The sequence below is a fragment of the Python bivittatus genome, unplaced genomic scaffold, assembly GCF_059951505.1.
Source record: "Python bivittatus isolate LINGU-HERP-01145 unplaced genomic scaffold, Pbiv_v1 ctg000350_np1212, whole genome shotgun sequence".
Classification (NCBI taxonomy): domain Eukaryota; kingdom Metazoa; phylum Chordata; class Lepidosauria; order Squamata; family Pythonidae; genus Python; species Python bivittatus.
Window position 1 is genome coordinate 31,193,303 of NW_028277074.1, and position 144,179 is coordinate 31,337,481.

Here is a 144,179-nt window from a genome sequence, read left to right on the forward strand (position 1 = left end):
GAGAAAGCAGAACTCTGAGAGGCCCGTGGTACCAGATCTGGAGCAGTGATTGACTAGTGCCACTGTGGTTCTGCCTACTGAGAAGGAACTTTGAGAAATGGAAATGGTCTGCTCTGTTCCACCTGCTCAATACAGATGCTGCTTACTATGGCTCTAATATCATGCCCAGCAGTTAAAGCCACAACAGGTTGCTAATGTCAGTTGAAAATTCCTAGAATTTATGAGGTGTCAGTACAACAAGCAGATTCTGTATTTTTCCATATCACAGATGCAATACTATTTTTAGCAAATACCAGGGATACACCAAGTAAACATACCAAAGGGGGGGGGGAGATTTAAGTATATGGATCCTTCTGGTCTAGATCACTGCAGCACTGTTAATTGTTTGATTCCTTCTTGTCCTCTGGCAACATATCTCATACCTTTCAAGAGGGCAAGGATAACTGTCTACTGTATTTAATATATTAGAGCAGCTGCTTTAAACATTACCTCAAGAAAGACTGCAGCATTAAGAGTTCAAAACCACTCTTCTGGAGTGTTCAACTGATTTTCTTGGTTCATAGTCTATAGTGGAGACTTTAGAGACAGAAATTCTAGTTGAAGATTGTGACTTATGTTACACGTTCTGTATAGCGACTGTGCCTCTTTTCATGTATTAATCGTGTACAACCTGGAATGAAGGCTTGTCGTTTAAGACGTTCTACAACACTCACACTTGTGTGACAAAATTTAGGCATCTGAGGCTTGTTTCATGGATTTTGGTAGGAAGTGCTTAATATACTCCTTTTCCAACCTGCTATTAGATCTCCTAACATTTTAGAGAATGCTGTCAAATCTAGCATCAGGAAAGCAAGGTTTCCTTAAATAATAATAAAAAAAACCTACTGAGAAAGTGGTGTTATAACAGATAACTTGAATAGTGTATGTATATGTATTATTAATTTTGTTTATCTTTTTAAAAAAATGCTAGAAAATCATGTTATATTAAAATATATAGGGGATTAATACCACTTGAAAATATTGATTAATTCAGAAAAGAAGGCAACTGCAAAATGACCCTAGATTGACAGCGATAGCTCTATTTAGCTTGCGTAAATTTGAATTTCTTGGCCATTGTTGGTTTGTTTTTGTTTAACAGCTTGCATATATGTTTCCATTCAGAAAAAGAAAAAGGGAAAAAAAAAGAAGCAATAGAAACAAAAGTTAGATGTAATGGCTAAGATCCATAATAGCTGACTCATGGAACTGAGTTATTGCTGTACTGAAAGTTTTATATAGCCTCTATGTCCAAAATGTACACTTACTGCTTCTTCAGCCTTGACAGTTGACCTTTCAATGTGTGGGCACACTGCCCCAGGGGCAGCAGCATTGGCAGGGCAGACACGGCAGTATGCTATTTAGTAACCCACCTCTATTATCTTTATCTCAGGTAGCAACCCAAGTTGACATTCTCATTGTATTGGGTGAATGTAAATGTCACTGTACTTTTTATGTGAAGGCCAATCTACAAACAGTTACTTTTTCCCCTTCACACACTGCTTTGGATGCTCCTGGTTTTAATTTGAAAACAGACATCCAAATCCCATTGTTATAATCAATATGATTTTCTTCTCTTGGCAATATTTAGGGTGGTGGTTGTTATTGTTTTTTTTTTTAAAAAAGCAAAACAAACCAACTAGTCAGACTGTTGTAATTTGGTCAACCACACGGGTACTATCCATATCCACCATTTCAACGCACTCTATTTCCTCCCGATTCTCAGGAGTTTTCTTCTCTTTCCTTTTTTTCTTTGACGGTGGCAGAAAAGTCAGTATCACAGGTAAAATGGCAAAGCAATGAAAGAAGGTGACTAATGCTATCAAAAACAAGCACCTGAACAGTGTACGGGTCAGATTTGAAGGCACAGCTGCGAGAGGAATTAGACCAACAATGTAGCAGAGGTAGCTCTGTAAAATAGCTACCCCGTGCACTTCCAGGGCATTCTTTACCCATTTAGTTCTTGTGAAATCTTTGCCCAGGACAAATGTTGACAAGAGAGGTGCACAGTTGTCAACTGTATAATTAATCCCATAAATTAAGCACAACACAGAAATACAGTCCAGCTCAACTTTCCACAAGGTCATAAAACCTATAACTCCAAATTCGACTGAGGCAACAGTGAGTGTGAGCCATACATTGATGAGAGAATCTGCCACCAGGAATGCAGAGAAGAAGAGCAGGAATAAAGCACTAATGCAGGAGTTCTGCAAGGGGGCCCCCACATAGGAGGCATAACGATCCATGTAGACAAAAGATGGATTGAAAACAATGAATTTCACCTTAGATTTGAGAGAGAGCTTCCGTAAGGTTTCCAGGAGATGATAGAGCTCTTCTCGTTTGGTATCCATGGTCTTAGCCACCAAGAACATTCGAGAGGCCACCACTTCAACTTCATTGTTGTACTTTTTGGAAAAAATGATATCCTCTGAAAAGTGGGCAAATTGGGGAGCTTTCAGAAAGGAGTTCCTCAGCATATCTGTAAAATTCTTTTTAGATAATCCAGTTGATATGTTGAGCTTTCTCAGATAATTCAAATAGCTCTCAAACCAAGATATCCTTACAAACCCCTTGGTATACTCTAGCATGTCATCTTGGACGGTCATGTTCCAATATTCTATTGATTCATAAATATAAAACCCAATGACTGGGCTGTAATTGCTGAAGTACTTCTGCTGAGCAGCAGTGTACTCCATGGTTCGTGTCGCAGTTGCTACAATGTTACTGAGGTCTGACTCTTCGTTGACCTGCAAGTAGCCCATTAAGGCAAAGGAAATATAAATAAGGTAAAAGAGAACTACAAAAGGCTTGACGTAAGTGTTTGTTATCCAGTCACAGTAATAACGCTTGAGGAAACACACCAAAAGGTGGCTTTCATAACTGTTTGTCTCCTCTGACTCTGCTGTGTCCTCGCTAAATTTGGCTGTCAGAAGAAACCTATACCAAGCAGGTTTCTCTTGCAATACCTCTGGTTTTGGTACCTTTCGGCAGAAGATACTATGCTGGTAGTTGTTTTCTATGTAGCCAGTAAACACGAGGCTGGAACCATAAAAGGAAAGTATATAGAGGTAGTTGAAGAAAATTGCAATACAGGAATTGCAGCAGAAGATCCTGGCTGCTTCAATGTTGGTGAAGGGGCTGGCACCGATCCCAAAAGTCACCAGATACATGGCAGTGGTGAGAGAAAAGGAGAGCATGGAGTCTGCGAACACGGCTGCAGTTCTCTCTTTTACATGTTGGTCTTCTCTAGTTTTCCTCCAGGAGGACAACATTTCAAAAGTTCCATATAATCCATGCCCTGGAATGAAGAAAAGAGCAACTGTAATGCTGTTGTACAGTTAGAAAGTCAGGTGAGACTGGTAAATGAGAATAGAGCTAATAGTGCATCGCATGACCTGGGTAATTTAGGAAGACATTGCCCTGGTGTAGGCAAATGTTTGTATACACTGACATGAAAGTTATTTTAAAAGTTGGAACTACAATAACTGGTGCTGGTAGTAATCTGTGCCAAGAAATTGGTAGCCAAGAAGAATTATGCTAACAAGTTCAGTTATCCAATTAAAGTGAAATTATACATTTTTCATGCCACAGGTCTACTTTGTGAAGATTTAAGAGTAACCAAAGTTAAGGAAACTTCAGTAATATTTTATTGATATTGCAGTTAAACAGAAAACTTAAACATGAGGACTAGGTTATGCAGGATGCAATCAAGATTAATGAGAAGAGCCATGGCACAAATAATTTATTTTCTCATTTGTTTCTTGATAAACATGCTCAGAGAAAGCCACGTGGATGCTTCAAATGTACAGATGGATCTTTTCACACAATGCAAATGCTTGTTTTTAAAGCAAGGGCACATTATTGCATCAGTGTTTGAAAATGTAAAATTAATGGACACAGCTTCATTTGATTTACATAACTATGAAATCACCATATTTATTTTCAAAGAAAGATTAAGATGCTAGATTCTGCCTCAGTCACAATGCTGTGTGAAACACAAGGGCTAGAATTGTTTCCAAAGAGTCAAAAAGGCAGTTTAGATAAATTATGCCTCACATTCACACATGTGTATGTACCACACACATATATCCTTTTTATGAAGCTCTACTTATACAATATATGTACTCTTTCTAAATCAGTTTTCAGCGACCCAGTGTCCTCCAAAATGACAGCTTTTTTATCTGAGTAATTACAGCTAATTACTCAGCACCTTGAAAAGCAAAGATACTGAAAAAGGTCAGGATTAACCTCCACTTGTTCTTAGACATCAAGTGAGTTTTGTCTCAAACACCTGTGGCCAAGCAGAAAGAATGCAGGGAAGTTTAAGCTATATGGGCCATAAGACTTGCTTAGGACAAAGCATATCTGTATATATTAGCTGTTTCCATCCTTAGCTTGATTAGGAAAGTTCTGCATTTCCTTTTGGTCAATTATGCCTATCAGTTTCATTATGTATATCAGCTTCCCCAATCTGGAGGCCACTCAGTTGGATAGACTTTAATCATCTGGCTATTGCTGAGAAATCGGGATGTTAATGTCAAGAAATCTCAAGGACACTAAGTCCAGGGAAGGTTGATCTATATGACAAGCATGCTAGCTTGGATTTCTAATGTGTTTAAAGGCATTCTTTAAAAGGATTGTTCTTTTTTAACTTGGACTTCTTTTAAAAAAAAAGTGAATTTATTAAAAAAAATTTAAAAACTGGGATAGGTAAGTTTGAATAAAATGCTAGGTTAAACATGATTACATTACTGTTGAATCTGATGTATTGGTTAAGATCACTACTGGCCCATGAAGCCCTTAAGATCTTGGGATAAAAGTACTTGTAGTTTACCTTCACTGCTATAGACCTGTGCAACTGCTAAGATCATTAGGGGGATTTTTGTTGATTAACCTACAGATTGTCATTGGGCAAGTCTCTGGTTTGGGGGCACATGCCCTTTGGGATGTTCTCCTCTCTAATATTCAGCATCTCTTTACCCAGGTTTTTCCTGTTTGAGTCTTGGACTGTGTTTTACTTAGTTTGAGGGAATATTTGTGGCGGTGGGGATTATGTTAAATGTTTTTCATTATGCAATTGCACTGCTTTCTATTTTGATTTTTGCATTTAACTTTGCTATATATATATATTACTCTGAGATTTTTTTTCTTGATATGGCCAATATAGAAATGGAGTAAATGAATCAAAATAAATAATACAATTGGATCATGCTTTTATACATTCAGTGTGAAATAAATCCTACCTAGAATGGATGGAGAACATTCTACTTCGAGGATGAAATCAATATGCTTTGTTTTCATGCAGTGCAATCCTATATGTATTTACTCAAATTACTGTTACATTATACCACCAAAACCAATCTTTTAAAGCTGAACTTATCAGATCAATTTGAAAATCACAATATCTCTTTTGGGCTGTTGCCCATTTAAGCACACATTTCTGCATTTGCTTTGCTTAACCTTCAGAATATTATCTCCGCAACCGTGACAGCTAGAATTTTCTTCTAAAAAAATGATCAAGAGAGGTTATTAGAGGGATCCTGATCAATACTTCCTGCAAGCTGTTTCTCTTGTCTTATCATGCTTATACTGACCATTTTTGCCAAGTTTTTAGTACTGAACTGATTAATCACAGCCCTTTAATTAATGGCACTTTGGTACAGTTAGCCTGTTGGAGATGCTTTTGGTACTTAAAGCCATCCCTGCGGTAAACAAGTATCAGTGCAGAGGTCCTGCTTTGATGACATTTATTGCAGTTAAAAGGACAACATTATTCATGCAGTCTTGGAATGGATAACTGAAAACAAGATTGAGCACTGTTGCCTTCAACGTTATGGTTTAAGTGCTACTGTACCGAATGTACATTCAACATGAATGCCTGAAGAAAGTAGGCTTTCTCAGGTAGGTCTATATACATGGAGACCCTAGTTAATCTGGAACCACAACAAAAGGTTACAATCATCTTTTGGGGTTCAGGCTGAATGGACAGACTTCCTGGGATGCCATCTCACACACACATTGATGAACTAGTTGGCCTCTGACTTAGTTGTTCAGTTTATTTCTAGAGGGCTTGACTGAGCTAATGAGAATGCATGTACTGACTCTGCCAATATTGTAAGCCTTTAGGTAGAAACATTTCTGAACAGAATAGCAATTCTATATTAAAAGGTAGGATACTTTAATTTTATCTGCCTTGATGTGCTACTTTAAAAATAAATAAAAAGCTATTTATGTTAAGTCCACCACAAATGTCAAATTAATTCCTAGATATTATATCTATAAAGTTTTACAACAGTTTAGTTCACCTTTTCCCTTCTAAACTATCTTTCTCTAGTTGTTTGCTTTTTTTTATTGTGTTAGGCTGGGCTGTTTTAGATTTCTAGAAGCTGTAATCAAACACCTCTGGAGAGAAGCTGGTTGGGAAACCTGGTCTAAACCATACCATTTCACATTTAAATTTCCTTTCATAACCTATCATCAAACTGTGGTATGATCTTTAGAGGGGCAAGCAAATTTGGTTGCTTATACTTAAATTCTTAGTCCTTAACGTCTTTCCAGTTATTGCAAAAGCTTCCACAAGTTAAACAAACAACATTCCAAAAGCTCAAACCTTGGCAGGAAGTTATTTACAAATCCTATTTATCCATAAGGAAAATATGATTAATATTTTTAAAAAATGTCAAAGGACCTTGTAGCTTCTCACTGGAGATCCATTATATCAAGTGTCTCTTCAGCAGCAATAAACTATAATAGGTAGTATCAGGTTAATCCATGTGTAACTGGACTGGAACAAGCAGAATTCCCTTGCCCTGACTATGAAAGCCCTTTGGCTGTATGAGGTAGGTTTTGATGTTGGGCAGGGGTGGGGAGTGGTGATAGAAAGAATCTCCAAATAATTGACTGGAGCCACCTTGCTTAAGTATAAATTCCTGACATTAAACATTGATAATCCTTTACAGAGTTTAATCATTAATACATGGCTGTGCAATACCATTAGCTTATTAGACCTTAAGCAGCTGAATTACCTGTGGCTTTGACTAGAAATGGATACTCTTCTTGTTCCTAAGATCATATAATAATAAAAAAAAATGCTTCCAAAGCTTGCAAGGGAATGGCAATGATGTGGTGATAGCACAGAAGCAGAGAAAACTGATTTTTGGTTTTGATTTTTTGATGTTTGATTTTTTTTAAAGGAAAATAGGTGCATTGGAGGCTGCAAAAAAAAAAAAAAAAATCAGGGACCAACTAGATTATGGATGGCCTACTCTGCTGCTGCTGGAAGATAAACATGCATGTTCGTTAATTATCTGAACTGCAGATGCCTTGCATAAAATCTGCCCTTTGTGCATCTTCAATTCTTTCAATTTCAGTTCGACATTGACCTAAAATAATTCATTTTGTTTATTTAGGACCTTTATTTCTCTATCACTCAATATACATACACATACATGTACATGCATGGGAGATACCCAATTTACAAACAGAAGAAGGAAATGGATGTCAAAAAGGAGATGGCAAACCATCATTGATGAGATTATCTTGTAGTTACAGCAATTTCACCTATTCAAAGGTCATCTAGGAGAGCAAAGAGACAGGCAGAAGGTAAAGGTCCTTTCAACACCCTTCCTTATAATCACCTGATTACAAGAGCAAGACCTTTATTTTTGAGCATTTTGGATGCAACAGGACATCATTTGTAATCCTATCATACAAAACCAGAATACATAATATTTGGCATCCATTTGTGGTGAGATGTTTGCCATTCATCTTTGTTCTCCAAATTGTTTTATGGTTGCTTCCGCTGGGTAGGTCATGACTGTCAATTTGATAACTAGCACAGTGCTCCCATTAAAGCTAATTGGGAGCACTGAAACTCCCCAGGCATAAAAACTAGCAAAAAAGTACAACCACTGACTGACATCCCATTGTTAATTATGTTTTAAATAGTTATATACTATTCTCAATAGGGAAAATAATTAAGCTCACTTTCACTGCTTCAGTAAAGGCAGGATGACCTTTTAAAAAAGAAAAGGAGGCAAAAAATAAAAGAAAAACATTGCTTGCCAATGTAGAAACCTAGAGGCTTCATCCTTTTATAGTTCGCCTAAATGCTATAGACAAAGTTGCCTCAGACTTTTGTATCATCCATGTAGATACAGCTTTTATTCAGCAAATTGTTCTAAAATCAAATCCTAGCAATTTTGTGCAATGACAGCCTGGAAATAGGAGCTAATCTTAAAGGATAAAGGATTTCAGATCCTTTTATTAATTTGGCAGATCTTAGTAGCTGCAGTACAGTAACATTTAGTGCTCACCAAAATTGAAGGTATTTTACTAGTATAAACTAGTGGAATTTCATTTTACTCTGAACCCTTCTTTTACTGTCTCTCTCTCTCTCTCTTTGACAATCATGGCATATCATCTCTCTTGGGATAATAATACATCCATATGACGAAGTGGGCCACAATCCAGAAAAACATACAGTATGTCACAGCTTTTCATTACCTCACCTGCAAGAAATCATGTTAGAATCAGGCTTAGAGGAGATTTTTCACTTTGAACAAGAAAAGAACCATCAACTTGTTTTTTTTAGCATCACAAAAGAAGCCTGAGCTATCTCTGCTTCTGTAGTAACTATTGGGAGGGAATGGATTTAGGATCAGAGCAATGCAATTAATGTTACCTTTGATCCCTGGCCTAAAGCAGACTTCTATGATTCCTTCCTTAGCTAAAGACTTTTTGTGGGATACAACTGGGCTTAGAGACAGTGTTACATACATACATACATACATACATACATACATACATACATACATATTCATATATTCATATTCCATGAGACAGAGAGAGGATGAGGCATTAAGCACCAGGTCCATAGAAGCAGGGCTCTACCACACTACACAGGACCCAGGTGCAGACTGTGCAGAGGCACCTCAGAGACAGTCCAACACATAGTGGCAGGGTGTAAGATGCAGGCAGGAACAGCATACACTGGATGGCACAATCAAATAGCTGGCATTGTCTATAGTGTATGGGCTAGACCAGGGGTCCTCAAACTTTTTAAACAGGGGGCCAGTTCACGGTCCCTCAGAATGTTGGGGGGATGGACTATAGTTTGAAAAAAACATGAACGAATTCCTATGCACACAGAGGATCCATCCTGCGGAGTATGAGGAGAGGAGGAGAGCCACCGGACCTGGCATACCTGTCATGTAGAATAGTCCGGCTCTGCGATCTTCCTCCTCGTGCATTGCCTGCAGCTCCTCACACAGCCCCGACACTTCCGCTTCTGACAGACAGCAGCGGTGGCCAATCAGGCGGGTGGGCCGGATAAATGACCCTGGCGGGCCGTATCTGGCCCGCGGGCTGTACTTTGAGAACCCCTGGGCTAGACCCTCCCAAGTCCAGATGAGGGATTCCACAGAATGTCATGGAGAATTACAGGGCTAAGATCCTGTGGGACTTCCAGATCCAGACGGACAGGGAGGTACTGGCCAATCAGCCAGACATTGTGGCAGTAGACAAGAACCACAAGACATTGGTGGTGATAGATGTAACAGTGCCAAGTGACAGCAACATACAAATAGGAAGAAGGAGCATGAGAAGCTGGAGAAGTACCAGGGCCTGAAGGAAGAACTAGAGAGGATGTGGAAAGTAAAGGCCAAAGTGGTCCCAGGGGTGGTAGGAGCACTCGGGGCTGTGACTCCTAAGCTGGAGAGTGGCTCCAAAAGATCCCAGGAACAACATCAGAGCTCTCTGTCCGGAAGAATGCAGTGTTAGGAACAGGTAAGATACTGCGCAGAGCCCTCAAATTCCCAGGCCTCTGGTAGAGAACCCGAGATTGAGGAAGACACATACCACCCATAGGGGTTAGAGGGATTATTAAAAAAAAAAAAAGTTATGTTACTCATGGCTAGCTGGTATACCTCATATAGCATTTTATTTTTCATATATCACTGCAGACTTCTGATTCAGTATGTTGTAACTATTTCCTTCATAAAACCCTTCTGCAATGCCTCAGTTACTAAGAATATATTACTTGGCTAAAGAGATAAAATAAAACGACCTGTTTGAAAAAGCACCAGAGAAGCAGAAATATGATATTAATGGACGGATATTCTGAAATGAGTGTGTGCTAACAAAAAACAACTCTAGCAAAGAAGGAGAATTAGCAGCTCTTAGATAAAAATCTTGGAAATTTGACACATTTGCTTTCCTTGTACGTATTGTCTTCAATATTTCTTTCTCATACATAAATAATTTGGGTCTAACTAAATAACTGTTGAACAGTAACCAATACAACAGAGAACAGCACAGCATTATTGCTACCTTTAGGAATTTCTTAAGGAATGTCTTTCATACTGTTTTTTTTTGGGGGGGGGAGGAATGTATCTAAAGAATTTGAAACCTTTCTGAATAAGAACATGATTTAGCCCTAAGGCTGTAGAAAAGCATAACAGAAAGGTTTCAGAGACCAGTCCAATCTTGCATTATTAATAAACTTGCAGCCTACTATAGGATTCCCAGCTCTATATAGTTGGCTCAATCAAACACAGCTATTTTCCTGTACTTATTCATGAATGTGGAAGCTGTGTGGAACAGCAATCAATCTATACCGGTCATTCTTAAATTTTGCCTCCTGAAAGCTCTTATATGCAAAGAATATCTGTGTATAACAGATGGAACCGGGCTCAAAAAAGCTAAAAGATGATTCACAAAACCAGATAATTATTTCAGAAATAATCCTACTAAGGTACCAAAATCTCAGCGTAGGTATCTTTTCAGTGGTGGGAAGTACACATTTCTAGAGTGACAGTTCTTCCTAGACAAATATAAATTCTGCAGATCATTTATGAGATGAGAAATTTATCTCATTTCTCCATAAACCTAGTAGTTTAATATGTAGATGACTCTAATAAGATTCAATAACTGAGGATGAAATTCCTCCTGCTGAACTGTGCCTGCATTTATAGATATATTAATATTCAGTTGCAACATGTCTGTATCAATCAGAAAGCATGATTTGGATTGGAATATGATAGAACTGATTCTCGAACAGGATTGTGAAATGCTTTGATTTGACTGAGAAGAGATGCTTTGTGATACATAGGAGCATGAAAACTGCATGACCATGGATACAGATGCAGCTATTTTAATGAGTCACAAACTATTGCAGTGTTTGCAGCCTCACACATTGTTTTAGAACACACACAACTACTACCACTTTCATTCTCCTCAAATGTACTTGTTCTAAGAGGCTAGTAACTTCAGCAAGGTAATTTCTGCTTTTACCCCCGCCTCCTGAGATTTTCAGGAAGCTCACCTCATATTCACATTTATATATTTTCTTTATAAATATATTATTTCTGCAAGCCTAGGGAGCCCACATATACACAGGAACTGCCGCCCTATTTATTATGACTATTTTTGTATTGATGATGTATCTCTAGACAATGTCTGTGGAAGGGAATGGTAGACCATGCCTCTTGACTATCTTATTTACTCTTGCTCAATTTTGTATGACAGACCTTGCAAAATTATTTATTCTGTTAAGAACTATGTTCTGTTATCTGTCCTAGATTGACTGATAATGGGGTGATTTCTGGTCTTATGATGAGGGAAAAATATTTTTCTGTTCACATTGTATAATGGTGCCCATCACCTGAAAATGTTGCTGACTTCTGCTTTATTGTCTTTCCTCATCAAAGCTTTTTTAAAATGTAAACTACAAAATCTAAAACTCATCATTTGTCCTGAAAGGGAATATTATTGTATTGATTCTGGATACCTGCAAATATGGCCCTTGTTCATCTAGAAATACAATTAAATAGCATTGGCCCTAATGAAGTGTTTGGGAGACCATAGCATTTTTCTGTTCATTATGAGAATTATCAATTTTGTATTTAGTATTCATTCATCTGCCAAATACTGAATTTTGCCTTTTTTATCATGTGATAGCTAATGTCACTGACAAGTGTTTGGCAAGAAGTTTTACTAAAAGCTTCTTGAAAGTTCAAGGACACAATGTCTATCAGTCACCACTAGCTGTCTATTGATATTCTCAATAATTTAAAATTTGGTGAGATAGGATTTATTCTTCCTCAGCAAGTTTATCCATATGTTAAATTGTTCTTCAGCCTCTTGCTGGTTATTCTATTTTATATGCAGTCTATATCTATGGGTTTATTTTTCTTTTGTTAATGAATTATAGATCACCATTTCTTGTTACCTCTACTTGATGCGATTCTTCCAATCCTACCTTGGAAAACTTCTTGCGTGAATTGCCCAACGTCCTTTCACAGTGGAGACAGTTCAATCCATTCATTTACATTCTCTGTGCTCTTTTTCTCTGTCATCCTCTAGTTACTCTCATATGGTGGCTTGTTTGATCTTAATGTTCTGAGATTAACTGCTAGAGGACAATTATAAATATTGCAATCAGTAGATATCTGTTTTATTATTTAATATTTTAATTTTGGAAATATGTTCTTATTCTTCATTTGGATTACTACTGTCAGTCTACATTTGTTTTATGAAAAATATTTTGAGTTTCCTTTTTCAACATTGCTGCTACTTCTTAAAGGAAACCTTATTTCTTATATAAAGCCATAGTATCTTTTATAGGTTTCTTGACATTGTTCATTGACCATACTGGAACATCTGTGATTTATATGCATTGATCTGGGTTTTTGTTATAGGGGTTTTAAGTAACCTAAATAAATGTAAGAGATGAATTTTCCTGGTTCATTCCTTTAAATTCCTTTTAACCAATCACCTTTTTCTTTCAAATAATCCTTTTTGTAAATAAATATGATTATATTGAACTTTTCTAGCCATTTCCATTTATATTTTCTATTAAATATTTTGTGGTAACCATTCACAGCTTGGTAACACACCACTTTTCTCCAAGATAGTCTCCTCCAGATGTGTTTGACTATAACTTTCATAACCCTTAGCTCAGTACTATGGGAATTTTGGCCCAAAGTATCCATTCTGCTGCTGAAATATATTTCTGACCAAAAATAGGAAGAGGATATTTTTCCCAACCTTTGACTTAATTAAGGTACAATGGCAAAGGTATCCATGAAGTTATGAGTTATTTGCAGTGTTAATTAATATAGCGAAAGAGGACTAAGATAGGGTCATAGAGCAGAGTCTATGATTTCTTTCACAAAATATCTAAGGTACAGAGATTCTAGCTCCATAATCAAAGTACACTAGTTACATGGAATGTGAAAAAAGAATTATGGAGTTGCTAAGCAACTTGATTGGTGCTTGAGAAAGAGACAAATTTCAGAATCTTGCCAGAAGGCTTCATTTATCCATGCTTATAGGTGCATTTTCTTGTATTTGATCAAAGGAGAAGTGCTGTTTGCACGAGCATCTTAGCAGAGGCATGATGATAGGGTGACATATGTACTTTAGTAGAGGAATTATAAAGACTTCTTCTCCAGAAAGCAGAGTAATTCCCTTGGCTATTCTCATTTCTGAAAATGTCACATAATGGTTTTTTCCCCCAGCATCTAAGAACATAAAAATTCTGCTGGAGTGGGCCAAAAGCTCACCTGGTTCAATATTCAATATTCTATTCCCATTTTTGATGACTTCTCTATGGAGTCTATGGAATGAAAATGAAATGAATAATGTGCACTAATATATAGCACCTATAACTAAATATTTATTGATAGGCTTAAACTGGAGCTATCTCTGTCTATATCCACATCTATCTCTATCTCTATTGATTACAAAGGTTTTTCAGAAATAGGAAAGTCTTGAACTCAGAGATATCTAAGGCAATAGAGTGGTTAGAGCCAATTGTGCTTGGACTGTAATTATAAAGTGTGTCAAATGTAGTGCTTCAGATAAATTTCTGACTGGTCTTGCTAATAACTTTCTCTTGAGAAGATAAAGGAAAGTGCATAAGACTAACATTTGACTTGAAATTAACCAATAGGAAATTACTTAGTTAAGGAAGCAAAAGTAGGAGAACAGGGGAAAATGACCCTCCCCTGCTGAAATTTTTGATTTTAACAAAACTAAAGCTGAGTGTCCCCTTCATGGATCACTGCCTTGTCATGGCGAAGGGGCTTGCGTAACTCAGTGAAGCCATGAGCTATACCGTGCAGGGCCACCCAAGACGGACAGGTCATGACAGAGAATTCTGACAAAATGTGGTCCACTGGAGAAGGAAATGGCAACCCACTCCAGTATCCTTGCCAAGAAAACCCCATGGACAATGTTAAAAGGCTAAAAGATATGACGCCGGAAGATGAGCCCCTCAGGTCGGAAGGTGTCCAATATGCTACTGGGGAAGAGCGGAGGGCAATTCCAAGTAGCTCCAGAAAGAGTGAAGCGGCTGGGCCAAAGCCGAAAGGACATTCAGCTGTGGATGTATCTGGAAGTGAAAAGAAGGTCCGATGCTATAAAGAACAATATTGTATAGGTACCTGGAATGTAAGATCTATGAACCAAGGCAAGCTGGATGAGGTCAAACATGAGATGACAAGATTGAACATCGACATCTTGGGAATCAGCGAACTGAAATGGACGGGAATGGGTGAATTTAATTCGGGTGACCATTATATCTACTACTGTGGGCAAGAAACCCTTAGAAAAAATGGAGTTGCACTCATAGTCAATAAGAGAGTGGGAAAGGCAGTAATGGAGTACAACCTCAAAAATGACAGAATGATCTCAGTGCGTATCCAAGGCAAACCATTCAATATCACAGTCACCCAAGTCTATGCCCCAACCACTGATGCTGAAGAAGCTGAAGTTGACCACTTCTATGAAGACCTACAACACCTTCTAGAACTAGCACCAAAAAAAGATGTCCTTTTCATCATAGGGGATTGGAATGCTAAAGTAGGAAGTCAAGGAGTAATCGGAATAACAGGCAAGTTTGGCCTTGGAGTGCAAAATGAAGCAGGGCAAAGGCTAATAGAGTTCTGTCAAGAGAACAAGCTAGTCATAGCAAACACTCTTTTCCAACAACACAAGAGACGACTCTACACATGGATATCACCAGATGGTCAATACCGAAACCAGATTGATTATATACTTTGCAGCCAAAGATGGAGAAGCTCTGTACAGACAGCAAAAACAAGACCAGGAGCTGACTGTGGCTCAGATCATGAGCTTCTTACTGCAAAATTTAGGCTTAAATTGAAGAATGTAGGGAAAACCACTAGACCACTCAGGTATGACTTAGATCATATTCCTTGTGAGTACACAGTGAAGGTGATGAATAGATTTAGAGGATTAGATTTGGTAGACAGAGTGCCTGAAGAACTATGGACGGAGGTCCGTAACATTGTACAGGAGGCAGCAACTAAAACCATCCCAAAGAAAAAGAAATGCAAGAAAGCAAAATGGCTGTCTGATGAGGCTTTACAAATAGCTGTGGAAAGGAGGAATGCGAAAAGCAAGGGTGAAAGGGAAAGATATAAGCAACTGAATGCAGATTTCCAGAGAATAGCAAGGAGAGATAAGAAGGCCTTCTTAAATGAACAATGCAAAGAAATTGAGGAAAACAATAGAATGGGGAAGACTAGAGATCTCTACAAGAAAATTGGAGATATGAAAGGAACGTTTAGTGCAAAGATGGGCATGATAAAGGACAAAAAAGGCAGGGACCTAACAGAAGCAGAAGAGATTAAGAAGAGGTGGCAAGAATACACAGAAGAACTATACAAGAAAGATCTTAATGTCCCTGATGTCCACGCTGGTGTGATCACTGACCTTGAGCCAGACATCCTAGAGAGTGAAGTCAAGTGGGCCTTAGGAAGCATTGCTAACAACAAAGCTAGTGGAGATGACAGTATTCCAGCTGAGTTATTTAAAATACTAAAAGATGATGCTGTTAAAGTGCTGCGCTCAATATGCCAGCAAGTTTGGAAAACGCAACAGTGGCCACGGGATTGGAAAAGGTCAGTTTATGTTCCAATTCCAAAGAAGGGCAATGGCAAAGAATGCTCAAACTATCGCACAATTGCACTCATTTCACATGCTAGCAAGGTTATGCTCAAAATCCTACAAGCTAGGCTTCAGCAATACATGAACCGAGAACTACCGGATGTACAAGCTGGGTTTTGAAGAGGCCAGAGATCAAATCGCCAACATTCGCTGGATCATGGAGAAAGCACGAGAGTTCCAGAAAAATATCTACTTCTGCTTCATTGACTATGCAAAAGCCTTTGATTGTGTGGATCACAACAAACTGTGGCAAATTCTTAAAGAGATGGGAGTACCAGACCACCTTACCTGTTTCCTGAGAAATCTGTATGCGGGCCAAGAAGCAACAGTTAGAACTGGTCATGGAACAACCGATTGGTTCAAAATAGGGAAAGGTGTACGACAAGGCTGTATATTGTCACCCTGCTTATTTAACCTATATGCAGAGTACATCATGAGAAATGCCAGGCTGGAAGAATCACAAGCCGGAATTAAGATTGCAGGGAGAATCATCAACAACCTCAGATATGCAGACGATACCACCCTAATGGCAGAAAGTGAAGAAGAACTAAAGAGCCTCTTGATGAGGGTGAAAGAGGAGAGTGCGAAAGCTGGCTTGAAACTCAACATTAAAAAAACTAAGATCATGGCATCTGGACCCATCAATTCCTGGCATCTATTAGGAATGGATTAGGGGTAGAAATGGAAGCAGTAACAGACTTCATTTATTTGGGCTCCAAGATCACCGCAGACGGAGACTGCAGCCATGAAATTAAAAGACGCTTGCTCCTTGAGAGGAAAGCTATGGCAAGCCTAGATAGCATATTAAAAAGCAGAGACATCACCTTGCCGACAAAGATCCGCATAGTCAAAGCTATGGTTTTTCCAGTAGTAATGTATGGCTGTGAGAGCTCGACCATAAAAAAGGCTGAGTGCTGAAGAATTGATGCCTTTGAACTGTGGTGCTGGAGAAGACTCTTGAGAGTCCCCTGGACTGCTAGGAGGTCAAACCAGTCATTCTTAAAGGAAATCAACCCTGATTGCTCATTGGAAGGATCGATAATGAAGCTCAAGCTCAGATACTTTGGTCACCTAATGCGAAGAGAGATCTCTTTGGAGAAGACCCTGATGCCGGGAAAGATTGAAGGCAAAAGGAGAAGAGGACGGCAGAGGATGAGATGGTTAGATAGCATCACTGAAACAATGAGCATGAAACTGAGCAAACTCAGGGAGGCAGTGAAGGACAGGAAGGCCTCGCGCAATATGGTTCATGGGGTCACGAAGAGTCGGACATGACTTAACGACTAAACAACAATAACAAAGCTGAGTGTAATTAAATGTCTCTTCTGGATTTCAAAAAAGTGCATACAATAAGTAGGAATTCTGGCAGGAGAAGAGAGTGGTTAAGGAACTCAAGATAGATGGGAGTTTTAAGTAAAGGATATTGTAAAATCATTATTACAGACAATTTCAAAACAAATGACTATGAATTCAATTTTGGACACAGGTGTAATGCCAAAAACTTGGAAAGAAGCCCATATTACCTTGATTCCAAAAGATCAACAGGATTTGACCTTGACAAAGAACTATAGACCAATATCTTTATTGAACAATGATTATAAGATATTCACAACAATTCTAGCGGAAAGAATGAAGAATATTCTTGTAAAATTTATCCATCAGGATCAAGCAGGATTTCTACCAAAAAGACAAATTAGAGATAACTTCTGAAATGTTTTGGATATATTAGAATACCTGGAACAACATTATGAAAAACAAGCAGCTTTGATATTTTTGGATGCTGAAAAAGCCTTTGATAATTTAAATTGGCCTTTTATGTTTAAAGTTTTGGATATTATGAAATTTGGGGAAAACTTTGTTAAATGGATTAAATCAATATGTATACCACAATCCGCAAAAATAATTGTTAATGGAGACTTTACTAAACCATGTGAAATTCAAAAAGGTACGAGACAAGGATGCCCCTTGTCTCCATTATTATTCATATTGGTTTTAGAAGTATTACTTAGAGATATTAGACAAGATGATAACATTTTGGGAATAAGAGTTAAAAAAGAAGAATATGAGTTAAGAGGCTTTGCTGATGACCTAGTCATTACTTTAGAAAACCTATTGGAGGGGATTGAATTGTTAATGCAAAAATTGAGAGACTTTGGGTCGCTAGCAGGGTTCAAAGTAAACATACAAAAAACAACGGTTTTAACTAAAAATATGGATTTTTATCAACAGAAGAAACTGAATGAATTAACTGGATTTACAATACAGAAAAAAATAAAATATCTGGGAGTGTATTTGACATCAAAGAATGCTGGTCTATTTCAGAATAATTATGTTCCACTCTGGACAGATATTAAAAAAGACGTAGACCGATGGGAAAAGTTACAATTGTCACTACTAGGAAGAATATCAGTGATTAAAATGAATATCTTGCCATGAATTCTATATCTTTTCCAGACAATTCCAATATTGACTTCAGAACCACCCTTTAAACAATGGCAACGTGACATTTCTAAGTTTATATGGCAAGGGAAAAAACCAAGAATAAAATATAAAGTTTTATAAGATGTGAAAGAAAGAGGTGGTTTGGGTCTTCCCTATTTGAAATTGTACTATGTAGCTTGCTGTTTAGTATGGCTTAAAGAATGGATCACCTTGAGAAATGAAAAATTATTAAACTTGGAAGGTCATAATTTGAGATTTGGATGGCATGGATATTTGTGGTATGATAAAGTTAAAGTTAATGTGGACTTTAAAAACCACTATATCAGAAGATCTCTATTAAAAGTTTGGACTAAATGCAGACCACTTTTATGCCCTAAGATGCCGATGTGGACCTCTATACAAAAAGCCTTCTATAGAACTGAAACAAGGGATAAAAATAAATGGATGAGATATAAAGACTTATTTGAAAAAGAACAAGGAGAATATAAAATTAAATCAAAAGAGCAATTGGTTTTAGAAGGATATACCTTTCAATGGCTTTCTTATATGCAATATTAAAAAAAAAATTGATAAAAAAGAATTTGGATTTGAACAGAATAAATCAAAATTTGAAATTCAATTATGTGAAACAGATGAACATTTAATAGCAAAAATGTATAAATTATTGTTGAGAGAAGAAATGGTTGAAGAACAAGTTAAAGAATGCATGGTTAAATGGGCAAAAAATATTGGACATGATATACATATGCAGCAATGGGAAAATATGTGGTCTAAAGGATTAAAATTTACTTTATGTTATAATTTGAAAGAAAATTTTTATAAAATGATGTATTGATGGTATATGACACCCCAAAGACTACCAAAGATGTATGGGACAATTTCCAACGTTTGTTGGAAATGTAACCAACAAGAGGGGTCATTTTACCATGTGGTGGACATGTAAAATTGCAAAGAAATTTTGGACTCAAATTCAAACCTTGATGCAGAGCATACTACAAATACAGATTCCATTTAAACCAGAACTATTCCTGTTGGGGATAATGGACTTTCAAACAGGAAAACATCTTATTAGAATTACTCAATACATGATTATCACAGCAAGACTTTTGTATGCACAATTTTGGAAAACCCAGACACTACCAACAATACAAGAATGGTTGTTAAAACTGATGGAAATGGCAGAAAATGATAAACTGACTTGCTTATTAAAAGAAAACTCAAATAACTATTACCTTAAAGAATGGAAACCACTGATGGACTATTTGCAAAATGCAGGTGGGGTGAAGCTTACATGGGGATTTGAAGATTAGATTATAAATGTAATGGGATATGTTTTGACAAAGAATTATTCCTACTTAATGTATTAAAAACTAGCACCTATGATAGCCTTATTATTCCTAAGACCAGAGATAGGTTGGAAGTTATCTATTTTTCATATCTTTTTCCTTTTTCTTTTACTTTATCTCACTTTTTCTTTTCCTTTTCTTTATATTTTGTATTTCCAATTTTCTTTTTCATTCCTAACTTTTAAATTTGTAACTTTGAAATTTCAATAAAATATTATTAAAAACAAAAACAAAAACAAATGGAAGACAGCTGAAGGAGTTAATGTGGCAATTCAAAAACCTTTGAGAATGGACACATGAAGAAGATGGAAAAAGGGGATACATGAAGTAGCCCAGAAAGCGAAGGTGCAGAATGAGCTATGATTGAAAAAGGATGCTATGAATAAAAAAAAAAAAAAAGAGATTCTCATTTTCAAAATAAAATTTAAAAAATAACTTAATATACCAGCTCCTCCATGGACATGACGAAATGTGAATAGCTAACAAAGAAAAGACAGAGGTATTTTATTTTGGTTTAGTCTGTTCCATCAAGAAAGTGTAAAGAGAATGATAAAAGGGTAGGATGAAGCTTGAGACTGATCACACATGATCAGGGAATAACTATTCATTTTAAATCCATTTAAATTTCTAGGGCCAGATGAATTCCATCATAGAATACTGAAATAACTGAGGATCTAAACCTTTATTTCTGATAAATATTGGAGAGCTTTCAAAGTACCAGATGAATAGTAGACAGCAAATGTTTTCCATATCTCCAATAAAAGAATCCTGGGAACTATAGTCATTTTGATTACAGGATAGGGAATACTTTAGAGCAGATCATAAATGACTTAATTGTAAGCACTTTGAAAACTCTGGTAGTTACCAGAAGACAGCACCGATTTGTCAAGAACAAGTCTTGTCAGTTTAACCATGCTTCTTTGTTTTATTTGTTCCTTAATAGATTGTAGGAATACTATAAAAGTAATATATCTATAAAAGTAATATATCTTGATTTTACTACAACATTTGATAACATTCTCCTTGATTATCTGATTAGCAAATGTGGGCTGGCTGGAATGAAAATCAAGTGGATATACAGCTGGCTTGAAAACTGTTCTCAGAATGCTCTTCAAACACTTCTTATCAAATTAGAGTGAACTATCAAGTGGGTTGTGACAGGATACTATTCCTGTAAACATTGCATTGCATGCATTTTTTCAGGCTTCCATACAACATTGAAAAAAAAGCTATCACTACTTTTAAAAGTTGTGTTAAAATTATGTTGATATAATGATTTGATTCATTGCAGCATCAACATTTTTAAGCTCATGCTTCAAAATATTTTGAAGTATGTACAGTCCTAGTAAATAGGAGATACAAATGTAACAATAAATTATACTGCAGTGACGGAAGAGACTCAAAAGTAAATCATCATGGCTTGCTAGAAGTGTATTCAGAGGCACAGTACTGGGCCACATCACAGCACTGTAAATTTAATAGTGAGGTTAAAGTGGAGATGCTTAGCAAATTTTAAAGGCAATGTATATACGTAAACAGAGATAAGCCAGGTGAAACACTGTTCTCTTAGCCACATGAGAAAGTAAAAGTTCAAAGATATTTTGTAGCTGCCCTACATTTAACAAACCGGCATTCAACATATTTTTACCACTATTACTGGCTACTGACCATGCTCTTGAGTGCTGTACACAAAAGTCACTCTGGCCCCAAATCTGTGCTAGTGTAAGCACTGTAAGTTCCAGTTGCCTATAAGGTAGCAAACATAGTCATAGAGCTTCATTTAAGCTGTGTGTGTAGCTAACTTGCCAATGTAATACAAGGACATAAGTTTTAATGATCCAAGGTGAACAGAGTGTTTCTCAGCAGTTGCCCATCTTATGATCTTTGTCTTTTGTTGTATGCTGTATTTTTGCATGTTTTTAGATAGCTACTGTGTTTCCTGAGCTTGGGGAAGGAGAAAGATTAGAAATGTAAATACATTTTAGTCAGCAAACATACTCATCCTGTATGTTCCCGATAGTCTTACTTGTATTGAATTAATTTACAGCAGAAATAAGATTTTAATTGACTAAAGGCTTATCCAGACTATTCTCCAAAAGCAGCCTGTCCCGAGGATTTTTAATTTATTTTGTCCTGAAGTTTCTCTGCAAGCCTTTTCTCAATTATAGCCATGGACATCTGTGGGAAGGACAAATAGCAAACTGCGTGTGAAAATGTCATCTCGCAAATGTGACTAACTTAGTTGTTTCCGGAAACAAGGAAAGAATAGTGGCATTAGCTTGATGATGTCACCACATATGACACATCAGTTTGGAGTCATTGCAGTTTGTTGTGGACACTTGCTGATATATCCAATCCCTGGAGGATAACTTCCTGATGTATCTGAGAATTATTATCTAGTTCTGAAAGGGGTTTCCAATTATACTGTCCTTTTCATCAAACTGTAAAATGTGATTCTGATATTACTGTTTCTTCAGAAAATCTGCAGGCAGAACTAGATAAGGGAATATACCTAAGTAATAGACCAATAGCAGTGGCTCCATAATTAAGGCTCCTAGCACTTTTAGATTCCACTGCAGTAAATCTGAAAAAAATACTATTTTCCATACTATCACGTAAATTATTTCTATTCATACAGAAATACTTGGTCTAAGCCAAAAAGGCTTAGAAGCAGCCCATTCAGAGTAAGTTAGGTATGAGATGTGGGTTACAATCCCCAGAACTCTCATTCTCACTCTCACTCAAGTGTGGCTGAATTATGACAGTATGGACATTTTACTTTGATCCTTCTTAATGATTATTCCCAGTTCCTTTTGGAGGTTCAGCTTTTTAAAAGAAGTATCTTGGGATCTTCAATTATTCCTAAAATTTCAAAGTTTTAGTTTTAATCAGTAAAACATGGACCAATGGCAAAATATGCAGATCAGATCTGTTCAGAAGACTGAAGCATATAATGCCTCGCAAGTAAGTTGACCATTGTTGGATAGAGCAAACCGGAGCAGTAAAGGCAGTGGGTGATGGATGGAAGACAGTGCCTTGCACTTTATTACATGATGTAGCATCATGTAATAAAGAAAATAACCTAACAATATTTTAAATCTCACTAAGAATCCTTTTATGCCCCACACTATGGACCTTTCTAGCTGAAAGATAAGCAGGCTTAATCTCCCCAAGAGTGGCCTGTATTATTAACAAGCAAACAGGAGAAAAGTACTGATTATGTACAAAGAAATGTCTGGAAAGGATCAGAAAGAAGGAACAGAGTTCAGGATGGGGTAAAAAAAAGAGGGATGTTATAACTTGTCAACAAAGGGATTACTGCTCAGAAAATGGGGCAGGGGCAGGGGAGAGGCGAGGAAGATATCAACCTTACCAAAGATTGGGGGGCATGATAAGGAAGAGTAAGAACCAGAGAATTATTATTGTCCTGGGAAAATATGACAAGGCATAGAAAATGCGAGCAGGAAGTACAGAAGGAAAGTAAGCCTCAAACATTCTTGTATTGTATTATACATGACCTCTATAAGAACTAGACTTGCTTCATGTGAAAATAAGGCAAGTAAGTGGGATTTCAAACTTTTTTGTACCCAGGGATTTTTTTTCTTAAAGGAGTCTAACATACTGTAGGTGTTAGAATGAATGAATGCTGATGAAGTAAGTTTGTTTGCTTGCAGGCACTGAAGCACAATTTTCTTGTAAGTTTTCTAATGAGGATAAGAAACAAAGATGACAGACATGGGAGTCACAACAAGCAGTCTCTTTCCTCTTACTACATCAAGTACTCAACTACAATACTCAGTGTCCACCCCATTCATTCTCTTGAGTTTCATTTTTTTTCCTTACAGCTGATTTTGTGTCAGTGCAAATAAAACATTGAAACATTATATCCAAATGCAAAGTATAATATTTTAAAGTTAAGGATAATACAGGCAATTCCTCTCAGCAGATGGCAGCATTTTGCTGACCTTGTCTGGTCTTGGAAGCTAAGCATGGTCAGGCCTGGTTAATACTTAGACTGGACATCTCCAGGGAATACCAGGATTATCCTAGAAGGTGACAATGGCAACTTGCTTATACTGTATATTGTTGCAAGAAAAACAGCACAATGTCACCAGGAGTTGAACTGATCCAAAAGAGATTTTACTTTAAGAGATTCCTCCAACCCTATGCGACCTACCAGAGTTCAAGAAAGAATAGGCCTAACAGTCATGTTAGATTCCAGTGTTCAATTCAGATGTAACGTAATTTATAGGATACTGCCCGAAAGCCCAATGATTGTTAGTTTTTTTCACAACAGTTTCCCTCCTTTGCTGAATTGTTCATGGACTGATTCCTGTTTTGGGGGGTTGTCATTGTTGCAGGCAAAAGAAGCTATTTTAATGGAAAATGTTGAGAAAAATAACAGGCTTACTCTATAGGAGGTGAAAAGGTACCTTCTTTGCCAAGGGGAAAACCTTCTCTAAGGAAAACTTTACATACGTTCAGGACAATTGGGGATTAATAGGCCATGGGAAAAGGACTGGAAAGCTGTAAGAGTGGAGAGACACATGAGTGACGGGGAGAAACACGGGGATTTATGACAGCTAAGGCTGTCTGAATAAAGGTGTCATGAGGGACAGGATGTTTCATATTGGATTAAAAGGGAAAGCCAGTATTTTGTCCCTAATTAATATGTAATTCCTTGTTACTAGTACCAACCATTATACTATGTTAGAAAGACAAAGTTGTCTCTCAAGCTGAACTAATTTTCATAAAAGGTTCTTTGTATTGGCTATGCACTAGTTCTTCACTCTACAGTCTAGTTTCCGTCAGTTTTTGTTAAGCTATGCAAACTATTGGGAAGATTTGAATGAACTGGACAATTTTATTCTGACTGTTATTGAGCACTGAACAGCTTGCTTGAAACTCATTCCTAGAGGGAACACAATGTGCTGATTCTATTGATGAACAATGGAAAGCTTAGAACTAAAGCCTTGAAAAAGTGAACACCATTCCATTAAAAAGTAAAGATTGCAGTACATGCATTGCTAGTCATTTGAAAAGAAGTTCTTAGGGGACAGATATTTTGATCCCTTAATCCCAGGGTGTGCAAAGGCGAGTGGTGCCCAGACCCACTGTTTCAAAGGGTGGGAGAGTTTAAGGAGTGAAATCCTTAAGCACGTGGAAGGTTTATCACATCCATTTGGTGCCTTAATCTTTCCCGGATTCCCACCAGAAATCAACTGCTCCCCACCTTCCCCAAAGGAACCCATACAAAAGCTGACACTTTGGGCTTCCCTCATTCTGGTACAGAGTCTGAAAAAGGGATACTGGTGGTCCACGTGTTGTTCATAGGCAGCACTTTGGGCACCCTTGCCAGGAACTGTTGCCAACTGTGTTCCAGCAGTTTACAATACAGTTAAAATATATACATTTAATAAAGTCCAGAAATTAATAAAATATAAGTTGTAGACTTGTAGATTTGATTCCTGCAGGGAATATTTTCTTTATTCAGGTTGGGGAAAATAATATGGTTTATGTAGCTGACTTAGTTTTGATCAAAGCATTGTCACTTTATATCCTGACAAATTTATAGAACTCATATAAATAACTAGTCTTCTAACAACAAATCCTTGTAGTAAGTTTCCTTTAGACTATATGGTATTTATCTTACAGTTTGGATATAATATGGAATTGGGATAAAACAGTGCTTGCCTCCAGGGTTGATTTCCTTATTTTCAGCTAAGCACATCTAGGGTCCACAGATCCCTGCTGTGAAGGATGAATCTATAACTGCTTTTCAGTTAAAAGCAAGAAGTAAGTAGGGATAGCATATATTAATTTGAATGTATTTTTAAAAAGTAATAAAACCCACCTGAGAGATGTATAACACAGTACAAGATGTGTTGAAGAAATATGAGCTCCGTTATGCTAAAACATAAAGATGCACTGTAAATTAAATCTCAGCTCTGAAGCCTCTATGAAATCGGTGCACTGAATCTTCTGCAAATGAGTAATGCTCTTGACAAAAGATGCATCAAATTCCTGCAGTTTTTCGTTTCTAATGTTATGAGTAGTGGCAAAATGATGAGTAGTGGCAAAGTTAAACAATGAGGTATACAAAATACAGCCTAAGTAACTAAAATGTGATTTAATCTTAGCACATTCCTTGTTTTAATCCAAAAAATCCTATAGCAAAAGAAATGTTTGATAAAAAATCTTGTATGACTTTGTCTAATGTCTAATCCTCAGTATATATGTGAATTTGTCAGTATGTATAGCATACGTAACATGAAAAATTTAATTTCTCCAGATGGCATCTCCAGTTACTCATTTACAAAAACTCAGTCCATAGAACGTTTCTAATAATGGAAATATTTCAGTCATTATGAAACGCACTCTTCTTGTGTGTCAAGTATCCATTCAGAGGCATCTAGCAGGCATTATCAGCGGAAACATTCTGCTTAGGCAATTCATCAACCTTTTTTATCAGATATGCTTGCATTTGCCACAAGTAGACAGACCTCTGAACCATGTCCAACTGAATCCTAATTTATTTAGTAGCTTTAATCCTTCCAAAATTATGGTATTCTGTAGTAAATCAGGGAGAATAGCATTTTCCCCCTTCTCTAAGATCACAGAAACCAGTTCTAGAATCTGCTTTGAGAGTTAAATTAGGTTACAAAGCTGAAGATAGGGGGATCAATTGCTTTCACATCTTCTTTCTTGAAAGTAAATATCTCTAAATCAACAGAATATATTTCTGTACATTATTCATAACTTAAATTCATGATCTCCAGGAGAAAGCCAAACTACGATTATTTATTCTCCCTAAAACAGTCTGCTTAAAATAAAAGCCAATAGCAATCTATTGTACTTACTAAAGTATGGTGATTACTGTACTATTTTATAGGAACATGCATTCTAGTAACGAAATCTGTGCAAAATTTTGTATCTGAGCTAACCAAAGTTTCTACAGTGAAAAATATGTTTTCTGTCATATTGTTCTGCATACCTTTCTCAGCGATTGCTTACATTGTTCATAGCTGTGGAGAAAAATTATGCTATGGACCAGCTTAGATTCTATTTCTTATAACATATTAAATAGATTCCCTTGAGTCAAGAAAGCCTCTTGGTGACTATAGAGAATCACAAAATTGGAAGGGGCAATTAAGTCAACCCTCTTAAGTGGAAAGAACATTTTATAAATGATAGAAGTCAGGAGTGTACACTGGATTCGGATCAACCATGTATCCTGAGACAAAATGTGGTAATTTGGAATGAACTTCAATTTTCCTGACAAAGAAGGAGGCTCTGAACTTGACATTGTAATTCTGGGCTTCCACAAAACTGCAGCTTCTATCTGTGGCCATAGTGACACTTAAACAGTACAAACTGCCATGACAGGAACAGCGCTAAAACAGAACAAAAGGCAAAACCCAATTTCCTGTTATTTATATAATTTAGGGCTGGGCAAATTTTTCACAAGCGGTGCTTTGGAACACGCAGGACCTTGTATAAAGCACCTTTTAAAAAAATGTTAAAGCAGTTGTGTCTTTTTAAAGGCTTCATTCCATGTGAGTCAGAATCAACAACAGGACTAGAATCCAAAACTACACTGGCAGTGACAGGAGAGCTCTAATGCTGCGAGATGAAGAGGAAGACAACCTCATAACTATACAAATATGTGGTGTTTATTATTGAGGAAATGATGGGAAAGGAGAATCTTTTCGAAAGTTGCAACTGTTCCCACAAGGGAGTTAGCCATAGCACTTCCACAGTGCCAGAAGAGGAGAAAGCACCAAAGTTACAATGCTACTATAAATGTACTTATTACTTCAATGTCAGTTAAAGAAGGCCATCCTGAATCCAGGCTCATTCTTGGATCAGCTGCCAAGAAATTAGCCAACAGAGTTAGGAGTTTAAATCATTTCAAAGCAGTGATATATCAGGGGAGAAGGCAGATTAGTACAGTACTAGCAATTTGCTGGGTTTGAAAACCAGGTTCTGTTACTAACAATAGAGACAACAAGCCCAGAAGAGGCAAGATTATGGGAGAGGAGAGACAGCAGCCCCTTCTCTTAGCTTTTTCCTCTACTCTTCTTGAATAAGTGGAGACACTCGTGGCGACATTGGACAGGGAAAATATGAGTTCACCAGGTGGCAATTCCTGTTCACATCACCACCAGGATAGATAAAATGTTGGTACTCGATAAGCAGCTGGGATGGAGTCATTCCAGTTCCAGTGCTTGATTCGGTAGGTGGTTTTAGAGTATATGTGGCTGCCACTAGCCAGGTGATTGATGTCAAGCCAGTAAGGGGAAATGGCAGTTTAGCTGCAGAATGCAGAGTACAAGTTTGATATTTGGAACACCATATATTCCACACTCTAGTGTCTCTTTACAATCTTACAGATTGCCCATCTGCTTCCTCTAACACCAATGACTTTCTATCTCTGTGCAGTGCCAGCCTCCAACCTCTACCACAAATAACCTGCCAAATTGTCATAATGAACCTATGTACAAATCCACAACTAATCTAGCTATAAGTCCTGAAGTAGAATTAGCATAAGTTCATTGCTTATATTTCTTCACTTATCACAGGCATTATGTATCATAGGCACTATCATCACTGCAATGTTTATTACATTATGTTCCAAACGGGTCTGAAGTAAACCCACAACTAATCCACAACTAATCCAGAATATTATCTAGTTGTTAGAACAATAACAACAACAGAAACCTGACAAGCTCTCAGTTCCCAATGATCAGATCTACTAGAAGAGAATATACATGGCTCAGGGTTGAACTGTGGAGTTCTTGGTGCTCTCTGAGCTTGGTTGTTTACTTGCAGACATTTCAGTACCCTAGTTGGGTAATGAAATATATCAAGCAAATAACCAAGCTCAGAGAGCACCAAGAACTCCACAGATCGTATCTACTGATATTCGCCTCTATCACAATATAGCCCCCATCCACCAACTTTGATTTCCCCAGCCAGAGTTTTCAGTGGGTGCAGACATATTTGGCACTGAGAAGACAACCTTTGTGACATTCTATTCTACAGTTCCCAGTCCTGAGAGTTTGTGTGATTTTATTCTGAGGTGTACATAACAGCTGACCTAGTTGAATGGTTGATTTATTTTATGGAAAAGGCCAGTGAATTAGTCCTTTATACTTTTAACACAAGCTTCAACAATAAACTCTACAGCATTTAGGAGGTCCTTTTGAATATTCTTTCACAAAATCTACCACAGATGTTTGGCATCGTAGGAGAAACCCTCACTGCAAGTTACTTTACATTCTTCCATAAAACATAATTGGAGGCACTTAGAAACAAAACATTTAAAGGAATGAACTACAAGTCCCCACATCTGTCATGAAATTGAGATGCTTCATCCCATGCTTGTAAAAACTAAAACAAACTACAGCATTTGCGTTCTTCCCATACTATCCTTTGAACAAATGGAGCTCTGCTTTTCCAAACTTAATTCCAGATCTGGCCTTTAAAGTGAGCTGGAGAACTTTTAGGGTGGCATGGATCAGACAGACCTCCTGCTTGAACTGAGTTAGACTGGGTGGTCTCTATATACTCCCCCTCCCCTCCATTTAAACTCCATGTGTTTGGTATGGACTAATGTTTAATACGTCATAGGAAAGTAATCAGAGATACTGATAGTCAACCAATTCTGAAGATTTATTGACTACAAAATAAACATAATTAAGGCCTCCCAAATCTGAATGATTGTTAACGATTAAACAAAATGAGAGGTCCAGCAAAATATTAGAGCACTTCACAATGTCCTCTTTTGCCTTCTTTTGTTTTCCATAGTAATGTAGATCAAATAAATATTTCAGACAAACCCACAGTAATAACAGAATGAGAGATAGTTACCTAACATGATGAAGGGAATTCCCAGGAAGGTAGAATTATATTTCCCACCAGTCAGATTAATGATTCCAGCTGCAGTGAGAGTGGCCAGAGTCACAGTTAACAAGCCAAGGAGGCCAAGCCAAGGCTTGCTGCGAACACAGTCTTGCATGGAACAACAGAGCATTGCCAAGGTCACCACAAGGACTAGGCTTGTGGTTAGGTAATGTTCTGATACCCTACTTGTCTTCTGGAAGTCTTTTTGAAGGGACGATGAAGTGAAAGGATACATTGTGACATTCCGGTTGGATTTCTGGAAAAGTTCTACTGTGTCACAGAAGTTGGATTCCCATTTTTCTGCTACAGCATCATTTAAGGAGTTGATTGCCTGCAAGTAATAGGTAAGCTGAATGGCTTCGGCAGACTTTACCCGATCTTTGCTGTGCACAGTGACTCCACCAAGCTGGTGCCCATTGTATACTTCCCTGCCATCCTTTAAGTGTGTGATTGGATATGTGATAGCAAAATTAGTTTGATTAGACAAGCGAGCAGCCTTCAATTCCTTCAGGACATGTATAATGTCATCCACTATGCAGGACTTGTCATTATTTAGGATGCAGATATGAGCAAACGTGTAATTGAAACCAGATCTTTGTACTTGGATCCTGGTCACAGCAGAATGCAACTACAAGGGAGAGAAAAATCACACATATTATTTATCATCCGATAATCTTGTATTTTAACAACAGAACGGCAGCAGCAACTAGATCAACATCATGTTTCTTCTTATCTAACCAAGCAAGCTGGTTTTAATAACTGAAGCACTAATTGTAAGTGCCCTCTGAAAATGAAAAACATGCATTAAAGTATTGTTATCATTCCCCAACACCATTTTCTATAACTTAATTAACTTCTGGCAAAAGAAACACTGTGTGTCTCAGTTGGTTGCTCTCTGTCTTTTCACACACTCAAATAGACTCTCCCCACCTTTAGGAAAGCAAGCAAGTTTCAGTTCAGAAGTTATTTATTACGAGCAAAAAAGAACTTTGTTGCAATCAGATCAAAATTGCTTTCTTATCTAAAAGAAAATGAAACAAACAATAATGTTCCCATACCATTTAGCCACAGTCATGTTTGAGTTGAAATTGATTCCTGGTTAATGCATGGTCACATCCATGTATTTTTCTTGGCAACAACACCTCCCTCCTTCCAAGATGTTTTCTGACTCTCCAGTCTAGCTTACAGCCCTGGTACTCTTTGATGGTCTCCCATCCAAGGACTGACTAGGTCCAGTGGTCGCATTACAGTGTGATTCCTGAATGGTAGATTGACCAATATACAACTCAAAGAGGTAGAAGTCCTGTGAAGGTAGATCACTGCTTTGAAGATATGTACACCTATAAAAGATTTTACAGAGCTATTGGGCTTTCCAAGGTTGAAGCTTCGGAGAGCCTTGAGCAGTATGACTGGCTAGGATTAATCTTTATTATAGTTCAGGAATGGTAGCTCTTGCAAACACCTACTGAGCATGGAGTGGATAAAGAAGTTTTACTCTTTCTTATTTCCCAAATCTCTTCCTGTTTAATGGAGTTCTTGCTTTTGTTTCTCAAGTTGAATGAGTAGTCACTGCATGTTTATATGGTCCACATTCCTACTCTGAATCTCTTCCCACTAAAGAATTCAGACAGATATATACAGCAGCCCAGAGCTTTTGTACTTTCCGGAGGTCTCCCATTCCAGTATTAACCAGGTATGGTGATTCCAAATGCCAACACAAAGAACTGGAAACATTTTGAAAGTGGATCACTGCTTCTGTATACATTTAACACATTTTATTGTCTTTTCTATTATTTCTTTTATTTCTGGATTATGCTGATAATAAACAGAAGATATTGTTCAAATAGGAATCATTGCTGTTGCAGTATCTATTTTGTTCTACTTTAGCCATGATAGCTAACGTACAAAAAACAGAAATGGTAAGTATTATCTTCAAACTTCTGTTTGTGTTGAAGCTCACTCAGCTAGCCTAATAACCTTTGCAAATAACTGAACAGTTATATCTCAACTAATGTTACTGCATTTTATGTACTTAATTATTCTTTCTTAAAGATGACTACATAAAAACCTATATGAATAGAATACACTTCTTTCCTACTTAACAAGAATTACTATACTGCATATAAATATTTTCCTTTGAACACTAGCACTGTTTTTAGATTCAGATTCTATATACAGTTATCCAAGTAAGTCCAATTAAAATCAAGGAACATTGTGTTAGATCTTTGATTAGAGATTTTTTTAGTTTGGACATAAATCACAGATAAAGCATAATATATTATATTAATTCATTTGTTGTTGAAAGTTTATTTGTTGTGTATTTGGAAAGTTATGGAGCTGCTCACATGTGGTATCTTCCTTCTTCCTTACACCAATAAAGCTGCCCAAAGTCTATGCTGAGTGGAGCAGCTTTTGTAAATCTAAATTATAAATAAATAAATAAATAAATAAATAAATAAATAAAATTAACTACAGACTCTCAGTAGTTCACAGTAACAATCAACCATAAAATCTCCACCATGTAAGATCAAAACTTTAAAACATCCATAATAAGAATATATAATCAAAAACAACTAGAGGAAGCTTAACCTATTAATAATGATGATGATGATAATAATAATAACAACAACCCCCCAGTGAGGCACTACCTTGACATGGTTGTGGGGCTTGCATGCTCCGAGGAGGATGAGAGCATGCCAGAGGTTCAATCATATTGGACAGGTCTCATTAGAGGAGCCAGACAAAGAGTGTCTCTCCCATAAACAATATGGTGAGATGTAATTTACAGAAACCTATACTGGATCAGTCACTGCCTGAGTCAACAAGGACCTTGCTCTGTGTTCTAGTTCCTGGATATCTGGTGAAAAGTGGGCTACAGGACTCAGGGCTGTTGGCTGAGCAACCAGGGCCAGCAGCTGCAGAACTACTGGAAGAAAAGTTGTTTACCCGTCACAAATATACAAAGACTGAAAACAAAGAAATAATGATCTGCTGTTACAAATCAAGTCCAACGGAAGAGGATATCTGAAAAGAATGTACAACATTCTTTTCATTCAACAAGAACGAACAACATCTAGAATCAGAAATAACAGAACAGAGGCTAGCAGATCAATGTTGGTTTATAACATGAAATAAAGTATTCACAAAAATAGAATTGGAAGAACTGCAAAGGTCTACCCAGGGCAAAGGAATTGAAGCCATGCCAGAAGTAGCTCAGACAGCAGAGCCTTCTCCTCAGAAAGAACAATACTCTCTAACTAAAAAACAAGAGGAATTGAAACAAAGTATAACTGAGCATCTAGAACAGCACAAAAACAACACAATAAGGTTGCCTGCACTGAAGCTTGTTACAAAGAAACAGCAAGCACAAGTATTACATGATGCCAATACTGTAATATCAAATATAAGCGCCAGCTCACTGCAAGAAACAAACCAACTGATGTACAGCACAGCTGCAGTTATAACTGAATACCCTTGGATGCAAAATCAAGAAAAAAAGCCAAACAGTGCACCACCAAAACAGAAGATCAGGTTGGAATATAAGATCAGCATGCTAAGATCAGATGCAAGCAAGCTAGAACAGATGAAAGAAAAGAAGCTGAAGAACAAAAAGACCAAAGAATACCTGTTCAAGAAATATCACCTAGAAACAAGGAAGATCAAGGAAGCATTGGAAATAATAAAACAGCAAATAACAGCCATAGCCAAATTGCACAATCTAGGCAGAATCTACAATTTCAGTCAAATCAGAAACATTTCTACCAATCCATCAATGGAAAGACTGCAATGAACCAGTCAACACCTGACAAAGAAGAAACAGTGCAACTCTGGGTGCAGCTATGGGACAACCCAAAGAAATACAACAATAATGCAACTTGGATAAAGGAGGTAGATAAGAATACAAAAGAAGCTGAAATGAAAGAGCTTGTAATAACAGCAGAAATGGTGGAGAAAAGGGCAAGAAAGATCAAGAATTGGCAAGCACCAGGTGAAGATGAACTGCATGGTTTGGGGTTGAAACATCTGACTGGTCTGCACCCATTCACTGCCAAGCAGTTTAACAAGATACTGCAAGGAGGTGAAACTGAAGATTGGTTAACATCTGGCAAAACCTACCTGATAATGAAAGATCCAGCAAAAGGAGCAGCACCAGGAAACTGCAGGCCAATTACCTGTTTACCAACAACTTTCAGATTGCTAGCTGGTGTGGCAGCTGATGCAGTCTAACACCATCTGGTTGAAAACAAGCTCTTTCAATCTGAGCAGAAAAGAAAGTGCCGAAACAGCAGAGGGACAAAAGATCATCTCCTAATTGACAAGATGATTTTGGAAAACTGTAAGAAAAGGAAGCCCAACTTGAATGTAGCATGGATTGATTACAAGAAGGCATTCAACTCCCTGCCACATGACTGGATAATCAACTGCCTAGAAATAACAGGAGTCAGTAGAAACATCAGAAGCTTTGTGCAAAGATCAATGGCACAATGGAAGACACAGTTGCTGTTCAATAGTGATAGACTGGGAGATGTTAACATCAAGAGAGGAATCTTTCAAGAAGACTCACTATCACCACTACTGTTTGTCATTGCATTGATTCCTCTGTCAACAATACTGAGCAAGTCAGGCCATGGCTATCAAACATCAAAAACATCTGCCAGGTTATCCCACCTCCTTTACATGGACGAGTTAAAGCTATATGGGAAAACATAATCTGAAATGGAATCACTGCTCAACACTGTCCAAATATACAGCCAAGATATTGCAATGGAGCTTGGATTGGACAAATGTGCCACCCTTACCATCAACAAGGGAAAAATATGAAACTGAAGGAATCAAGATACCCAATGGAAGTAACATAAAGAATCTGGATGAAGAAGATCACTACAAATATCTGGCCATCCTCCTTCAGGCTGACAACATCAAGCACATTGAACTCAAGAAGAAGGGTAGTGAATACTTCAGGAGAGTGAAGAAGATCTTAAAGTCCAAACTCAGTGACGGAAATACCATCAAGGCAATTAACACCTAGGCAATTCCAGCCATTAGATACACAGCTGGAATAGTGGACTGGACTCAAGGTGAACTATAGGCCCTGATAGGAAGATCAGAAAAATAATGACAATGAATCATGCCACACAGTGATGTTGACTGACTCTACTTACCAAGGAGCATAGGTGGGCGTGGAATGTTACAAGTACACTAGACAGTTGAAGAAGAAAAAAGGGCATTGGAAGAATATCTGAAGGACAGTGAAGAAGATATACTGAAGCTAGTACACCATGAAGGCTTACTGAATACTGAAGAGACCAAACTGGCCTACAAGAAAGACCAAAGGAAGAATAGAAAAGAGACCTGGCAAGGCAAAGTATTACATGGCCAGTACATAAAAAATCTAGCAGGCAAAGCAGATAACAAGACCTGGCAATGGCTAAGAGCAGGAAAGTTGAAGAAAGAGACAGAGAGGCTAATTCTGGCTGCACAAGACCAAGCCTTAAGAACAAATCCATCTAAAGCCAGAATTGAGAAGATAGCAACAGACAGCAAATCCTTGCTTAACGGCCATTCATTTAACGATGGTTTTAAGTTACGACAGTATTGGAAAAAGTGCTTTACAACCTGTACTTGCACTTATGACCATTGCCCCCTCCCAACGGGCCAATTTACTATAGGTAGGTGATGGTGCTCCTGCAGGTATTTAGGTGCTAAGCCACATAAGGACTTTATAGGAGAAAACCAGCACTTTGAATTGCACTGGAAACCTTCTGGCAACCAATGTAGGATCTGCAGCATAGTATAATAGGATCTTGGCAAGTAACAACTGTCAATAATTTGGCCATGCAACCAAGTTTTTGGTTTGTGAAACTAAAGTGTAGTCTCTGGATGGTCTTCAAAGGAATGTAGAATGCATTACACTAGTCTAATTGCAAAGTGATGATGGCATGAGTCCTGGTTGAAAGATCCTTGTGATCCAGGTAGGGCCACAACTGGTACCCCATGGTTTCTACCTGCATATTCAGCAAGAGCCATGACTCCAGGAGGGCTCCCAAGTTGTGGACTTACTCCCTTGGGGCACCATCACTTCATTAAGAGACAACATAGAAAATGACTGATAATTTTGAACAAACAGTAATTCCATCTTGCCTGGGCTCAGCTTCATCCTGTTTTGTCCTATCAAGACCCCTACAGTCTCCAGACACTGGCATTCAACAATACAACCAATGCCATTTTCATCTCATGCCCAGTCTGAATCATGACTGGAAGGTGTCTAGATAATCCACTTTCTCTAGGGGACTAAGTAGAAGAATTCCCACCATACTTTCAACAACCCTCCCTAATAAGGAAATTTGGATATGGCTGATCCTGGGAGGACCTCAATATTTCAAGGCCACTAGTATCATCCCTTCCCACAAAGAGGTATCTCCTGGAACCTGCCAGCCACACCTCCACTTGATCTCCATAGGAGCCAGGAGGGGTATAAGTCCCTATCTGTTAATTTGATTTTTAAAAAAATTAAAAAGCAAGCAGTAGATTTAAACAGAACATATTCTTGAGCACTGGCTCTTAACACTTAATAAATAGTATTGTGCATCTTTTAAAATATAAAAGATGGCCACAGATCATATCAAATGTATGGTCATTCTACACACCTGAGATAAATATATTGCCTCAAGTTGTTCTCTACTGTCTCTGCTGGACTATTATCCTGAATGTGTTGTAAGGGATAACTTTGCATTATTTACTATCTGAAGGAAGGTCAAGACATAAATGGACAGATTGTGTTTTAGAGTTATAGTGCAAAGTGGGTAGATCCACTTTGAGAACCTATTTTTGTGGTTGCACTTTGGCTGTTGGGCCATTTGGTTCACTATACTAATCTACTTTTGAAGAATGTTCTCTTGCAAATCTACTAAATACTGACCTTGCTTGGAACTTCAAATTCTAGTGAAGCTGAAAGTCTAGAAGAAGATTACGAATGAACCACATCATGGATTTAAAAGCTTTTAAAGCATACAGCTAATCAACACTAGCAGGCAATATAATAGGAAAATTAATATTTAGAAAGTGAGTGAACATTTAGGAAGAAGATGGCAACAAAGAGTAAAGAAACCAACAAATCAAATTTGTTCCAGCATCAAATGCAATCAAGTCGTATGGACTTTTGCAGGTCAGATATGGTAGCCATAACATAGAGAACAATTTGGTAATTAAATGGTTATTTAACTGCAAGTTTCTGAGTATATTGTGATTTCATTTATACTGTTTATAAATGCAAACAATATATTTAAAAATACAGCTATGGTTTCACTTGTTCATCCAAGCTGGATCATCCCATGTGTATGTATAAAAAAACCCACCCCACTTTCCTTTGTTGTTTTGATGATGATGTATCCCTAGCTTCCACAGAATTGGCAAACTGTTTTTTGGCTAGCCATATTTTCTCTTGAAACTTTGAGAAGGCCTGCTTAGAAAAAAAAAGTCAGTCTACCATTTTTTTTAAAAAAAAAATTTGTATGTATAGTGTCGTTGTTTAGTTGTTAAGTCGTGTCCGACTCTTCGTGACCCCATGAACCATATTGCACCAGGCCATATTGCGCCAGGCCTTCCTGCCCTATGTATAGTGTAGAGCTACTTATATAGATTTTATTGCAGCATTTTTAATTTAGAACTTTCTTGAATAAAAATAAAAAAGGCAGAATAAAGAAAAGCAAACAGGTACAAAACAAATACTTGCATGATACTTGAGAAAAATAGATGAAAATACAGAATCATTAGCTGGTAGAAAATCTGATCTTAGTATGGTACTTTGGAAGTGGGCTTTGATGTCATATTATAGAATACCTCTTTTTACTGCCAGATTACACATCCCCACTGTTTCATCCCTGAAAATCATACCTTGCTGAAGTTGTTTTTGCTACAAGTGACAGTCAGTGATCGTGTTACAGATATTTGTGTATAATACGCAGAACAGACTGTCCTAATCCTCTGCTGAGACTTTCGAGGTACATTGAAACCACAACTCTTAGAATTCTCAGCCATAAGAAAAAACAGAGTTCAACTGGAACAAGTAATTTTTCTAAAATTACCTTGCTGGCCCCTGCTACGGGGTTAAATATATAACCTACTCAGTCCTTCAGGATCTTTATTTTTCCCTTGACTAAATCATATGATATGGAAGCAAGGACACTTTAGCAGTTTTCCCTTCTGCTGTACAATATCTCCTTCCCTATCACTAGCCTTACTGAGGGCTTTTGCTCTCTACCAGTGGCTTGGTTGACTTTCCCTTCTGGGATCAAATAGTCTTCTCCCAGATGAACCATGTCACAACTGAAGAGGAAAGAAAGGAAGCCAAATGTCTGAGCAGAGAAACTCGATAGTGCTCTAATTTATCTTTTCCTTTCCAAAGTTCTCCTTTTTATTCTGAGCAGCTCGATTTGAACTGGACACGGATCTTCAGTTCTCAGGCTGTCCCACTGAAAAATGGGTATGTCACAGCCCTACGCATACCAGTAAATTGCTGTCTTTCTCTCCGTATTATTTGCTGTTGTGCAATAGACACTTTCAGGAGAACTCTGTAGGATCCTGACCCCTGCTCACTATCACTACTAAAGCCCACGAAAAGATTTGAAATCCCCAGGGCTATTTTTGCATCCCCCCCCCCCAATTTCTTTGCATTGTGAACACCTGCAAAACTGATTTAATTTCCACTTAATTACGTAATTCATTTTTCAAGGAATTGATTTTAATACTTTCATCCTTTTTCTGATATAAAACATGAAAATGTTATAAATGTGAATTAGTATAGTAAATGTTAATGAATTTGGACACAGTACATTAAAATAATTTCCTAGGAAACTTTTTAATTTAATGACAGTAAAAGATGCTTCACTAGGACAATTTTAGGGTACACTTAATCAAGTGAGCATTGTTAAACGTGAATGTAAGGTTTGAAAAAGGATGCGGAAAAGTAGGTTAACTTGAAAAAGCAGGTTAATTTGATTGAGAGGTTTTATTAAACTGAGTAACTGTGAAGAAAAAGTTACTTTTTAAAATCTGGAAAGAATAGATTAAGTTCTTCTTAGAAACTTCTGCAAGTTTCTCATGCAGATTAAATTTAGTCTGCATGAAAAACTTGTAGCTGTGATAGAGACAGAAAAAAAAGCAGCTGGGACTGCTTAGTCATTGTTCATAATTTAAGAGCTTGCACAGTATAAATAACTTCAGGTGCAAGAACACTGCATTTTCACTAAATGCACTGCAGCAGTGAAAACTGTATAACATTACTAGTTACCATGTTACTAGTTCCTAGTCAGGAACTTTTTCACCTTGTCCCCAAATCAAGCCAAGATAGTTTTTCCTACTTAAAAGTATGACCAACTTTTTGTTAATTATTTAAGAGACAAAACAACTGAAGATCTGTTTACATTGAAAATACTGCCTCAGGATGAGGTAATTGCTAAAACTGCTAGGGTAAACCTCTTCTATTTTTAACAAACTTCTTTTGTCTTGTTGAAGAGTAAATATTGCTTTGTTTAGTAGTGGGCAACTGAAAACATAAAGATTAAATCCAGTTATCTGTACTGGGTCTACCACTCACACAACCCCATTATTGACTCAAATGAAAATTTGGGTAAGGTAGAAAAAAAATGAGTAAATAAGATACAGAGATGCAATGCTTGCATTTCTATTTCAGTTACCTAAGGAAAGAAGTGGGTTGGCTAAGGGCTTTTGTTTTAAACTCAGACTGCTATAAAAGTGCAAAATAGCATCAAGTTAATAAGGCAAGGGATGGAGGAAAAGAACTAATTATTCTTGAACATCTCTGCATTTTAACTTACTGGCCACTGTATTGATAATCATTATTTTAACATTTTGTTGTTTTGGTAGTTAGCTATCTTGTCAGTGCTATTACTAATATTTGAAAAATAATCTAGTTTATGGTATGCTGTGGTTTTTAAAATATAGATAAAAATATATAGCCAGATAAATTATCATTTGAAGAGACAGCTCCAGAGTTCCCTGCTATATTATTTTCTCTCAACTTTAAATATGATTTCATCTAGAGAGATGCCTCAATTCATAGTCAGAAAAGCTTAATCAAATTAACATTTAAAGCATTAATAAAAATAGGTCCCATTCCAGTTTCATAATTTAAGATTAAATTTGGGGGAATAGACAGAAGCAGAAATAGTGGTTTTAACTAGTCATTTAAAAGAAAATATTTCTTACAGTTCAATAAATCCTACATGGAAGCCCGCATCTAGTTTTCGAACAAAGTATGGCTATTAATGTATGACTATAGTTCTATATTCATTCTTTTATTTTTTAAATAAAAACTCTCATAGTTAGATCTGACTCTGATGGTGTATTATGGGATGCTATCTACACTTGCAGCTGTACCTCTAATAAAATTGGTGTGTTTCTTGTGGCAGAAATTTCTCAGAGCTTCTCCGTCCACTGAGTGCACCTAACTGGACTTCTTTCACTGTATTTTTAAGATACAGTGGCTTAATGATGCCAAAAGCAATTGCTCCTTTCTCCAAAAACAAAACAAAAAAAACAACAAAAAAGGAAAAATAAGATCCCATTAGTAAGCAGATACTGAACAGTTATAACAGGATGCAAAAATATAATGCTTCTCATGTTGCAGAGGATTTCAATCTCAAGTTGAAACACACGCAAGATTTTGTTTCAGTTTACAGGTAACGAGATAGTCACTGCATTTGCGTTTCTGATTCAGTTTGTAAATACTAATGAAAGAAACCACCCAGATCCTAGTTTTGTAGGGAGGAACCTAATTCTAGATACAGACCACCAATACTATCCTGAGCCAGATAATCTGCACTGTCAGGGGAAAAACCACGTTAAACACGGGAGGCAGACACACCATAAAACAAGTCTCTTCAAAGTTCTAAAAGCTTTATTAAATATTAGTTCAACAAGCAAGTAACGTTCAACCAATAGCATACAAGGTACCTACTTAGATTCACATTGCAATGTCGTGACCATTTTAATCGAGCCGTCAGGTAAACAGCTTGACCAAAATGGTACCGACCCCCTCAGATGCAATCCTTTTTATCCTTTAAAACCACAAACCACAGACATGACTCCTAGGTTTAGCAACTGATTCGTAACGTCCTTGGTGCTAATTTTACCATACCTTCCTGTTCTATTCCAATCAGCAAGTTGCTTAGTCTTGCATTTGACTTTTCCTGTCATTGCCCTACAGGTCACAAGAAGCTAACTTGGCCTTATCAAATGCAATCAAAACTAACATTAAAACATATAGAAGGCTACTAAAATTTTCCTCTCACAGCACCAAACATTTGAGCCTATATTAAAAGAAAGTTCTGGTTTTTTAAAAAAATCATCTTTCATTTACAACATTGGGGACTCTGATGGGCAGTAATGATTGCAAGTGCACTCTAGGATAATTGACTGGCAGAGATTAACATATTTGACAGCAAAAAACACATCATTTTTACAAACCTCCACTACGCTGCCGTGCAGACACGATTATTTTAACAGTCATCTAACAGAATATTTCAGCACGGAGATCCCAATGGCTATAGAGTTTGAGGTACTGCTCCAATTCTCAAGCCCGGCAATGCCAAGTGCGGTCCAGCTGTAGTGTGGGGCTTCTTCCCCTAACATCATACTCTTCAGACTTTCAGGTTAGGCCTCTGTCAAGACTGCTGATCCAAAGGCTGAGCCCAGTCTGATAAGATTTATAAGGCCTCCTTTTTATTGGGTTCTGGCAGATTGATCTGCCTGCAGTTAAAACACCCTAAGAAGCTCCATCTTGTCCATCTTTTTATTTTCTCATAGTATCCCTGAAAGATGATAGGCTGGGAGCATTACAAAATGTTACAAAGATGGAGACATCTGTCTTCTGCAGGGTTGTCCAAACTTGGCCACTTTAAGATGAGTGGACTTCAACTCCCAGAATTCCCCAGCCAGCATGGCTGGCTGGGGAATTCTGGGAGTTGAAGTCCACTCATCTTAAAGTGGCCAAGTTTGGACAACACTGGTCTACTGGGTGCTACTCAATGTGGTAGGCCAGCAAAAAAAAAAGCAAGAGCGGATGCTGCCAAAGCATGCCAAGTACAAATGTTTGTCCTGAAAATAAGTAACAAAATTTGTTTGTTACCTTAAAAAATGCTACCAGCTTGCTCAAGCATGTCTCTATTACTATAAAAATCAGGCAGGTAGGTAGGCATGTTCTCTCCCTCACACACACACTATATCTATATAAGCTTGTATGGGACAGAGTATTTACTATAAGGAATAATTAATGAGTTTATAAGCCCAATTACTGAAGTACTATATACTTTTATTTCTTCCTTTTTCTTCTATTATATGTGCTCCGTGGCAGGTTAATTAAGTCTGTTGCATGAATATGGTCTGCCAAGGTGTTGCACAAGCTTGCTCATCATAGGTATTTCTTCTTTATTCTCTTTATCCCTGATCTAAAAAAGAGTGGAGGTGGGCTGGCTGAAATGCCAGCTTGTCTTTGTGATACCAAGTATTGATGGTGGGAGTGGGGGTGGGGAGGACTTGCAAAGGGAAAAGATTCCTCCCATGAAATCATGGTGTTGTGTTAGTAGTATCTTGATAGAAATCTATCAAAGCTTTATTTTCTTTCCTCATAAGGGAGTTGTTATGTCAGTGTTTCGGTTTTCTCATTTTCCCATTGTCACAGGTACTTTTTTCCCCTTTCTCTCCTTCAGTTCACGTTTCTCCAGTCTTTTAAAACATCTGTTTTTCAAAGACATCCTGAAGAACAGTAGTTCTAGCCTAGGTGGGTCCTCTCATATCAGTGGTCCTGGCAGGCTTATCTGACTGAGGTCTGCACTGTTCAAAGGAGTGATAGCAGCTTGTGTCATGAACACTACAGATAATTCAAAGGATGGACAGATTAAAGTACCTAATCTGTTTGTAGTTCCAGGCCAGAATTTCTAAAAGTATAGGTTTTAACAATAAGTGTTGAGGTCCTGCTGTGGAATATACCATTATAAGAACATTAATAAGCTTGCAAACTTGATTCCATTCACAAGTTTTATTTTTTCCTCAAACTTTCTGATCTAAATGAATTTATTTCTTAAGAATCCATTCTTATCTAAACATTGGTTTTCACTTAACTGTTAAAAAGAAGATAATCTCTACACGGTGTAATCACTTTCATTTGGACTACTGTAATGTGCTGTTTATGGGGCTGCAACTGAAAAGCACTTGGAAACTACAGCTGGTCTAGGATGGTCCAGTGGCTTAAGTAGTTATGGGTGTAGTTAAGACAACCATGATCTTTACTTCAAGAGCTGCATTGGCTGCCAATTGGCTTTTGGGTGCAATTCAAGGTGCTGGTTGTCACCTTTAAAGCCCATCATGGTTCAGTATCTATGGACCACCTTCTCCAAGTAACATCTTCTTGCCCAATATAAATAATAATAAATAATAATAAGATTAATAGGCACACTGTCTATGTGTCCCTTGATTAGAGACTACCATCTTCAGGGGCTGTGGCACCATACCTTTTCAGTTGCTTTCCTTTCGTCTGGAATAGTATCCCCCTGACATGTGATCACACCTCTCCTCAGTCTTAAGAAAATTGGTGAAAGTCTGTTTGTTTCAGTAGGCTGGGGAGGGGAGCTGTGTAGTGATGACTATTTTTCTGGATGATGGGTTGGTTTTTACTGTTTTGAATATGACTCCTGGTTTTATGTGATTATAGCATATGGTGTTGCTTTTAATCTGATTTGTTTCTGTTTTAATCCCAATTACATACTGGGGAGTTGTATACTGCTCAGACTCAGTTGATTATATGCCCCACAAACAAACAAACAAACAAATAAATAAATAAGCCAACAATTTTTTAATGAGTTTTGTTATGTGTTTTTATACTGAATGGGTAAAGCAGAGGGCATTTCCCCCTTTAAACGGTCAACCTGGATATATCAAGCAACGTCTTTCCAGAACTGACCAGTTCATCAAGAGATGGTCTATTGCAAATTGTGAGGTAAATAGGGCATGGACCAGTGACAGGCATACTCAGTGTTGCTCCCTATTTTGTGTAATATCTTCCCCTCTAGAGGAGTGGATGGAGCTGTCCCCGCTGACATCTATATACTACTAAAACTCTCTCTGTCTGTAACCTTCAACTGGGCAAAATGGTACATCATACAGCAACAATTTTTGAACCAAGGTACCTCAAATGAACTAACTTACAGAATGTGTCCAAAATCCAGGACCCATTAATCCCATGGGACTGAAATTTGGGAAATTTGTGGCTGCTTCAGCACTGCTGTGCCACTGTGGTCAGCCCAGGTTATATGATCATCATGGGGATATCCCCAACCTCTTTCCTGACTCCCTCTGGCCCCTGTACTCAATTGGCTGGTGGCAAGGCCCGACAGGTTGGTGGCAATCGTTTCCTTTGGAAATGAGGCAGAAATCTGAAATCTCTTAATGGCTATGGGCACAGAGGGAAGGATGAGAGAGTGACCTGGATGCCTGCTGGTGAGGTAGGGCTGGCTGGGGGTTGATGGGTGAGCCCTCTTCCTCAAGGGAGGGGGCACTTAGGGAAATGCCAGAATGGGGAGTGGGGATGCAGTGGCTCCCTTTCTTCCACCTCTCCCCAGCAAAGTGGCAGGCAGTTCCTTTGGTCAGCAGAGAAGGAGGAGGATGAGGAGGCTTCACTGGGACTCTCCTGAGAGTCATGAGGGAATGGCAAATGGTACAAGCCTATGTTATATGTGTAAAGAAAGGAGGGAGGGAGGGGAAGGGGAGGGAAATTTCGGACACTCCCTGCCAGCTTCCCATAAGCAAAGTCAGTGGCAAACCAGCAACAAGTCGCTCACACTCCCACTGCTTTTTTGCTCTTGGTCATTCTGTTTCTCTGTTTAGGTAAGAAAATATCTCTGAAATGATGACCCAATGGGTCATGGGTTGTCTAGTGGCATAAAAAAGTCAAAGCAGTTTTGTTCCAGCATGCGTAGACATCTTAGATTAGGTTAGTTTAGTTCAAGGGCACCTAAGATGTTTATGATGGGTTTTGATGATATAATTTTTAATTACTTATATTTATTTTAAAGTTTGCTTTGTCTTTGCTGTACCTCCCAAATCCATCAGGTTTGGGGTGGGTTGTAAATAATAAGAGAGCCAGTTTGGTGTAATGGTTAAAGGCACCAGGCTAGAAACTGGGGGACTGTCAAAAACTGACATGAAGCTAACTGAGTGACTTTGGGCCAGTCACTCTCTCTGAGTCCTAGGAAGGAGGCAATGGCAAACCGCTTCTAAAAATGTTGCCCAGAAAACTGCCTGGACTTGTCCAGGAAGTTGCCAGGAATCAAGACTAACTTGAAAGCAGACACACAATAAATAAACTGAAGTTTTCTTTTTCAAGGAAAAACAGACTGAGAAGTCAGCAAATCATATTATGAAACAAAATATTGTTCTATTAACATACTACTTATTAAAATAAAGACTTTCTCAAGTCAAATTTGACTTCATGTAGCCTTCTTGGTAGTAATACAGAAATTATTCCTCTCTTTTAGAAGAAAAGGAGGCTATAGTGGATTTGGGATACCACTATAGCCTAAAACTACTTACTGATATTTTCCATTCAAGTACTAACTAGGTCTGACTCTACTTAGTTCTTTTGGGGGGTGGGCAAGAGGGAGTGATTGCCCAACGTAACATAGGCCTTGCTATCTGCTGTGGACCATCCCTTATTAGGTTGTACTGAAATAACTGGTTAAAATTCAGTTAATGACCAAGTGTACCTATGTACTGCTCTACATAGAATAAAATAATGTTTTTGAACCATTATTAATTTGTTTTTAGCTGTAAAAATAATCATTTCAGAAGATTATTCCTTCCTTATTAAATCCTGTTTATGTATTAAACAGAGGATAACCAAATGCATTTAGGAAACTCACAAACATGCAAGCTTCTTCCATTGCTCCTCCTAGCAGCTGTTATTTAAGTTATGCTGTGATTCCAATAAACAGCTATCAACTCCACTTGCATTTGATAGCCCAATCCTCCATTAATATATTCAGTCTCCTTTTAAAGTGTCCGAATTGGTGGCTGTTATCCCATCCCTGTTATGCCAATAAAGTGCTGAGTTTATGCATTATGGAAAGAAGTCCATGGATAACCTTGAATTCTAAAACTGTGAGAGAACAAACTTAACCTCTGCATAATTCCCATACTATACATGATTTGATATACCTCTAGCATGTCTACCCCTACCTGACTTTGTTGCAAGATAAAAAATCTCAATCATGATCGTTTTTCATCATAAGGGAGTTTCTCTAGTGTCCTTTCTGCTCCTTTTCCTACAATATCAGGTGTGATGATCAGTTCTATATACAGTATTCTAAATATGGCATCTCTGTAGATATAAGGGCATGCTTTATTAACTATTTTATTTTCAGTGCCTTTTTAAAACATAATTTATGCCCACTGTATAGGGATTTTCTATAATGACTCCAATATCCCTTCCTTGATCAGTCACTGCCAGTTCAGATCCTATAAATATATATATAGTTTGAATGTTTTGAACCAATGTGTATCTTGCTAATATTTAGACAGCCGTACAATTAGAAAGAGAATAAAATTAGAGTTTTCTGTATTCTCTGCAGCAATTGAGAACTTTATAATAATATTTTATCCCTTTTGGTGTTAGTAGGAAAATGATGCTAAGGAGTTCCTTAAATATAAAAGCAATTTAAACACAACAGTGAATACAAAATAACTGAGCTTAAAAGGAAATGACTAAGAAATAGTAAATTAATACAAATGTAACTGGTAGGTATGGTATAATAATTGAGATATACCTGGTTTTAAAGTATGCTGTTTATTCTGCAAGGACTTTTAGAAGTCACTTGCTATTTCCCTTTCCTAGTCTATGGGTTTCTGACTTTGTCAATCCATTCTCTTATCACATGGCTGCTGAGAAATCAATAGGCCTAGGCTTGAAATGATGATCCTTTGAGATAGAATGACAGGCACAATTCTAGAATGATGGCCCTTAGGGAGCACCTGGACAGGTTAAGCCTTGAATGATAGCCCCTTGATACCGAATAACAGGCTTGGGAATGGAACGATGGCCCCTGGGAATTGAATGGCAGGTGTAGGACTAGAATGATAGGCCCAGGATAGCAAAGGACTCTGACTCCAGTGCAAGTTGTATTATTTCCATTCTCTATTGTGTAAATTTGCCCAGTGTAAACTATTTTTATGTAATAACTATACCTATTGGGAATGGGAATGGACGGGAATGGATACATCAGGGTGGAACTGTCCCTGATAAACACTGTAAACACTGTAGACTGTAAAGTAGATTGATTTATAGTTATCTATACATTCCTAATTTATAATAGTAGAAAAGAGTTAAATCCTTCTTTGGAAGGATGGAAGGAAAGAAGGAGACATGACATAGACCTTCAGAAACAGAGCCAATGAAAAAGAACAGGTCATGGTAAAGCCAAGCCATCAGTTACAATCAGGTGGGAAAACAAAATATTAGCAGGGAGGAGATAGATAAAAAACAAAGCACAGAGAGGGAGAAAACTGTTTGTCGATTGTCTGTGAGGAGTTCTATGATAAAATGAAAAACAATCATGAACCTGAACATGCTGTGGTCGACAGACAGTGGCCATCAAAAAATGAATACGTTATCCCAGTTTCCTTTTGCTCCCAAATTCTACTCATTTCTCACAAAACATTTTTTAACCTGACTGCCCTCAAATGCAAAACCATGCTTGTCTTGTATATGAAATGCTTCTACATGAAAAGACATTGTACCTGTTTATTTGGTATACTAAGGCCCTAAATAAAATGATAATCAATTTGTAATAAAATATCATGCAGATGTTCACAACAAAAAATGAGAGAAGGATCTCACGAAAAAAAATGTAGGATAAATTGTAGTACAGAATATGCCTGAGGAGATTCATAGAAGCTTACCTCCTAGGTTTCTATCCATGCTTTATGAGTTTTCCTGAGACCTTCAGAAGCCATGGTAGAACAGAACAAGCAATAGCATGGAGAAGGTAGAAAAGACTGGTGTCAGTGACCCTGTCATCCATTATGGATGACAGTCTCACTGGTGGTGAATTGCTTGGGCTGGCATGGTCACCACTCTGCTTGGCAGTGAGGAAGGGTCTGAGAGTATGCCTACAAATAATCAACTCAACAAGCCAATTTAAAATGTCTAGAAAAATTGGTGGAAAAGAAGGATATAGTATCATCACCAATCATACCTTCACAGGGAGGTTGTTCCATGGTATGCTACAACAGAGAATAGTGTTTCCCTTATTATCAGATTACATTGCTAACAGAAGAGTTCCCTTTGGTATTCTTAATGCAAGGCCTGATAAGTTGAAGAACAGAAACTCTAGTAGATATGTGTGGGTCCCAGGCACTAAAGAAAATATGCATGTTTGTCTGTGCATAATAGGGCTGTGTTATGCTTCAAATTCAAAAAGGTATGCTGCCTGCAACTCCTTAAAACACAGTCATTTCTCAAATGTCTGCCCTCTGCATCTATACAGCACAATCCTGGGAAAAGACAGGAGTTATAGGTACACACCATGGGCTATTTTTTGTCTTCAAATGTCAAATGCTACAGAAACTTAGTTCATGTATGGTAATGTTTGGGTTCTGTGAATGATTTCTAAAAGGAACCAAAAGATTATTAAACAGGACAGAAGCTTAGAGTTGATATTTATACTAGGCATGAGATAACATCCTACCTTCATTGCATAATGCAAAGGAGACTTAAAAATTTACTAGACAGAGTAAGTACCATTTGGATTGGTCAAGGCATCAGTACATTTGGACTGGGAATTAGAAGCCCATAAAGAACATGACTGGCCAGGAATTTGAAATGAGAAATGTTCAGTTTGACAGTTGGCAGTATTAATTAGTTAATGTTGGCAACACCGGGAATGGATCTGTGCCTGAAAGGGCGCTGAACTGAGAACCTGGTTGGAAAAAAAGTGATGAGCCAGAATAGCTGGTAGGAAATAGCAGAGAGTGATGGAGATTGAAGCAGCTGCAGCCCTGCCCAGCCCTGCCCTGTCCTGCCCCAGAAGGCTTCAGCAGGAGGTCTTGCCTTGCTCTATGGGTCGAGGCCAGGGAACAAAAGAGGCTGACTGCAGAGGGAGAGAGCTATTGGCATCAGCTCTTTGGGTTTGTCAAGGGAACAGTATGCATGATCTGAATGTAGTTATTCCTGTTTAAAATAGGAAAGATAATGCCTTTGGGATAAATAATTCCCCTATTAAATATGCTAATTCTGTTCATCTAGAAAGTTTGTTTCTAATGGTAATGTCAAGCCTGTATCTTTGTCCCCAAAGCAGATTACTATGGTTTTCCTGGATTAAGAGGATTTATTTTGGAATCCAAGGCTGATAGACTTTAAAAAACAAACAAACAAACAATCTTAAGGTCTGTCTGGGAACTTAATTAAAAACTGTGCCAGGGAATTCCAGAGTACTAAACTTTATATTTTAATAGAAGGAAAAATAGGAATACTGTACAGGTGGCAGAACTCATGTGAAGTAGCTAGAGGTTAGCTCATGATGTCACCTACTTTACAAGAACCTAATTGTTAAGCACCAGGTTGTCATTAGAAAGCAAATGTATTGTTCATCTTACTATTACCATGTGACTCAGTAAAGGACTATAAAAAAGCAAGAGTGAAAAAGCAAAGAAAAAGTTTCTTCCTATTCTTTCTCTCTGAAAGCACCAAGACAGTGACTGAGTAGCTCCAAACGTTGGGTGACTCTAGGAAGAAGGAAAAAGGTCCACTGAGGTGTTTCCAATAAACTGGAAACTAAGAGGACATAGGGAGCGCAAATCTTGCAGTTCTAAATTAATTCTGCAGTTAAATCTATATCCTAATTCCAAAATTTAAAGTATAGAACTAAGAACTCTGGGATTAAGACCTAGTTGCTATTAATACTATATAACGATGTATATAGAACTATTCTATGGTAATATGAGTAACAGTGAAGAATGAGAAATATTTTCTGTATTTCAAAAACAGCTTGTCAGTCCTCATCCTTTTAGTTTACCTGTACTTGAGCTTTAAATATTTTTGCTTTTGCTTTGAGGTCCTTTGTGCAAAACATTTTGCAGGGAAATATGGTACATTGTTACTCTAAATTATGCTATGTCATTAGACATGTGGCAATAAATAGATCACCATATAAAATTAGTGGTGATGGATTTATTTTGCTCCGGCAGAGTGAGTAATCTGACAAGAATAGAAAAACATTGCCGATATGACAGCCTGACACTTGTGACACTACCGTGGAACTATAAATTCTGCCCTCTAGTTGTTTACAGATTGACTTTGAGGCCAAGGACAAAAAGCAACCTGTGGTTAGAAGAATTAAAGAGGATGCTGTATGTGGGTAGGGTTAAAAACTCTCATGACGGAACCCATTTTTCTTTGCAAAGCCTGAGCCCCCTGGAGCCATGTCATTATATGAGAATTGTTACCAGAAGATTTTAGGTTCTCTCATTAAACAGAAAAATTATCTCCTCAGAGCTTTGAGGGGGAAAATGTTGCAAATGTCAATGGCACACATCCCAGAAGGCAAAATTTAAGAGGCTGTTTCAAAACAAATCTATTTTTGGGGTTCTGCCCTAGTGGTTTGTGAACACCTGAGTGTAAAAAGTGACTGATAAAAAGACAAGAATATATTATAGACAGATTACTTAGATTTTATATGGAGTTTGATGCAGTACAACAAATCCACTGATTATTGTAATAGTGACTTTGCACAAATCCGATTCTGTATGGATACCTAGAATCTGCAATAAAAAATATCCACCCCGCTGCCATAACCAAGGAATTCTCTGCAAGATTACAGCCAATCTTGAAATGAAACATTGTATTTTATTCAGCTGTGTATTTATGTTTGTGGGGTAGGGACTGTTTTAGTAGAAAAAAAGATAAAAAGGACTCCTTGTTTCTCAATGCTACTTCTCTGAAGCTTCTCCCTGCTATGATATGCAGAGCAAAAGGGTTAATGTCTGCTAGTCCATAATCTGAACATTTTCAGCTCTACTGGCATGAATGTATGTTTGGAAAGTGGAAAAACTGAATTAAAGGTGTTTTTCCTTCTCTTTCATCTGTTGAGACTACCTCTACATCCATACAGCTGGACTCTTACAGGTTTATGTTTTTTTTAAAAAAATTCTCTCCTTCTAAACTACAAAGACAGTAGTTTACACACAGCTGGATTTTCTGAATATGTAGATATTACTGCCTTATTTTTGGGTGGCCATGTTTGCTTCTGTTAGGTGCATCACGCCTAGTTATTTTAAATGTTTACAAACATGGATGAGCACAGAATATATGGTAAATGTTAGTAAATTCAGAACTATTGGTAAACAGTGACTATGGTATTACCAAAATGTGACTGTTAGCCTAAACTTGTGACAATTCACAAAATTCATTTAGGTTTGTCAATATTCTTTCATGAATGTTGACCCTTGCCAAATGTGACACAATCTGTAGCATATTGTAAGTCTTCTATACATTAAATGTAGATATGCAGGGCTTGAAGGGTTTTGTAGTTCTTTTATAGCCCAGTAGTCCTAGCCATATATAATCCTATAATTTGCTATATTAGTTAGTACTCTCCAATCTGGTGCCTTCAAATTATGTTTCGTTACAAAATCCAATATCCATTACCCTCATCCAGTGTGACCATTAGTCACATTGTCTGGGAACACAGGCAGCACAATTATATTGTGTCATATTATTGGTCACTAACCATGGCATAGTTGACCCTGAATGGAAGAGTCTAGAGTTTCAATCATTTTTCCAAGTCCAGAGATGCTGGAGTTTGAACTTGGGACTTTCTGCATTCACCAGTTTTCAGTGGGGAAAACAAATAAAATAAGTGGATAAGGCTTAATATATTCATTGCTATTAATCCCCCTGCTTCAAAAGACAAGGAGAAAAGGCAAAAAATCCATCTTATGTTGGCAAAATGACATTGTCACATTTCCTGACATCCTAATGGCCATAAAATATATACAGAAAAAGTGCATTCCTGGCCACAAAACCTTTGCTTTAAACCTTAAAGCAGGGATGAGGAACTTGTTGTCACTGAGATGTTGATAAACTACAACTCCCAAAGTCATTCACTACCGCAGCTGCTAATAGTACTTCAGCAACGTCTGCTAGTCACCAATTTCCATCCCTGTCTGAATTACCAGGTTTTCTGAGGCTTGCCACCTCCTGTGGACATTTATCCAAATCTTAAGATCTACAGAAATTATTCTATGGAAGTTTCCATTAATTCAATTACGGTGAATGGCTACTAGACAGACACATTTTTATTTTGTGGAATCCAGTTGTGGAATGCCCTCAATGCAGCTTAGGTTTTTCATATCTGTTGAAGCTTTTAACATTTTCTTTACAGGATTTAACATTTTAAGATGAAGTTAGTACTTTTAATATATTGTACTTTTAACTGTATCTATTGTATGGTTTTATTCTGTTCTATATTTTATACTGACTATTTTAAAAAGTTCCTGATATTATTTTTGTTCATCAGTGGTATAAATGATGTCCGTGATCCTGCTTCATGAACAGCAGGACAGAAATTTTAATATTATTGCTAATAATAATGAGAAGGAGGAAGATATATAATTCCCAAGAAAAACTTCTAGCAATTTTTCTCTCAGCAAAGGTTCACTGGCTGTATAATATCTTAAGAAATCTGTTCTTATATTGTGAAGTCTCCATGGGTGAAGTGCAATTTATTTATGCCAATTAAGTGTGAAAAAAGATTTTCATCACATATTTATATGCTAGAAAAGGTTGTTACCCAGAGCCGCTTGGGCACATGAATTATTATTTTTTTTTGCTAAAAGTGTTCAATATTCAGGTAGTTAATCACTCTGTATATCTATGCTTTTGAAACTGACACGTTTATATGTTACCAAAAACACAGGAAGTACAGTACATATTGCCAAGCTGTTTTCCTAAAACTTTCTGGTCTATAGCAAGTAGACTGGGATCCAGTTACTATCTAGTAAATATGTGGTAAATATGAATATGAAAAAATGATTCCAAAAATGCTTGGATTATTGTAGGTAAGATTGATTCTAGGTATGAAAAGGTGACTCTGAGGAAGAGAAGGTGACCCATAATTGTAGACAGATTGAATCAACCATCTTAGATGAATGTCTTGAAATGGCAAAAACCAGTTAATTGATTTACTTTTACTGCCAGAGGTGGTTGTAGAATTATCTGTTCATGTGCCAAAATATCTTCACTGACTTGATCCCTATCCGTCTTGATTGAGTGGAGTGCAGCTCTCATCTCCTAGGCAGCAAAATATCTTGGGTCACTCATGAATGCCAGAACCTGCATCCTGCACCAGTTCTCAGATTAGTATTCTGAGGATTATACCTTGAGAATTTAGATTGAATACTACCATCCACCTCTGGTCAAAAGGAGAGACTCCTTTTTTTTTTTCCCCACAAGCTAGAGTGGATCAGGTGAAACACTTTTCAGACTCCCAAAGATTTTGGGATAGCAGAATAATGCTTGCTTCCGGGAAGGAGAAAACATCCAATAAGCTTTTTTCACTTTGTTCACCTCAGCTGTCTCCGTCTTATTTTCCACCTTACCTTGGCCTGAGCTGCAAATGGGGATCCACAACTCAGAATACAGTGGTACCTCGGGATATGAACTTAATCCGTTCCGTGACTCTGGCTGCAACTCGAGTTGGTCTCAAGTCGAGGTAAAGTTTCCCATAGGGTTAAATGTAAATCCGGTTAATCCGTTCCGCCCTCCGAATTTGGTCGCAACCCGAGGCAAATTTCCCCATAGGGTTCAATGTAAATCCAGTTAATCCATTCCGCCCTCCACCCAAATTTGGTCGCAACCCGAGGCAATTTTCTCTTCAGAGCCTTACTCCCGCCAAGCCTGCTCTGCATTTTCTTTGGAGCCATGCTAACACGCACACCAAAAACCTTCGCAAAACACACCACAAGCCTCACTGAACGTCTCCTTGCTACCGCGACCTCACCCACAGGAAGCCGCGACCGCGTGGCAGCAGGAAAAATGGCCGTGGATCCGGTTTGTAAGTCGAGGCGAGTTCGTATCCCGAGGTAAATTTTTCCTGCCGAAGCTGGTCGTAACCTGAAATGTTCGTTAGTAGAGGTGTTCATATCCCGAGGTACCACTGTAATTTTCCCTTTCCCCAACTTATGCTTATTATCATTTGAACTTATAAATTCAATTTTGTCATCTGTGACCAAACATTTATTCCAGCAGCCAGAAATTTGGACCATACTTTTATGGTGAAAAGACCATGAGAATATAACATTCCCTCTGCCCATTTTCCTTTGCTGCAGTCTCCCAAATACCTGTTGAATAAAAGCAGAGACCCTATACTCTTCCTTGTAATAAAAAGATGCTTTGTATGAAGCATGTTCATTATATATTATCTGAGATACCCTAAGAGATTGATCTCAGTGCCCTAACTTCTGTACTCTGAAATTCTAACGTTTTTGGTTTCATAATAAAGTTGGAGATGAGGAAGACAACCCCAACTGCACAACTGCTGTTTTGAGACAAGAAGAGTATGTCCTCACTCAGGAAAAAAAATCTATTATTTTTTTTTAACACAGTCCTCACCCTCAACAACTTTCTCTGGACTAAACTTCGGTTTATTCACTCTGGTATACCAATGTTTTTTCTTCCAAAAAAGGGTTGTTGTATACATGTTTACTCACTTAAATCAAATTGTTTATAACAACATATTGCAGGGGTATACCCTCTTGCCATTCAATAACAAACCACAGCACTTCAGTTTGGGCTTAATGATAATCCATAATTAAACTCCCTTAATCATAAGTTGCGGTGACATTTTACTCAACATACTTAAGTTATACCCATTTCACCATACTTACAGGTTGCTGAATAAGCAACAATTAAAATTAGTTTGGTTTTGTGTGATGTCTGAATACTGTATTGTCTAATGGACTGTCTAAAAATTCTAAAGTTGTGATACTCTTCTTAAAAGCAGCTAAAACGAGTCATAGTGGTAATACACAAGTGTGTAAATAAGCAAAGGAAAACAAAATAAAATACTGCTTTAAAAAGTGAATTTACTGTCACAGTTGGTAAAGAAGCCACCCTATATTTGATGCTGAACTGCTCAGTTTTGCCTCGGTAACTGGGTTCGTGTTCTAATCTTGGTTTTAACCTTTGATGGAAGATCCAAAATCTGCACAATCAATTGAACAGATTCAATAAACCTCCGACAGACAATATGTTTCTTTTCATCCTTCGATAAAGATTTCTGATCCAATGGAGGGATCCTAACAGCAGGTGACTTTGGCATGGCAGGCCAGAATGCCAAAATGCTGGCAGGCCAATTATGGAAATTGATGTTCAACATATCTGAAGACCATCTGGTTGTGCAAACCTGATCCAGGCTTCTTTAAAAAAAAGGCAAGGGGAGAAAATAATTATTTGCTTTTAGCTCCAAAGGAAAACCAGATAAAAACTAGCTAAGTCAGTTGTTCCCCCCACCAAGTCTGTTATATTTTGGTCTATGATCAGCACATATAGCTGATCAAAAATGCAAATTATCTTTCAGAGAAACCAAAAAAATTCCAAGCAGGGTACTAGGAAGCAAATCTGGGGTAAACATTTATAAACCTAATAGATGATAGATAGACAGAGTGAACCCAACATATGAGACAGGAAGTCTGCTAATTGGGCATGGACATCATAACAGGTAATTCCTTTTAAAGTACTGTTACTAAATTGTATCTCTATCTATTTGGGGCAATTATGCTCCCTTTTGTGCTTTGCTGTACAAGCTGGATTATAGGAGAGAAGATGTTAACTTTCTAGCTAGTTAATACCATAAACGCACTTCACTAGCATCCAGTCAAATAAGAAACAAACAAAATTGCCACCTTACCCTTACTGACCATACAATAGTTGTGTCTAATAACAACAACAACAAAGAGCAGCTCCCTGTGTTTCCTGGTCCCTTAATAGTGAAGTTAGAGCTCACTCTAACTTCACTGTTGGTTTGGTTCCATTGGGAAGATACCGCTCAGAAATTTTGTTGAGATTCCAATTTTTATATCGATATATTATTGTGCTAAGCACACACTAATAAGGAGTAGATTCGATTTAACACAATGAGGCTTCTGAGTAAGCATGCACAGTTAGAAATATTGTTGTTCATTAAAAAAACCCAACTGTTTGAACTGTTAGAACAATCCTTTGTCAGGAGAAATGGTAACTTGATAGATTTGGCCAAAGGTTGGTGTCTTTTTTCAGCATTGTGTTTGACAAAAAATGAAATCAGCTGCAAAGGAGTTGCCCCAAAATGTCTGCAAATGAAGATATAAAATGTATCTCAATGTTATATTGCTGTATGGAAATTTAAAAACAAATTAAGCTAACCCAGGCCCCAAAACCAAAATAAATGCCAAAGAATTTCTTCACTTTTGCATCTTCAAACAATTAGCAATATAAATACTTAGAAATATTTAAAAATGAAATCATAAATTAACAGTCAGAATTCCAGAATTGCTCATGGTAGCACTACATTTCCCCACTTGATTTCAGTATTTGATTTGACACTGGAGGATAAGCAGTAGATGTAACATTAGTGTCTGAGATCCACCTTGATCTGGGAGAGCTTTCAATGGCTGATATAGTTTAGCTGCCTGTTTCCATGCATTTTCGCTTCTCTGCCAAGTATGATTCATTACTTCAAAAATAGTTCTGTCTTATGTCCCAAGACCAACACCCATCAACAGGAAACAGATCTGAACCAAAACCATCAGACCAATAGCACAATTTGTCAATCAGATTAAAAACACAATGGCTTTACAGTGGGGAGATGAACTTTTCCTTCTGAAATTTAAAACAGTAGGGGAAAAAAAGCAAGATGTTAGTAACTCCAGATTTTGGTATATCAAATCATCTCTACCTCTTACAGTTGAGATATTCCAGATAAATTCAATTAATTGGTTACACCAGTGGCGCCAATGACAGTTTTTTTGAGATGAGAAGAGATAAAAAAGGGAAAAATGGTTATTGATTGTTGGAGTATATACTAAATATACTAAATATGGAGTGAGCGGCTATATTAAATCTAAATAATAATAATAATAACAACAACAAATATATAGTCAATAAGTTTCTATTTGCATCATCTCCTTTAAAGGATCCCTTTCCTTGTTTCATTGGTGTGCTAATATAATAATAATGTGAAACATTACAAATGTAGCACAACCCTATGCGTGTAATTTGGAAGTAAATCCTACTATGTTCCATGTGGTTACTCTTCAGTTAATGGCTTTAGTTATTATAGCTTTAGTTCATATGTTTCTTCATCCGCGATGTTCTTTTGCTGCACAGTTCAGTATCATATCGCTACAACCTATCAAGAATTGTAATTTTTCTGTCTCTGCTTGCTTAAGCCCCAACCTACGGCATGTTTCAAAGACTTAGCCATACATTTGGCAGAACATGGCACTAGTCCCCCAAAGAAGCAATTAAACCAAGCTTTTGGACAATTAGGGCTACAGAACAAGGAAGAACATTTAATGTGCCTGATGGCCTCAATGATTTCTATAAAGGCTGATGGTATTGAAATGATAATGGTGTATAGTTGACTAATCTCATTAAATTAACAATAACCATTTTAGATTGTGTTCAATATGATACAATTTTCAACTAATCAATTTTCTTTTCAGTAATGAATATTTTTTACTACAATTTTGTCTGAGAAAAGATTCATACACAGTTGTTTATCGCTATAATTGTACTAAGGTTCCTAGAGATAGCACACCAGAAAAAATCAATTTTTACCTTCATCTGCTTGCAAGGGAATGTCTTTCAGGGTGAATATAAGCATTGATATTTCTGAGGGCTTTCTTATTTGACAATTTTTTTCCATGGGAAGGCATTGGTTATATCTGCTATACCAGTGTACGTGTGTGTGTGTGTGTATGCATGTATGTTGGTGTGTATGTATACGAGAGAAATATCAGTAAAGGCTGATATCATGGATTCACTGCAAGTTTTGTTCTGTTTTCTTTCAGATCACCATGAAATGGTTGGCATGTTTTTTTGGTGGAACTGGCAGGACTTTCTATGAATATGTATTTTCTCATTGGAAGACATACTAAAGGTCCAAACATTTATGATTACTTTGCAGTATGTTATTAAAGCTTATCAAAATGTTGTTTAATGCTGAAAAGTAAATGCAGATGATCACAGCCATCCCTCTCTCTCTCTAAATAGATAGATAGATGAAGAGAGATGACTCTATCTATCTATCTATCTATCTATCTATCTATCTATCTATCTATCTATCTATCTATCTATTTCCTTCCCTTTCATAAACTTAATCTTCATCCCATCCATGCATTTTTTTCATGTTTTTATCTCAAACCTGTCCTGAAAAGTATGACAGGGTTGTAAAATAGACAACAAACTAAATATTGACAAAAATATTGCAATAGGCAGGACCTTTTATACAGTTCAGGAACAATCTAGTAAAATTTGCTGCATTATGTTACACAGTAAATATCTACACAAAGAAACAATATAAACAATTTCTTCTGATTAGAAACCTTGTATTTGTGTATGTGAAACTAGCATGTAGCAGTTTTCAAAATGACATGGTTAGAATGCCATGAAATAAATATTTTGGAAATAAAACAGTGCCTGTATTTAACGGCAATTAACTTGCATAGCCATTGTAATGGAAGGATTTGTCTTGAGTAAGTTAAGAGTAACCTACAAGTGTTACCTATCAATGTTGAAGTTTAGGTTGAACTGCAAATTAGCAAAAGAGGTTGTCACTGACTCAACTTGTACAGGAGGGACAAGAGGCAGAGAGAGAGAGACAGAGAGAGAGAGAGAGGGAGGGGAAAAAAATAAAGTACCATTCCTTCATTCACATTTTTTCCCCACCCCCCTCATCAACTCTCAAGAGGAGAGGGAATTTGTATTCTCCTCTGCAACCCATAGTCAACCCAACTGTTGCAGAACTGTGAATTGCAGGTCAGAGCAGAGAACAGCTACCAAAACAGACATACAGTACATTACTGATACTCAACTGATGGAGTTACCTCTACACATTTTTAAGGATCCATATAGAAAGGCGAAGGAAGGATTCCAGAAACGGGGTGGAGAAGAAAGGGGTGACTCATCAGGAACGGCTGGTCCTTACCTTTAAGATCAGATCGGTGTGATGTTGGTCCAGCATGTTCGCCTTGACAAAGGATGTGATGATGACTCTGCCGTATCTCCCTGGGGTCTGCAGGTCGGAATAGAGCCGGTGCTTGGATCGGTTCACCGGGAAGAGGCTATTGACCAGGTTCCTCTCAATCTTGGCCAGGCTGTGTTTGGGGGCCAGCAGGTGTTCAACGCTCTCCTCGATCTGGTACTTGCTGAAACTGGCCCCCAGCAAGATGGAGATGAGCACGGGCGCAGAGGCGAAGAAGACCGGGTGGCTGGCAATGAAGTGGCCGAGTCTGGCGAAAGACGTTCTCAGCCCCCTGTGCAAGACCTGCCGCAACATTCTAGTGCAGAAGCAGCTCAGGAGGGCGAGGTGCGCACGACGGAATCTGAAGCTCTCCCAGAGCCGAGGCAAAACCATCGGGGAGCCCAGGCAGGCGGGAGCTTCCCCTGCGGGCTGAAATTGACCGAGCAGGCAACTCGCCCTCCCCCTTTCGGCGCGGTGGGTGCTAAAGCTCTTTGCCTCCCTCCAGGCTGCCTAAGGGAGTTTCCCGGCGCCTCATTGTCTGACTTTAAACAACAACAGAGATTCCGAAGGGAGAGGGCGGGAAGAAAAAAAAAAAAAGAAAAGAAAGAAAGAAAGAATTGCGGGGGGGGGGAGTAAGGGGAGAGAGGAAGCCAAGATCTTATTGATGGCAACACCTATTTCTTTTCTCCGCTTCTTTTTATGGTGGCAGCTCTTTCTGCCAGATCAAGTGGGTGGGTGAAGACTGTTTATCCAGGAAAGATATGGGGGAATACAGAAGTGAGAGGGAGGAGGGGGGGGGGTCGGCAGACACACTTGCTGACTAACTCAGTTAAGCAGCCCGCACAGAGCAGAGCGGAGAGGGGCAGAGATGGGGAGGGAATAAAATGCAAATCTTGTTTTAAAAATGCCACACATCCAGTCAGCTTTGGGAGCACTGATCTTTCGGAGGCTGGCGATTTCTGTGGCCACCGCTGGCTTGTAGCTCCCGAGGAGACCCGAGGGCTACGGCTGACTACACACCTGCAGAACTGAATGAACGGGCTTCCTCCCCCACCCCTGCCTTTAAACGAGGCCAGGAAAGAGACTCGCCCCTTCCTCAGTCCAAAACCCCGAAGTGGGAGAGAATCGCCGTTTCAAAGCCCTCGCCGCCGCCGCCGCCGCCACTAGGGCTGCTGCCGGGGTTCAGGGTCAGCTTCATTCCCGGCTTTTTCATGACCGTTGTGGAGCTGTACGAGAGCCGGGGGAATGCCCAGGTGGTTCAGACTTGGCGACTAGGCGTAGGAGCGCCTTCTCGCCCCATCTCCCAAGGCTCTTTTCCGGCACGGGAATCTGGAGGGTCGCACTGGATTAATATTAAATAAGGGAACACGACCCCTCCCCGCCCCCCCCCCCAGAATGGGCAACTTAGCTGGAAGTCCCGGTTGCCAACTGCCAATTACCGGTGACCAATCGCCTCCCTAAATCGGAGCTTCCTTGTTCGCTCGGGGCTGTATGGTTTCAAGGGACCTATCCCACAACTGGGATTGCTGTAATTATTACTTTAAAAAACGACCGGATCCTCCTTCAGGTGAGATCCATGTCAGCGCCGGCGGCATGTCCCATCCAAGCGAAAGAGCTGCCCATCAGTGTCGGAAGATCACCCAGGAAAAGGGGGGAGCCGGACACCCAACCGATTCCTGACGCATGGCAAAGTTTTCTAGTCTCACCTTTGAAGCAGTCCCCGAAGAAGCACGTTTGGAAGAGGTGGACTTATCCGCACGCAGGCGAACGTGGCTCCCATTGTTTCCCGACCGGAGAAGCGCAGAGATACAATTTTGTGTATTTCATTGGTTTCAAGCGATGGCTCTTCTTTGTCAACGCATAGCGAGGATTCGGCGGTTTAAATACCAGGGACCAGAAACGTCTCGGCAATGCCGCCAATTCTCCTTCCTCACTTCCCTCCCACTTGCTTCTCTCGCTTGCTCTGTCTGTCTGGCTGCTGCTGCTTTTTTTTCCTCCTCTTTTCGCACTGATTCTGTCTGCCTCGATCTCTCGGTGCGACGCGGCTTCAGTGGTCTTGCTGGTGCGAAACTGTCCAATCTCTAGCCTAAGTGGGCATGTGCGAATGCTTTGCACATGCCCATTAACAAGGTGACGCCGCACAGAAGCCGGTGCCCTTAACCCTTTTCCCGGAGCTTGCCTAAAATCCCCCCTTTTCCCTCCAAGGGAAAAGGTGCTATCAAGCGGACGGAGAATGGAAGCCAGTCTTTGTGCCGATGAGCGCTTGCGCACGCAGGGGTCTAAAACCAATGCAGTAGAAGCGGGGGCTTGAGCATTACGAAAGAAGGAATAATAATAATAATAATAATAATAATAATAATAATAATAATAATAATATCTCTAAGAGAACAGGTGAGTGGAGATTAACATATAAAGAGAACAGGGGAGAGCAAGCCGAGGAAGTATTGCCCTCTGGGAAGGGCGGTAAGGAAGGCTTACACTGAAAAGCCTGGCAAACAGGGTGGGTTTTTATGGCTTCCTTCTAGGCTGAATTCGGAAGGCAATGCAGTCTCCGGATATGTTGGACAGCATCTCCAATCAGTCCAACAATTCTGGCCAAGGATTTCTGGGCAGAATAGCTTAGATCTGGACTGAGGAGCCTAGATCAGTCCCTCTCACAACCGAATTACCTGTGGGGTGTTAATGGCCAACAGTTGACTATGCTAGAAGTTGTAACTATTTCTAGAGGACACCAAGTTGAGGAAGACTGGTGTAGTGTGGTGTTTTATAGACAATTCCAGGTTGAGGGAATCCCTACAATATGCCTTAGGAAGAAGCAGCTTTCTAGACCCTGCCCCCTAGTCAGTCCAAGCAAGAGAAGGGGTGAGCAAACCAGCAGGCGAGGTAGAGGAGAAATGCTATCTCCCCGAAAACAGAGGGTTCATCAGCAGCTTGCTTGGAATGGAGAACGTGCCAGCTGCCACTTTGGTCTCCCTAGTGGCCCTATAGGGTATTTACCCAAATCCTATCAAGGTAGCAAGAAGGAGAACAAGTGGGTGCACAAAATCATTTTATGCAAGGAGCAGTTCCTCTGGACAGTAGCTGGGATTGGGTCCAGCAAATCCAATTCTCTCATCTGTCCTTCCAGAAAGAGAGAAATTGGAAATGAATAAGCATTATTCACCATGCTGGGGAGGAGAAACCATGGTTTGCATTTCTTTGCTGTAGGTAATCTTGTTTTACCTGAATCAGCAGATAGAGCTCCCCAGAGAGTGAGATATTGGTCAGAGAAAAGTAGCATCAACCACTTCTAACCACAAATACTTGCTCAGCTCTGTCATAGCACAGAGATCAAGAGAAGGAAAAAAGATGTGAAAGTGTAAAAGTGGGCAGTGCTCTTCTTGCACCTTTGCTATTTTCTTGGGTGACATAGCAGAGATACCTAATTGACTGAGGACATGTGCCAGGTGAATGTAAAACTCACTACTACATGCCTCAGTAATTGGCTTTTTTTAATGCAACGTCCTGATGACATTGCCTTTGTCTCATTCCCAACTCATAGCTGAGGCAGCTTAAGGTCATCGTTTGCTGTTCTTGTTTTTGGGGACATGATCTAGCGCACTTCATTCCCTATGTGTTTGCTGATGCTACCAGGAATCAGATCTGTCCAGCTCCTATCCTATCTGTCCACTTTAGGCTACTCTTCAGTCTCTGGGAAGTACACAACAATGTCTGCAGGAGATGAACAAAACATTATAATGTGAGCCTTACTCCTTTTGAATGTGTGTCTCAACTTACAATGTGAAGTTCCATCTGCTTGTTGATTTTGTTGATTTTGACCCTTCCTGTGGATGCTATTGGAAGTGTCTGACATGGCCATTTTTGCTTGGGCTGCAGAATTATTTGCCTATATAATGACCATAGTCCTTGTAAAGTTTTAAGTTGGCTGCTTATAAACAGGTTTATAAGACAATGGGTCTGCCACACTGTCCAGAGGTGTAGCAGAAATGAGGAAGTGAGCAAGAAGATGCGTTTGATGTTTCTCACTCTGCCTGTATTCCCATATATTGGATGATAGCTAAAGCAAATTAGAACCATGATGTCCAAAAAGAATGTGCGGCTCAGGAAGTGGCTGTTTCCTTTTGCTTGCTCACTTTCCTCCTTCCTGAGGGTATCACTGAATGGCTACATCAGAGTACCTGCCTCCAGCTCTTTAGCCAGCACAAAAGAATGCCAACATAAAAATTGCTACCTGCTTTGCCAAGCTATACTGTGCCATGGTAATGAGGCCAGCAACTGGTGCTATCCTTAGGATTGTTATTTGGGACAGGTTAATGAAAGGGGTTGCTGATCCCCACTGAGGATCATCTGTTGGAGGGAAAACAGCCACCAGTAGCTCTCTCTTAGATGGAGCAGAGTGGGGCTTGGTAAGTATAGGCAGGTGCTTGTAATGGTGTGTATTCAATGGCTGTGATTTTCAAGTCAAGCTGTTTCTCACAGGTCTAGTGTTCTTCTGAAAGAGCACTAAACTGTGTCCAAAAATAGCGCGGGTTACAAACTGCAAGCATTAAGGAAGAACATGGGATTAATCAGGAACCATAACAGTGAGCTCCATCCTCAGTGCGTGCTGCAAGGGAGTGGGCAGTTCACAGTGAGCCAGGTTCTGTCTTTGTGGCTGATAGCATGCAGAAGTAGCCCCTGGTCAAAGGCATCAGGCATGTGTGTGTGTGTGTGTGTGAAAGAGAGACAAAATAATCAATTCTATGGATCATCTGCAGCTCTTCCTTCACCATTCACTTGTTTGAAGTGCTGTCCTGGACTCTTTGCAGGCTGAGTGGGAGGTGTTACATATAAGTGATAGAAATTGGTTGGTACCAGTAGTCCCTCCTTATATAGTGGGATCTGACAATTTCATGAGCTCTGATAGCATCTCTACTCTTAGTACTTGCACTCAGCATCTAGTTCTACCTTATAAAATAGTTTTTGGATATCTGGATTCAGTTGTTGACCTTTGGATTGTAGTAAAGAGAGCGAGAGACAACATCATGCAAACTGAAGTCTGTCCATTACTGATATGAAATGTAGAAAATGATATCAAAGAACACAATATAATTTTTATATAGCCATTCTCTTTACATTTTTCATTGATATATTGAGATTTGTTATTATTTGATTTCGAAGATGTCAAAATCATATAAGGATGCTGTGATATGATAACTATAAAGTATACCTCCCACTGGGGCTACCCATATCTGGGCTGAAAAATGTGACAAGACCACTAGAAGGCACCCAGTACTACCTCTTTGCTGCCATCTTGTGGTGATTTGGACTTTTGTGGCACAGATATGATAGCTGTAGCCTTCACCTTATTCTTGTGATAACTGGAATGTCTCCTTGATTTTCTTACAAGGAATAATCACCAGTCACCCTCTTTAACTTAGATATGGAAGGAAAGGGGATTCTGAGGTGTATAGTTTTTCCAAATTCCCTGCAGCCAATTTGGACAGAGTCATACCTATGTCACCTTCACCTAAACAGGTAGAACAGGCACAACAGATATGCCATCGGGACTGATCAGCATAAAGCTCCAAACTTTCTGACAAGGTGAGTAAGCTAGAGAAATAAGTAGCAAAAGAAAAAGTGAAATAATTCAGTAGCTCTATAGTAGGCTAATACTTCTAGGAAAGATGTGACAATTGAATTTGTGGATATCGTTTTCCTAGTTGGAGGGAAAAACCCTGTTTCATTTTCTTAGATTACAACTTCAGATTGAAGAGATCCACAATTCATATATGACTTTCGTAGTTTTCCAGGTAAGTACAGTTAAAAAGAATGCATTTTCAATTCAGGGAATTTAATTAAAAAGATGATACATTGAAAACATATTTCTTACCCTCCTTGTTTGAGAGAACTTGTGGATTTTGACAGAATAATTTAGGTAAGTCTGAAACATTGTGAGAATGTTTGAAAAGTTAAAGATACCCTCCACTCAGGCTGCTTCATATTAGGCATTTTCAGTAATTTGTTCTTGTAATTGTTCCTGCTGCTAAAATATAAGAAATAAATTAATACACAGCTTATCTTGATGATCTACTAAAAGATACCGACGACTGCAATAATATGTTAGCAATTTTTTATTAACATTTTACTAAATCCCAGAATTACCTTGTTGAGGTTACGATGACCACAGGTGACTGAATGTTCTAGTCTTGGAACCCTCCCTACAGTATTTATTGGTTAAGCATTATATTGTTGATATCTAGTAGGATGTAAATCCAAATGAGCTTAAATATTGTATTGTGAATAATAATTAATTTTATTAATTTCATAGCAAAATGATTCTTAAATTCAGAAGCTAAATAGTGGTTTTATTTAAGATAATATGCAGACCTGTAGAAAAGTATTTCAAAATTATTCATTTCAGATTTAAATTGAATCTGTATATCTTTTTGGATTGCTTAGGTAACAGCTGCAGAATGCCATTCTAGGTATCATACTCTAGCAGAATGCATTCTATTATCAAATATACTGATACACTAAGTAAGCTGTACAGCAACTGTTCAATTACTTGAAAACTTACACTACGAATTAGAAAAAGAAAAGAATAGAATATGCAGTGCATTTTATAGAGAAATATACATATCATTTTGGAATGGGTATTTCACTTTCAATACTATCTTAACACAAAAGCACTGCAGTAGCTTTAAAGCAAATTCTATTTATTATTTATTTACGTTGAGAATACTATTTTATGTATACTTCAGATATGAATGTCCAAAGCTCCTAGCTTTATTTAAAAGGGAATAATAAGTGGTGAAATATTGAGAGTCCTATTAAAATATAAAATTAATTCTAGCAGATAAAAGCATCAATTTAATAATCACCAGAAAGTCAAATGACTTAAAACATTCAAAACAAGCTAAAGGAGGTATAACTAAAAGTTCACTGCAACAAAAAAGTTTTCAAGAACTAGCAAACCAACAGCAAAGAGGGAGACAAGCTTACTTCATGGTTCAACAAGTTCTATTTTCTAGAAGCCATCATAGAAAGTAATTGCTCACATTGTTAAACAATAACATGTAAAAACCATCTTAAAATAATTTATAAGAAGATTCAACTGGTAGGATGTGGGCTTTAGGCCATTTAGGGTATAAAGATAATGATCTACATCTTGAAGTAAATTGAAACAGACAATGCATTTCAAAACAAGGAAGTGATGTCATCCTTAAATTTAGCAATTATCAATATTTTAGTAACATAATTCTGCACTGATCAAAATTTCCAAATGTCTGCTTTCCTTGAATCTATTATATAGCCAATTCTCTGTATTGTATATTGGCAGGATTTATTTTATGTATTTTGGCTTGTTTGAATGTCACAGAACAGCAAGACAATGAACTGCTATTTATTCTGAGATTTAAACAATTGAAACTTTGATTTGTTGATAGTTTATGATTACTGATTTGTTCTAACCACATATTATCTATATATGGATCTAATTTATTCCACACTTCTTTTTCAATTCACTGAAAACTTACCATTCTGCACTGGTACAATACAAGACTAGTTAGAAAGAACAGCATTATTAGGTTAAACTATTTCCTTGCTGTCCCACCCCCCAACTGTGTTCAGTATCTTTTTCAGCACAAGGCAGACAAGGATACTGAACCTACATTTTTGTACCCACAAAGTGCAAGTCTAATTCTGCTCAGAAAAATACACACAGACAAAACACACCTCTTAAATAAGCACACCAAATTCCCCTCAAACAAATATTCAGAAGAAAACAAAGCCAACACACATTATATGGTAAGCAGGTAGAAAATTCCACAAACAGGAAAAAATGTTCTTTATAACTGTTGCCAGATACAGGTACATCCAGAAGTGTAACCATCTCCTTACCTCTGGTCATAGGCCAGTGCTATCATTTTTCTTCCAAATGTTTTGCCCTTTTTTTTAAACTGAATATCCAAACTATTAGGATATTCAGCTGTACGTAAGCCTTGTTGCTTCTCCTAGCCCATTCTCTTTTTCTTGCCACCACCCATTATCCGTAAACACCATGCTCCATTGTAACACCCCAGAAAAGATACTATTTTACAGAGCAGTGAGATAGAATGGAGGATCTCAGAACAGGAGAGAAATATTTCAAAATGCCCAAATGCTCCTTGTAAATTTTAATCACCCAACACAGTGACTTTTGCTTTCAAGACAAATGTTCAAGACTTTTCCTCTACATAAACAACTCAAAAAATAACATAGCAGATAACAGGAACAGAGAATGGAAACAGGCTTGCACAAAGTGAACTGATGCGAAGTTGAGCTAGGGCAAAGGTGAAATTAGGATTGGCAGGCTTGCTCTTCCCTGTTCAAGCAGCACCCTGATTGAGCATCTCTCCCATCAGTAGGTGACATTAACCAGAGGGAAAAGAAGGGGAGAGGAAGCAAGAAACAGGAGATCATGGCACATTCACCAGTGAAGACACATAATTGGCACAAAGTTATTGCAGATGCTCCAGATGGTGGCGTAAATCATCCAGACAACCAAATTGTGATGTCAGTGGTTTTTTGCTGATACAATGGAAAGGGTAGCTCTTGAAATCATTAGTGGGGAAATGGCTACTTTCTCATTTGTGGAATTTAACTGGTAGCATACTTTCCAGAAGGCATATATTCCATTCATCAGAGAAATGAAACCTTTGGATCTATCCAATTAAGCAAAATATTTTTGTTCATGCTTTTTAATTAATGTTTTTTAAATGAGAGAACTTGCATGCTTCTTAAATGCTAAAATATATACACATATACACACATACCAATATACAATTTTAGAGACATTTACTTGTCATATTAGTTTTGGAGCATTTAATTTCATATGACTTTTTCCCCCCCAATAAACTTAAATATGACAAACAGGAGAGGGACGAAGGGATTAAAAATAAGATGCTTGGCAGATTGCTGCAGAAAATGGAAAACATGGGCACAACTTTATTGTTTACAGCAGACATAGTTGTGGGACACTATAGGGCACATATCTAAATAATGTAAATTGTCAGCTTTTCTGTTGGTTACATCATGGTTGTCAGCATACTTCTGTGTGAGTTAGTCATGTACTTGCCACAGGGGATGGAGACTGGTCATCAAGACCCCAACTGGGCTGGCTGTGAGAACATCTCAAATGTAGACCCAATAATTAGGCTAGGGGTACATTCCCACAAAACATGGTGGCTTCAAATACCTACTCTTCCCCTATTCTTTTCAAGTACTATGTGACCTCAGGAAAGATTTTCCATCTGATATGCCAGAACCATATATTTACCTATGCCCATCACCGTTGCACTGGGCAAAAGCAGACCACAAATAAATTGGGGTTGGGATTGGTCTTCATAAAGCAGCTGTTGAGTTGGAAAAAAATCTTTGTGGTTTAAAATATTGATTGTGCTTCTTGGTTCACTTTTTCATTGCAAGCTCTGACCACCTGCTTTAGTTCATAGTCTATAGTCCATAATTTTCTTTTCTTTTAGAGTTTGCAGACTAAATTAACAGCTCCCTCAGAACTTGGTGAGTAGACTGGCTTCTTTCAGCATGCTTCTCACCTTCTTTGTCAGGTAATTATCCTTTCTGTCTGCCAGTCCATTTTGCCCTGGGTCCTGTAATCTGGTGCTTAATTATACCTTGTTCCTTCAGTTAGTCCATGCCGCTTTGTTCACGTATTCTCCTCCATTTGTTACTTCAGAGGGTCATTGGTTTGCACTATTCCGCAGCTCACTGCTGCCATGTACTCTCAGTTTCTCCTACCTCTCATTTTGTGTTTCGTGAGGAACTTCTTGGTACAGCTGGTGATCTTGGGTGTCATCTCTTTCTGGTGCACTAGCGGTGGCTTTTACTGCATCATTTCTTCCAAAACACTGCAATAGTCAGCCTTCCAGATTTAGCAGTCTTCTCTGGGAAACCTGTTTTTTGTCTCTTTCCCTCGGGTGCCTCAGTTATGAGAGCTATCATCTCTGCTTTTGTCTGCTTTCTGTGTTCTCATTCCTCCTTTGACATTTGTCAATCAGTTTGCCTCTTACGTAGACTAGTGTAAGTTCACATTCTGGTCTCATCTCTAGGTTATTTATTTATTTTTTAGATTGTTATCTCACCTTTTTTTCATATACAGCTCAATTTGGCAAACATCCTTCCTCCTCCTAGTTCCCCAGAACAACAACCCTGTGAGGTGAGTTGGGCTGAGAGTAACTGGCCCAAAGTTACCCAGCTGGCTTTCATACCTAAGGTGGGACTGGAACTCACAGTCTCCTGCTTTCTAGACCAATACTGTAACCACTATCCCAAACTGTCTCTCATTTATCATTTATTAGGAGGCTATATATTTCTGCAAGGAATATAAAACAAAGCAATTACGCAATTATCTTTCATTTCCTTTCCCATTCTTCTGAGCTGCTGTGTGGGTTCCAGCATCAAATGCAACTGTTCCTGCATACCTTGGGACTTTTGTAACCTCATCCATACAGTTTCTGGAGCAGATAAAATTCCATGGTTAAAGTAGCCTGCTCATGCAATCTCTATAAACATCTCCACTTTTCTCTAGCTGTATTTTCCTTTCTTATATTAATTAGCTGTTCATCCACAACAGACAAGCCATTTACAGTTCTTGCCCGTCTATCTCTCTTGTCCAAACTTCAGCATTTTCTGCGGGGGTCTGTCTGTGTAATTATTTTCCACAGATCATCTTTAGAGAGCAGCATTTCCATTCTAAATTTCCATAGCTAGTAATTTTTACTGTTTAGTTTTGCCAATTGTGGGTTGTAACTTCTGTGAGCCACAGTATCTTTGAGTCAATTATTGTTATGTTCAATATTTCACTGGGTCAGTCTTTCAATAGTTAAGTTGGTTTAAATTTACAGACTTACAAACTTGTTTGGGCCACATAACTTGTTAAGCAGAGCGTTTATTTCTGAGTCTAGTGCTGGGTGTGTATCAATGAGAATTAGCAGTATTCTGAGATGATTCAGATATAAAAGAAAAATACCTCTACCAGGTTCAGTATCACTTCTGAGGTACATAGAAGGAGATTACTTCAACTAGTATCTCTGATGGAGTTGGATAATAGACAGCACTTACTGAGAGCGATGAGGGAAAGTTTCCATCATGTATCAATCTGGGAGTGGGACATAACTAACCTTCCTTTTGATCTCTCCTTGTGAATATACATGAATGAGGACTTATCGACTTTAATAACAAAGCAGTCTTGATCTGGCTCCTCTTGACATTCCAATATGTTGTTGACTATGTTCTAGAGGGGAGGGAAAAGATTTTCAGTCATATATACATATAGTATACAGTATATTGGTGTGTATGGAGTGTGCAGGGAGGGGTAGGACCTCTGGTGGAGAGGCCTGCCATGCCCTTTCTAGGGCTGCTCGTTCACCTTTGGACCCCACCTGACACTCAGCTCTCACCTGTGGTTCCAAATAGCTGTAACACATGCAGCGGCCACACCATCTTAAATCATCTTGGCAGATGGGCCAAACCAGGTGAGGGTAGCTGATGGGTATTCGACTCTTGGTGAGATTTGTCTATCCCAGCATGTGACGTCTGACCCTGGCAGATTGAGTGGAGGAGACTGATCAATGTTCCAAGAGTCAAGAAGACAGACCCAGCAGGTGTTGTGGAGTGCTAATAGCACAACAAGACACTTAGACATCCTGGTCCTCTACTGCAGCAGGAGAGGTCTCCCTGTGCAACAGCCATTCCACTTAAAACTCCATTACACACAGGTTTCTGTTGTGCAGTTCATCTTCATTTACAACTCAACTGCAAATCATCTCAGTCCAAACCTAATTTGTTGAGCCCTGTGGTGATGGGAGAGTAGCGAAGCAACAAGTGGAGATGACCAATGGCAGTTGTAGTCACAAACCCGCATGTGGGTGGCCCTTGGACCAGTGGTCGTTCATCTCAGTACCCAGGGCAGCAGAAATATCCAGCAGCATTCAGGGCGATGACTGGGCAGCCCTTCTAGGATAGCACTGCCCACCCTCACATGAGGGAGGAGGTTAGAAAGTATACCCCAAACGTTGCCTGCCCTACAATATCTGGTTAGCTAACTGTGACTAGCAGATCATCTACTTAGTGGTTGAGCATCAAGAAAAATGAATACCGCCCCCCCCCCCATTTTTGGAGCCTGGAATGTCTGCACCTTGCTGGATAGAGACAAGGTGTCAAGCCCTGAAAGACTCATAGCAGCCGAACTTCACCGTTATAGCATTGACATTGCTGCACTCATTGAGACCAGGTTGGCAGATGAGGGTTCGTTACAAGAAGCAGTGAATGGATATATGTTCTTTTGGAAGGGGAAACCACAGACTGACAACAGGATTCACAGAGTAGGTTTTGCAATCAAAACTGCTCAGCTGAATGCATTATGAAGTTCCGCTTTCCTCTCAGCAAGTCCCGGTATATCACCATTGTCAGCGCCTACACACCAACTCTTATGAGTCAAGGACTCATGACCCAGGCCAAGTCCAATGTTTCAAAGATGTATTTAATGAAAAACTCTCTGGCAATTTACTGCTTGCAGGAACCTGTTCTGAAAAGCGAACACAGTTTAAAATGTCATCACAAAGATTGCAATAACTGTACTCAGGCTGAAAACCCGGGCGCATCAAGACTGGTTTGATGAAAACCACAAGAACATTTCAGCAGGCCTCCAGGCCAAGAATAAGGCCTAGGCAGACTGGCAGAACAATCCATCATCTATCTCAAAGAAACATGAGTTTAAGGACCCGCAGTCCAAAGTACAGATGGAACTGCAAGAAATGCAGGATGAGTGGTGGCAGAGAAAGGCTGAGCAAGTGGAAGGCTATGCAGATGTGCATCGAGCAGAACAAGCCTCTTTGTTCTGTCTTTATTGACCTGACAAAGGCATTTGACACTGTAAATAGGGAGGCTTTCTGGATCATCCTGAGACATTATGGATGCCTGAGGAAATTCATGAAGTTGATTCAGCTACTCCATGATGGAATGACAGGACAGGTTCTGTACAATAGTGATACCTCAGGTGCATTTGCCATTTTCAATGGGGTAAAACAGGGTGGTGTGCTAGCCCCAGTCCTGTTCAATCTGTTCTTCATTGGCAGGTTGTCATATTCTGTCCAGGGTCTGAAGGAGGGAGTGTACATTAGGTACCGATTGGACAGCTCTCTCTTTGACTTTCACTGTTTGAACACACGGATGAAGTGCCTCCATACAGTGATCCAAGAAACCCTCTTTGCTGATGACTGTGCTCCTGGCACACAAAAGCAGTGATCTACAGTTGATGCTAAACAAATTCTCAGATGCTGCTATGCTCTTCAGCCTGACTATCAGCCTGAACAAGACTGAAGTACTTTACCAGCTTGTGCCCAAATACCAACCCTGTAGAACCAAAAATCACTGTTGATGATACCCAGCTGACAAAAGCTTCAAATACTTGGGAAGCATCATCTTGAATGATGGGTCTTTAGATGAAGAAATTGACTCCAGGATCAGCAAGGCCAGCCAGCACTGGAGCAGCTGTGTACTAGATCAACAACACAGTTAACACAACATCTGCATCTCCACAAAGCTGAAAGTCTACAGAGCTGTGGTTATCCCTTCTCTCCTATATGGATGTGAGTCCTGGACTCTGTACTGAAGGCACATCAAACAACTGGAGAAATTTCACATGTGTGGTCTGCTCCATTCTCAGCATTCATTGGGAAGACCGTGTCTCCAACGTGGAGGTCTTGGATTGCGCAGAGTCTACCAGCATTAAGTCCCTGATTATCCGAGCCCAGATGTGGTGGGTGGGACACGCCATCAGAATGAATGACCACCGTATGCTTCATCAGTTGCTCTATAGTGTACTGGAGTCTTGGAAGAGACCTCAAGGTTAACCACACAAGCGCTACAAAGATGCTGTGAAAGAAACCCTATACCACTCTGACATCCAGGCAAGGGAACTAGAAGCTGCGGCTGCTGACAGAATCTGCTGGAGAGCCCTGTGCTATGAAACTCCATTGGCTTTCAAGATAGGTGCTGCCAAAAACTGATAGAAAACCATGAGCATTGTTACAGAATAAAACCCACAGTTACTACAATGACCCCCATTGTGCTAGACTCTGCGCTTCCAGACTGGGACTGCAGGGACACCTCTGTGTCCACAGATGAACTGCACAACAGTGTTGTGCAGCGAACCTGAAGGACTACCATATACTATAGTTCACTAACGAGTGCTATAAATGACTAGGCTTTTGCAGAATGGTTATACACTCCACTAGGCAGATATCCTGAAATATGCATCCCATATTTCATCTCTATTGCTGAACGGGGAACTGGCATGAGATGTGGCTTCTGCAATGAGTTCTAAAAAAATATGAAGAAAGTTTCTCTGCAGGTGAAGCCCTACATGACAAAATGTGTCCTTGAACAACTAAGATGTCAGTGGCATAGCGCTGAATCACCCTCCGACCAAAAGAGTACTGTGGCGTATGCCAGAACTTTATAAGTGCCTGGATTTGTTGAAGTGATTGCTTGAATGTATTATTAATTTTGATTATGTTGTACTTCATTTTATCATCCCCTTCTCTGAGAAACAGGTAGCATTCTACTGAATTGGTAAGTGTCATATCTTTTAGATATTCTCTTTACTGAGTATAGTATTAATGAAGTGCTAGAACCTGTGAAACCTATGTAACTGTAGTTCTTCAATCCATGGCCAGGTATATAACAAATAGCAGCTTATCACAAACTGTGTGCAGGACAATTGAAAGCCTATCTCCTTGGAGGTATAATCTCCTGAGTTCAATGTGGTTTTCTCCCAAATAAGGATGTAAAGTTTGTTACCTTTAGTAATTGAGGTTTTTATATGTCTACAGATAAAAATTTAGTAAAGAAAGCTATTAGGAAGTATGATGAGAGAAGGGGAAAATCACAGGACAGAAAAAGACACAAAATAAAATAGAATGCCTGCAGAAAATGAAAGAGAAGACATTTGGGAAAAAATGGAGAGAGACAATTTCATATCTTCCCCACACTTGTTCTTGTAGACAGGTTGGCTCCATCTGTCATTTCTTCCCAGGGGTCCTTCCAACACTAGGAACCACTGTTATAAACAAATAAAATCATGATGATTATTATCAAGTAGGCTAATATGGATTTGTTTCAGAAAATTGAAATGCAACTTATTGAATGTCAAGTGCGATGCTCATTGCAATCTTTGACAAATATCTGCCTATTTGGACATCACAACTTTTACCCTTTGCACTGAAAAAAATTGTAAATCTTTTCGGTAAACGATTTCTTACATCCATTCAACAGCGGACTAAATAGCTAGGTTCTGATGTTCAGCTCTAGATATCTATAATGTATCAGTGTACATAATTACCATATTAATTTCCAGTATCTGCTGTATCGATATGCTGATGTATCTTTATAAGTTTCATATCATGAAGAGACTCATATTTGGGAAGAGAAAGCCACAGAAGTCAAGCATATAGGGTTTTTTTTCTTTCTTTCTGGGACGATCATTGACTTAGGATGCTTTTTTGGCTAAATGTGTGATGGAATGGAATTATGAAGGCCAAGCTCAGGGAGATAAACATTTTCTTAGCTCACCAGAACCGTGTGGGAGGAACAAGAGGATGAGACTGGCACCTCCCTGAGGAATTCACGCTGTTGTGGCTGGAGGACTTTGGGAACTGGGGGTTGAGTCTGGGAAGATTCTTGCTAGAGGTTGTAGCTAATAAACATAGCTGGACTGAATTGGCATTGTCTCTTGGAGTTCCTTGGGCTAGGCCTGACAAAATGTCCTTTAAATAAAAACACTACTTAAAAGAAGTGCTGATTATGTTGTTAATTATCATGATCTGTGTGGTTATGATGTTCTAAGGTAGTTGCCTTTGTTGTCATGAATGGAAAGAGTTATTGGCTTGAGTTATAATTCAATTCTAAAACAGAAAGGTATTGAGATTACACAGGTTAGCCTTATAACGGTTATCTCTCTAGCTCAGTATTGTCTATTCTGGCAGAGGACAGCTCTAAGGTGTCAGAGGCCATTCTTATCACTTGTTACGTAAACCATGGAGATGATAAGGACTGAATCTAGATTTCACTATGTGAAGCAGAGTTCATCTCTGCACATTCTTATATACAAATAGGCTGCTGCCTCATTCTGCCTTTAGTTCTGGGCAGAATTCTGCAATGTGAATCCATGAATTATGCTCTGAAAAGAGGATGGCATTTACAGCACATTGTAGCACATTGTCTATGTGGAAGCAAATATGCAGGGCTGTTCTTTGAATCCAGATAACATTCCATCATTACTATATGCACATTTCTATAGGCAAAAGGAAGTTCAATTTATTTACTTTTCTGTACATCTGTGTGCAGATGTTTTTGAACAGAGGGAGATCTCATAGAAGCGTGTGCAGCTGGAATTTGTATTCTAACATATGTCTTCTCTATTGCATATGGAAGGGCTTATTTGTGGGAAAGCAAAATGTAGCTCATCCCAAGCCTTGGTGAGCCAACATTGTAAAATAGCATTTGGGCAAGTGAAAAAAAATTAGAAAAATATATTGTAATCTTCACACTCTGGGTTACCTTTTGATTAAAAAAGTAATGGAACAGGTGATAAGTATCACAGTTTTATTTGGTATAGACTGGGCCTTTCCAAATCCACTATTTAATTAAGAAAACTGGATACACAAAACACACATATATTTCAGCTATCATCAAATTTGTCTCTGTTAAGCTATTTAGTATGAACTAGCTGTCTATTCTGGAGATGTCAGTTTGGGGGATAGAGTAATATAGAGATCCAGCAAACAAATTCTGTGAAATTCTACTGAAATAATAGAAAAGGCAAATAATAGTATTTTCAAAAATGGTACTCAGGTAAGGATGTTATTTAATAACAAGATGATTAATCCACCTTTTAATGGCAGTAAACTTAGATTTCACTTTCAAAGAGAAAGAAAAATATTTATATTATTTATTCATTTTATTGCTTAAGAGCACAGAATGTTTTACAAAACACTTAATGACATCTCTGAATCCTAGAAACATTACTAACTTAATTAAAAACATGAAGAGATGGCAGTGCAGTGAGATGAGGGCACTGGAAATTGGAGGCTGACAATATGAAGCATGTGGAAAATGATGGAAAAAAAGCAGTAAATAAAGCAGGAGAAGACCCTTGAAAGGGAATATTTTTTAAAAAGGGAACTATCAACCACTTTAAACAGAAGACCTTAACAGAAGTTACAGTACATCAATTGCTAAAATAATATTTTGCTGAATTGTGTCACACAGAATTTGGGAGCTAAATTTGTGAGTTGGGAGCACCAATATAGAGGTATATGGTATCTAATGTAAGATGTATATTAGTGATTTTTTTTTCTGGATTTTGGGGTACAACTCAATATCCAAACCAGTCAGTGGACCACAGGTAGCTTTCTGGTGACATCACTGCAAAATAAAAGACATTTTTCAAAGAGGGGAGTGGTGGTGGTTCCTTTCAGGGGCATTCTAGTATCACCCTTAAGTTTGCACTTCTATACCCAAACTCTTGCAGCTGAAAATATGTTATTTTGTGCCAAGAAAATTTTAAAATGCTTCACAATTGTGAATGGGTGCTAGTAGATTATATGTGGGCTGTGGGTTGCCTTCTCTCTTCTGAAGATAGATCGTTACGTGATCATTACATCCAGAATCTAAGTGACCTTACAGCACTACTGATTCTGGTAATGGGTTAGATTTTCCTAGAGTATAATGTGACTTAACTGTATATGAGGCCTTTTATGTCACAGGTTTCCTTATAGAAATAACTAATATTCCTCTTTCCTGCACATCAGATAATGCAGTTACTCTTTTAGCATGTAGAATTGCACCTAAATTTATTCCCACAAGGAAAGCAGCAAGTCTTTGTGCTTGAATACACTAAGTGCTAATACACTAAGTAAATATCAGTGTTTTAGAACATACATATTTTGGAACCGAAGTTTAAACTACAACATTTTGTGTGGTGCTTCAGTACTTTTCCTATCTTCAACTTTACTTTTTAATAGGTCATTTAAAAAGTAACCAGAACACACACTGAAATACATTTCCCTTCCTGAAACAATATATGTTGCCTTCCTTTTTCTGCTGCTGTCTAGAAAAACTTACCTGCTCACATGATATATGATTATCTTCCATTTTTTAACTTGGCATACAAACAAAATCATGCACTCCAGTTAAGCAACTCTTTTCTAGGGATTATGCCACTTGTAATAATGCTGGATTCCAACAGTATTTCAATCAAAACAACTTCAGTAGACTTTGGATAGTCTGTGGATAAACTGCATGTTGGGAACTAGGCTGTTTGAAGGAAGAGTATGTTGTTAATTTGAAGTCCTTTGTTTTGAACACACTGCTCTGGTTCTTTCTCCCCAGAGTTTAATGTAGCATTCAAAAAGATATTGTTTACATTCACAGCCCGCAGTTATGACCCAAGTGGAGCCAGTGTCCATAAGTAAGAATATATAAGTACCATTGCTCAACCACATGATAATATTGTTAGATACCTTTGATGTTTGTTTCATTTGTTTGAATCAGATGGGAAAAGTTAGATAATAAATCTTTAAATAAAAAGTATAAAAAGTGAGGATTTAACTTTGCCACTGTCCAATGTACTTCAATGGTCTGTGCGTGAATTTAGACCTTTCATGAATACAAGTTATGCTAGAAAATGCTATAACTGTACTGACAGAGCACATCTGAGAAGGAATGCAATGACTGTTCTTTTTATCTTTCTGCTAAGCTGAACTGTGTGCAGGCTTTCACTGTAGATGAGGTTCCACACCAATGCTTTTAAAAGGTGAGATGCTGATAGCAGAGTTACAGCTATAAAGTTAACACCCATGGATGATGAATGTGGTGAATTCACACCTTTTAGTCTTATTCAGCATGCAATTAACACACAAAAATGGAATGAGGGCTCTCATACCTCTTGTGAAGTAGATCATGCCTCAATAAGTAGGTTATCCCTCACTTGTTCCTGCACTCAAATTGCGGTCTGTAGGGTGAGCGACTATTACCAATAGCGCAGATGGCAGTAGGTTGTTTTAAAAGAAGAATCTATGTAAGATGCAGTAAGTATTCTTAATGAAGAAAACAACAACGATATGATTCTATAACTTTATCTCTATTTGCGTTTTGAAAGGGGTAGTCCAAACCGATAATAAGGGGTTATCGGACCACCAGGAAATGTGTCCAATCTACTGCTGGTTGAAGACATTATAGTTTTTAGTTTCCACTTTGAAACAAAACAGTTATGAAAAGTGTAGCGTTCAAGGGCATGAGAATGTAACCAAATATCCTTCTAGGAATGCTAAAAAGAAATATTCCACTGCTGTAGATATTCCCAAGCTCCATAGTGATCTCATAAACATACGTCCTCACAAAACAGAGTATTATTTTGGACAGATATATGCATTTCACAAGATTGGGTATTATGTCTAAATCTTGGTGATTTCTCATAGAAGAATATGTGCTAGATTAAATGTGCATGAGATTTTTAATGTATCCATTGGATTTTGATTGCATTTCTACACCCCTTTTTGTATGTGTTTCCAGCTCTGCTTGCTGACACTCATTTTTATGAAAGAAAATCAAATTGTGAACGAAGACATGCTTTCTGACTGACAGCCATGTGACTGGAAATGGGAAAACGCAGCATTCACAAACCCTTGAATGTATTACTCTTGATTACTTTATTGCTTCCAGGATCAAGAATGTGTTCCTGATATTCAAAACAGGTTGCAAGCTGATGTGTGTATATATATGATCCTTCATGTTCAAAATAAGCTTGTAAGATCATGTTAGAAACTGTTGGATTTAAAAATAGAGTCAAAATATATTTCTATTTATTTTTTATCTTTAACTACAATGGCATCACATTTTACTTTCCTTGATAAATTGTATTGGCTACAGAATTTTAGAAAAAAAATTTTTTTTTAATGCTGAATGGATAGATCTTTAGTTTATGTGTTTATAAAAATTCTGTAAAAATAAAGACTAGTTATGACATTTTTTTCCTTCTTCTTTCCCACTTGGCTATTGGATTTTATTTCATGCCTTTTGGTTGTTTAGATCTCACCATTTCATATGATAAACTTTCTCATAAAATATGGATGAAATACAAACACACATAATTTGCAAGTTTCCAGATACATGGAATGGCATCACAAGTCTAAATATAAAATATGTTATAACAAAATATAACATGAATGCACTGAGAATGTGAAGAATATGTTTTATGGGATTTGTAGCTTCTGGGTTATTCAAGAGCCAGGTTAATATATTGCAAAGCGCCTTTCTCATTTGCTTTAATGTCCACTAAGTAACTTTGAGAATCAGTTTTATTGGATCAGTTGCCGTACTGCTCACAAACTAACAGCATGCAATATCAATAAAATACTATGCTCAAGACTATTAATAAAACACACGCACACACACACAAACAATACTAGGATCTAGTCTTGGTATATTTGGAGAAGAATATTTTGCCAGATTAGTTAACCTTTTAGGGCAGTGTTTCTCAACCTTGGCAACTTTAAGATGTGTGGACTCAACTCTCAGAATTCCCCAGCCAGCATGCTGGCTGGGAAATTCTGGAAGTTGAAGTCCACACATTTTAAAATTGCCAAGGTTGAAAAACACTGTTTTAGGGGAATGATTAACTGTTTCTCTCTCTCTCTTTCTTTCTGTCTCTCCCTTACTATTCTCTGTCTTCCTCCATTCCTTCTTCCCTTTTCTTCCTGGAGGAATTTACCCCAGTGCAATTATCCAAAGGAAAAAAGTACTTCTAGTGGAGAAAAATATTCCCCTAGGACCAATGAAAGAGACTTTCCCAGGCTTCTGACTGCTAGAAGTGTGGAGAATTCCCAGACAGAACTGCCAACTTTGGAAATCGTAGTCCCAGCACATCTGGATGGTGCCAAATTGGGGAAGGCTCAGGGGAAATTGAGAAATAGACTTGAGATTCAAGTCAATGGACCAGTCCGTTATGGAGATCTACCCTCTCCATAAAATACTTGTACAATACCATTGTGAACATAGCATATATGTTTGGTACATAGAATAATCTATGTACCATATATCAGCATTATACATAGGTCATCTCGATAGCAATGATCTAAAGTTGTTGCGCACTATTTTTATTATTCATTCCTATTTAATATTTTTTTAAAATCAGCTTTTGATTATTTGTTTTTTTCTCTCTCCCCTCCCTTTTCTGGCAATTAACTAATTCAATGAAGTTGGAGACATCTTAGAAATTCTAACCTTATTTCCATAAAAGTTGGGCCACTTACTGAACTTGAAATCCTCCTCTTCCTTCAGTTTTGCTATTTGTTTTATAAAACACAAATCCTTAATTGTCCTTTAGTGATTTTACTACTTCCATTTAAACTAGTAAAAAAAAAAAGAATATTAATTACAAATAAATCGATGAGAACCAGGATTTGATTCTTATTTGATGGTTTCAATAATCATTCAAAAGCAGAGGTTTGAAGATCCTTGGCGATTACTCAGAGAAAATGTCTGTGGTTTACATGCCCTAGGTGGCTATAAATGTGGATTGACTGGATTATTTTTAGACAAATATAAGGGGATTTTCAGAGTTGAGAAAGAAAAGTTTTCAAAATATGAAAAATGAGGAACAGATGGATATTTGAGTCTTATCTCTTAAGTGAGGCATCAGTCTGTCCATTAGAAATAGTTCAAACAACTCATAGAGACTCCCCTTAAGGAACTCACTAATGAAAGATGATTGGAGTATATTTATTCAGTTTCTAAGATTCTACAACATAACCTCTTTTTCCTGGCATTAAACCCAATTAATGAGACTTAGTGTGAATCTTGCTTTCTTGGTCATGTGTTGCTGTTAGGGGTTTAACAACTTAAGTAATTTGGGCTTTTATATCACCATGCTTATAAAATAAGCTTATAATTATTTTTCTTTCCTTCAAGCACCTACCTTAAGAATACTGCCTTGTAAAAGTTACACTCCTAATCTTAGTGTTCTTTCTCCATGCATTCTTAAAGTAATCTGCTATCCATAAAGTGTGTTTTCCATAAAGTTTCTGCTATCTCAAAAAAAGTAATTTGGCTCTGAACAGAAAGACATGTAAAGATTAAGAAAACCGAGTAACATTTTTGTTTTTATTCTAAAAGAGTTCTTCCTAGGCTACAAAGCAGGGAAATATATTAGGCTACTTGTGATCCAGGAGGGAGAGCTGACTCTACTGAGATCCCGAATGACAGGACTACCGAAGATGGTTTCTTCAAGTGAAAATACTGAATACTCTTGGGGTTGCAAATGTTGGGAGAACAAAGACAATAGAAACTGGGAAGAAGCAAGAAGAATGGCATTCTGCAAACAGGATTATACTTCTAAATATGATTCCTTCCGTATTCTTGCTGAGAATATACACACAGCAAAAGATGTTAGGAGTAAGTTACTGTTGCCTGCATGATTCTGATCTTTGTAAGTGTAGATACCTCACAGCATCTGAATATTTTTTTCTATAGCCTTCATTGCTACTCTACCACATACTACTCTGCGGCATATTTCTTGACTGCTGTTTCCTTTACTGCTGAGTGTGTGTGTGTGTGTGTGTGTGTGTGTGCGTGCACCTCATGTGCCTTTGAGTCAGTCTTGACTCTTTGTGACTACCTGGACTAGTCCCTGCAGTTTTCTTGGCAAGACTTTCAGAAGTTTTTTGCCATTGTCTTCTTCCTAGGGCTGAAAGAGAATGATTGGCTCAAAGTCACCCAGCAGGCTTCGTGCCTAAGACAGGACTAGAATTTTCTGTCTCCCGGTTTCTAGCCTGGTGCCTTAACCACTACACCAGTTAATCCTAAAAGGCAAAAGCTATCCATCACTTCAATATCATCATTGTCAATCCTAAGGCTGGCTGCCATATCTCTTGTCATTCATTTGGTCTTCTTTATATTTAACCTTAACCCCATTTTTTCACTGCACTCCTTGAAATTCATTATTAGAGTTGCAGAGCATTTACATTTTCAGCTATCAGTAGTAGTCATTAGCATAATGCAGGTTATTGATGTCTTAAACTTCCTCCAATTTTAAAGCCACACTAATCTTTTAAACCCCTCAATATATAAATAGCATATAGGATTGCACCATAGAACTGAGAAATTAAATGCCATAAATAGTATTTGTGTAGAATCTATATGAAACTCTGGCATAGAAGATTTGGGCACAGAAATATAGAAAGTATTTCAAAATTAATAAAAGGCAGTATAACCAGGGCACTGAAAGTAAAGCCTTGAAAATCTGAAGACAAATGTACAGATTGTGTTAAGGTCAATGTAACTCAAGCCATTACTGCTCATCTAAGGGAAAACAATCAAAACTGTCTAAATCTGATTAATTCAGATTGATATGGACCTTTAACCCTTAATTCCAGAAAAGAATTCTTATCTCTTGACATTTATTGATATTTTTCAAAATACGTTTTCACCTACCTACTTAAAGGTGACCTTTTAGCAGAGCTAAAAGAATATATTCTAAGAATGAGCCATACATTTGGAAGGAGACCTGAAACTTTGCAAGAATAGATGGAAAAAGAAATGGAAGCGTATTTGAAAGAACATGGAATAAACATACAAAAACAATTCCATATACTGCAAAACAAAATGGTGTGGCAGAAAATTACCATAAATAACCAGCAGCCTGCTTCTCAATGCTCAGATGGCACAGCAATATTGGAAGAAGCAGTGCTGGCTGCACCATACCTGGTAAAAGACAAAGATGCAACATTTGAAATATGGAATGGACCAAACCAAATGGAAAACAAGTTATAGTCTTAGAGTCCAAGGAGTATGCCTATATACCTAAAAAGAAAAGGAGAAAATTAAATTCCAGAAGTGAGAAAGGCATTTTTAGAGGATATTGTCAAGCGCTCTGAGGCTAGCAAACTCAGAAAACAAGAACACTTGGAATTGTGGAAAGATCTTTATTGCTGGTAGGGTAACATAGCAGATTTTGAAAACCTACCAAAGAAATTCACTTGCCCAACTTATACCTAGTGTAATTAAGATGAAGTTATTCTTTCTCACACTTCCCTTTTCCTCTGGACTTAAGAATCTGTTCTGTAATGTCTCTGTTACCCCCTCTTGTCTTGCATCTACTGTGTCCTATAGTCTGTTGGGCATTCCATCATGGATATGAATTAGGATGCAAAAGATACATTATTTTTGATCTTATCACAAAGTCTGTAAATATGTAAAGCATGGCATATTTTGATGAAAAACAAAGACCAAATACTCATGAAATGCCAAGGTTTCATTTAGAGGTAACAGCAGAAAAAATAGCATCCAAACCAGTAGGGAACTGTGATGCCTGATAGTCAGGAAGAAGACACAGAAGTGAGTACAGGAACTAGAACTAGAGGTCAGTGGAGAGCTTCAGTTAGAGATAAGACAATCAAGCACACCTAACAAAGGAAACCACAGAGTAGTATTTCTTAAACTTTTTGTTCCCAGGACCCCTTCCCACTTTTAAAAATTATGGAGGTCGCCCAAAAAGCTTTTATTTGCATTGTAGTTATCAATATTTGCCATATTAAAAATTAAAATTCTTGCATTTGTAGAATATATATTTATTGAATCACATAAAAATAACAATATTAAACCCATTAGATATTAACATAAATAATATTTTTTCATGTAAAAACCCTATATCTTTTAACAAATAAAAAACCGGAGAAATGGCATTGTTTTAAAGTTTTGCAAATATCTTTAATATATGGCAAATAACAGATCCCTGAGAGGGTCTTGGGGACCTCCAAGTGTCCTCGGACCACACTTTAAGAAGTGCTGCCATAGAGGATGAGAAAATAAGTCTGCAAGGCAACTCATAGAAGGAATGTCAGACACTGATAACTGCCTAGAAGCACTAGAGAAGTGATTGAATCTTCTCGCAAGAATGAAACAGGGATTATTAAGTGATATGCAAAAGGGGTCATTCAGTGCTACCAAACTATTTTATTTTTGAAGATTGTTTTGGGGATACTCCCAAAAATTTGGCAGAGTTTCACGACACATTTGGACCAATAGTGAAGCCTACTTCAATTAGGCCACTCATTGGCACTGCTGTTTCAAGAAGAATGCTGGTTTATCACATCATTATAAAAAAAGCTTCCTTGTAAGAGAGACATTGGGAGAAACATATACATGCAACAGTGATTGGAATTCAAAGAACCTCCAAAAGAAAAGACTAGGTGCTCAAACAAGTCCCAGGGGCTTAGAACGAAAAGGTGAATAAAATGTTGAATGAGAGATTCACACAAGGCAAACCAATCACCATTTATTTGCTAGATATAAGATAAATAACAGGCAAATGTTTTAAGTTTTGTTGATGATATGATTATATGTTATGAAGAATAAAAAGAAACCAAGAAATCACAAATCTTCTCAACAAAGAAAAAGAGGTAAAACATCTGGAGGAGATCTCCCATTATCTTTGAATCCTGATTGAAAGAGAAGAAAATTGAAGTTTCTTTCTCAGCTTGGAGCAGAAAATAATGGGCCTCATAGAGAGCTTGGAATCACAGATGCCAGTGAAGTAGAGACACCAAGGAGGCAAATTTATTTAAAGACAAGTAACCAGTGAGCCTGTACCAGATAAAAGCCAATACAGGACAGCAAAAATCTCCTATGCAGTATATATCCAGAGTCACTAGGCCTGACATTGTTAGGGATATTAAGCAGGATGGTGAATGCACCACAAGGAGCTGGGTTGCGATCAAGAGGCAAGGCAGATACTTAAAGGGAACTACAGATCTAAAATTAGTGTTACCTAAGACAGTAATCCTCAATTTGTGAGCTATATGCATACAAACTGGTCTGGAAATACAGAAAATCCATCAGTGGAATCTTATTTTTTCTATGGGGCAGCAGTTGTCAGTTGGATTAGCAAAAAGGATTTAGCTGGCAGCAGCCCTTCCTGAATAAATGCCTCCCAAAGGAAACATAGTCCAGTGGTAAAGCACACAAATTGTATTCCCGAGATCTTGGTTCAGTTCACAAAAACTTCCAGTCCACGAATGGCTGTAAAATATTACTGTCTGAAATACTGGATTGTCGGTGGCAATCAGTGACAAAGAATCTGAATGCTATAACCCAGTGGCAGATTCTTCTGCTCTTTGATTTGGGAGATAATTTATTGGCTTATTTCCTATCTCTAGGGTGAATTTGCTTGATTTCAGGAAACTTATTATAATAAGCTTTAAGAATTCTTGTTTTTATAATTATTCCTAAGCCTATTAACCACCAGGCTTGCACTAAAGAAGGGCAAACTTTGGCTTTATGCAAAACAAAATGTAAATTAATTAAGAATGCCTTATGGCAAGTCATGTCAAACAAGGGGTCACAAGCAACTTAGAGGGACAATCACAATTTGAAAAAAAAAAAAACTTATCAGACTTCAGCAGACAAAGTGGGAACATGGTCAAGATTGCACTGGGCTTTGTTCCTCAATTTGCCTGTGCAAGTCCGCAGTGTACAGCTGCTGTACTGCAAAATTTGACAATCTCTGTGTTTCGTAGATTAAACTTTAATTATTAAAAATAAGTTGTATATGTAATTTTTGCCCAACCCTATCCCCATGAAATTATTCATGTTGTTCATGAGAGGCAGTCACAGAAGTTGACTGATCATTAGAGAGGTTGTGGTGTGCAAAGTTGGAGAACCACTGTTTTAGGATCTCTCTTCCTACATAGGCTTCATTTTATGTGTCTTCAGCATTTTGGGTTGGTGCAAATAACTTCCAGGCTGCTTGCATCAATCTGCTGACACACAGTGAATTACTCTCAAAGAGCATTTCCTGATTTTAACTGAAACAATAATTATACCAAAATAATAGAAATAATAACTATAGTTTGCCTTATTTCAGTATTCATTTTAAATGCCTTAATACATGGGAAGATAACAGCTATTCTAAAAAGACAAGAATAGTTTGAGCATTCGTATTATATTTTAGAGTTTTTTTTCTATAATGTCATAAAAGAGTACTGAATTAAACGTTTGTTTGAAAGTCAGCCCATTCTGGAAGATATTTATTAAACAGACATGAGTAAGAGGGCTGAAGGAAAATGCTTTATAGAAGGACATGCGTTTGTATCAAAACAACTATTATGTATTTAGACTAATTTATCTAAAATAAAGGCACCATGATTACAATAAAAGTTAAATTCTGCATTGGTTGTAGCTGATACATAATTAAAAAATTTGCATAGTAGCTACTGAGATGGCAGAACTTCAAGAATAGCAGAGCAGCACTACTCTCTCCAATTTTTATCTCTTCTTCAGTATTCAGCCCAACTCCAAGGGACTATACAAGTAACAATATGCACCCAAGGGACTTTTGTGTTTTGGCTTCCTCAAATATCAGCCCTCATTCCCATTGCTCATGATAAAATATTTTTATTGTGCTCAGCTGCTTTAATTATGTCTGCAGAAGATACTAATTTTAAACCACTACTGGAATACATCAGCAGTGTGCATAGAAGACCATTCAGTGTGGCTTTGGACAAATAACTATCTTTAGTTTGTTTTCCTCACAGAGTTGTAGTGAGTGTATAAGGACTTCATTATTCTGGGGAAAGCAGGCTTCCAGATTTTTCAGCTGGACAGTTCTGCTGAAGCTTTGGCAATAATATAACTCATTTGAGATTACCACAAGGAGCCAGTTGTTAAGAGAACATCTGATCTGAGTTCATAGGCATAGCAATTAATTGTATAAATTTTGACTCCACAAATGAAACACAGACGCAAGCCTCATGAGGATCTGAATTCCACCACCTTAGTTAGCTAATAGACCTGTTTCAATCCTCCTGTATGGAGATCATGGAATTTTACATTCCTATTATGCAGAAGAATGTGCCTCAGGACATTTCTCCCTACTGTATAGAAAAAGGTCTTATCGTTGCTATCCCAGAATAAATGGTCTTGTCCTCTAGAGATGCTGTGACACATCCTCATTCCTTGAAAATCAACGACATGAGTATAGAGCAGTTGTCATTTAAATACCTTGGGGTTTCCTTTTCAGCATCACTGTCTTGGGAAAAACAGACAAAAGTGGCTTCCATGAAAACCCAAAGTGCCATTTTGTGCTCTGTGAAATGTAATGACAACAATCACATCCTTGCAGCAATCAATATCTACAAAATTATAAGTCATCTAACCTTTGGAATTGCTCTGAGGCCTGTCTTGAAATCATACAGTCTAAATTTCTGAAGACTCTATTTGCTGTACCTTGATGTGAGTCCAAAACCGCTAAGCTAGAAGCTGGTCTTATCTCTTTCATGTCTTTGCTGCTTAAACTACTATCTCTAATTAATTTATTTTGGGAACCCCTGGCTTCTTTCCCTCTATCCGACAACTTTACATCTAAGTGATCTAGAGAAATACTGTAACTGAAGACCTAAACTCCTGTGATCTCTCTTCATAATAGCTGGGTACATTGGGTTTTGATAAAGCCCAATCTGAAGTAAAGCAGTGAATCTTTAATACAGATTTCCAGAAAGACCTTTGCTCTTACACAAATGTATACAACGCTCTCTTAGTTACAGATCTTTCTGGCACATATATTGATTGATTCATTCATTCATTCAATTTTAAGTCCACCTGACACATTGATGACTCTGGGCAGCTTACAGGTAAAAAGAAAACCAATACATACACATGTAAATAAAAAGAAACCTTGGCCAATCAAGATTTAATAATATAAACTTTGACTTGATGTAGTCCAATTAATATGGAGTGGGAAGGCTGATGAAGTGAGCTGCACTTACTGCCATAAATAATGGTTCTTTCTGTTCTTCATTGTTACATAATAAAACATTCTTTTAATAATAATCTATTTTTGGAACAAGTGTGATTTATGAATTTTTACCTGTAAACCATCCACTTTTACCTGTAAGTTATCAATGACAGTTGCTGATATAGTGAAAACAATTCTAGAATTTCTGCTTAAACATAATTAGGTTGTAATTCTATATGTATGTACATGTGTATGTGTGTGTGTGTGTGTGCATTTGTATGCATGTGTGTGCTTATGTATATATGTAAATTGTATGTAGTGGGACCCATGTCTGGCCAGTATACTCTGTTTGTTCTCCAGTTTCTTTCTGTTATATGGAATCTGAGATACGTGGTGGCTTTTGTAGTTTTGTTGCTGAGTTATGAACGAAAAGCTCTTCGGTGTCTTCTAATGTGTCTATATCTTTTAAGAGTATGGTACCCAAACTGGAGATATCTGCCAGGTTCAACATTCAGTCAGAAGTGGCATAGTTTCCTATGCTTGAACATTTCCATCCTGAGAAAATCTGTAATCTCTCAAGTCTATTTTACAGTATTCAGAATAAAAATGTTCCCTTACCTCAGATTTCTGCTACATCTTGTAAATTGCTGTAGAAAGTTATCTTTATTTTCTTTAGACCTCTTGCTTTCTTCCTTCTGTAAAATTTGAATAATGCTGTTTGTTTCCACAGTTCCTAGGAGAAATAGAATTTGAATTAACAGACTGAAGTATTTTACATTTTTCTATGCATCTCTTATGCCAAAGAGATTAATCTAAATTATGTTTGCTTTATATTGATTTCATTTATAAATATGTCTCTGTGCTTGTGTGTATGTATGCATTTGTATATAACTTGTGACATTATGCATGTGTGTGTGGGTATAAATTCATCCCTTGTTAACAGCTGTTTCATGGGTATGCCCAATGAAATGAAAAAAAAAAGAGCAGTTTTCAAAGAAGCTGCATGAAAAAGAGAAGTTTATTTTTTTTATTCCAGCACTCAATCTGCTTTTGCAAATTTCTACAGACTGATCATCTGTAAAACCTTATAAATTTGTGATGAGTAGCTTGACTTAATACTTGGCTGGGTAATAGTTTTTCTATTTAGGGCTGTGTTTCCTGATGGGCTCCACATGCTGGCACATAGAAAGAGTCAGAACCAACAGCGGTGAAAGCTACAGCCAAAATAACATCTCAGGTACAGTGAATAAAATTTGTAAAGTGGGCCAAGGTCTACAAGAAATTAGGCTGAGGTTTATGTGGTCCTCATATTACATGTCTCCTAGCCCTGTTTTAAAGGATAAAATGGCTATTATATACATGATTTTTATTGAAACACAGTCTGTAAGTACTTAGCCATCAAAGAATTGATACCTTATATCTAAATATACATTGGCTGAATGTATCTGAGATTGTGATCTACTTTTCTGATGATAACAATAATGGTTTTCAAAAAACAATGAATTGCTTTATCAATGAATCTCCACTATGGCTTATAAAATGGTGTTTTAGAAGGGAAAGGAATGGCAAAACTCCTTTTCCCCTCAAACATCACCCACTAGTCTAGCTCCAATGTCCAACATTAGAAAGTTTATAGTACAGTATATGACAAGGAACAAAGAAGATGAAGATATTTGATCTAAAGGTTCATTCTGGATGAACTGCATTTAGCTAAAGATATTTGAGACAACAAATTTCAAGGTAGAGCAAAGTATTAAAGGTCTTAACCACAATGGAAGGAAATATTTATTACAATTTTGATTCAATTGGTGTATTAAAGTATGTTCATCTGAAAGAATTTTAGACCAGCAACACACATGGAAAATAGAATTAAAAAAAAAAAAGCTTTGTATATATGAGTGGTAGGCTATATGTATTTTCTAAGAAGCCACTTATATTTTGCAAACTTGACAGATGTAATGGGAAGAAGGAATAACCTTGAGGAACAGGAGGAAGAGCCATAACGAAGACAACAGTCAGGTAAAAGGAATTTGAGTCTAGGATATAAATATAATTTGAAAAAACATCTCAGCTATGACCTTCCCTAGTTCTCATGAAGATAAAGGAGGAAGTGCATTCAGACTTGCAAATTCTGTTACTATAACCTTATAATAAAAGTAGTATTAGCTTGAGTGTCCTTGGTTTCCAAGTTTGGTTTACCTTGGAGGGTTGACAATAGTTCAGTTGCTCAGGTAATGGTGTGATTTTTTAAAAAATACAATTTTCACAGCAATTCTTTAAAAAATTATACATAAAGCAATTGTCTATATGAAAAATTTATTGGAAAACAAAGAAGAAAATTCTGTACTCCTGGCTTTTTCATTAGCAAAGAATGTTTGCTTCTCTGGCTGTTATTTTAATCAGGAAGAAAAAGCAGTGCATTACATGGATTTATAAAATGGATTAGGGTGATTCTGTTAGATACAGCAGAATCCATTTAGACAATCTGCTTAGTCCATCAAGGAATGATTGAAGACAAATAACAAGAAAGTTGCCATAATTTTTATAGTTAATCTCTAATGTTAAGTGTTAGGTTATGCTCTTCTTGAAATATTTTTTTAAAAAAATTAATTTGAAGTTATAACTGCAACTCTTACATTCCTTTTTAGGTGGCAGATAAAAGACCTGGAGTGGGGCAGAGAGTAGTGTTGGAGAACAGATCTGTGCATGCCATATGGTTTAGCCTTTACCACTAATTGAAAATGCTGTATCCTTAGCAGCATTGAAGAAAGATCCTTCTAGCTTGGCCAAGTTCTATAAACACAGGGAAGAATGACTTTGTATGTCCCACTTTAATGATTCTCAAATTTGCATGTACATCTTGTGAAACCCATGCTTTCAACCCTGTTAATCCACCTATTAACAGTGTTATAATTTCAGAATGAAAACTGTGAAAGTGGTAGGATCTATTTCTTCTACTGCTTTTTAGTTTATTATGAGAGTTAACAGCTAGCAGTCTACCTGCAGGAAACCATTTATTTTATGTATACCTAGAGTTTCTCCAACTGAAAATATCACTCTGAGCTAAGAGCAACAACCAAATATAGAATGATCTTTGTGGACCTATTTTTATATAAACTGATGCCGATTTTAAAGAAATACAATTACTTCTTAGTGACATTTTTTAAAACGTGCTTCTTTGTTATTTTTAATGTGTTTGCTTCACAGGACATTTTTCATTTTATACTTGTATACAAAGATTTGTGTTGCTTTCTTTTTCAGTTTTCAGAATATTTGGAAAAAATTACAACACAGTTTTGTAAATTCAAACAAAAAAAGTCAGTATAGAGAAAAAGTTGTGGCACAATACAATAATAATTTTAAAAAATTCCTTTTGGACAAAATGGTTAAATGAATGTTACTAAACTGAGAAGAGGCAAAGATGAAACAATTTTCTCCCATATATTTGGATGACAAGCAGAAACTGTTTAGAAGGCTTTTCTAAATAGATGTTGTATTTCGTGTTTAACAATATGCAGAAATGATTACCAGATAGTGAATTTTATGAGGGCTTTTTTGGGGAGGGGGTGGGAGAGTGTACAATACATTTACTATGTTTCATTTTTTATTATACGATTTAAAAGCTTTTCTAAAGGTGAAAAGAAACTGTTTCAAGGCAGCTTCCAATGTTATCAATAAAAATCACAAACAATGAGCCACAAAACTGAATTATTTTTAATAAGTACCAATAATAAAATTAAAATATTAACTGAATCAAAATATCAAAGACAATTAACTTTATTTATTTATTTATTTATTTATTTAACAAATTGATATAGCTGCCCATTTTAACCGAAGAACTCAGGCGAGTTAGCAAAAGACATGAATAAAAAACCACAAGTCATAAAAGAACACAACATTAAAAAAATAATAACGAAGGCTGCTCACAAAACGCTCTCAAAATACAGAAAAGGTCACACATCTTGGGCACCAATAACATCCTGGCCCAAGTGCCTGAGAAAAAGACAGGTCTTCAAGGCCTTCCAAGTTTATAGCTAAAATAATTTCCCCTTGTATCTCCATAAAAACCATGTAAGAGGAAACCCATACCGAAAACATATTTAGGACTGTTCTGAAGGGTTTGTAGAGATGAGCCCTCTTCATTATGCCTGTCGTCCTACTTGTCCTCAGGAACAGGCATAAAAAGAGAGTTTGGCAAACAACCTTAAGGTTCAGGTGTATGATATAGACCAGTGTTTTTCAAACTTGGCAACTTTAGGATGTGTGGACTTCAACTCCTAGAATTCTCCAGCCAGCATGCTGACTTCGGAACTCTGGGAGTTGAAGTCCATGCATCTTAAAATGGCCAAGTTTGAAAAACACTGTTATATACAAAGAGGTTCCTTTATGCCCTGTGCCTGCTCTTGTTATTGAATACATTTTAGCACACATTGCATCTTAAGGCATATTTCTCTTAAAATTCCTAAGTGGCCATCTGCAGCTTTGTGAAAGTGCATTATATTTGCTCTTTTAAGATACATAGTTACTTAAGATTGAGTCACCTGCCCCTTCTAGCATAGCTAATAGGGCAAATGGTGAGCTCCAAATTCACAGTGACATAGTTACTTCACCAAACAGCCAAAATCATGACTTAGTAAGACACTGCAGTGTTTTCAAAAGCTGAATGTAGCATGCAGAACAATGATCCGGGTGCTCGGGGGAAGTAATGAAACAGCTACTGGTCACAAATATAGTTTTGCTGGACTGATTTTTAAAAAACAGACCACATAAACAAATTAAAATTGTATTTTGCTCTCAACAGTGCTGAGATACTAAACATATTGATCTAGCATAAAAATGTGGTGACAGTCCACGTAATTTAAAATACTGTACCTACAGTAGGAAAAAGCTAGGTAACCAAATATATATGCAGTGCAAAACTGAAGATCTAAATTCTTGGTAAAAATAATAAAAGAGCTTAAAGGAACTCAGGAGATTATTGTACAGCAGTGGTGGAAGAGGACACCAAAGGTAAGTTCTGAAACATCTTGACAACAGCTTAGATACCTGCAACTTTATCTCACATATGCAGAAACTGTATTATGGAGGGAGCATAGGTGTATGAAGGAAGCAGACCAAGGTCAGTTTTCTGACATTTGCATCGGGAAGAAATTATTTTTTGGTTGGTGATGTCTCTCTGTAACTATTAATTGGTTCATACAACTCTGCAGTGGAGTTTTGAACTTATTTCCTTCAAAAATATTTACTAGACTGATAGAATTCTGCATGGTAAAGACATATTTTCTTTAGCATATGAACCAACTAATCACAAACTCAGAAGAGAATGCATTGTACCAATATAAACCTGAATAAGATTACATTTTATAATTCATTGCAATAGAAAGGAAATATGAACCTAGGCTGGGAAGCTGAATTGCAATTATGGAAACTGTTGTTTCATAAAATATTAATGTTTAAAGTTACATTGGATACTTGGTCTTCCTTGGTCAAGACATTGCTTCCCTCATCAATATGAGCTAGAGTTTCAGAATTTTTTTGAGAAATTTTCTGTTGGAGTACTCCACTCTCCTGAAAGTCGACCTCCTAATGGTTCAGTTTTCTTGCCTGCGAGCAACGTGTAAGATTTTGAGACACCATTTTTATTCAGCTCAATATGGGTTCTCCTTATGAATGAGAAACAGAATTCTTGCTCCATGCATTGTAGATCAAGCAAGAAAAGCAAAACCTGTTTTTCCTGCCTTCCCTTGTAATCTGTAAAACTAACTCCAAATGAGTTGTATGCATCTTCAGATGCGCCATAGAACAGATGAAAGTCTGTCGGCTTAAGATGAGGCAAAACATTTACACGCCATGATCCAGTATTAAAATCTCATCCAGATGTTCTTGGTAGCAGTAGTAAAAGAAACTGTCTCATGTCAAAATGTCTCTACTTCTTTCTAAAGTTTGAGCATGCTTGTCCATATTCATTGATGCAATACTTTGTGTTTCCTTAGTAGCAGCAGCCAATAAAATAATGGAACTTTCACAATATGATGATTGGTGTATCTGCAGATCTTCCTTTACACGTAAGGGAGAAAAGCTGTTATCAGATTCTGCACCTCCAGAGCTCTTTCTAGCTATGCAAACATCTGTCCATTCCTTAGAAATTAATATAGTTTAGTAATGTAATTGTCTCCTTCTCAGTAGCCAGTAGACCCTTGTGCTAGTAGCATTAAGCTCTTTCAAATTCAAGGTATCAGCTAGACTGTATTTCCCCTTCAAAATGATTACTACCAGTACAGAAAGAAAGGGTTTATATGAATGAAAAGGAAGGGATATTGTGCTTAAATTGTATTCTGCTGATGGGAAATATGCAGGCTATAATAACATGCAAGAGATTTTAACCTTATATAAGATTACAATATGCAAATGGAGGAACAGAGTAATAAGGAGCAATTTTCTCAGACTTTAAAAGAAGAAAGGAGGAAAACCACAGGACATTAGGTAACCCAAAGGCACTTGGGTGGATTTAAAGGACAAATTGGATGCCCTTCTCATCCCTTAAATTTCCCAACCTCCCTCTCCCATGATCTGTGGTCCAGTCCACTTTTGGGATGCAGCCCTTGACATACCAGATAAATTGCCCTTTAAAAGAGCATTAAAACGTGGCTCTTTCCTCATACGTTGGATAGGTGATTAGAGGATCCTTATGTCTGTTTTTATTTCTGTGGGTGGGTAGAAGAGAAAGTTGGCTGTTGGATTTTCTGGATTATGCTGTTTTTGGAAGGTTATTTCAATGTTTACTGTTTTTATGTGTTAAATTGTCCAAAGCTTTTAGAGTTGGGTGGCCTAGGCATTTGAAGTATAAATAAATAAATAAACCTGGTGTGGTACTCAAGCCAGTTACTGTAAGTTGCACACCCCCAGTTTGGCTTTTGCTTCTGTTAGCCGGTGATCTGTCAGAAGCTTTCAAGCAAGACAGTGTCTAAGCCAACCATTTTGTGTCATCTTCAGTCTTGACAAACATGACATGAATAATTCAGTATTCTCTCAAAGGTCCTGACTTGCTAAGATGATTTGTCTTTCAGCTCCTCACATATCCATATAGACGCTGAGAAACAGAAGTGCCAACTACACAAACACATGCAGGAATGACTTGTTAGGCAGTGCCACTGCTGTGAGGAGCTGACATATGACATCATGACCTTTGACCTCTAGACCTGTCATCATGCAGCAGAAGACAGATAAGGAAGAAACCCAGGGTATCTTCAGGTAAGGACAGTGTGTTCTATCTTTAGGGCCTGCGAGCATAACCTTGCTGTTGTCCTCTGACTCAGAGGATGAACCGTCCAGCAGAACGTCGATCTTCTCAGCATTGCAAAACTCTGAAACTTCAAATCAAGTGACAGTTCTTTAACAGTCAAAGCAGTTTGAAAGGGATGACCATGTTAACAGATTGGCTGCCTGCATCTGTTTCCAGTTGGCTTTACAGTACTGCTGAGACAGCATATTTCTAATGTCTTAATTTTAGGGAGAGGATGGTGTCTGTGTTTGAGACTCATCTGAAGACATTCAAGGGTCTGCTTCCTCACATAACTTTATCAAGGGCACTCCTTTGAGTTTGTCTGGTGTACTTAACTTGCCTAGTTTGTCTCCACAGATTTAATCAATCTCCTTTAATTTGACTTTTCCCACTTAGATCTAACAGCAACAGTTTTCTATGGGAGGCAGCGTAGAATGGTGAATTTGCTGAAAATATTTAACTTGTCCTCAGAATATATAGAGCTAGATTTCACCAGCTCTATGAGGGAAGAATTATGAAATTCATACTTATCTGGTGATTTTTCACATAATGCTAAAATGGAGGTTGGGAGGACATTTGCAGGAGTGCATAAAGGGCCAGATATCAGTTAGCGTCTAGTATTTCTTTTGGTGCAAAATGCCATTTTCTCTGCATCATCCAGATTTGGAGATGAGAAGTAAGCTTATGCTTACTTTTATTAGGGAGAAATCTTCCTTTAAAGGATTTCTTACCAGTTCAAATACTGACTTACGAATGGAAGAATTACCCCCTCCTGGTTGCAGCAGAGGAGAAAAGAATGAAATCTCCCCTTAGACTGAAAATGATTTTCATATCCCTCACAGCTGATCCAAACTGAATGTTAAAAACATTAAATGCAAAACATACTTAGTCCTAGATCTGACTTATAAATACCCCTTACCTCTTCATTTTTGTTATTTCACCAACTTATTCCAAAATCATTTTGCTGAGACAAACACAACCAACACATTGTCTAGTATACCATCAGTTGCTTCTCTATTTCTTTGCTTGTCTTATCAGTGTGTTATTTTGGCTGGCTGCCTATGTGGTGTTGTGAGCATTTCTGCAAAATAGGAAATTGCTTTGTACAAGCCTGTGGGATTTATTCTATTGCAAATGACTTTATAATCCTAACAGATGCACTTAACAACAGTAAAAGGGGCGGGGAGGAGGAATCCACATTTGTTTACAGAACAAAAACAGTTTTTGGCCTTGGTTTGTCTAACATTACTTAAATAGTCAAATGTGAGATTTGGATAGAATATGCAGTAATGTTTTCTCTTTCCTCCAGTGAAAGATAATTTTATCAACTTTTCTAACAATAGTTTTCCATGTAGCACAATAAAAATATTCTAACAAATTTAGGTAGGTATTAAATGAAACAGTGTAATAATATTATTATTTTCTCATTTTGGCTCCAAAGATCTACAGAAAATCCCTTTGCCAGGGAAGAAGCCTACAGTGGAATTCTGAAATCCCACATGTATTTTCTTATCAAAAAGGAAAATAGGGCTTTCCCTTTTGTCATAAAACAAAACCCCTGAAGCTGCTTTAAAAAGAATCGGAGAAAGAAATAAAGACAAGATAGTTTGCTGCATTGTGTTATGGACTACAGTATAGCTATATATATTACTAATCATATGAGCTCTACTAGCCAGAAGCACCAGTTGATAATAAATGTGCATACAGATTATTCTGCCCCATATATCTGAGAAGGAGAAGGAGGAGGAAAAAATTAAGAGCTTGCTGAATCTTATCTTGAAGAGCTAAGTCCTAGCACCAAACTCAGAGTAAAAGCAACTCTTACCACCTCCAGCCCTGCGACATTGATGAAATTGCATTCCTCAGCCTTATGAACTCATCTGCATAGCAGCACCAATATGCTTCCCTCCTGTCTTTGACAGTATAGAAAGCACTGTATTCACAGCCTACCTAACTGTGCCGTGGCAACAAGGCCACTCAGTGCTGCTGCCCACACACAGCTAAACACAGAATAGTTTCAGGGTAACAACAGGTGGGCTCCTGGCTGGCCTTTCTCTGTCCTCCTTGCCTTCCTACCAATTGCTTCCTTGGAATGTGAGTCAGGGCTGATAATTGCAGAATGCTTTTTAAAAAGTTATATTCAGAGTTCAATAGTCCTGCTGTAAGAACTTTTTTAAAAGAACACTGTGCCTTTAACCCTCCCCCTTCCATTTCCCCCCCACTGCAGATGGCTGTCAGGGCATGAGGGCAGATCCTCCCTTCGCTCAGTATAGAGCATTTCCCTCCCCATTCCAGTCTTAACTACCCTGGTCAGTTTTATTTTCTTTCCTCCCCTTGCTTTCCTCCTTTGCACACAAGGAAGGAAGCCAGTGGGAAATGAGGAATGGAGATAGGGTATCAGGAGATGCTAAATTAACTGGCTGATCTGCACTTATTGCTTCATACTCATCCCCACAAAGATTGATTGAGTAGGCACACCTGAGAAATCAAATCCCCTTTTTCATCACTGCTAGTTGCTAATCAGGCTAACCTTGTTTGTGGACTGGGAGGCACTAGTGTGTCATAAATTAAACAGAAGAGTGGCCAGCAGTGTCACAGAGTTCTACAGCACTCATAGCATTTGTCCAGAGCTCTGGGATAGGGAAATGTCTCAACTGGTATGGGAAAGGCAGAGGGCTTTCATGGTTGCTGTGAGTCATGGGTTCAGACTCATAGAAGTACTTTGGAGCCTGACTGCTGATCAGTTGGCCAGGATTACAAAGAAATAAGCTCAGGATTGGTAGAATAAGTCCCATTGAATTGAATGGAATGAATGGAGTATTCAGTTGAGTAGCAGGTGAACATAAGAGCTTCAGATGCCCCAAGTCATCATTGGCCTCTTGTGCTGGCAGAGGTCCTGACAAATAGAAGGGGTAGAAATGGAAGCAGTAACAGACTTCATTTATTTGGGCTCCAAGATCACCGCAGACGGAGACTGCAGCCATGAAATTAAAAGATGCTTGCTCCTTGGGAGGAAAGCTATGTCAAGCCTAGATAGCATATTAAAAAGCAGAGACATCACCTTGCCGACAAAGATCCGCATAGTCAAAGCTATGGTTTTTCCAGTAGTAATGTATGGCTGTGAGAGCTGGACCATAAAGAAGGCTGAGCGCCAAAGAATTGATGCCTTTGAACTGTGGTGCTGGAGAAGACTCTTGAGAGTCCCCTGGACTGCTAGGAGGTCAAACCAGTCAATCTTAAAGGAAATCAACCCTGATTGCTCATTGGAAGGATCGATAATGAAGCTCAAGCTCAGATACTTTGGTCACCTAATGCGAAGAGAGATCTCTTTGGAGAAGACCCTGATGCTGGGAAAGATTGAAGGCAAAAGGAGAAGAGGACGGCAGAGGATGAGATGGTTAGATAGCATCACTGAAGCAATGAGCATGAAACTGAGCAAACTCAGGGAGGCAGTGAAGGACAGGAAGGCCTGGCGCAATATGGTTCATGGGGTCACGAAGAGTCGGACACGACTTAACGACTAAACAACAACAACAAAGCTGGCAGAGGATCTCAAGCATATACAAATGAAACATATCCTTCATCTGAGGAATATTCTCAAATGAAGGACCTCCTTTGCCAATATGAACATTAATACTCCTCCATTCAGTATTATATAAGGTTGATGTTCCTATCCCTGAATCCTTTCCCAGAAGAGAAAAATACTGCTGTGCAAGAGACAGCGTCTCTGGTAGCTATAGCACAAATGGCCATTAAGCCGCAGAGCATAGAATCTGGAAGGGGTATTGATCCCACAGCAGATCCCAGAAGATGACTGACCACTAGAGGATCTTCCTTCATGTGCTATGGATTATCTGGATGGGAATCTTTTTCAGTTGTACCACTAGATGAATGCCCGAAAACTTTAGACAATTTCAACCTGTCTTAGCAGCAGGCTGTCTATAAGATGGATGTGAGGATATTTCCTCAGCAAAAAATAAATGGGGCATCCTTATGCTGCAATAAGTGGGCCTTATGAATGAGCTATAGAAAGTTGACAGTCAAAGGGATAAGATGTGGAAGGAAGGACATCATGGGAATAATAGTCTACTCTTTCTGAGTAATCCTGTATCCTGCTGCTGTTAAAACTGGCTGGATTTGGATGGGTTTCGGAAGTTTCCAGTATAAAACTTCTGCTCTGAAATCAGTCAAGTGCTGGAACAATTCTGCAACAACTTTGCCTTGTGTCCTCTTTGAATTTGGTCCTTGTAATTCCTGGACAATTTGTTATTGTTTAGATCATAGTATACTTTATTATTCAGTCATTGGATCTTGTGCTGGTACTTTGCCTGTGCATCTTTACCTTTTTGACCATGTCTTTTCCTGATAATCCTCCTATGATAAATGTAATAACTCAAAATCAGGCCTTTTAACATGGAAATTTTAACATGGAAACTTGCTGATGGAAACCTAAAACAGGACACCAGTGTTGAACTTGATGCGTATAGAGACTCCTTTAGACATTGATAGTTGAAACTTAGTGCAGATGTAGATTTATATCCTTATGTACAATATTACAAAGCAATTGGGATATATATTTCCCAATTTTCAGATTTGCTGTTATCAGCCTAAAACTGCCTTCCTCTAAACTTCTGTATTTCTCTGGGAGGAACTTCGACTTTCATAATCTTCACTTAATAGCTGTGCTAGCAGAGATTATGAGAGCTGAGTTTCAACGTATCTGGAGGACACTGACTGTTGGCAGGCCACATCAAGCTGTTAGAGATCCACAAAGCATATAGGCAATATGATTATTTCTAATACTTAACCAAATTGCAGACTGAACGACAGCAGGATAAGTACGAGTGTGCAGTGTTTCTAACAAGAACAGTGGTGCAAACCCCCGCAAGGCATCTGGAAATGTGGACAACAAAAGAAGCAAATTTATACTCAATCTGTCCATTGGCCTATTGTCAATAGTGATTGGTAGACATCCTCCAGAGTTCGAAATAGAGTTTTGCATTCGTGTCTGATGGTGCTAAGGATCAAACCTAGGTGTATAGCATGTGCTGTACCACTGTGGTTATGCAGGACTTGTAAAAGCACAGCTCATGTTTCCTGGGCCTTGTGCAAGTCAATTGTGCTCTGTAAGTGTACCTGACATCTGGGAATAGGTGTTGCATCCTTACAAATAATCTTTCATTTTCCTTCTGATTTATTTGTCTGAAAGCTGTTTTTATGATACTGGTTGGAAGGTATGTTCTAGACTCTGAAAACAAAAAGACTGCTAGCCCCTAATCATCCATTCTTCTTCATTCCAGTTGCTAGCCTATCACTGAATACAGTACTCAGCCCCTAACCTCCATCTTGGAATTGACCTAGAATTGCAGATCTCATGGTTGAAACATCTGCCCAAATGGTTGGACTCTTTTGTCTTGCCCTTCCCCTGATTCTTTCAAGAATTTCCCCAATGAAAGGATCAGGAGAATGAAAGTTTGCATAGTATTTTCTTGCTACAGACACTGGATTTTTTTTCTTTTGGCATTATTGGGTCTATATCTCTACTTACTCTTTTTGAAAGGATTTCCCCCCCCCCCCAATAATATTGTTCTTATCCTTTTTAAAACTGTATTCCTTGTATTATGTAGAATAATTCTGGATTTAATTAATAGTTTCTACCAATTATTCACTGACATTTCTTGGCTCTGCTTAAAGATTCAGAAATTATTGTATAAACTGCCTTAAAATTCAAACCATTCACTTTATCTGATGTTTCTGACGTCACTTATATTGGAATCATGTAAAAATCAATATTCACTCAAAAATATTACATTAATGTCTTGGTAAACAGACATGAGAATAAAAATAAAATATTGTACACATTATTGTGTTAAAATAAATCAAATAAACTTTAATTCTGCAAAATATTTCTTCTGTATATTAGGATGCAGTCTGCTCAGTTATCTGTGAAGTATAATAATACTTGAATCATCAGTCTGTTCCAAGATATCCATATTCTTCAATTTCATAGCTTCTTTAGTAATCCAAGTCCTTCCTCTTGGGCCCTGCTCTCAACATCTTCTGATACAATTCTGAGCTGGATCTTCCACAACCAACTTAACAGAAAGAACTCTGTATGGTAGATGCTTCTTCAGGCGGGTGGGCAATGAAACATTCTTAGATAAGCAAGATTATTTTCAGATATGCTACTAATCTGAGTGAAAGAATGTCATTCACGTGACTCCTCATACTGATGGGGTAAAATCTAATTTTACCAAGGCATTGTGATGAGAAACAACAGCTTCATTTAACTTTATAGTTAAGATGTAGCTCAACATCTTAAAAGTCAGAAAATCATTTTCTTTACTGTTTTGCCATAAACTTTAGACTGAGGACAAGAGACTGAGAGGTCTCTGGGTACTGATTGCTGTCAGATTTATAGATGCATTTCTGTGAAATGTCTAAGCATGTAGTTTCTGTTCTCTGCAGGATGCTGCTTCTAACACTAAAAACTCATAATGTTAAAATGATGGCAGGGATCTTGTTCCAAATGACAGAAGCCCAGGAGTTCTATAAAAGTATGGAACTTAGCTCTTCATCAATCTCCACCCTGCTGCCCTCCCCATATGCCATGTGAAAACAGATGCTTTTATAAGATACCATATCATTAACTATTCTGTGCCTGAAAAGAAAATAAGACCTGGTTTATTTTATTGGCCGGCTGGTCACAAAGTGTGGAATAGATTAGCCAAACCCTTTAAAGGAAAGTATATGAAGTACATTTCATTTCTATGAAAATGTCTACATTCTACATTAGCCTTGATATATCTGGTGGATGCAAAGTTGGGGAAACATGATCATTGCTTTAGGTATACCAATACATTGTTGGTATCACCAGGAGACAGAGATATGGGGTCTCAACTTTGTAATGCTCAAACCACCTCTTCAAATAGATTGTATGAATTATTAAAAGCAAGGGCCTGCTGGATGTCTGCTTTGAACAGATCAAATAAAAAGAAGTATCACCTATAGATATTGTGACTAAAATCCTTTCATATGACTCGTGAAAATTAATATTTGAGCTTGAAGAACGGAATTCATCACCTTTTGTTTCATAGATTTTTTTAAAGGAAAAAAAAAGCACAGATAATGTATGCTTTTATTAAGGTATATGTCCACGCAATCCATTTAATAAAAACTACACCTTTAAAATAAGGCATGAAGGAACGTTTCCTACAAATATGATCTCATATTAAAGGAATGATATGGACCTTCTTAGGAAGAAAGGAATCAACAGTTACATCCTTTTTGCTAAAGCAATAATGTCTTTTCTACTGCAAATCAGAGCCATTTCCCCCCTGTGAGACAGAGTGAAATCATGGCAATGTATATGGAAGATTGAATGGAAATGTTACAAAGATGAAATGGTTTTGCATTATGCATTTGAAAATCAATGCATGTTTCAGGATCAAGACAGATACCTACCTACCTTCCTTTTTCAAAGGGGTGGAGATGATATTTTGAAAGTATGTGGTTTGTGATATACCCTGGTGTGAATAAAAAGCAAGTCTTAATATGATATATAGGCAGTTTTGCCTCAAATGTCAATTTCTAAAGACTTTGAAAACTGTTTTGTAATAATGAGATATATTGAATATGAGTCCAAGGTTCTTCTTAGCACAGTGACAGAGAAAGTTCCAATATTTTGTGACTGAGCTGGAGCAAATCCTGGCATCATTACATCCAATGCAAGTTGCACAATATCAAACCCCAGCCAAATTATTATAGCATAGCAGGTAGAAAATTCCACAGATGTGTTCCCTTATGTCTAGAAGTAAGAATACACCAATAATAAATCAAATAAATAAGTTGCATCAATTTCTTAATAACTAAAATCTGTTGCCTAGCTGCCTTGTCCTAATGATAGAGTTGGTTCTGCAGGTTGAGTAAAAACTCTGGGAACATGTGGGACCCATTTCCATGCAGTGTGGAAAAGTTGAGCCTAACTGTATAATGTCTTGTGCAACGTGCTGTGCTGTTCCTAAGAAAATAAATTTGCTTTTTTTTTATGTTCCAGCAGGAAAATTGCTAGAGGGATGTTCCTAAATTCATATTTATGTTGGATTTGGACAATTCTCCCAAGAAAGTTAATGAACTATCTGGAGAATGACAGTTTTCTTCTTTTGGGGGTCCTTTGCTCCATACTAGAATGACAGTAGTCAGAATTTCATATGGGAGATCATGACAAATGAAACCAGTTCAATTCAAATTTATAGTGCAGATAATATTTACTTTTGAGTTACAGGAAGACAGTAATATGTTGATGAAGATTCTCAGTCTCCAGGTGGAATTATCTGGAGGTTGAGTCATGGCAACTGGACTTCTTTTCTTTGGTTTGATACATTTCGCTGCTTGTACAAACCAAAAAAGAAGTCCAATTGCCATGACTCAACCTCCAGGAAGACAGTAAATACTGTAAAGACATAGGCATACTTCCTAATCCTCAGAGAGAGTAAACAGGTCCAATTCATGTGATTAAAAAAAAAATATATATATATTCATTATATTGTTTATGTGGTTAGGGGGAGCAGATTCTAGACAGATATCATCTTGTTTATGCATTTTCACTTTCACCGATACACAAAACCAATACCAATTACAATGGTACCTCGGTTCACGAACTTAATTCGTTCCGCGACTCTGGTTGTGACCCGAATTGGTCGCGACCTGAATCAAATTTTCCTATAAGGTTCAATGTAAATACGGTTAATCCGTTCTGACCCCTCCGAATTTGGTCGCGACCCAATTTTGGTCGCGTCTCGAATCAAATTTTCCCATAAGGTTCAATGTAATTACGGTTAATCCGTTCTGAACCATATGTATTTTTTTTTTTAAACCACAAAAATATGAAGCAAAATACAGTACGAAGAGAGAGAACGCTAACCTTGCTCGACGCGACTTCTGGCGTGGAGGACAGGAAGGCCGGTGGGGAGGCAGTTATTGCTTGGAGGGAGAGTCCCCCTCCCTACAGGAAGCCACGACCACATGTCACGGGAGGGAAAATGGCTGCGGATCCTGTTCGTCACCCAATCCGGCGTTTGCGAACGGAAGCAAAATTTTGCGAATGGCGCTGTTTGTGACCCAAATTGGTTGTGAACAGAAGTGTTCGTGACCCGAGGTACCACTGTATTCTAAACCCTGAGCAATTACAAAAGCTTTGATAAATGGGCTACATGACATATGCAATTTGTTCTATGGGACTCTACAATCATTTTACTTCAATGTCTAGGAGAAGGTTTCCATATTACAAGATTATAGTACTAATCAAGATGGGTTCCTTGCCCTTTTCCTGGTTCCTAAAAAGAGGTTCAAAACAGTTTCCACATATAACAAGATATTTTTTTCTTTAATATTGCTGATTTCTTTTCCACAAATCTCTTTCAGTAAGATCTAAGTAATCTTATACTATCATTTTAGTCAAGTTGCATCTGACAGATATGGGATTCACCCTGCTGCTCTTTATTAAGCACACATGCTACTCTTTCAACATAATTTAAGTGCAAGGAATACATTACATGGGTGAAGTATATTAAATCCTTTGCTTCTTTTCTGGTCCATCCTAGAACATTAGCTCTGCCTCTCTGCTTTAAGTGTAGGGTTTAAAAAGTGGCACTTGACTGATTCCTTGCTTCAGCAAATTCTTTTATTCCTTAGTGTAAAGAATGCCTGCTTTTCTGATCATCTTATCATGGTTGCATCTGATGAAATAGGCTCTTATGCACGTAAGCTCAGGATACAATGAATTAGCTGGGTTTTTTTAAGGTGCACAGGTCTGTGTCTTAATTACTACAACATACAGAACAATGTTTATATCTAATGTTACCCACCCTGGGTTTCAATTAAGATTCCCAAGACAGCAGCTTGGGATAGTATGATAGTATTGTGTTACATAAGCATTCCGTCTCAGGGCAGATTAGAACATCTATTAGTGTGGTTATGGTATAATGGCTTTCAGTACTCAAAATATTACTGAAAATCAACAATCATGTGTTTTAAAGACAAAAGCCTCCTTAAATCCAAATTATCCTATTTATTTCTTAGGCTGATGGATAAGAGATGGCCACTTGGCATCTACTGTATGCTCAGCTGTGGAATGAGTTAGCCTCATAAGTGTAAGTGACAAAAGTATAATTGACACAGTAGAAAGCTAATAGAGCCATACTTCTGACTGGCAGCAGAGAAGTTTGAGGACTAGCTTAGACTTTCCCCATAGCTATCGGTGAATCAATGAACCACTATTGGCCATACTGTTATATATTTTGTCTAAATTTTATACTGGCTGTTGGAATTAGCACTTGCTAACTTGCTGCTATGACAAGACGGGGCTGCCCAGAGGGGTTTCTAGAAATACACCACTATTGGCCTGGAAAAATATTTAATTACGGCATGTAAGCAGTTTTATCAATGTTGTCATCATCTATGGTACCTACTTGTCAAACTCCAGAATGCACTGGCCTCGTCCTATTAAACTGTCAGGAATTATCCATTCCCACCACTATAATTTTATTTGCACATACAAATGGTATAGTGTGCAGCTTGCACTGATAAGTAAGGCAACATTATAAATTGCTATGTATGATGTCACATCTGGATGATACCAGTTGGGAAGGGATGACTTAAAACATTTTGGATTTTTTTTTAAGCCAAGGAACACATTTCTGAACCTTGGTTCTTCCTCCTGCCCCATGTTTTCCCATATAGTACATTGTTCAGATTCTATACCAGATGATCAGCTTTCTGCTCCTAATCTTTTCTTCTAACCTAATTGTGAATCACACAGCATGCCCCATGGTCAGGGACCATGAGGGTTTGGTTCATACAAGATCTGGAGGGCTCTTGATTTGGCAGTTAGATTTGGTTGATGTGATGGAATGGAATCATGAAGGCCAGACTCAGGGAGAAAAACATTTTCTTTCATCTCCTGAGTCACGGGGGAGAGATAAGAGGATGAGGCTGGCACCTCCCTGAGGAATTCACAGTGTTGTGGCTGGCATTGCTTGGGAGATGGGGTTTCAGTCTGGGAAGATTCTTGCTAGAGGTTGTAGCTAATAAACATTGCTGGACTGAATTTACATGGTCTCTTGGAGTTCCTTGGGCTAGGCCTGACAGTTATGCTTAAAATGTAAACTGTACATGGTATGGCAGCAAATATTTGCAGGACTGACTTCTTCAGCTGCCTGGCACAGATACCTTGGGAGAATCTGCAAGTGGTCCCCTACCTCCAAAAAGTGAGAAGGTAGAGTCTTGTAGCCATGTTTTGGCTGCACTTTGGAACAGCCTTCCCCCAGGAAATTGATCTGCCCCTACACTGTCAGCTTTTTGTAAGCTGTTAAAAACAGAGCTTTTTAAGGAAGCCTTTGATGTATGAGTTGACGCCATCATTGATAGTGTTTATTATATCACTTTATTTTATTTTGTACCATGGATATGTTACTACTCTTTACTGATGGATGTTCGCTGCTGAGAATTTCTTTGATTGCGGCAGGGCTAAATCCAACAAACAAACAAACAAACAAACAAACAAACAAACAAAGGTTTTCTCAAGCTAACTCAGATTTTGACATATGATAATTGAATAATAAAGCTTTCTTGCAATTAAAATAGAGAGCTAGAATTCATGCCATAGCTAACAAATTCCAATATGTCTCTATTGTCCAAGCCCATCAGCTTTCAAATGTGGATAAAAAAGGTCTGTTGCAAAGTTTGTGGTACAAATCAAATTAAATCAGATCAATTTTATTACTGCCCTAAGGCCAGATACAATCAAAATATATAATAGAAGTATTACATACATACATACATATATATGTATATATATATATAATATATATACACATGCGCACGCACACACACACACATATATATATAAAACAGAAAAACAATAGGTATAATAGGATCTAAAAATAATTAAGAACAGAGATAAAATAAATCAAAATAAAATACTATTATAAGAAATTCCAAGCCTAAGTAATGGTGCGGCATATCTTATAGATAGTAACACAAAACTGGGCAACTTGGGAGGATATTTCTGAGTCCTTGACCGGAAGAAGTAACATTAAATAGAAATCACACTCCTTACCTGGAAATTTCTTCAACATCGGATATATAAGGGGCTATCTAGAATCCTTATATAGGGAACAGTAAAGTAGCATATGGCTTAGAGTTTCTATTGAGCCATCACCTCACGGGCATAACCAAAGGTGCATAGGAGAACCCTTAAAACATCCAAAAAGGATGGCAAAGCATCCAACTTGGCTAAGATGAAGGCCTTATGAAATTTCAAAATTGTAATGGATGATAAATAGGAGGTTGGAGCGAACCCTTTTGGAAGAAAATGATAAATAGTGGGGTGTAACACCTTAAATTTGTTTGGAGATCTATATCCCAATTTGTTGTTTAAGGGCAATTCTAGCATTACCAAAACCTAATGAGCACAGACTTTCCATAGAGAATCCCAGCAACTGAATTTTATCTACGGCTTTTTAAAGACATGATGACTTAAAACAATCTCTAAATACTAATGGGGCCAAACCTATTGGAAGTAGAATTAATTTTAGCCAGAAGGTAAGAAGAAGAAACCATGCTCTAGCATCCAACAAAACTATACCCGTTTCTACACATAAGATGGCATTTTTAATACTTTTTGGAACCATCAATATGGCTCTAATAAACTTATTTTGAATGGTTTCAATAATATTAAGCTTTGCAAAGGAGCAGACTTAGGAGCCATAGAGAAGCTGAGGGACTACCTTCGCTTGAAAGACCTTTCAAGCTGCAGGGATATAATGGGCAACTTTTGAATGGTAAAATCTTACACTAGTTGTAGAGGTGCAACACTTGCCCAGTAAAAAAAATGAGCATTCCAGGATAAGGAAGCATGGAACTGCTCTCTGAGATATTTATAGATGCACACCTGTTCAATCTGAGTTCCGTTTATTTGCAGTTTGTGAATTTTATGACAGTCTCAGGCAAAAACTAAGACTTTGGTTTTCTAATAATATATTGATAGTTTTTGTTCTGTACAAAATAAAGCTAGTTCCCTAAGTACTTTTCTCATTTCCACCTGTGAAGTAGACATAATAACTACATAACTGGCATATAGTAATGCTGGAATTGCACGATCAGCCAAAATGGGTGGATGATGTGCTGAAACAGCAAGGGCTTAAATTATTGGATTTGGATATAGATTGAAAAGCTAATATGCAACCTTGTCTTACCTCTCTATAAGTTGGGACTGCTTTAGATAAATGTCCCCAAGGGGTACATCTAATTTTCAGGGAGGTTTTTGAATACGGTGACTGAATAAGCATGAGCAGCTTTTGTCAATAGTGAATGTCTCAGACTGTCCCATAATCTCTCCCTTGATCAAGAGCCATGAATATTTTTCTGCCAAATGGTAGAGAACCAAACAATGACCTAATGTTCATCGTTCCTCTTTAAATCTGTCCTGTTCTTCAGTAATTATATTTTCATTTTGTACCTAATCCACTAATTTTAGATATAAAAATCTGGCATAAAGTTTATTTATTGTGTTTAATAACCTAATAGCCCTATAATTTGTAGGGTCAATTCTATTTCCTTTATTTTTGTATAACTGTACAACAATGGCCTGATTCCAATCAGATGGAAATTGCCCAGTGTTGTTAATGTGTGTGAATAAGGTGGCCAAAACTGGGGCCCACCAATCTTTATTTTCCCTTATTAATTCTGGGGGGATAAAATAACCTCCAGATGGTTTATCTGGTTTTAATTGGGCAATAAGATCTTTAATCTCAGCTATGGACACTGGTGGCCAATCTGGGAGGTCACTACAAGAGGGAATCACAGCCGAGATTACAGCAGATTCTGTTTTTAAAATGTTATAGAAGTGATCATCCCATTTATCTGCAGATATTTGTGTGATAGGACCAAAACATCTGTTTGTAAGGGATTTATTAATTTATTAAGCACCAGAACCAAGTGGAGTTCTTAAGTTTGCTGCTGAAATTAAATTCTTCCAATTCTCTCTTAAAGTCTGCCTTTCCTTTACCTTCTATTTGTGGTTCTAATTTAGTCCTTCTCTGTTGTGGCACCTGCCCTTTAGAACACTGTACCCTGCCCTACCTTCTTAAATAAGCAGTATTTAAGAAGTTGGCTTTTTCCTTGGGTTTTGGGTTAGATGGATGGATGGGTTCCAGATGTTGCAAGGAATACAGCCCAGGGGAGAGGGATTTTATCCTTGAATGGACGCTGTTTTTGTGGCTGGAGTTGTTTTGTACTGAACTGTTGTTTTAATTCTGTAAAGCTGCCCAGAGTTTTCTGGAATGGGGAAGACTACAAATTCAATAAATAAATAATCTTCCCTCTACAATCTTTCATCATCAAGGCTCTAAATTATGTGAGAGGTTGTCATTAAAAGGAGACTCTGTTGCAGTATCTGTCTTTCAGCATATGGTGTGATATGGAAGGGTGGAGTCAGTGAATGCACATCCCCATTCTGTTGGAAGTGTGAATTCAGTGGTACTGACCTTTTAGTACTTTCTCATATACTGACCACAAGGGAGCAGTGGGATGTATATAGTTAAGGATTTTCTCAGTGTCCTTTCTTGTCTCTACTTGCTCTTTGTCTAAGGGATTGGTAATATCAGGTCACTTACACTTTCTTCCACCTTTGCTCCCAGGCACACAAAGGTGTGTGCATACACACACACAAAGAACATATGCTCTCTGACTCTCCTTTTGGTAGGATGTAGCTAGCTAAGGTGCTTTGCCTATCTGAATGCATTTCCTTACATAAGTACTCTTTCTGTTATGTTATAAAGCCTACTTCACTCATCATTACTCAGGTTAGATTTTCACTCTCAGGAACATTCACATGTGCATACAGAATGTTCCCACCCTCAATGGATTCTTCCCTCATCACACAAGTTCTTGAACTCCTGAACAGGGCAATTGTCACACCACAAACATTTGGACTGAGATCACTTTCTAAGGGTGAACTCTAAGACATTGAAGAAGAGCTTCTGGTTTCAGGATGAAAATAAATTACTGTACCTGCTAGGAGCAGAAGTTGTAGACAACTCTGAGATAATGACAGAGGGCTGGCCTTGTTGCCAGGAAGGATGATAACAAGGAAACATTATTTGGACCACAGACATTTTTCAAGGCAGTGGACAGCCAGTCACTGTAAATATATAGCCAAGTGTAAAAGACCAGAGCCAGAAGCAAACATTTGAGGCCATTGTGTAAAACATTTCAGATATAAAGTTGAATAACTATGGAATAACTCATGGTGTGACAAGGGAAATATATGGTACACATACTGACATGCACATTTAAAGTGGCATCTTGTAACATTTTAGAACTACAGTTGGCATTTCTGCCTTTCTTCTTTTGGACAGGACATGGGAGAAAATATAAATATAATGATGGAATATGTGATGAGCCAGAAACAAATTGATATCAGTTAAAGAAATAGGAGAGAACTATGTCCTTCCCAACATTATGAAAGAAATCTGATAAGGATTTATTTTACCTTAACCTCTACTATTCCTAGTCTGGCATTATCAAGCTTTGTAGTCCAGAGATGTTTACAAAAATTAGCATACAAAGTTGGGATTGTTGGGTAAAGAAAATGTTTGGGCTAAATTGCATTTTAATAAATTATAACAGAAAAATCTGAATAGGAAAAAAACTAAAAGGGTTAAAAAATACATATGTTGTGGAAAAACCAATACAACAGTATCCCTGCATTTTCAGGCTTTGAAAAAGGCAGTTTATTGAGAACTTAGATGGGATAGAATATCATGTGAATACATGAAACACTGGTACCAACCAGATTTCTGTTGATCTGCATAACCCTATCCTCTAGCATATCATGTGCTTCAAACTGGGCAGAAAGTGGTTTGTTCCCAGATTAGACCCAACATTGGAATCATGCTGTGCCATGCTACTAACAGTGGGTTAGATTCTAGACAATGCAATGGCTCGTATGTCTGGACCTTTTTTAAAAAATGTGCGGCTTGATTCTCTGTTGTTTTACAAAGGGAAGTTAAGTTCAGGATTAATAGAAAGGTTTGATCAAATGCTTGCTGAATTTGATCCCTTGGTTTCAGTAAAAGAATCATGGTTAGAAAAGTCAATTTTTCTCAGTATTTAAAGGTGGGGTTTTCATTTAAATTTGTGTGTGTGTGTGTGTGTGTGTGTGTATACACATACACCCTTCACAAAGACAGTGAATAACTTATTTTTGTATGGCTTTCAGAGCAGTTTCTCCCCCTTATCCCTAGCTTTAAATGTCAGTTAATTTGTCATGTTTATGGCAGATGGTGTCAAGCACAGCTGTCACCCTCTGTATTTGGCCTTGGCAGTTTTTCTGCAAAGAATGAATCTTCCAGCTTGTTTACCCTCCAGCCCTCAGTTAGCTGAAAGTGCTTGTTACTCGCTGCAATTAAGAGGGCATCTGAGACTTTGTGAATTCCTTAGTCCATTAGTTTGAGCTTAGCCTAATTACACTGGGTAAAGCTTGTTTCTGTTCTTTTAATTACCTAAATTTAGTTTATTCAAAGAGAGAACTGGCTGGGTTCATTCCAAATTTGCCACTTAAGAAGTTCAGACTAAGAAAAATTACTTTAAAAAATTGGTTTAGTAGGAACTTTTGTGCATTTAAAAAATAGGGCACTAATCTATCATTACCTTTTCTTTTGCAGACTCCATTGAAATGAATGAGCAGTGAAAGAGGATTTATTTCTTCTTCCGTGGGGTTTGCGAAGGAGAAATTCTTGCTGAATTGTGCCCATGGTTTGCACATGGACTCAAAAGGCAATGCCTGAATTAGGGTTGACTCCTAATTGTTTTACCAGTTTTGGATTTTTATAAAGCTTGGCATGTACTTTTTGGAAACTGGCAGAAGTTATTTAGAAAACCTATAGCAGTTATGTATACATATGCTGACTCTGTTCCTCCATTATCCCCTATTTTATGGTATATGTGCTTGTTAGGTAGGCTTTTAGATTAGATATCACTTGTATACATTGAAGTGAGGAATACCTTTCTTTCTTTCTCATGGCATGCTTGACCTTAACAAGGCTAAATTAAATTGAGATATTATGAAAAGGGAAACATTGGTTGCTCAAATTTCTCATTATCTTAATTTCAGTTGCTGAAAAATAGCCTGTATTTATTCACCCCCCTCCTCCCCCCCTCTATCACTCACACACACACACACACACACACACACACACACACACATATAAAAAGCACGCATCATTCTTGTCAGTTTGGGCGTAATTAGCTCAGCATTTGTATCTGCTTTTAAAAGTTAATACCAAAACAGTTTTAAAAAATGTAATTGGCTTACTGTTAATGGAAACAGCATAATTGCATTTATAACTTTACACACAACAGTCTGACTTAATCATACCCTATCTCAAATTATAGTAAATAGGCTGGCTAAAAAAATAGCTGAACTAGTTAAATGGGAGACTTAAAACAATTTTGTGGTTGATACAAAAGAGAAACCATGTCAAGAAATGATGTGTAACCTTGAAAATTGATTTCAAGGTCATTTCTGCGATTAACATACATCCACCTCTTCTATGAACTATTGATCAGATATGAGTACCTTGTTTAAATCATGCTGATGCCAGCATGATTTTTCCTAAAGCTCTTTCTCATTATCTCCTCTTTCACATTAATGATATGAATTTAATCACTCTACCCAAAATAAGTATTTATGTACTTAATTTGATGCATGGAAGCTGATAGGAAATGATCACAACATTCAGAAGGACAACATCTGGTGGACAGCTAATTTCTGAAATGTACATTAGCTACCGAGGTATGGAAGAAGTAATTTTGTGTATGGATTCATATAAACTGATTTCTTCATCTCTTTTTAGTACAATTTACTTCCATGGGACTACACTAACTTCAGCCTCATTTAATTCTATATAAAATTGATGAGACACTGTTTGCTTTCCAGGAGACCATGTCTTTATGCTGTCCATGGAATTATGGAGAAAAAGAGTATAGGTACATACCAATTCATGCATTATTAAGTTTATCTGTCATCATAAATAAATTCTGATATTTTGAATAATTAGTTGTCAGTAAGTAAGAATTCTGCTTGCAGCACATATGGGTGACATTCAGTGAATTTAGATGTTAGATTTCCTTCAGTGGCATTTTCTGTTAGCCACTCAATGTTCAGAGTGTAATGTGATTTGGATCTTGATACATCTGAATGATGGAGCAGTACATTTAGAAAGGAAATCTGGACGATTAATTTGACAAATTTTCCATCCCAGCTTTCTTAAAAAACATATATGAAGTATTACCTGTCCAGTCATGAATAATTTCCACAAATGACAAATCAGTCCAAGACAGGCGGCTTGTGTTTAACACTTTGGTTTATAATTTTGAAGACTCTGACATGACTGATTATGCTAAGGCCTAGGGCAATTTACTAAATTAATGAATTAATTACTAATACATGAGAATGATTAATTGAGATGCTTCTTTGCATCGTATCCAGTGTAATGAAGCTTGAGCAATGACAGGTGCAGAGGTATGGGCCAAATTCTGCATACTTTACTCACTTGAATACTCATTAAAAGCAATTAATCATCATGTGATAGGTGGTGCTGAATTAGGCCCTACATGATTAAATGCAGAAAATGTTTGGAGCATAAACTTAAACTCACTGTACTGGTCAACATTTTTTTTTTAGGTTAATGAAAGCAGGTCCTGCTCTCAGGTGGATTCATAAATACCATTAAGGCAGATTCTTATGATTATTATTCTCCCTTCTGAAGAAGAGCTTTTCAGGGTCATTTCATATATTACCTTTTCCATCACATAATTAATCTGTTAGAAGAGTCACTAAATGCCAAAATCTATTTCAGTTTATGCCAATATTTTTGTTATTGTTCTGTTATTATTCTTGTACTTGAGGGAGATGTTATGCTATTCCATCTTATGGAATATCTGGTGAATATGTCTGGAAATTCCTCAGTCACACAAGGGTAGAATTGGTATTGTAGAATCAGGGTTCAATTTGTTTCAAGTGCATTAAAAAAAAAAAAACTGTTAGATGGGGTACAGATAAAAAGTAATAAAGCATCTTTTGGGTCAAACTCAATTCCTATTAATTTCATGGACAAACACCTAACTGACTAGTCCCAAACATCTAAACAGGATTGGATCCAGGTTAGTAGCTGGATGGGAGACCACCAGAAAATATTAAGCCTATAGCGAGGGGACATTAAAAAAAAAGTATGCAAGAAGATAATGGCAAACCACTTCCATATTCATGCCAAAAATTCTACATAGATTGAGGAAAAAAGACTTCAATTAAATAGTGTTTATTACTGTAATAAACGACTCAGTGCAGAATTAGCTTGAGAGATTAGATGCTTTGGATGGCTCCTGGTTCCTAGCTCCTGGTCATTTGTTCCTGTCTTTCATAATAGCATGGTTTAATAATGGTCCACAGGGTTATCTAAAGGTTCCATATATTCAAAATGCAGACTCTGACATCTGCAGAAAGCCTGATTTTTCACTAGCTGGACCCAGGACACATCAGATGGATAATATGCTTTGGATCTTTCACAAGATTCACATCCTTCAGTGGAGATCTTATCACAGAATGACTGAAAAAGAAATCAATGCGTGGTGTGACTGCAGTCTTTGGAGGGATTTACAGGAACATCAATCTGTAAATTGCAAGTGCATTGCTCCATTTTACAATATGTTCCCTATGCCCTCACCTCCTCAGTTGCTTATCAGTTCACATTACTTTATAATAACCTGCCTTCAACATCATGCCAAGCTTTGACTAAATTTGGTGTCCCTTTAAAGGAAAGATAATTAAATAAGGAGCTGTCCTTTCCAATCTCAGTGATTGAAAAGATAGGCTACCTCCTTGCTGAATATACTGGACAAGTTGATTATGGTAAATATTGACTTTTATTTATATGTTGATAAAGCTTTACAAAGCACACATTTATTAACACAATTATGTATAGTCTCAAGATGATTTTTGGCACAATAGTTACAAAATCAACTGGATTATATATGAAATGTTAAAATATAATATTGACCTATTATAATTTAGAGCTTTTGAAGTTGCTTTAGGAAAAAAAAGGGATCAAAAGGGGGATGCAGCTTTCTCCCATGGTATGTAGGAGTCTATGTGGGCCACTTTCTAACACAGTCACAACCTTAGCTATATCAAATGATAGCTTTGCCCTTTCAGTGTTTCAGTGTGTGTAAGTTGGAGTACTGTATACACTTTTTTGGGTTACTCACTTACTATTACTAGAGCTGTAATATGTCTCATTACCTTCCCCAAAATCTCAGCAGGCTTTGTGAATGTGTGGCTTAAAAGAATAAAGGATACTGGGGAAAAAGTGAGTTCTAAATATGGATTTATGTGAATGAATGCACTTTCCACTAAAGGCAGTTACCTTTGGATACAATCCAAGTTTCTGCCAGGCAAGCTGAGTTATATTTCAAAAGGCAGTAGACAGAACACAGACAGGGGTTCTTTGCGACTCCTTTTCATTTATGGAACTTTCATTCTGTGGCTATTCTCTACATGAAGATATGGTCTTAGAGTCTGTTCTGAAATGTATTCCATGCCAAACCTTAGAATCTTCCATAGGTTAATTCAGATCTGTTTAATGGACTTTAAATTGAGGTTAAGGGAGCAAAAGCTCATGTACAGAAATCTTGTTCACAGAAGAGTAATAATTTGTCATCTTCTAAATTCTAGGCATATTGTTGGTACCACAATTTGCAACTTGGGAAACAACTACATTTCTCTTCATTATGCAGTTTGGGAAGCTGTTTTGAATGTTTCCTATATAAGACACAACTGTTTGTTGGAATGGTAACATAACTTTCAGCTTTAGAGTATAAAGCTCATTTTATTATAATACCTGTCCTGTGGCATAAACAAATATGGTACTTTGGATATAGTAGTAAAATGCTGTCACATAGTTCCCCACATTCTAAATAATAACTAAAATATACAAATTGAAGCTGTAATTTCAACTTAGGTTTGCAGAGATCTGTGGGAAACTTGCAGAGCAAACTCCACTTCATTTAAATAATCATGTTTAAAACCAAGAGTTACATTTCCAAGCCAACTTTCTAGCTTCTTGCTAATGTAATTGGCTCTGCTTATAGTTGCCACATAATACTTCATAATAAAACAAGGAATTAAAAAAAAAGTCTAGTTAGGTAATATAGCTTCCTTAATTGGATTATTTGAGACCATCATTCGAATACAGGTATATAATAATATTGTGAACTGATATTTGTGTAGCATTGTGAGGGTTCTTTGTTTTCCAGGGACTGGACATACCACAGCATAGCAAAGCTGTACAAAATGCATTATTTCAACACACACCTTCCCGAAAACAACAGACTATTGTAGGACTTGCAAAGTGATGTTGCCAGGTAAATATGTCTTTAACACCCAGTCCTTTAATACTTAGTTCAAGCAAAAGTCTATAAAATGCATAAAGTCTGTATAAATATACATCTTTCCTATTACACACCTCCTCCTTCACTCTGTCTTAAGATTTGCTCTTCCAAGCTAAGAGCCAGGGTGGGATGAGGCTGACTCTGAACATTGGCAAGCTCTTGAAAACACCAGGGTGTGGCTCAATTATCACAGGCAGCTGGAACTCTGACCCGGATGCTTGTGAGTAGTTAGGGAAATGGGGTGAGAAGTATTGCTGTCCCACTGCAGCCTACCTTTCCAAAGCACAGGCAGCTGTTCCAACTTCACTCCCTTACAAGGATTCAAAACAGAATAATATAAAAGCGATCCATTTATGAATGGAGACTTATTTACCCAATCCATTCTGAGAGTGGGCACATTCTGCATCATTTCTTGGGAGAAGACAATAGCACATTTTTCCTCAGGCTGGGAGTTGCCTACGAGAGGCAGCAGCTGCAACTGTGTTGTCAAACTGGCTAACAGTGATGCCAGAGATGTAACTTTAAACCTTGGTCTGCCCTGGGAAGTGAGCAACTTTAGATAGCCATGAACATTACTCCAGTTATAAAGCTCATAGCTAATGTTCCTTCTTGTGATTGCCACTGTATACTTGGAGTGAGCAAAGAATTCTGATTACCAAGCAGAATAAAAAAAGAAACGTTGTGCAAAAGCTCCATGTTTTAAATTGACTTAAATCAGGAATGCATAAGTTACCTGGGGTCCCCAAGCCCTTCTTTTGCAGGCTGTAGAAATCTTTTGGAACATCTCACTGACAATTAGCTGCAAAGGTCCTAAATATTGATAATTGGGTGGGGGGTGGGGGGAGGCCAGTTCAAAAAAAGTGAAGATGGCAGCCCCAGTTACAGCTACCATTTTGACTTTTTTTACTCCTCCCACCCAGCACGGTGTAATTTTCTGCTACTGACTGGTAAGAAAACAAGCAAACAAAAGCGGCACTAAATCCTAGATGATAAATGTAATGAACTTAAATGGTCAAATCAGCTGCTTCTCCCCCTGAAGCTTCTCCCCAGGTTTCTCCACTCACTTGTATCAGCCACAAAAAGAATAGAGAAAATAGTTCCCTGTCCCTCATTTAAATTACAACATCATCATGATTACAGAACAACATAGCCTTTTAAAAATAACAATATTTACCAGTTTGTTATAAAAAGGAAACGATATGCTAAAAATGAAAAACAGAAAATGAGCCTTGTAGCTTCTAACTAGGCTAGTTTTAAAAGTAACGTACCCCCTGTGAGAAATAGTAGCACTGTCAGGGTCAGATGGGGATAAGGAACTTGTGTGCAACTTCTACATCACTTCTCACATTCTCTGCTTTCTCCCTGGCATGTGGGGTCTTTCTGACTTTGGCTCCAAGGCGGTATAGCCCTACTTCAACCACTGTGAAAGTATCATCAATCACGCTCCAGACCTAACATTCTTTTCTTCATATTCACAATGCTTTATTTTTAAAATTCAGGCTGTTACGAAGAAATCTAGACCCAAACATTTGGGAAGGGTGGAAGCAGGGGAATATTAACTGCTTGCATTATGTTAAAAATGAAACAAGTCCATCAAACTGGATTGTCAAACGGGAAACAAAAATGGCAGAGAATAATTAGAGACAATTCTGCTCTGACAGGGGTCATAAGGAAGAGATAAGCTTCCCGTTCTCAAGGGCTGTTGTTGAGGTCATATTTACCAACCGGTTGGAATGAATTGCAAAGAAACCTTATGTTCAGCTTCGTGTCTAGTTTACATCTTGTGAGTAGCTTTCAAAAAATGAATTTCAATATTTTGGAGACAAAAGCCTGGAAAGTCTGCATTTAACCCTTCCCCCCTCTTTGAGTTTGAGGCCAAGGCCAAATGGCCATCTCACTCCCCCTCTGATTAACCTTGCTCTTCCTAGGCAGCCTTACAGAGCAGTGTGACTCTCGCCAACCACACATCTATTATTTTCACAATCTGCATCATTGAAAATAATCATCCCCAACTGGAAATCTTGGCAACTGGAAACCTTGGCATCAGCTTTCACATGTTTCATTATTTCATGCTGTCTGACTTGTTTATTTTCTTCTTCCAACAAATAGCAAAGTAAAGAGTATAAAGAAAGTATACAGCTTTTTTAAGTACCTGAAGGGCTGTCACACAGAAGTGCATAACCTGTTCTCTTTTGTTCTGGGGTACAGGCCACTGAATAAATACAGGAAGGCCAATTCTAGCTGAACATTAGGGATTTTTTTTTTTTAACTATAAGAGCAGCTAGATAGTGGAACCATTAGCAAAGATGATGATGATCATTCAGTGGATGTAGTCAAACAAAGTCTGGACAACCATCTGTCATGGACACTTGAACAGGGATTGGACTTCATATCAACTTCATGACTCTGTGAAATATAAAAAAGTTATGCATCCTGTGAATTGCCAAAAAATTGAGAGGGTACAGAAAGAAAACTAAATCTAATAGGGCAGTTAAATAAAGTGGGCTAAAAGTTTATTAAATGTCCTGTGATGGCATAATGATGACAGATGATGCTAAAAGAGTTCTGAAGCTTTTCCATGAATGGCTTACTATTTAAGTCCCAACAGAGAACGTATGACACCTATTTTACAAAAATGCTTTTCAGAAGTCATAGCATTTGTGAAGAAACCGTAAAATCTGTGCGGATCCTTTAAAAAACACATTTCCATAAAAAATCTACTAGCAAAGATCTACTTACAACAGAGCCAGAAAGTACTCTAAGAGCAACTATACCAGAGCTTAATAATATGTATCATATTATTTCATTTACATTCTGGTGCCTCATTAAAGGGAGGTAGTTCCTCAGCTGCAAGTATTTTTGGGGAAAGCATATTATCTTAACTCATTTTAGGCCACCTACAGAATCAGCCTATAGAGTTGTAACTGCCTTGATCAGCCTGATTGAATAATCTTGGAGATCAACAGAGAGAGTATGAAGCTGTTAATTCATCTTGATAATTCAATGACTTTCTACATCATTAACGATGTATCTTGAATGGGAATAGGAGGCCCTGTTTGTAATGGTACCATTCCTATTTCTCAGGTAGGTTTTAGATGCTGTCACTTGGAATCAGTTCTTCTCAAAACAGAATTACTACATAGTTGCCTCAGAGTTTCACGCTCTTTCTTTTCAGCATTTTTCAGTATCAATGTGAAACTTCTGGGTAGGCATCAGGAAATTTGGATCTGAGTAATGCCTATATTAATATTTCTATAACATCTCTAACTCATGAGGTGGTTCTCCCAAATGTCTGTCTCAAGGGGTTTGATAAAAATAATGTAAATAAATTAAAATTGAATCTAATCAAGATGGAGTTGTTCATTGTGGTAGTGGGATCATAAAACCAGGGAATCAGTAGTCTCCCTATTCTGGATGAGGTTATACTTTCCTAGAAGAAGCAGGTATATAATTTGAGAATGCATCTGGGTATAGATCTTACTGGATTTCTGGCTTTAAGCTAGTATATCAAATTAAGTGACAAAGAAAGTAATTGTGATGCATCCCTTTGTATTCTTAGCCTTATCTATAATAATGTGATCTATGTGGGAGTTTTCAGTTTGAAAATTCCATTTAGTACAGAATTTGCTGGTGAGGTTGTACTCAACAAAATTATATTATTCCTACTGTATGTGGAATAATTATATAACTCTGAGTTTGCAAAGCACTACAAAACACCTTTAAAGCTGTTCATAGCTGTAGTCTAGCAAACCTGACAGACCACCTTCTTATAATGTGATCCACCATCTTATTGGATCATCTACAGATGACCACAGATCCATCTCATCTCAGGATTTCTATCTGTCCCAGATCATGGAATGAATTCCTAGATGAAAACTGACCTTTTTGCTGGCTTTTAAAAAGGCCTTAAAAATACATCTCAATAGTCCTTGATTGTTTTGATATTGCTAACAAATATAACATCTGTAAAGGGTCAGTTATTGCTAGTTCATATCAGTTTTCAACTAACCTAAAAATATGAACTATTGTGATAATCAGCAATAAAATACTGCTGAATGAAATATACTGAAATCAGATTTTATTACCATCAAATATCCATTGTGTATAGAGCAAAATATGCAGAAAAAGTCTAGACATGATTTGAAAACATGCAATACTGCAGTCTTGTAGTAATTTTGTAGTGCCTTGAGTGCTATGACAAGAGGATAAAATAAGAATATGTGGTAAATAGCTTTACCGTTTAATATCTTGCAAACACAGCTTGAGTGTACTGATGATGACGTGGGCATGAAGTAAAACACTACTGCATCTTTCAGAAATCTTTCCCCCACGGATCTCTCGACATGTAGCCTACAGTTATTGATGTTTTCTGTCTTGCTGAATGGTGGTAGTGGGAGTTCTAGCCCAACATATCAGAAGAGCATCAGATGGGGAAATGTAGGACTCTTATGAGTAATCACAGTCTTCAGTTAGGCAGCCATATTATACTTTTATATAATTACATGGAGCTTACCCCTAAGAAGCTGCAAACTAGGGTGAGCAACCTTTCTGACTGAGTTGCAAAAAGATGGTCCTGAGTACATGGGAATGCCAGCTTAGTCCCTGTCTGAAACTCATTAAAACAACCACAACCTTTCCTGGGATCCTGCAGCAGCTCCTGCACATTCCCAAGCACCTTTTTGGAAATGAATCTGAAGGGCTGCACAGATCTACTTCAAAGTTGTAACTCTTTTCCTCAGAGAGGAATGCATAATTTTGGAAAGCTGTGGGCCACCCTTGGCAACTGAGAGGCATGTTAGGTGGGAGTCATATTCTAAAAAAGTAAAAGAGACCAAGACTGGAACTAAATTTGATATGATAAAATTTAAATGTAATTATATGTACAAGTGCTTCACTAAATACAGCTAATAGTACTAGTTCCTAATCTCTCTTTTGACACACACAAATGACAGTTTAGTGACAACTTGATGCCCACACCAAAGACTTTCAAGGAATGTTTGAGACTCCAGTTGGGCAGATTAGTTCCTTCTGAACTCAGTGGAAGTCCGTAGGCATGCATAGGATTGTATTACCTCAACAACCATTTGCTGAAAGCTTCCTAACCATATGATGAATTTACTAAAACTTCAGTTAGACTGGAGACAGTTAAGCCAAACTCCTACCATTTTGAATTGCATTAGGATCAGCTCTAGGCATTTTTAAACTTCTCTTTTATCCACTTGACCTTGTCACTCTTGTTTTTTCTGTTTTACCATTTTTCCTTCTCTATATTATTTACCAGGCCAAACTCACTATCAGATATTATTAGTGTTCATTCCCTTTGTGCTATAATCCATGCATAACCACATTTAACAAACCTAGTCTGTTAAGAACATATATAGGCTTGGGGGAAGGCCACTTATCTACTTATAATTGGCTAGCTGAAACAAATTAATAGGGTTTTGCACAAGTGAACCTTTGCAGAAAATTGTGAATGGTGTTCCAGGCTGTGAGTTAGCAAACAAAATTATTATCCTGTACTTTCTGAAAGCTTTGTGTGTTTTTTTTTCCGACCGTCCATCCTAGTTTACAGGCCGGGATTTCTAGGTAGTTTCTTACTCTTCTATCTACTGTGACAATTTGGGTGATACCTGGCCTGGAAATCACCAGAAATACCACCAGATCAGTTTGAGCAGTTAAAAAAAAAAGAAAAAAGAAAAGAAAGGAAAACTACATTTGCATTTGTTGCCAAAAAACTGCATGGATATGTCCATGTATTCACCAGGACATTAGATCAGTTAGAGGTTGTCTTTTCCTGACTAGGTGCTGGTGATTGTTAATATTTCAGCAAAAAAAGAAAGTACTATGTAAAAATGGTAATTGTGGTTATGATGTCAGTTGGTATGGGGCAGTAGTGGCCTCTTGTAGTCTTTATCTTAATTCTCCAAGACTGCAAGATAAGATTAAATTTTATTTATTATTTAACAAACAAATCCTATCTTCTATCTATTCATTCTATACTTTTCTAGTCTTTTCCTAAAATAAGAGTTTGAACTGCCTGATTATTTGGTTGCCCTCTTCTGTACTTCTTCAGCTGTACAGAGCTGTACAACTCTGTTGTAGCCTTTCTCAAAGGCAGTGATCAGAAAAACACACAGTATTCCAGGTGCATAAGTATCATGGATTTGTATAAGAACCCTACCATGTTAGCTGTTTTATTTTCAGTACCATTCCTAATCATCCTTAGCATGAAATCTGCCTTTTTCACAGCTGCCACACAGTGAGTTGATATCTTCATTGAGCTATCCACTATGACCTACAATATTTTTCCAGGTTAATTACAGACAAGATTCCATCAATATGTATGTATAGTTGGGGGAAAAAGCTCTCACATCTTGGAAGGCCCCAACTCCATTATGTTGGAAAGTAGTTATTAGAAAGCTGAACTAATGCCATTTTAGAAAGGAAGTTAGTGCTTTGCCATTACACAAAAGTGAAAGGGTCATGTAGGACAGATAAGGAAGGAGTGAGAAGAAACCCTTACGCTTCTAGCATAAATGTACTTAGAGATAAGACGTGCCAATTAGAAAGTGAGAAATAAGGCTATTCTTTATTAGGGAAGTTAAACTTGAGGATTTTAGAATCAGACATGTGCAAATTGGTTGTTCATACATGACTATAAAAGAGCACTGCACCACTTACAAGGGTTCGGTTGCACTCAGTGCTTTTATCTTGTGTACTAATAAACTTTTAAACTCTGAATTACGGCATGTGATGTTTGACCCGAACAGGTAACAAACTATGGGGAAGGAATTATTCCAACAATACTTAGGAGGTTAAAAAAACCCCTTAAGATTGTAGTTGCAGTGACATGATAAAAGCCCTATCCATTTGTAAATGCACATGATGTCGATGCATGTATAAAAGTGCAGGGCTTTGATCAGGCTGTCACGATTGTCTTTTTTTTTTTCTTTTAATAAAGTAAAAAAAGGAAAGTAAAAAAGGAAAGTAAAAATGATCAAGATGTCATGATTGCCATCTTGTTCTGTTTACACCCCCCTCCACGCAGCCCCCAGTGGATGCCACTGATCTCAGCAAAAGTGTGAATGAAATAATGCTCATTCTTAAAATGAAGATCTAGGTCTTAGAAGAATGCAACAAGATTTCATAAGGACCTACTTAGAAATATGACTGTAATAATGTTTATGAACAATCAAAAAGCTGTAGTGACAATATCATTGATAAACAAAATGCTTCCTATATGCTTTATAGATTAGGCATAGAGCAGAAATTTGTTTTGTTTACATTTGAAAGTAATCTTGATGAGAAGTTCATTCTTGGATTTGTGTGTAACTCAAAAGTAATTATCTTGCAAAATTTGTAATTTTCCAAATATTGCAGCATGGTTTGCCAATAACATACAATAAAAATATTAACAGACCTGCATAAAAAATGCATCTGTTCATAAAATTTCAAACAAGCAAATAAACAAGCATACAAATGTAATGAGAACTTTTTTTTAAAAAAAAGAAACCTCTGAGATGTGAATGGGATGAATCCCATTTACAGATGGAAAAATAAGATAAAATTAATAGATTTATTCATCCCAGTACTAGACATAGACAATATTTTTCTGATCCTCTCCAACTTGAAGCTGCTTGTATGGGAGCAATGCTTGGAGGGAGAGTAACAAAGAAGTGATGCAGGCCCCCAGGACTGATTGTGATATTCACACATCCTTTATCTCTGTAGCTTCAACGATACTTTATTTGTGTGTTAATCTGAAGATTGTGATACTGACATTCTGTAGAACCTTATGCCTTTGTGTACTTCCATGCTTTTCCATGCTAGGAGCACCTTGCCAAGTGGAATTCCTTCAGAACTCTATTTTTGCAGAAAAGAAAAGGCGATTGTTCTTTTCTACTGATAAACACAGGACCTGAATTTTTAATGGCATTAGAAATTACAACTAAGTCCAGAAATAAATAGCATCTTAAATTAGAATTTTAATTAAGGCTGCAATTATAAACATATTTACTTGGATGTAAAACCTGAAATCAGTGTAATTTATTACTAGGCAAGTATGTTTTATAGTGCATTCATGTGAAATATAGATCTGTTTCTCATTGGAAACATCCAGGTATGGTATGTGGGAAAGTATTGATTTTTGCTTATCTTTCTTCTCCTTTTGTATTGTTTTTCTTTCTTTCTTCTGATACTGTTACTGGAAAGGGCAAATGTATTGGAAGAAAAAAAAAATTGCAGAGGGGAAACAAACACCATTAGCTAGGATAGCAATCTTTTTCTGGAATGCTCCAGCAGAAAAGCAGTAGTTAGAGGTGTTTTATTAAATTATTTATTTGTAATTACTTTTATGATGCTAGGTGGCTTACAATACAGCAACCATAAACTATTCATAAAAATAATAAGGAATTAAAGCTGTCAAGCACTATTAATAAAAACGGCAGTAAAACTGTTGCCATTGATGGCTGGTTCTTCCGATATGAACATCTGCCTGAAGAGGACGGTCTTCATCATGTTATGGTATCAGGGCACGTGTGGCCTCAGGAGGCAAGCTGTTCCAGAGGGAGGGAGCTGCTACAGAGCATATCATTTTCTGGGTCACAACCCCACTGATTTCTTCTGGGGTGGCTACTCTGAGCATTCTCTCCCTACTAGATCGGGGAGGGTAGGCCACGTCTACTGGTTATCGTCCTGAATGTAGCAAAGACCCAACTCATAATATATCAAACATATTCAGAGATAATATACATCATTGTAGGGACAGAGCGTCCAGGATAAAATCTATGTGATTGCTAATTGTTGACAACAGCTTGATGGCAAACAAACAATCAGTTTTGAACCATTTTGTTTCTTCACTTCTTCCAGTAGCTTTTGGTTCATTGTAATTATTATTACCATGATGTTTATAACTGTTCTCTGATTATCACTTCTGCCTGTATATGTCCATAGGATTGTGATACATTTATTTTAACAATACTGAAAGTTTGGTTTATAGCATTAATACTGGGCAATACACTGAAAGATAGGCAGTATTTATGATATCCTAAACACTCAAGCTTTCTTTTTTGTAGTAATTTTATTGAACGTTACAATTAAAAAAATAAGAATACAAACTAAAAAAAATAAAAGAATAAAAATAAAAAAATAGAAAGTGCAGAAAAGTAGGAAAAAATGAAAAACAGAAACAAAAGAAAAAAAAATAAGAATATAGTAAAGAAAAAAATATTTAAAGAAATGACTTCCCCCTTCATAACAAGTATAAACAATTTTAGTAATTTATCTTAAAATAGAACAAATGATATTTTCTTCCCATATCTCATCTCTCATCTATAAACAAATCTTTAAAGCTTCATCATTCAGTCCTGGTCAGCAAAAGTGCATTAAGGGTTACCAGAGATAACAACGTATCTATTTTAACCTTGATCAAATAAAACAACTTTATATTCCTTCTTTTTTACTTTTAGCAATCTTGATCTTTTTATTTTCCTTCCCTTTACTTTTAACAATCTTGATCCTTAATCCCCTCAAATAATGTCCTAGAACTTGATTTCTTCTCATTTTTTTCTTTGTTGCTTCTCACTAAATTCTTCAAAACTTTAACAAGTCTCTTTTGTAAATCCAATATAAGAATGTTATCCAGGTCACTCAAGTTTTCATATCAAAAATATTTGTATATATAGCAAGATTTACAGCTATTTAGATATAGAATCTCCTTGTAGATACCTGGGGGAAGAAAGTCCTTTTTCCTAGGAGATCAAAAAAATGATGCGGGGATTAGAAGGGCATTGTGAAATTGGATTGAAATTACCAGTCCCAACTTGATCTTATTTGATCCTGCCAACTCCCAAATATTCCCTCTTGATCTAGCTAATTATATAAATAGTAGATCCAGTAGATGCAGTATGATAAGGCCTCAAGGCAGAAATCTGATGCATGCCTTCCAATTTGTTACTGGCAGAAAGACAAAAGCAGCAGGGTTAAATGAATGTTCATGTCTGGAGCTGAGATCTCTGTAGCTTTTGCTACAAATACTTTTCTTGTCTAGATAATTTGTCAGTGGCCAGGCATTCTGAAACAAGGGGAATGCTCATTTTTGTTTTAATCAGAAAATCTGCACATAAAGGGAGAGCTACTATGAGAATGATTAAACTGAATTGCTTTACTGTAAATAAAATGGTTACAGACGGTGCCCTTTCGTGCTTTTTAAAGCTGCCCATTCTAGATTCTGAACAGCATTTGCTGTGACTCACTAGCTGGGACTAAGGGAGTCAAGAGCAACTTAATTTGAAAGGAATCTGAATAAGCTTCAGAAGAAGAGAAGAAGTTGTCTTGCCCAATTCAATCATCAAGGCATCTAGCTTAATGATGTTGGTACTGACTGTAGCAGCTTTACAAGGCTCCTTCCCAGTCTTACCTGGAAATACCAGGAGCTAAGTCCTGACTCTTCAGCCTGTGAAGCCTGTGTTTTGTCACTGAACTATTCAGTTTGAACAAGGCCACTGAGAACTGAAGTCTGAAATTAAGTATTGTTAATGTGATGACTGTCTGGTATACTTAATAATTTTCACTCTCACATTAAAATAAGAGTTTGGTGATATCTTTTCAGGAAAGGCAGGCTTGGGAATTCAGACTGAACTTTGTATTGGTAGTACTGGGACCCTACTGTTTTTTGGTCATATCTTTCTGATGCTAAATATTGATGACAGGAAGGAAAAAAAAAGAGAGCTGGGGTATTAGGGATACATGTTAGAGATAGAAAGCAGGCATAGCAGTTTTAGCTCCTGTGTCATTATTTGTTTTTCTGGAGGTGCTTCATATGGCATCTAACTCTGGTCCAGGAGAGATAGGTCTCTATCATGCCCTCTGCTGCTTGTCTTTCAATTAAAAGGTTAAAATGCAATAATGGAAATAATTTCAACAATGCCGCCTCTTGACTATCTAGTATAATAGCATGTGGGCTAGAGATTAATCTTTCCCTTACCTAACCTGGGAGATAAATCTATCTCATAGGAGACAAACAAAATCAAACTCTATTTTAAAAGCGATAAAATGTCACCCGTTGGGGGGAGATGGGCGGCATACAAATTTAATAATAAATAAAAAATAAATAAAAAAAAAAAAATAAAATAAAATAAAATAAAATGTGCCAATCTCTTTAAACATGAAATATTTTTCTAACTTATTAATTTTGCACTTTGTACAATCAGAGAAAAAAACCAAGAAAATAAAAAACAGAAAATAGATTTAAAAAGGAGATTAATAAATCTTATAAAAGTAACTAAAAATAAAAAATACATAAATCATGTTGGAATATTGTATGTCAATTTGAAATTTTAAGGCAGTACTAAAATAAGTCAATATTTAAATTGGGTTATTCTGCAATAATTAACAACTATAAGTAGTATAGTTCAAATTATAAATTATAAACTGAAATAAGGACAATGCAATAATTTCTGCCTAATATAAGAAGTTTTATAATTGAAAGATTACAGTTTTATGCTAAAGCATACCCAAACTTTGGATGTAATATGACCCATTTGTAAGATTATAATCCAAAAATAGTTTTCACTTAGCATAACTTTAAATGCAAACTTCATTGTTCAAGTGGATAAATGATAGAAGTGCCCAGTTCCAAGTAAGATTTGTCACTTGCAACTGGCAAGTTAGACAGACAGAATAAAATATGCTGTGGACAGATCACAACATGGTGCTGGTCTGCTATAAATGGAGGGCTTGTTGTTCAAAGAGATGGCTGATAGCCTCAAATATCAAGTATCCAAGAAGATTCCATAGTAAAAACTAACTTCACGAACATGCCTAAAGTATGAATAGAGGGTAAAATTACATTTCCTAACTTGTACAGGGGTGTTAGGCTTATGACAAAATAGCAAACAGAAAGAGAGTTTACGACAATTCCTGGCTGTAAGTTTTTCCCCCCTACAGAAATAGCAGATATCTGAAGCAAATGTTTCTCTGCTCAAGTTCTCTGGACCTTTTCAACTTCTTGAGATTCCACACTTTATTGGGAGGCTGCTGGGGAGGTGTAAAATCCCATTGTCTGCCAGCCCCTTTCCCCCAACTTCTTTAGAATTGTACTAAAAGGACTACTTATTCATTTGAGTCAAACGATGACAATGAACATATTCCTTCCATTTTGGGAAAAAATGGAAGTCACATGGTGCAAATCTGGACTGTATAGTGAATGTGGTAAGATGGTGAGATCCTGTGTTGCAATTGCCTCTTGGGTGGCTCATGATGCAGGAGGCTTACTGTTGTCATGTTTGCAGCAAAAATTTGTTCTTGTGCTTTCAACTCTGCTTAATCATTATCTGCACTCCAAAAAAAAAAATCTGTAATCACATGCTTTCCTGCTGACACCTGGGTTTTGATATATTTTTTTTCACAGATGAAGCTTTGTAATAATATTCTGTGGACTGACACTTCATTTTGGGGTCATAATAATGAGGCCATATTTCGCTGGCTGTCACAGTGCTGTGAAGAAATTCCTCACCTTTCATTCTTGTGGCATGACAACAATTGCTAGCCAATTTTAATTTTAGAAGCTTGTATCTCTACTATTAGCATGCAAGGAATCCATCTTGCGCAAATCTTTAAATACTGAAAAATATCAATGCAATAATGTTTGCAAGGGCTAAGTATTTCAATATTTATTGAACAACCTCAAGCAAGTGATAGATATAAAATTAGGCAAAGAATAACATGAATCCATTTTATCATCCTTTCTCGAGATGGAACCATTGAGAAACTTCTTAGTCTAGAGTTTCTTCTCACAAATTTACCATTTTCCCTTCCTCTCCTCTCCTTTCTTTGGATGGACTCAGGGTTTTGTGAGCATCCATGAATTTTATCCAGTAGTCCTTCTTAGGGTCCAAAAAAGTTCTATATAAGCCAGGATGATCGTGCTTCACACATGACCGTTCCTCACCACCTCTCTTTCAGATTTCTATTCCAAAAGTTTAAGCCAATCATTAACAATGCAGGTGTAAGGTATTAGCCTATCACATACTCCCCTTCACTTATTTATGCTGTCTCCCAGCATGGACACCTCCCTGCTAGCTAATACAGATGTTTCTTCTCTGTGGTTAGTCACAATGTCTACAGAGGCAGCGCCTGCAGTTAACCACAACACCTAGGCCATTTATCTTTCCTAAACAGTGGTTTGTTTGTCCACCCATAATGGGATCACTGCTGCTCATCATAACCTCCCAGCTTCTTACCAGTCTTTAAATTACTTTAGATGTTACTGCAATTCAGTGTATGCTTTTTTTAAATTTATTTTTTACTGCACCTACTCCTGCAGTTCTCACTGCTACAAATGAGTTGCCAACAAGTCAACTTAAAATAAGAGAGGATAATGCTATTAACAAATATCTCCCATACCAAAAGCTCCTTGTCATTGTGTTTCTGGATCACCCTCTATACTGACACTCTTTTAGCAGGTTAAGCTCCTTTTTTAAGGGGGGTTGTTTACAGACTTGGATCTTTCCCTTAGCAGTAATTAATTTGTTAGTACTGAGTCCCAGTTAGCAACAATAGCAAAATAAATATTCTATGGCTATCATTTTAATATGCCCTATACCTTTTCGTAAGTTAAGAAAGCAAGTAGGCCAATGATCACCAGCTCCTTAGAGCGTGGTTTGGGGGAATAAAACTATAAAAGAGCCAGTGGCAACTATGGGCAAAGAGCTGTCAGGCCTATTCTAGTAAATCAGGATTAAAGTAAATCTGGATTTCCAACCTGTTTGAAATTACAGTGTTTGACCTTATTGACTGCTAAGTATTCACACAGAATGAGATTACAGTGGACATTGGCGTAAGGCTTACTAGAGTTATAAAATGAAGGTAGTTTTCTGTGCAATTTCTAGGTGCAAGGAAAATGAAGATTTTCTTCCAAGAAAAACACTGCAGCTCTTCTCTTATCTTCACCTCCCTCTCTGTTTTCTGACAATGGGTTTCCCACCCATGCCAGCAAAATAGTTCAGAAGGTGGACAGCAAAATGGTTAAATTTGGAGCTGTGTGGAATGTGATTGTAGAAGTCAGATATGTTTGTACATATGAAGTTCTTTCTGAAAATCCTGTCAAGTCAAGATAATTTTAAAGTTTGTTTTCCTTGTTAAATGACACCAGCAGCATCACTTACCACTTAGCTCCTGTTCTGGATATGATATATACAATGGTCTTGCCTGATCCTGTCACAAAGAGGCGTGTTCCAGGTATAATCTGAAGGAAAGCATTATAACCTATTTAACAACTGTCCAGTTTCTTTAGCTTTTATTGCTTTCCCAAACTCTCATCTTCCAGAAGTACTGGGCAAGGTGGGGGTGATGGGAGTTGCAATCCAATGTATTGGAGGGTGCCAGAATGGAGACAGTTGAGGTAAAATAATTCTTTCTCTAGACCAGCAACTGACAGCTAGCAAAAACGTTTGTTTTATGGTTGTTTTATAGTTACTGGTTTTACTGTTGTTATGAGCTGCCCAGAGTTGTTTAAGATGGGTGGCCATAAAAATCTTTTAAATAAATAAAAACTCGTAGCTCAGTAGCAGAGGTCACACAGATTTCTGTTTTGATCCAGGAAGCTCTAGGTAAAGCTGAAAAATATTTAGGTCAGAAAACATGGAGCATCATTATCAGGACCGTATATAGTCCTGAGTTAGATGGACCATAATTCAGACTTCACAAGGGTAACTTCTCAGAAGTTCTGCAGCTTATAGTCTTGGAAAAATGAATATATTAACACTCTAGCCTTCAGACTAAGTAACTTTGAACAGAGTCATGCTTCCTTCCTCATAAATATGCTTAAGATTACAGCTTTGTGTTATTCATTATATAAAATTTATGTAACATTAGCAATGGGCCATACATTATCCGTATATCGATTTGACAGTTCTTCCCCAAGAAGGCTAAAAAATGTAAGCAAAGGAAACAAACCAAGCAACCCACTAAAAGGATACAACGTTAATATATTTAGGTTATTGTGCTTTCCAGCTATTTTGTATTTAATGTGAATTCTAATGTGCATATAAATCTCCTTTGCTCTTTGGGTCTATGCTACTTAGTTCAGTCATTAAAAGCAAGATACCAGTGAATTCTGTTGTCCTTTTTTTGCATATTTGCTTCCTGGTTGAAGTGAATGTGACAATCTGCATGGACAATAACAAATGCCATCCTAGGCCTTTCGTTAAGAACGCATGCTTCATTGTAAATTTAATCTATTTTACGGCTGTCTTTTCAGGGCAAATTCTGCTCTAGAAGATTTATGTCTGGATTTTTAATAAGATATCTGGACATTTGTTTTTCTATTTAGGGGTAGAGGAAGTTGTACTTTTAAAGGCTTTTAAAAATGCATAATATGGTCGATGCTTTGATTTTTCCTTTCTTTTCAAAGTAAAAATACTATGACTTCACTGCAGTGTAATCTACAGTGGCTGCTGCTCTCTCTCTCTTTTTTTGCAGCACTTCTTCAACAGTCCAGGCAACCAGAGACAATGTATGGTTGCATGGTCAGTCCAGGAAGTGCTGCAAGGAAGCAGTAGGCTTAGTAGATAGCTCTGCACTTTTTTTTTTTGCTATAGAAAGAAACAAACCCTAAGATCTCTGACTACATCATATGACTTTAACAATGAGTTGGATTTTTATTGGAGAGAAGAAAACACTAGTGAGGCTTTATTTCTACTAGTAATTTTCCCACTATAGAACCACTTGGATCAAAAATGAAAATAAAATTAAAAATCCTGGCAGGATCAGTGAGAAAAAAAGAGTTTATATGCCTTCACTATTTTGCCATTGGACTGCATGTATAGGGTGAATATGCTATTCTATATTTGTTTCATTAAAACATTTTTTTGTGGGATGCTTGATCTTATTAACTTCCATGTTGCAAAATTCTCAGCCTTAATGTTAAGAAATATTATTTCAAGCATAAATCTGTTAACATTGCACCACAATAACCTACCAAAGTTTAAATGGTTTAGAAAAGCTTTACAGATAGCTTCATGTTGCAAAAGATAGACAGCTTTGTTAATACCAAATATTTATTTTATTAAGGGAATTAGCTGTTTTTCAGCTGAAAGCATGACATAATTAAATGCATAATACTCTTGTAATAGGTACTTACTTAAATTTCCTAATAATTTCCTTTATACCAGCTTCCTTACTCTGCTGTTCCCCTCAAACTGATTCTTGACAATCACGAACGATGCTACATGGCAGTTTTCTCCATCATGCTATTCCTAAAACCTGTTGGCTTTCAACTCTCCAAATTTTTAGCCAGCATGTCAAACTCTGCTCTGTATCTAGCCTTGGTTGCTTCTGGTTTTTCAGATGAATTGGTTATTCATTACTTTCTGAATTAGAGCTCTGCTAGAAAGATTGTATATAGGCTCTGCTAGTCTATGCTGCTGTTTTAAGGTTTAGCTACTACTACACACCTCAGTTTCCTGCTCTTCTCAAGCCTCAGCCTCAGCCTTTCTCTCTTATTCTGTTAGTATTTTCTCAGATTGGTATGCTTGCTCCTTTTCAGTTCCAGACAACATCTCCACGGCTGATCCCTTCCAGTCCTGTCTTTTATACTGTCATTCTGAAGCTTAATCTAGAGGAAGCATAAAAAGTAGTTTCGGCCCAATACACAATTACAAAACTGTAAACAAAGCTGTAAATCCTGCACACCCCAATAAAGATTACTCACAAGATATACATAATAAAAATATACTAAAATACAGCAGTTTTTTACAGAATGCAGTACCTTTCTTCATAGTATTCAGAAATCCATATAGGTATTCTTAAAACTCCATAGCAGAACAATCACATGATTTTCCTTAACTTACTTACAAGTTTAAGAATGGATTAAAAGTACAATAGATAGAACTATATAAATAGTCTAAATTATGATTCAAATATAAGAAAGACATGAACATGAAAAAGATAAATTTTGACTTTATGTATTTGTTTGTAAACAATGCATAATAGTTTTATGCTGTAGAGATGTTTAATAATTCTATTTGTTTCAAGACTAAGCAGCCATTCATAGCTTCTGAATTTTCTGTCCCTGAATTCAATGTGTTCTGAGACCATGAAAATGTAGGTGATACAGCAAGTGAAACATTAAATATTCAGCTTCAGGGCACGTAAGATATTTCTGAATATGACTTGTGGGTATGAAGTATATAATATGCAGATCTGAAATTTCTATGCATCTGAATCAGTAACAGCAAAATAATTGTATAGAAAACTATGTAAAAAACTTGATAATACCTACTGTTTTTAAAATGTAACTTTTTGAATTTGTCTTTTATCTAATTTGTGATTGTTTGGCTACCAAAAACCAGCCAACCCCCCCAAAAGACAACAAGCAAACACAAACAAACCAGACATTCTTTTTATGCTGAAATATTCTAATAAGAAATAGCGGGGAAAGCCCAAGTAAATAACCAAAAAAATTACAACAAAAGCAATTAAAACATTAAGATGATTTCTGTCTTCTGGCTGAAAAGACAGGATCCAATACTGCCATGCAAGTTGTTTGAACACCTACAAATGCAAAACATTACCAGTTATGCTGGTATCTACAGAATAATCCTGAATATTTGATTATGATTGAGAGGAAACTCTGACCTTCATGAGGAGAACCAAATCTTTACGGCCATCCTATCTGCCTTTAGTTAGTAATATTAAGTATGTATATGCGTTTAGTGGTAGAGAAGGATGAGAAAGATACCTAGCTTTTATTGCTAAGGCCTGCAGCAATCTATGAACATTTGACTAAATAAGAAGAGCCCTGGGATTAGATTGAAGATCCATCTAATTTATTATCTCATACACTACTGGCCAGTGAAATGTGTCTGGGAATTCTCATGCTAAATAAGAATTTGGTAGTCCACTCAATTACTTCTCCTGAGCAAGTGATGCTCGTAAGAAATCTCAACATGAAGATTTGTTTAGCCATCATAGCTGGTAACTATGGATGGCTCCTTAAAACTTAACTAAGTTAAGTAACCATTACCATCCTGTATGCAAAAAGTTCCATAAACTAATTATGCACAGTGATAAGAATTTTCTGCCTGTTAGTTTTCTTCAATAACCATATGTTCTGGTGGTTATGAGAGAAGATTTAAAAAGTTTTTGTATCAATTTTCTTCTATTACTTTTATCACAGTTGATTTCCCCAGCACATAGACACATTTTGGACTGGACATGGACTTTCTAGGATCAGGAGTTTGAGCTGAAATCAATTGTTTTACGCTGAACTCACAAAACGAACAAATATATCTTATTTCATTTAACATTTGCTAGCATTTTTAGTTTTAACTGGTTCCTCTTAGTTTATTGGAAGCATAGAGAAGTAATCAAGGAAGAATTTAAACAACAAAATTAAGTTGTTGTAGATTCTCTACAACCACTTAAAGTTATATAAAACTGAAAGGTTGGAATAACACAGAAACGTTATTCTATTAATCAATGCAAAAATCAGCCTATATGTCAAACATCAATTCATTTAAATTAATATTTAAGTTCAGTAAAAAGTTTTTCAAGATTTTGACCCCAACAAGGATATGCATATATAATAGTGAAAATACAGCAGTGATTTTTATTTTTTATTTTTTAAGAAACTGCAATTAACTCTTTAGATAACCTAAATAATTATTTACAAGAATTACCCTGTCATCTCAGGGATTTCAATAACAATTTTAGAAATCCCTGCTACTGTTCCAATTATCTCAATTCAATGAGTAGTCCTGTTTTCTCTCAGTGGGTTATGAAACATTAATGATATTTCCCAGCAGGGAACTTTTTGAATGATGCAAGGGCGAGAAAATGTTCTAAACAGAAAGCACTGAAATTAAAGAAATGTACAACTTATTCTCTGCAATTTTAGCAAAGTAGTAAGCCAACTTGCTTTAGCCAGTGTAACCACCTTTTCTCTTTAAATGGTTAATTAGTTATTGTTAACACTTTTTAACATGATCTTCTGCTCCTCCTTCTCCCCTTCATCTCATTGGCCAGTTTCCAAGTGATTTGTTACCCATCCTTCCTCCTCTGGGAAGCATCAATTAGAGGTTAACAATGTGCTGCAATAGCATACAGCTTCCATGATCAACCCAATCGATCATTTTGGTGTTTTGAAGGGCCTTGAAAACCTAGTTCTTTATCCAGGCTTTTGATTGAAACGGTTGAAACTTCTTCTGAGTAGTGTGTGTATATATGTTTTCATGGTTGTCCAGTTTTGCTATTTTTGCTCCTTTATTGTTAGGGTTTTTTTACTGTTTTGTTGTTGTTGTTTTTACTTTGTTAACTTTGTGTACACATTATTATTATTATTATTATTATTATTATTATTATTATTATTATTATTATTATTATTATTATTCCTTTTTCCAGAAGGCCATAATTAGAAGTTGTGGGAAATATATTGGAACTTTCCAAGTCTTCTATGCATAGCACACTTTATTTTCATTTCTTCTGAATGGCCAAATATATCTTATATGTTTAATAAAAGGTACATGGATTATACTGTATTAACAAATTAAAAAAAGAACTTTTGTTGATTAATGATACAATGAGATATTTTTGTAAAATATTCAGTTTAAATACATTTCCATATGGCATCATGCATGATAGAATTTTTTTTTTTAATTGAAGGAAGTGTGAAAAAACTCTATATTTCAAAAGAGAAATATCAGCCTTCATTTCTTGCTATAGTAACACAGGGCTGCCATTTTCTAATATAAAAATAACAGATTATTTTGCAAGTCTTGGAGATGAAGCCATTATTGATCAGAGAGATTAGGATATGGGTCACAGCAAAATCTAAGATGTTTGAGACCATAGCACCAACTCTATTCATATGACCTGGCAATGCACTGTAATGTTTAAAATGCTGGACTATGACTGGGGACTTCAGCTTTCCATTCAATAATGATATTCACTGGGTGACTCTGGACAAGTAATTCATTTTCAGCCCTCCAACCTGTTATATCTGATTGTTATCATAGGGGTAAATGGCAGGGAGACCCATCTGTATTGGACTTGGGCCCTCAAGTGAAAATGTGGGTTATGAATGCAATAATAAATAAAATATTGTACAAGTTAGCCCATTTTCTTCACAGAACTATAATCCAAGGAATGCATACATAGGCTTACAACCTTGGCAACATTTAGAAAACAATTTAGTGAATATTTGTGGCATTTTTAGAGGAGTACTAAGGCACAGTTGAGTCACAGAAGGAGAAACAACAGACACTTACTTTCATACAGCATTGCTTCTACCTCCCAATACCTCCAAGATGGCTGTACAATTGTTTTTACTCAGACCAATCTTAGAATACTTAGAACAGACAATGACTATCATGAGCTAATCAACAAAAATAATTTTATTTACTTATTTATTACAGATGCTTCCATGCCACTTCATTAAATTGAATCTGTTTATAAAACTGTAATACATATAACCATATTATCAAAACAAAAATATCAAAGATAATATAACATGTAAAATTTAAACAACAATGCAATGTAATCCAACCATTTATTATTGGTACTCTCTATTCATCCCAGGTAGTCATTTATTCAATTCTTCCAACATGTATCTGAAAAAGCCAAGTCTAGCTTCCTGAACATTAACATTGAGGGTGCTGTTCTTATTTCAGGATTAAATTGTTCAGTATGTGGGGAGCCCCTATAAAGAATGCTCACCTTCATGTTTCCTTTTGCCTTATCACTCAGGTTGGGAAGTTTCAGCATGCATTCTCTAGCTGTACACCTTTGGTGGGAAGATGCTACTTGGAGTAAGTAATTTCATGGATAATCAAGCCCCAAGCATATAGGACAACATGACTTGCACTCAGAAACAATCCAATAACCAGTTCTGATGTAATATGATAATATTGAAGTGTCCTAGTTAACATACAGACAGTTACATTCTGTACTAGTTGAAGTTTCTGGGGGAACTTCAAGGGCATCTCCATATAAAGTGAAAAACAATAGACCAAATGTGAAATGATGAATGCATGCATGATGATTGCAAGTACCTCCTGTTCCAAACCTATAACAATTTCTAGAGCAACACAAATCCACCTGCCCCATTGTGATGAGCTTGCTGTCAGCCATCACTTCTTCCTGGCTTTTCATATATCCATGACTCCATGCAGGTGGCCAAAGAAAACATTTTGTACTCCTAGGAACTGGCAGTAGCTGCTACCTTAGTTTCTGAGAGGAGGTAGGATGAGAGTTAAGGAGAGACAAAAGGAGAAGTCTTAAAACACCTAGGAGGAGTAGGAAAAGAAGCAGTTTAGAAATGGAGGAAATATCAGGAAGCTAAAATGACTAACATGGATTTAAACAGTTTCAATGGTTGTTGAACGTGGACTGTTGGTTTCAGTCCTGAGAAAGTGTGGCTAGTAATTCTAAAATGGATTAGGTAATGTTTGCACTGCTGAAAGGTGATTAGCTTGGGAGTATTCCAAGTTTACAAAGCATTTGAAGGCACAATCAAGGAGAAGAGTTCTAAAAAAAAAAGAAGTGCAGGATCTTATCTACCCATCTCGGAGGACCTTCAGTAAGGTTGAAGATGACAAAAGAATGTTAAAGGCGTTACTTTTCAAAGGATCACCAGCTAGATTAAGGACAACTGCTAGTACATCTGACTAAGAGAGAGAAAAAATACACACACACATGCTTAAAATTAACTAGAACTGAAAGTTGTTTTTCCTCCCCAGGAAAAAAGGATTATTTTTGAAAAAAAATTCAGTGTTTTGAAACAATGCTTATCTGAAGGGGAGGGAGAAACTGTTCACAACAATCAGTAGCTGTAACTCCTACTTGTAAGGTTTGAAGCTAAAGAACTGAAACTGCCTTTGATATGTTTTATCAGCTTGAATAAAAAGGTGGAAAAGACTGGAATGCTGGTTTGCATTGGCTCTTTCAATCAAATTTTTCAAACCCTTAGACATAACCTGTGACACCCCATCACACGTAGAAAAAGAAAAATGGAAACTCTCTCTGTTTTCATATAATCTGTACCCATTTGTCTAGCTGCTTTGCAGAAATTTGCACTCTGAGCTATTGATATCAGGGTTCAAGGTGTTGTACTTACTGTATGTAAAGCTGTGATGAAGGAAATACAGTACAGTGTAGTACTGCAGCCAGATGTTTTTTTCCAGCAGCTGCACCATGGTTGTCAGTTGCAGTGTAAAGCCTGTATATGTGTGCAGAGACCCAAAAGGAATTGTTCACTTGAGTCTAGAGGCTGGGAGGACAGGCCACACAAGCGTTTGCAGGGAAAATCAAGTGGGGCAATTTTTTAAAAAAACAAGGTTTGTGGAATGGAATAGACGGATTAAAATCAAGTCCAGTGAGAAACTTGCCTGTGAAATCTACTACAGAGCTTTATGTTCAGGCAGAAGGAAGAATATTTTCTGCAAATAGGAACATGGACCAGCTCCATGTCCTGCAGAGTGCCAGCGTTGCAAATTACAAAACTGAAATTCTGTGATTTGAGTTGCAGCCCAGCCAAGAAAATAGGCTCAGCTGTCCGAGGAGGACAATATCATGGGGACCCAGCACTGCAGCAGCAGTATAGGATGCCAAGTGTGAATGGGTGTAATGATTCCATGACAGATGTTTCTTAGGCAAAACATAATTCTTCCTTTTTGAATACAATTAGTCTCATTTTACAGAAGGGGCATATTGAAGCTGAATATATGTCATTTGCCAATGGCTAGATAATTTTAGACTGTTATCTCCTATTATGGTAGAAAATAACTCAGTACAAATTGTAAACTGTTATGCCTAGGGAAAGAAAGATATAAAGTAAATTCCTTTTGTGTCAAACTTAAGGAAACTTTATTCATTGGGGGCATCTACCATATGTACTCTTCACTTCCAGTAGTTGCTCAGGAGCTAAGGTTTCAGCACTCAAGAACAACCTGAAAAAAGAGAACACCATTGTATTTGATTGCATATGAGGTACTGTTGACTTGCCTGGGTCATTGCTAAGGTGAGACACAATTACATTTTAATAGCACCATTAGTTTTCTGTAGGGGAATTCTCCAAAATGCCTTTGGCAAAACTGTCTTTGCTATAAATAATTCTACTGTCCCCACTCAATCACATTCATGAATGATATGGCTGGAATTGCTGCTTACAGTTGCATTTCTTTGTCAGTAATGAGATCAAAATGTATTGTAATGAAGGTTTGAAAATGATAATATGGCAACTCCAGATGTCTGAGGTTTGCTTACAGCAACCTTCTTCAAACTGGTGCTCTCTATCCATGTTAGGACTGTTCCACTCAGAATTCTGAAAATGATTTATAGGGTAAACCACTCAAATGGTGCTACTTATTTTCCATTTGTATACTGATTTGTCACTCCATAGTATTAACAACATATGGACAACCACAATCCTTTCTTTCCTCAATCATGGTTTCCTTTTTCTAAGATGTCAAAATCACCAAAATGATTCCAACTCACCCTAGGAGAATGCTGGGCTCATCATACTAAAGATTGTCCATGTAATCAGTCATAGCCTTAGTAGCATGACAAAGCTATGAGCTTCCTTTTGTGTGAATTGATGTGACTTTTATATTAAGTTTCAATGATGCTTTTGTTTTTTGAAGTTGAGGCATGTGCTGAGATTTGAGGTCATGACAGAGAAAAGAAAGTAGATGCTGAATTGCTTAATTTTTTTTAAACAGTACTTCTGAGCTTTATAGTCTATTTTTCAAGGTAGATTACCCTTTTTTTCAGTCTGAATTTAAATTTAATGTGGGCTAAAAGGAACTGATAGAATGGAATGGAAGCTTTTTGAATATAATGTAAAAATCTAGTAACCCTGCAATACTTATTCTAGTAAAAAAAATCAAAATTAATTTATAATGTTAGACATAAATCCATGTTGCCAAAAAGTAATAATTGATATAGTATATTCATAGCATTCATCATTCATATAAGAAACTTGTCTGAAAGTACTAGGATGAAATATATGGAGATAGAACATGATACACACAGTTACATAGATCTATTCATGTTTTACACATATATAAGCTTAAAAACCCAAAGAAGCAGAAGGAAAGGAATAGTTAATGTAATTAAACATAGTTTCAGTTTGAGAATATTCTCACCAAGACAGGCATTTCTGTGAATGACTTTAACTGCCCCAGCTTCTTGATCTTCATGCAAAATTAACTACAACTCATCAAAATTTCATGGCCTGTAAACTAAGCAACTTCAGCTATGTACCATCCAGATAAAATACTGAAGTGTGACCATGGCATTTAGCAATAACTGCAAGATGAAATCGGTGCAGGGTCAGAGTGGAAGTGATAGTGCGGAGGTGAAGGAAAGCAATTATACATAATGTGCAAAAAGGAATTAACATCCTGAAGAACTAGAGTAAGGTCCGACAAGTAAACTCAAGGAAAAAAGAACATTTAATACATTATTATTACATTAATTTATTATGAATTTGTGCCATATAATCAGAATCTACTTTAATCTCCTATTCCTCTTATTCTAGTCTAATCACTAGATCTGAATGATAAAAGTAGATTGGAGATTTTCAAGTCTTTTTTTTCCCCTGTTGGTTAAAGTACTACCTTATTTTATTATGATGGAATCCTTTAATTCTTTGCAGAGATGTCATCATAATAATTAAAATGAGATAATACTTTAACCAGAAGTATTGGTTAAAAAATTGAAAATCATCAGTTCATTTCTATCATCCAGATATAGAGATTAGACTTTTGATTATAGATGGATCACATCAAGTCAAGTTTGAATCCTGGTGACAGCATGGTCAGGTATTGACATCTTGACCAGCTTCTAGAAATAACATCTTCCAAAGATGTTCCAGTAACCTTTGTTCTGTTCATCTACCTTATCTATTGTCTTCTATTTCTTTCTACCTTACCAAGCGTAATAATTTTTTCTGGTCCATCATCTGCTAGCTTTACAATTCAACACAGGTGAATTTCTATTTGTTAACCACCACTTCAAGGGAGCATTCAGTGTTTATTTGGTCCAGGATGGATTGATTGGTTCTGGAAATCTATGGTACTCTTTGTAACTGTGTCTAAATCATATAATTTGAAAGTATCACCAATTTCTCCTTTCTACCCTTGCTCCTTCTCAAAGTCCAGCTTTCCTAGGCATATATTACTACTGGAAGAACCACTGCTTTAATTCTTTGGATCTTTTTTTGTCTCTGAAATGTCCTTATCCTTTACAATTGTGCCTGAGTTTGACATTCTTTTCCTCCTAGGGTCAATCTCCTCTTTACATCTGCATTATATTGTCCATTTTTATGTATTTTTGAGTCCAAGAAAACAAAATCCTCTACCACCTTCACTTCTTCACCATCAAGTGTAAGTTCACTAAACATGCAGGTTGATATTATATTTGTCTTCTTAATACTTAACAGTAACTTAGATTTCTCATTTTACTTTTTTACTTTCATAATGAGCTCTTCTAAACCTTTATTTTGACTAACAAAGTGCTATCTACACTTTGTTAGCCAAATGAGATATGTAAAGGTTTCTCAAAAGAATAATGAGGTGGTCTAGCACTCTAGTTAGCTTTCATTTGTTATATACACTTTGGCATGATCTGTGGATCCAAAGGACTTGCTATAGTCAATGAAGAAAACTTCCTTACATTTTCCATGAATCATCCTATTTTAGCTGCCTGATCTCAGTCCCTTGCCTTTTCTTAATCTTCTGTTATTTAGAACTCTGAAAAGACTTGAAGTCTTACCAACAACATTTTCCCCCATACTGCAGGCTATGGTCCCCAGTCCAGAAGGCATAACATCATTTCATAAGCAGTCTGATTTGGAAGATCTTCAAAAGCTTTCTAATCATGTAGCTCCCTTCCGATTGTAAATGATATTCTAAACAATCTGATTTTTTTTTCTCAGAAAAAAATATTTATGTGTTTGTTAAACCAAAAGATGTGGTGTTGCTATTCATAAATGTAACCTAACAGATCCTCAAATATCAGTCCTAGCTGTAAAGCTCATAGATCACATAACTAGCTTGCCTAAGACAGATGAATGAGAGAGAGATTTGGTATGAGATGCTTTGCTATGAATGTTTCATTTACAACAGGGAGACAATAGTTGTCTCCAAGACTGAAGTTACGTAGCTGTCAAATCACTGGCATTCCATCTCTGCTGCTTAATAACATCCTGGGCTGGGCAGAGCAAAGATGCAGCAGAAAATCAGCTGAAAGGCAAACTGCAAATCTGCAGCATCGTATGGCATTTATAACAGTAGTGCATGTTAATCACAACACAATCCATGATCAGTCTGACAACAGTACAAGAACTTATCTCTGTGGTTAAAAAAGAAAAGGCTATTGACTGCCACATCAAATTAAATGCTTGGAAACAGCTGTATGTCCTTTGAGTGCTGAAAGCTGTGAACTGGAACAGTCAAATATTACACCACACCCTCAAGAGATTTAAAAGCAATTGCTGTACAAGAATAGCTCTTATTAGGAGAACTTTTAAAAAATGATATTAATGGTCTATTCTCCAGGGCTAAAACAATTACCAAAGTGTGATCTAACTAATAGCTTTTTATTAATTAAAATTCTTGAGAAAGAATTTCATGATATGTCCTTCCTATATTACTAAGCAAAATGTGGTAACAAAATGCTTCCTAATGCAATAAAAAAATAAGGGAGTCCATGGAATACCTGCTTACAATGGATCAGGAAGAAGAATTTTAATGTCAGACCAAACAACAGCCGAAAGAAATCCAGTGCAGTTTTAGATCTTGGAATTGTAGTTGATCACAGGTTGAATATAAGATAACAGTGCGATATATTTGCAGAAAAACGAACACAATTTTAGGCTGTGTCTATGGACATCTGAAGGGAGCAGCAGGTGGGAAAATAAAGTAACAAAGGTTGCAGTGTTACAACACAAACTATGCTTGCTTTGTATGTTGTGGCATTGCACGCATGTATATAAGGAATGGAGTTTGTATCACAATGTTGTGACACTTATTTCCTCATTCCGGCAAACCTGTTGGATGTTGTGGATGCCTCTGTATGCAAATATAAGTATACAAATTATAGTTTCAATTATAGTTTCAAAATCATGGAATTATTATTATTATTATTATTATTATTATTATTATTATTATTATTATTTGAATTTATCCCCGCCCATCTCCCCCTAATGGGGGACTCTGGGCGGCTTACAACTCATTAAAACAAGAAATAAAAATACAATTATTCTATGCTGGCTGAGCTCTGAAATGTTAGTTCAAATGTCAACATAACATTTTATGAAGGATTCAGACAAACAAGGACATGTTCAGAAAGGCAACAAAGATGATCACGAGGCAGTTGTATGATAAGAGTTTGGAGAGAGATGAAAGCACTCTTCAAGTATATGAAGAGAAAAAGTTTATGATCTATTTCTTTACCATCCTAGAATACAGACCCAGGGTAATAATCTTGCATTATAGGAAACCAGATTCAGTGTAATGTAAAAAAGAACCTAATGAAAAGAGCAGTTTGACATTGAAATG

At 37.3% G+C, this 144,179-nt stretch overlaps 1 protein-coding gene across 1 annotated transcript; it reads right to left on the reverse strand.

Moving 5' to 3' along the window:
• Positions 1 to 1,679: 1,679 nt before the first annotated feature.
• PTCHD1 (patched domain containing 1) lies at positions 1,680 to 61,075 on the reverse strand. Its single transcript, XM_088144820.1, has 3 exons — positions 58,961 to 61,075; positions 29,673 to 30,333; positions 1,680 to 3,334 (listed from the first exon to the last, which is right to left on the reverse strand). Exons 1-3 carry the CDS (start codon positions 59,387 to 59,389, stop codon positions 1,680 to 1,682), a joined length of 2,745 nt encoding a protein of 914 aa, XP_088000946.1. The 5' UTR covers positions 59,390 to 61,075.
• Positions 61,076 to 144,179: the final 83,104 nt, after the last annotated feature.

Bases quoted from the DNA above. Each gene is read 5' to 3' on its own strand.
- PTCHD1 (XM_088144820.1), bottom strand. From the start codon at position 59,389: ATGGTTTTGCCTCGGCTCTGGGAGAGCTTCAGATTCCGTCGTGCGCAC. The intron at 30,334-58,960 runs GTAAGGACCAGC...TCTCCCTTGTAG, and splicing joins ACACCGATCTGATCTTAAAG to TTGCATTCTGCTGTGACCAG. The intron at 3,335-29,672 runs GTAACTATCTCT...TCTTCATTCCAG, and splicing joins AATTCCCTTCATCATGTTAG to GGCATGGATTATATGGAACT.